At 38.7% G+C, this 144,179-nt stretch overlaps 1 protein-coding gene, 1 long non-coding RNA gene, 1 other non-coding gene and 1 pseudogene across 4 annotated transcripts; 2 read left to right on the top strand and 2 right to left on the bottom strand.

Annotated features, from left to right (window-relative positions):
- Positions 1-4,190: 4,190 nt before the first annotated feature.
- On the bottom strand, positions 4,191-86,824 carry Rnf24 (ring finger protein 24). Of its 2 annotated transcripts, XM_047540493.1 has the most exons (7): positions 86,643-86,824; positions 44,908-44,976; positions 21,443-21,592; positions 13,198-13,240; positions 12,028-12,069; positions 5,221-5,300; positions 4,191-4,471 (listed from the first exon to the last, which is right to left on the bottom strand). In XM_047540493.1, the coding sequence occupies exons 2-7, from the start codon at positions 44,961-44,963 to the stop codon at positions 4,336-4,338; spliced, it is 507 nt and encodes a 168-aa protein (XP_047396449.1). In that variant the 5' UTR covers positions 44,964-44,976; positions 86,643-86,824; the 3' UTR covers positions 4,191-4,335. The 2 variants fall into 2 exon arrangements, with proteins under 2 accessions (XP_047396449.1, XP_047396450.1); XM_047540494.1 differs by lacking the exon at positions 44,908-44,976 and having other exon boundaries at positions 86,643-86,822.
- LOC124978367 (U6 spliceosomal RNA) lies at positions 83,803-83,910 on the top strand. The gene has a single exon (XR_007107402.1). It is a non-coding gene; the product is annotated as a U6 spliceosomal RNA (small nuclear RNA).
- Positions 86,825-86,864: 40 nt separating the features above from the next.
- Positions 86,865-88,407, top strand: LOC124977160 (uncharacterized). Its single transcript, XR_007107110.1, has 3 exons — positions 86,865-87,060; positions 87,192-87,314; positions 88,070-88,407. It is a non-coding gene; the product is annotated as an uncharacterized LOC124977160 (long non-coding RNA).
- Positions 88,408-109,517: 21,110 nt separating this feature from the next.
- LOC124976299 (farnesyl pyrophosphate synthase-like) lies at positions 109,518-110,586 on the bottom strand (annotated as a pseudogene).
- Positions 110,587-144,179: the final 33,593 nt, after the last annotated feature.

Raw genomic sequence — 144,179 nt, forward strand, 5'->3', positions numbered from 1 at the left:
ATCTTACTAAAGAGCTAGGATCTGGTGTTTTCCAGTTATCACATGCAATTTTCAGAATTTACATTGGGAGTTTAGGTACCTCCATTTCCTTTACTTAGGGCATTCCTAACAGCTACAGGGAAAGACACCAAGGCCAGATACTCCACAAGTGCCTGAAGGGTGTGTTCTACCACAGAATTTCTTCTCATGGTTCAGGTTTAAGTGGGCCCAGTTGCACTTTAACACGCATGGCTGCTGCTTGAAGTAGCAGGCAGACAGATACCATCAAGGCTGGTGAGAGGCACTGGATGGCTGTTGGGAGTGAGGCATGAGTCTACCCCTCCCCCAGGGCCACCTGGAAGAAGCAGCTTCAACTTTCATCTCCTTGAAGGACAAAAATGAACTTTAAAAAGATTATAGTTTGGGCAATTTGTTGCCAAATGGAAAAAAAAAATGGTTGGGCGAGGGGAAAATTCTCTAGGAAGCATTTGCCTCTTGGGTGTGTGCATAAAAATGGGAAAGGGAAAGGAGCCCCTCTGGAACTTGCTTATGGACATTCAGGTACAGTAGCTAGCTGATTGGTAGAACCTCCAGAGACATGTGCCCTATAGGATAAGCCTTCAGTTGCTGTTCAAACTCCTTCCTCAAACACTGGCACTCTGAGAGACCATGGCAGTCACAGGCAGACATCAACACTGGACAGCCAGATTGGGGAGGGGCACTGCAGATACTGCTCAGGGTTGCGGAACTGGTCTTGCTACAGACCCTGCTGTGATGTCACATATCAGGAAGACCATCTGAAAACTGGTGCTCTTGGATTAGCTGGGCAAATGGCCTAAGGAAGCAGTTGCTGATTCACATAGGAAACTATAGTTCCAGTATGTAAACATCACATAAAAAAACACCTTATTCAAAAGGAATGTGATGCAAAAACATCCTCCAGTTCTGGGCTCACCTTTTAGAGACTGATTTCTCAAATGAATAGAAATGTCCCTTAATAGTACTGCTATAAGGAGTAAAAAAATATACATACATACACACATGTGAATGTGTACGCATGAATAACACCTGGAAGGCTATACAAGGAACAAAAACTGGGTGCTCATGTGCAGAGGAACTGGGTTTGATGGGAGTCAGGAATGCAAGGAAGACAATTTTTAACTGTTTTGTGAACCTTGTGCAGGATTACCTATTCAAAAAGTTAAATCTAGAAAGGAGAACAGCATAGAGCAACCAGGTCAGGGTGCACTGTGGGCAAAGGCAGGTGAAAGTATCCAAGGAAGATCAGGAGAGGAAAGGGAGACAGGTGAACCTGCCACCAGGTAAAGCCCCTGCAACTTAGGAAGCTCTTGGGCCTATGGGATTCACATGTTATATGGATCAGCAGCCTGCTGTCCCCTGGTGCTAACCAGAAACTTGCCAGTCTTCCCAAGAGGTGACAAGGACATTGTTAATGCAACCCCCGGGTAGTGAATGAGGAAAAAAGGCTTTGAGAGACAAGCCTGCAGAACAGCACAAGGCAAGTGAATGGTAGGGGGGTGATTTAAATAGTTTCGAGTGCTTCTGTCTAGAGTTCTGGGATACTTCCCTGTGAATCTCTTAATACCCAGGAAACCTCTCAGAAAATAATTTCTATAGTTGTTCAAAACAGCTTAAAGTGCAGCCTGGCAATAGAGATGAGATGTGGAGTCATGAAAAGGCACAAGGCCGAAAATCGTTTTTTCTTATGCATCCAAGGGGTTTGGCACAGGGGAAAGGATCTTCATTTGTCAAGAACAAGGTAATTGGCAATGGTGGGAGGTCTCCTGTATTCCTTAGTCCAGACCTCCAGAAGCACCTGCTTCCATTTGGCCAGTTCTGTCTTGTCCTGCTCCTTGGCTAGAACAGTACAGGTTGCAAGGACTTTAAGAGGAGATAACTAAGGGCAGGAAGAATACTCTTGACATTTCAGCCTTTTAAGAAGCACTTTGCATTCACAAGTGTTGAGAAGGTGAGGTTAGTGGCACCTCATCCAGGCACAGCATATCCAAGATGGGGCCCAGTGCAGAATACAGAACATTCTTGTCATTTCCTCTAAAGGTCCTAACTATCTGGGATATGTGCTTTAACCTGCCTGGAGTGAGATGAGATTATGCCTTGGCACAAAGCCAGGGGCTCTGTGAGGCTATCTATCTCCTTAGTACTAATGCACAAGGACAGAAAAGGGTGACAACTGAAAGGTTAGAGTCCTAGGAAAGTAGTGAGTGGCAATAATTTGCCCTATAGACCAGAACGGGAAATTTTTCTTTCCTATTGGAGCCCCATAACAAAGAGGCAGCAACATCTGTCCCAAAAGGTCATGCCATGGAAACTGGTGGATGCTGGCCATTAATGAGGCTAGACCAGCAACAAACACACTTGATGTTGGTCACTGAAAACATTTCGCTGTAAACTGGCTGTTGCAGCATTCAACTCTATCATGCTACACACAACACAAAAGGAGGGTGAAAGAGTGTACAGAGTTCTCATGAGGGCCTAACAGCTAAGGCGTTTATATAAAAATAGTTCATACTTCTCTTGCCTGTTTAGGCAGCAATCCAGTTGGCATACCATAAATAGTCACACATAGGAAACAGCCAATTCTGACCAACTGCATTTGTAATTTTCCAAACTGAATTATGCCTGGGACTTTTCTAGTGCTTTCTTTTTCTTTCTTTCTTTTTTTTTTTTTTGTGGTGCTGGGGGGATCGAACCCAGGGCCTTGTGCTTGCAAGGCAAGCACTCTACCAACTGAGCTATCTCCCCAGCCCTTGCCTGGTACTTTTCTAAGCAAATGGGAATTTTCCTCCTCCTCTGACAAGCCACCTGAGCCAAGGTCAAATTCCCTCTCATGATGGTAGAGGTTGGCTTACAGAAAAAATGACTGGAGATGTACCATGAGCCAGCAGCAATGCCTTCTCCATCCTTTCTCCATGTCACACAGACTACTTCCAGTAAAAAACTCCCCTACTCACACCTTTGGGACAGAGTGGAGCAAAGCAGTTGATGATGGGAAGCGGGGAAGAGCAGGCTATGGAAGTGTTCTGTCTCACCCACTGCTGCTTTACATGGCTAGTTTACACAGTGTTCACAGATCCTAATAGACTGAGTCATTTCTAGAAAAGTTGGACAGAGAGAGCCAAAGAGTAGCATGCATTTCTCTCCTATGAAGACACTTTCAGTTAGTGATAACAAGTTCAAATACTGAGGCACACACCAAGGGTAGACGGCCCTGCAGGGGCGTCCTGAAACTATTTACAATTACAAATGGATCACCAGCTTTAGGCTTCAGAATTACATAGGGACTTATAGGGAGTAGATTTCAAAAAGTCAATCAGGCATTTTTTTTTCCTCTTAAGTAGAAATAGCACACGAGAGGGAAGAGAATTGAGGGAAGGAAGAATAGGAGAGGCAAAGGGGTCAGTATCCTCTTCATCCAGCTGGGCCAGGAGGACTGGCCTTTATCAATTGCTCCTCTTTAGGGCCATCTGAAGGGCTCACAGCTGCTTCACCTGAACCAGTGGGCCAAGGCCAGCAGCTAACTGGCACCATACTGTGCTTGTAGGGATGTGGGCAGCACCTTGGGGGCCCCCGGGTCACACAGGGACTGTGGGCACGGTCTAGCCCCTGTTGAGGCTCCTGACAGGCCTCACTGATGAATAGGAGGAGGAAATGATAAGAGGAAATGGCTTCTGATCAGGCCTTTCCAAGCACATCTAATGTTTTCAGCTTAGATGATTTGATAGCAAGTATTGTGAACTTGGCCTTATCAAAAGAACATCTGAAATGCTTGTGGGCCCTGCTTCACCAACCACTGGCAGCCGGCTGTGTTTCGGCTGGTGTAACCACTGGTTTTACTTGGCTCTTGGCTTGCCAAGAGGGTTTGTGGTTACAAAGGGATGCGTGGTCTGCACAGAAGCTCATCTGTCCACAGGATGGGGGTGTGGCTTTAAAGACCATCCCTCAGTTCCCTTCTCTAACGCCTATGTTTATCTTCCCTTCTGCTTGATAAAGATTCACCTCAATATGGAGGTAAGTTTCTAAGAGATAAGAGTGTAAAGGAATTAGCAAGAGACCTTCATGAAGTTTCCGGAATCAAACCTGCAGGCTCATCCATTCCTGTTCTCTTGGCCATGAAGTAGTGTCAGAGTGCTTTGGTTGTCACAAGACCCAGATGCCTAGGTTGCCAGCCTGGCTGACTCAGAGTTCTTCATGAGGCAAAAGAAGTCTACGGTAGCTGATGCCCCAGGTAGAAAGTAGCCAAGGCAGAGACCACTTGTGTTCCTCCTGGCTCCACACAGATGTCGTATCCAACAACAGTCTGATCCTTGCAGTGAGCTATACAATGTTCTCTGCCCCAGGCAGGGGTCCCTGGGGGGGCCCATGGTCCTGCTTATGCAACTGAGCCAGCTGCAGAACTGGCATGTTGCACAGGGGACACACTTTCCGAACTTCCAGCCACTTAATAAGGCACCTGCAGAATGAAATGCCATAGGAGGGGAGATGTCAGTCCCACACTCAGAGCAACTCCTGCCCCCATCTCATTGTTTCCAGGGATAGTGAACATGTCTGCCACCTAGAGCCAAATGCGAGAAGTCTAGTATTGGTTTCAAGGAGCCCCACAGTAGGTGGAAAAGACTTGTCACCCGCTGAAGGAATCAGACCCTCCTGTCTTCCACAAGATATTAGGAAGCCAGTTGGTATGTTATATCCTCAGTTATCCACAACTTCTTAAGGAGCTAAGTGTACTGAGGAGGGAAATAGGAAGTAGGAAAAATAAAATTTTCTAATAGAAATACAAAACACAAAATTCCAAGAGAAGGGAGACATTAATGCCTACAGTAAGGGGGAGGAGATAGCACCATACTACCATTTATATACAGACTTTTTATTTTGATTCAAAATAACTATGGTTTTGATTAAAATACATTTTTAGGAGATGGAAACTCATTGGAAATTTAATAGCTGTTTATAACCTGGGTTCAAACAGGTGTAAGAGGTGCAGGCTTCACTGACCCTCTGTCCGAGCCCTGTCATGGTGGTCACATTCCACCTCCCTCAACCTTCTTAATGTCACAAATACACACACCTGCCTCTCAGAGGATGCCGTCAACTTCCTACATTACAGATGAACTGAGAAGCCATCAAGCTTCTTGCCCCACAGCCCCCGCTTAGTTGGCTGATATGCCAAGTCACATTAAATAATTCCATGCCAATACTCACTTTCTGTGGAAGGCATGCTTACATGGACAAATCCCCAACTCGTCTCGAGGCTTGAAGTCTTCTAGACATACTGCACAGAGCTGAAAGACAAAGTCACAAATGAGGTCAACTGTCTGCTAGGTACTCACCCAAGTCACAGAGAAAAGTTCAGGTTCCTCAGTGCCAGCCATTTGAAGAGTCTCACAACCAACTGGAATGCTAAGGCCTTCTGAAGAAGATGCCCATGCTCTTCCTGTTACAACATCTTGAAGGTAGCAGGCAGATGGAGAGACAGAAAACAGGTACAGGTTCCTTTACTTCTGTGCATGAGAGAAGTATGGCAGGATTCCTCTCTCATACACAGGCTTCACCTTGTATCTGCCATGTGACCAGGAACTGACTTCCCCAAGAGATGCTCTGCCCGTTCAGCAGCACAGTCCCAGCTCCCAAGCACTCACTGAAGGGCCTGCTCGTACCCTGGGCAATTCCTGCTTCAGTTTTTATGGCACAACTTGCAGTAACATGCTATTTATGGTTCTTGGAGCTGCCCACTGTGGAACTGACCTGTCAGAGCCTGTCTTTGTCAAATTAAAAATTATTAAAGTCACTAAATTAAAACTTACCAAAATATGTACATGGGCCAAGACTGCTCTCTGACAGATGGGCAGTTTTCACTGCTTTCATACTCAAGTGTCCTGGATACCATGCATCATCACATTTACCCATATTATAGATGAGGAAACAAACTCAGAGCAATAAACATGTTGGGGAGAGGCCAGGCTTGATGGAGTTGGGGAGTAGCTAGGCCTGACTGGGTACTCAGGTCTGTTACAATGATGTGTTGCTGAACCCCTGTCTCCTGCCCAAAGGTGGCATTCTTTGCTTGTTTTTCCTGTCTATGCCCAGGGATCCTGGCTCAGGCTATCACCATTTCTTGTCCTGACAGTAGATATGGCTTTGCTGTCATAAGCTTCTTTTTTTTAAAAATATTAAAAAAAAATTTTTTTTTTTAGTTGTCAATGGATCTTTTATCTTATTTATTTATGTGTGGTGCTGAGAATTGAACCCAGTGCCTCACACATGCCAGGCAAGCACTCTACCACTGAGCCACAACTCCAGCCCTGTCATAAGGTTCTTAACCTGTAATATGTAACCTAACCTTCCTAGGTTAAATGTGTCTACAGCCAGTGTTGTGAATGTCAACCTTCCAACACACTTGAGGCAGCTACTGGGGTCTTTTGTATATAGCAGACAGGATCTTCTCAGGATGTCAGATTTAGCATCCCATCAAGACTGCAGGAGGGAAGAAGGCAGGAGAGGTGTCTGGCCTGGGCTTGGACACCCACTAGCTGTGTGGCCTCTGCTCTCACAATATTCCTCAGGGTGTTGTTCCTTATCTGTAAAATGAGGACATTACCTGGCCTGCTCCTCACTGAACTGCTGTTAAGTCAGGTTGGAAGGATACAGTAAGGCGTCTATCAATGCCAATTGTCTATAAATATTTAAAATTTGTGATGAGAGCATTATTTTCAGGTCTATTTTTATTTTCTGGAGGCAGGGTTACCTTTTGGGCCTTAGCTTCTCAACTATAAAGGCAGACAATGTTCCCACCTTCTAAACTGTGTGAACAACCCTGTGACCTTCAAGAGTTAGCTTCCCTCAGAAGGCTAGGGCCTTCTGAAACAGGGTTAGGATTGTCTTCTGGAGGTTCAGTACAAGTTAGACACATTGCTCATTTTTATAAACTTAAATTTCAGGATCCAAATTTGTAGCCTTTTCAAAATGGAGTTTGTTACGGTTTCTAAGGTGCTATTATGTTCTACATAAACAAATTCTAAAACTTTAGATGCCCAAAGAAGAAAAAAACCCCACAATATATACATACAGAAAGTAAACTCCGACATAGTAAGTGCTAAAGGTGACCAAAAATTAAGGGCAATCACAAAAAGATAAAAGCCTCAGACTGGACTTCCTGGAAATTCCCCCAGGGCCAGAGTCATCTTACAACTTTCCTTTATAGATCATATTTTGCAAATGATCTTTGCTTTCCAGTATTTCAATGACAGATTGTTTGTCCAGTGTGACTTCCTATCAATTTTATAAAAACTAAGCTAAAATTCACATACCATGATATTTACTCCTTTAAATAGGTAGGTATATAATTCAGCAGCATATTTTTCTTTTCTTTTCTTTTCTTTTTTTGGGAGCTGGGGATCGAACCCAGAGCCTTGTGCTTACAAGGCAAGCACTCTACCGACTGAGCTATCTCCCCAGCCCTGCATTTTTTTCTTTTTTGTACCGGAGATTGAATCCAGGTACACTACTGAGCTACATCCCCAGCCTTCTTTATTTTTATTTTCAGACAAGGCCTTGCTAAATTGCCAGGGTTGGCTTCAAACTTGCAATCCTCCTGCCTCAGCCTTCTGAGATGCTTGGACTCAGGGGTATACAGGTGTGTACCACTGTGCCTGGCCGAAGAACTCTGCCCTCTCTGCTCTCAGTACTGAGCATTGAACCCAGGGCCTTGTCCATGCTGGACAAGTGCTCTACCACTGAGCTATAGTCCCAGCCCCTACAGAGGCTTTTAAACATATTCAGAGTTGTAATCCCAGTGATCCAGGAGGCTGAGGCAGAAGGTTCACAAATTTGAGGTCATCCTGGCCAATTTAGTGGGACTCTTTCTCAAAATAAAAATTAAAAAGACTGGGGATGTAACTCAGTGGTAGGAAACACCCCTGGGTTCAATCTCCAGTACTGGGAAAAACAAAAAATAATACATTAAGCCATTGTTGCTATCTAATTTCAGAACATCTGCCTCACCCCCCTACACCCCCGAAACACACAGCCATAAGCAACCCCTTCCCATTTTCCCTTTTCATCAAATCCTGGCAACCAACCACTAATTCTGTTTTAATGGATTTCACCATTCTAGATATTTTATGTAAATAGAAGCATATAATATGTGGTCTTTTGTGTCTGGCTTCTTTTCCTTGGAATACTGTCTTTAAGGTTCATCCATACTGTAGTACTTCATTTTTTTTTGGTATTGGGGATTGAATCCAGGGATGCTTAACCACTAAGCCACACCTCCAGTCTTTTTTTATGTTTTATTTAGAAAAAGGGTCTCATTGAGTTGCTTAGCACCTCACTTTTGCTGAGGCTGGCTTTGAACTTACAATCCTCCTGCCTCAGTCTCCCAAGTCACTGGGGTTACAGGCTTGTGCCACTGAGCCCAGCCTTCATTCATTTTTATAGGTGAATAATGTTCCCTTGTATGGATATACCACATTTTGTTTATCCATTCATCTTTTGATGGTCACTTGGGTTGTTTTTACATTTTGGCTATTATGAATAATGCTGCTATATATTTGATGTGCAAGTATCTATTTGATTCCCTATTTTCAATTCTTTGGGGGTATATATGAAGGGGAGAATTGCTGGGTCATAGAGTAACTCTATTAATTTTCTGAGGAGCTATCAAACTGATTTCCAAAGTGGCTGTATCATTTTACATTCCTACCATCAGTGTACATGGGTTCCAATTTCTCCATATCATTACTAACATTTATTATTGTCTTTTTGATTATAGTTATCCTAGTGAGTATAAAGTCATTTCCCTAGTAATTAATTATGTGCTTTTTGGCCATTTGTATTTCTTCCTTGGAGAAAGGTCTATTCAAGTCCTTTTGCCCATTTTTCAGCTGACATTTTTCTTTTTTAATTATGAGTTCTTGTATTTTAGACATAAATCCCTTATCAGATAATCAATTGGTTTTGACAAAGGTGCAAAAGTATTTCAATGGCAGAAGGATGGCCATTTCAATTAATGATGATGGAACAACTGCCAAGTCCACAGGCATGAAAAGCACATACCACCTAAAGCATAAGCCATCTGGAAAAAAGAAAATTGATAAACTGGGGCTAAAAACTTATTTTGCAAAAATCCCTGTTAAGATGAAAAGCTGGGATCATATATTGGCAGACCTTTTATCTTACAGGTTTACTATGACTGAGTTATAAGAGTTCAGATATAAGACTTGCAAATATTTTCTCTCTATGGGTTGTCTTCACTTTCTTGATAATGGCATTTGAAGCACAATAGTCTTAAATTTTGTTAAAGTTCAATTTATCTATTTTTTTCCTTTGGTTGCATGTGCTTTAGTTGTCATATCTAAGAATCCATTGCCTAATCTAGGGTATTGAAGATTTATGTACTTAGGTTTATTCTAAGAGTTTAAGACAAATGAACAGAGAAGATAAAAATAACCCAACTATATGCTGTCTATAAAAAATTTACTTCAAATAAAATACTAAAAATACTAAAAATACTAAAAATAAAAGGATGGAAAAGGACATACCACACAAACATTAACCAAAAGGAAGCGGGAGTCACTATATTATCAAAGACTCTGGAGCAAAGAAAATTATCAGGGATGAACAGGGATCTTGAGAAAAGGGTAAATCACCAAGAAGACATAAAAATCCTAAATGTATAACAGCCTAACAAAAGAACTTCAAACAAATGATTAACTAAATAAAAGGAAAGATGTAATATATTCATATATTAGAAAATAAATATAATAAAGGTCAATGCTCTCCAAATACATTTATATACTTAATATAATACTAATCAATACTTAGTTTTTGTTTTCTTTTACTTATATAGACAAGCTGATTCTATAATTTACATGGAAGGGCAAAGGAACTAGATTAGTGCTATGGCTTGAATATATGGTTTGTCCCCACCAAAACACACGTTGAGGCCTGGTCCTCAATGTAATGGTTTTGAGTACTGGTGGGACCTTGAAGAAATGAGACCTACCAGAAAGTGATTAGTTCATGAAGTCACCACCCTCATGAATGGGTTAATCTTTCCTGAGAGAATAGATTATTCTTTGAGACTGGATTAGGTTTAACATGATTGAGTTAGACCTCTCAAGACTGGAATAGTTACTGTAACAATGATTATGAAGCTGCTCAGGTTCTTCTGTCTCTCTTGTTATGTGACCTTTCTTCTGCATGTGCCTGCCCTCACCAGAAGCAGAGCAGATGCCAGTGTCATGCTCTTGGACCTTCAGCACCATGAGCCAAAATTAACATCCTTTCTTCATAAAGTACCAATGCTCAGGTATTTTAAAACTAGATTAAGTCATCTAATTAAAACAATTTTGCAAAAGAATAAAGTTGGAGGAACCATACTACTTAATTTTAAGACAATATAATGCTACTGAAATCAAGGCAATGTGATACTGATGAAGGAATAGGCACATAAATTATGGAACCAGAAGAGAGAATATAGAAATAGAGCCACAAAAATATGGCCATTTATCTTTTGACAAAGGTGCAAAAGAAATTTAATAGTGAAAGCAACTGTTCACCATAACTAGAACTGGTTATAGATAAATTGAACTTTAACAAAATTTCACCATAACTAAACACAAATGGCCAGATTCAGCAAAACAAATTGATAGGAGCAGCTGGGACATTAATTTTAATATGTAATGAGGTAACAATCTACTTTTTTTTTTTTGTAGTATTAGGTATTGAACCTAGGGCCTCACACATGCTAGGCAAGCATTCTATTGCTAAGCTCATCCATAGTCCCTTTTAAAAAAAACTTGTGAGACAGGATCTTGCTAAGTTGTTTGGGTTGGCCTTGAACTTGTGATCTTTCTGATTTAGCCTCCTGAGTACCTGGGATTATAGGTATGTGCATCACTGCAGCAACACAATACATTTTAATCCTGTATTCAGGATTAATTTTCTAAAAGTAAGGATCAAATCAATACTGAAGACTTCTGTTCCTGACAAACCTGATTATTCAACTTGTTAACGTATATCGGAATTAAAACTTTTCATTTATTGTTATCAAAAAGATCTCAATTAGAAAAGAGATCACCTATTTATGTTAATTTTGGTCATGTGTTAAAATTAACCTTTGGAATAGTTAAATATCCAAGAGTAAGTGATCCTTAAATTTTTTTATGCTTAAATTTAATCCAAGGTTAGGAGTAAATTGCTATCAAACAGGAACATATTCAATTCTTTGTTAAAAAATATGTAAAATGACCAAAGAAGCATCAGATCATTTCAAAGTGTTTAACGACCATTTAAATAATAATTACTATTCTTCAAATAACTTCACAAATTAACTTTCTTTGAAGAGACAAACAATGTAGCTTTACCACAGTTAGGCAACACAAGTAATAACATTAAGAATTTTTATTTTAATAAAAAATATTTTTTAGACTATATGTCTTAATGTCTAGAGCAGGATACACACATGAAAGTTTGTACTTAAATTACCAAGCAACACAGTGAGCATCTGTGATTCAACCCTACAACTTAAGACTTGACAATTACCAGGATTTCTATCTCTACTTTTGTTCCCCTTCCCCATTCCACCCTTTGTCTCACTTTCTCCAATACCTATCCCTATGAGAAAATCACTGTGTATGTGTGTGTGTGTGTGTACGTAGAAAGGTAATACTGAGAAACATTTTCAAGGGTGGAATTAGTACAAATTCACCTCAAATACAAAAACTGATTTATATCTTTTATATAGCATGGACTGTGAGTAGCATTCCCTGTTGCTATGAAATCTTATATTTGTACCATCCCCTACTAAAAACAGTAAATATGTTACTTACTTTAAGGCTACACAATTTATCTTTATGTGATTTCACCCTCAAATGGTCTATTAAGAAAATCTAAATAAGACTAATTTTTCAACTTCTGAAAATAAAGGTATTTAAACATACCATAGCATATCACTTCTATTAGAAAATAATTTAAGAAAAATATTAAAATGTTTATAAAATAACTTACCTCATGTAAATTCAATTCTTTTACTTTCTCTTTTAATATAACCTGTAATACCAAAAAGTTATTTTGTGCTTATTTAAATATGTAACTTAAAACATTTTTCATTCCACTTAGAAATATACACATACACACACAAAATTTCCTTCATATTCAAACTGGAGACAATCTCCTTTTACAATTTGAGACATTTTAACAACATTCTTTTAACTTGAGCTCAATATTATATACTATATAAGTATAATATAAATATATTTAAATATATTCAGTATATTTTAAAAATCAAATTTACCATGTGTCTTATGACCTAATTAGTTCTATCAATTTCACCTATAAATGACCAAGGTCAATTTTACTTTCTTGTTAGCCTATATATAAACATGCTTACGTTGTAAAGCCTATGACAAAACTGAGACAGAAGATTCATTTAAAACTAAAATATTCAACTCTGAGTCTCATATAAGACCTATAGGGAAGAATATGGGATTAACCAAGACATCAGTATGTACACCTAGGGAACAAGCAAATAAGTTCAGATTTCAAAGATACATGAATAAAAGATGAACAGAAAGATATACAATCCTAAAATGGTGACATGGTCCTGTTAATATCAGTGTCAGCAAGGTTAATGACCCAAATGAAATGAAGCTGCCTCCTTCCCTGCCTATATTTAAAACACACATGCACTAAAATTCTATGGACAACAAAAATTTTATGCTTAGAAGTTGAAAGAAAATTAAGGAAAATCTAGGCCTACCGTTTGGTGTCAGTGGTAAATGTTGAAGGATGACACATGGAAGAAAAAAACTACTTTTATTTGGACTTCAAGAAAAGCTGAGTTATTAAAGCACAAACCAGTGAAGGACTATAAAAGGGTTAATAGCTATGATCCAAGTTTGTGGGCTTCTAATGAGTGACCTGAGCTAACATTTAAAGTACAAAAAGGAATAGATGACACCACTGTACCACAGCTCTGAGTACCACATCTCTGAGGAACTGCTATGTCTTCAAATGGAGAAGGGATTTCATTTAGTGAAATCTCTGAATTCTATTGACAGAAATGCTAAAATGAATATAAATAAATCCAGTCTTGATTTAAAATATGAGTGAAAATATTCTTAATTCTCAGTTTTTAGAAAAAGCATGATCAAAACCAATCTAAATTAAATTTCTTACCTGTTTGTATGCATAAAATTCTTTATGGGCTTGATGTCTTAGCCTAAAAGACAGAAATGAGCAATGAGATACTGAGATTTCCAATAAACTGAAAAAAATTTTTTTAAAAACTGATTTTTGATATTAATTTATATAACTTATGATCTAAAATACAGACTCTTGGGCTGGGGTTGTAGCTCAGTGGTACAGCACTTGCCTAGCATGTGTGAGGCACTGGGTTCAATCCTCAGCACCACAAAAAAATAAATAAAATAAAGGTATTGTGTCTATCTACAACTAAAAAAAATTTTTAAAAAATCAGTCTTTATCCTAGACCATACCCAAATGACATCTCTTTTACCATGTTAGGAGAAAGTGAATCATGAAATGTTACCCAAATATAAGTTCTACTGAAATTTCATTAAAACAATCTCTCTACAATAAATAGTTTAATGAAGATGACAATTTTTTTATATTCACAAAAGTCTATTTGATTCAATATTTACTATTTCACATTTTTCTTAAATAAAAATTTAAGTATAACATAATCTAATAAAGTAAAAAACCTTGCCAGGTGTGGTGGCACATTCCTGTAATCCCAGAAACTCAGGGGGCTGAGACAGGAGGATCGTGAGCTCAAGACCATCTTCAGCAACTTAATGAGGGTCTAAGCAACTTAGCGAGACACTGTCTCAGAATAAAAAACAAAAAGGGCTGGGGATGTGGCTCAGTAATTAAGCACCCCTGTGTTCAATCCCCAGTACCAAAAATAAAAATGTATAAATAAATAAAAATATAAAACCTTAAGTATACAGTTCAAAAATTTAGTTATAGTCTGTTCTTTTGACTCACATGGTATTACATTGTACACATATAATACAACTTATCCATTCTGTTGTTGAATACAGGTGCTTCAAATTCTTCTAGACGTCTTTAATGGACATAGATTCATTTCTGACGAGGATATAATTAGAAATAGAACTGCTGGTTTGCAGTGCTTGTACCAATTTCTACACCTACGTGCAGTTTCTGAGAATTCTAGTTCCACATCTTTGCCATTACTTAGTGGGCTCAGTCTTAAAAAATTAAAAATTTAAATGCAATTCAATATATTAACTTTCTCCAATTACTGTTAGTTTTTTTTTGTATTCAGTTAACAAAATCTCTGCTTAGCTCAAGATTAGGAAGTCATTCTCCTGAGTGTATTATGAAAACAATTTATTTTACCTATAATTTAAGTCTGTGATCTATCTGACACTGAACTTTATATATGCTGTGAGGTAAAGGTCTGATTCTTTTAATCCCTATGCAGATTTTTCACTTGCCTCACCCTTTTTACTAAAAAAACCCTTCTTTTCTCACTGTGTTGCAATGACACATCTGTTGTGAATCAGAGGTATCCAATATGTGGGTTTGTTTCTACAGTTTCTATTCTGTTGCATTAATCCCTTTGCCTAGTCTTGTATAGTGGTTTGAATAGTATTAAAAAAAAATTCATATTCAACTAGAACTTCAGTGTATAACCTTATTTGGAAATAAGAGCTTTTCAAATTGTTAGTTAAGATGAGGTCACACTGGATTAAGCTGGATCGAAATTCAATTTGACTGGTGTCCTTAGAAGAAAAGATGACAGGTAGAGATAGGAAATAAGGCCAAGTTATCACAAAGGAAGAGACTGAAGTGATGCAGCCACAAGCCAAGAAATGCCGAAGACTGCTGGCAACCACCAGAAGCTAGGAAGAGGCAAGGAGGGATACTTTTCTAGAACCTTCAGAAAAAACATGGCCCTGCTAACACTTTGATTTTGAACTTTCAGCCTTTAGAATTATGAAAGATGAATTTCTCTTGTTTTAGGTCACCTAATTGTGGAGCTTTGTTATAGCAGCCCTAGGAAATTAATTCATTTTGTGTCAATACTATTTTTAAAAACTTATTTTGAAATAATTTTAGACTTACATAAAAATTGTAAAAAAATTAATAGAGTCCATATATACTTTTCTACTAGCTTTCCCAATGTTCACATTTTATAGAATCTCAGTATAATGATCAGAATTAGAAAATATTAACATAAGAAATACTAAATATTCATATACCATTGATATACCATTAACTAAACTATCTTTAATCTTTTACATACTTCTCCTAGATAACATGGTAATTTTTGATAGTACTATAAATCATATTTAAAATTTCTTCATTTTATAATTTTTGTATATTGCTCCTATATCTAATGAATTGCTAATCCACTTAATTCTAAATAGTTATTTGTGGAATCTTTTGGATTATTTAACATATACAATCGTGTATAATATCAATTCAAACTCTACCTTTAAAATCTTTATATACTTTACTTTTTTCTTTTATTCCTTTTTTTTGTACTGGCTAGGTACTTGTTTTAGTCAGATTTCTGATGCTGTGATCTGACAAGACCTGACAAGAACAATTTTAAATGAGAAAAAGTTTATTTGGGACTCGGTTTCACAGGTCTCCATCCACAGATACTGACGCCATTGCTCTGTGCCCTCAGTGAGGTAGAACATCATGGTGGGAAGCCATGGTAGAGGAAAGGAACTCAGGAGATGGCACCAGGAAGCAGAGAGAGACTTCTCTAACCAAGGACAAAATATATACCCAATGACCCACCTCCTCTAGCCACACCCTACCTAACTATAGTTACCCCCCAATTAATCTTTATCAGGGGATTAGTGCACTAATTAGGTTAAGGCTCATAACCCAATCATTTCAATTCTAAACTTTCTTACATTGTCTTACACATGAGCTTTTTGGGGACATCTCATATCTAAGTCATAATAGTGTTCCTATACAATACTAAATAAAAGTGATAGTCAAGGTCCCTATCAATATTGTCACTATTAAATATGATGTTTTATTAGGTATTTGTAGATAGCTTTGATTAAATTTTTAAAAATTTCCCTTCTATTTTAGTTTGCTTATTTGAAAAATGATATGCTTAAGTATTAAATTTCATACTATTTTTATATTATTTTCTTCCTTTTTACTATTAATGTTGTTATATAGCATATATATTATATATATATGGATTTTTTTTGGTTTTTTTTGGGGGGGGCAATACTGGGGATTAAACCTAGGGCCTTCAGCATGCCAGACAAGCACTCTACCATTAAGCTACTCCAACTCTATACTAATTTAAAAAAAGTATTTTTTAGTTGTAGATGAACACAATACCTTTATTTGTTTTTATGTGGTAACGAGGATCAAACCCAGTGCCCCACACTCCAGTCCCCTGATTGATTTTTGAATGTTAAAACAACCTTTATTCATGGAACCAAATCCTATCTGGTTATGATGCATTACCTTTTTTGCACATATATGATTCACTAATATTTTGTTCATGATAAAGATTGGTCTATAATTTCCTTTCTTGTAATGTCCTGTCAGGCTTTGGAAAGAAAATTATGCTGGCCTCATTGTACCTGTTGAGAAAAATTTCTTCTACTTCTGTTCTCTGGAAAAACTGTACCAAAGCAGTCTTTTTTTGCCTCAAGTGCTTAAACAGAAGAATTCACTGGTGAAATTACTTGGTTTGCAATTTCTTTATGGGAATGCTTTAATAACACATTCAATATTTATTATACATAAATTATTCATATTTTCCATCCCTTTTGTCAGTTTTTCTTTAAAAAATTTATTTTTATTCACATTACAATTATCCATGTTCTAGTGTACAAATCAATGATAATGTAATCACCATGCTTGTGTAACCAATAGCTGTCTCTAATGTTAAAAATTTTCAGCACACCCCAATAAAAATACCTAGCACCCATTAAGTAATCATGCCTCCCTGCCCCCTTTCCCATCTCCTCCCAATTTCTAATTTGCTCCCGCTATTAATTTTTATATCATGGATATATTCTAGAAAAGGAATCAAACAATATGGAACCTTTTGTGGTTGGTTTTTCAGTGAGTATTATGTTTTCATGTATGTCCTAGTTGCATTATATATCAGTACTTTATGTCTGAATAATATTCCACTACTACTATGTATATACTACAATTTGTTTATGCATTCAACTGTTGATGAACATTTGGTTGTTTATACATTTTGGCTATTATGGATAATGCTGTTAGAAACATTCCCATACACAGCTGGGTGTGGTGGCACATGCTTGTAATCCCAGTGAGTTGGGAGGCTGAGGTAGGAGGACTGCAAGTTTGAGGCCAGCCTCAGCAACTTAGTGAGACCCTGTCTCAAAATAAAAAATAAAAAGAATTGGGGATATGGTTCAGTGGTTAAGCTCCCCTGGGTTCAATTCCTGGTACCCAAAACAAAACCAACCAAACAAAAAAGTCCTATACAAGTTTCTGTGTGGACATATCTTTTCATTTGTCTTAGGTATCCACCAAGGAATGAAAATACTAGGTCATATGATAATTCTATTTAATATTGTAAGGAACTGACAAATTCTTTTCTACAGTACCTTCACTGTTTACTCCCCACCAGCCCTTTGGTTTCTTGATAATGTCCTTTAGTATAATAATTATTTTTTAGGAGATGATATTATGTTTTCCAGGCTAGTCTTGAACTCCTGAGCTCAAATAACCCTCCTCCTTAAGCCTCCCCAATTACTGGGCCTTACCTTTTAAATTTTTTACAACTCCCATTTTTTTTTTCCTTTGGCTGCTTTGTACTTTCTGTACCAAATCTAAGAACCCACTGCCAATCTGAAGTCATGAATATTTCCCCCACATTTAAGAATTTTATAGTTTTACTTCTTAATATTTAGGTCCATTTGGAGTAATTTTTTAAATTATTGTATGAAGCAGGGGTTCAACCTTAGTCTTCTGCATGTGACTATCCAGCTGTCTCAGCTGGTTTAAAAAACAATTCCTTACCGACTGAATGATTTTGGCATTCTTGTTATAGATGTTTAGGTTTATTTATGGACTCTCAATTCTATTCTTTTTTTTCTTTTCTTTCTTCTTTTTTTTTTTTTTTGGTAATGGGGATTGAACCCAGGGGTGCTTAACTACTGAGTCATATCCCCTGCACTTTAAAAAATATTTTATTAGAGAAAGGGTCTCACTGAGTTGTTAAGTGACTCACTAAGTTGCTGAGACTGGCTTTGAACTTGTGATTCTCCTGCCTCAGTCTCCTGAGCCACTGGGATTACAGGCATGTGCCACAGCACCTGGCTAATTTCTATCTTTATGCCAATACCACGATGTATTGATTAATGTAGGTTTGCGGGAAGTTTTGAAATCAGGATAGATTAATCTTTCTATTTTTTTTCAATATTACTTTGACTATTTGGAGCCCCTCACGGTTCCAAATGAATTTGAGGATTGATTTTTCCATTTCTGAAAAAAAAGTCATTGTAATTTTAATAGGAATTGCACTGAATTAACAGCTTTGAAGAATACTACAACCTTAGTAATATTGTCTTCTGATCCATGAACTTGGGATGTCTTTCCATTTAGTCTTCCTTAATTTTTTAGCAATGCCTTTTAGTTTCGGTATACATTTTACCTCTTTATTTCCAGGAATTTTAGTTTTTTGGATGATATTGTAAATGGAATTGTTTCTATATTTTTTTGATAATATAATTCAAATTATCTATATGCTTACTGGTTTTTGTCTGCTTCTTTACTAAAAATAGTGTACAATACATTTTCATATACACAAAAGAGACAAACTCTTAAAATTCATTAAAATGAGGCTTGATTTGTAACTTCCTTTTGCTTATTAACTAAGTCTTTCCATTGGATCTGAATATTTTTCCAAAGAAGAACTTTTTACTTCTACCCTCAAGAGGGATCAATTAATGTTCCCATTTCTTCAATCTGTGGCTCAAATTTCATCCATTCCAGGAAATTCTCAAATTAACTTCCCCTTATTGATTACTCATTTAAGTCCCACTAATTAATATTTTAGTTTGCACTACTAAATAAATACCTTAAAAAGTATGTAAGAGGGCATGATTAACAATGTGGAACAGTGCTGGAGAAAATCATAAAACCATGTAGCTTAAGGCCACTACAAACTGGTGGTCTCCATTCTTAGCCTGACACTACACTCTGTTCTCTAATCCTTCTACCTGTTCATGCTCAGAATCCTAAGCTTCCATGCAGTGGCTGTTTCAAACCCTTGGCACTCTACAAGTTCAACAGTACCACATTCTCCCCATCATTTTCTTTTTCCTCCCTCTTCTCTCTTCTCTCGTTCCTCTTCTTTCTCCCTACCTCCTTCCCTCAGGGGTGCTCTACCACTGAACTACACCCCCAGCCTTTTAATTTTTAATCTTGAGACAGGGTCTAAGTTGCTGAGGCTGGTCTCAAATTTACAATTGCCTGCCTTAGCCTCCCGAGTAGTTGGGATTACAGGCATGCAACACCTCCCCATCATTTTCATTTGTGTTATTTTCTATTTCACAGGAAAAAAAAAAAAAAGAGGGTTGCCACATATGTAAACTCTCATTCCCAGACTTACTGACTTACATGAGTAATTATTCTCTATAATTACCCTCACCTCTGTTTTAGGAGAAGGTATTCTGTTTAGGACTATATCACTGTATTTCTTAGGTTTGTCTCTTTGAATATCCATGATTTATCCTTTCTCAAAATTCCTCCACAACTGGCTGGATTCTATCTTTAAAAACAACAACAACAACAAAAACAGGTTAGCTGATGGTGCATGCCTGTAATTGTGATTACAGGATTGTGGAGGTTGAGGTAGGAGGATTGCAAGCTCAAGACCAGCATGGACCAGTAGAATGAATCGGACATAATTTTCCTGTGTATATATATGAATACATGACCAGTGAAACACCATATCATGTACAGCCACAAGAATGGGAAGTTATACTCCATGAATGTATGATATATCAAAATACATTCTACTTTCATGTATGACTAAAAAGAACAACAAAAAACAAAAACAGAAAAAAAATTTAAAAATGGCAAATCTTAAAAAAAAAAAAAAAAAAAAAAAAAAAAAGACCAGCATGGGCAATTTAGTGAAACCCTGTTTCAAAATGAAAATGGCCTGGGGGTCCAATCCTCAGTAACATACACACACACAAACAAACATCAAATACTTCCGTGATTTAACAGCATCAGCCCCTCCCCTCAACCTAATTTTTCTCCAGTCAAATTTCTTCAAACAGATTATACTTCTTGTATCCATTTCATCTACTAGTCAGGGTTTGCCACATTATAGCTTGCCTTCCTTTATTCCTCTACCCTGAAGCTTTTCTAAGAGTATGGATGCAAACCTAATTGTTCAATGTGATGGCAAGTTTTCAATTCTTATCTTACTGGACCTCCTTGGGAGCAGCTGACACAACTAAAATCATTGAAATAATACTTGTGGGGCACCTCTCTCATGATTTTCCTCTTATCTGCTGCTACTCCTTTCCAGTCTTTAACCCAAAAAAGCTCTTTGAAGAATATCATATAAAATTTTTTATAGTCTCAGTCTTGGCTTTGAAAATTAGGCACCATTAAAAAGCTTAAAAAGTGAAAATGCTGAAATAATGAGTCAATCAATATGAATCTTCACTGGCCAAATCTATTACCCCCTCAAGTGAGGTGTTACCTTTTGTCAACTGTATCTACATATACTGTTGAGAATGTAGAATATTTACTTTCTTAGGCAGATAATCAACCACCTGAATTCTCAACTAGCTGGACAGCAGCTGGGAGTTTAAAATCTTGAGAGACCACAAGGAGTTTTTTGAAGGCATGGACTTTTTTTTATCTTGGACATTGTTTGCTGATCCCTAATGATTTTAGCTAACAATGATGCAACGCCCTTTCAAAAAGCAATTTGAAGGGGGCTGGAGTTGTGGTTCAGTGGCACAGAGCTTGCCTGGCACATGTGAGGCACTGGGTTCAATCCTCAGCACCACATAAAAATAAATAAAGAAAATAAAGGTATTATGTCCATTTACAACTAAAAAATATTTTTTAAAAAAGCAATCTGAAATCCCTGTGAAAGTAGATTTTATGGAGACAGACAATGATACAAGTATATCTGAACCAGGTGCTCATATGGATAGAAAAATTAACAAAGTTAATTTTCTCCTACAAAAGACTTGTCAGTAAATAGGGCTGAAGATTGCATAAAGGTATATTACTGATTACCAACTCAGAGAAGATTAAAGCATTAAACATATTAACTTCAAGAAAATTTGCCATTATCACATTTGATTTTAAATATTTTAAAACCTGAGGATAGAAACTTGATTGTTTAACATATTCTGAAGTAACATAAAATGAAAATTACCTAATCAAGTAGCAACAGAAGAGTAAACTAAGGATGAAGACAAATATAGCAGTGCCAAAAACCACAATATATATGTTGAGAGGCAGATTCTGGAATCCAATATTAGGCATCCTGAAGTTGTAATGTGGGAAATCTGAGCTCATGGATAAACTGTAGGGGAAGAAAAGAATGGAAAATAATTAGGTATAAAGACTAAGAACCAAGATAGCACATATGTATAGAGGCAAAAGTTTTCTTTCTTTCTTTTTTTTTTTTTTTTTTTTTTTTTGCAGTGCTGGGGATCGAACCCAGGACCTTGTGCATGCAAGGCAAGCACTCTACCGACTGAGCTATCTCCCCAGCCCTTGTGAGGCAAAAGTTTTCTAATGCTTGATTCCATTTGAAACAAGTGTGACAGACATTCATTCATTGTACCACATATTTACTATATGCTTACTTACCTGGCACTATTCCAGAGACTAGAGGTCTTGTAAAAAAGTTCTGCAACTTGCATTCATTCATTAAGACATTTAATTGAAATAAATGCCAGTAATCAATAAACACAAAAATGTTCAACCTCAAAGAAGTGCAAAAAGAAAAAAAGTCTTGAGATTTTTTTCAAACTCTTTAGCCTTTAACTTAATAACTCAACTCTGAAATTCATAATATTTATAATAGCAAAAAACAAAAAAACAAAAAAACAAAAAAAACTTAGACCTGGAGCAGTGGCTCATGTCTATAATTCCAGTGAAGAATTTTAGAAGGCTAAGGCAGGAGCATCCCAAGTTGGGCCACCCTCAGCAATATAGCAGTGCCCTAAGCAACTTAACAAGATCCTGTCTGAAAATAGAAAATATAAAGAACTGGGGATGTCACTCAGTGGTAAAGTGCCCCTGGGTTCAATCCCCAGTACCAAACAAACCGCAAAACAACAAATAACCACCCAAACAAAACAATACCCTGCTTAGATATCTCATAAAAAGATGATCAAATAATTACATCATATGTTACTATATTATGGAGTCATGAAAACAGATGTTTTTAGTAAATTTTAATGTCAAGAGAAAAAGATATGTGAGAAAAATGAAACAAAAATTTCATATAAAATATGAAACCCATTTTGCAAATATAAATGTGTGTGTATATCTGTGCATTATTGTATATAGGCAGAGAAAACCCTGAAAGTCAACATATCAAAATGCTAACAGTGGCTTATGGTTTTATTCTCTTCTTTTTTAACACCTTTTATCAAGTCAGGCTCTGTTCTAATAATTTTACCACCATTATTTTATTTAAATCCTCACATCAAACTTTTATGGATACCACAATTTCTTCCTGTTTTATACATAAGGAAATTAAAGTTCAGAGTATTTTGTCACACAGTTGTACCTGGTCAACTATGTACAGGAGCTGGGGCCCCTCCAACTCCACAGCCAGGGCTTTTAGCCAACTCCAAAGTCAGTGTTCTCAGTCTATTTGCTTCACTGCCTTTCTTGTGTTACTTTCATAACCAGAAAACAGCTAATGTTTTTTAAACATTAAAAAGGGGACTATTTCTGTTTTCTCTTTTGCTTGGTAATACTTAATGATCACTACAAAGTTAAAATTTTATAAATGAAACCTGACTCATTGAGGTGATAAGCTTTAGTGATAAAGTGACTTATCACACCTCACTAGAACTTCCCTTGTTATTTTGATTCCTAACAGAAGTTAAGCCTGCTTATTAAGACCAAAGACTGATAACTGAATTATAACTATGACTACTACCAAAATCAGAACAGAACACAACCTTGCCAAGAAAATAAAACTTCTACATTTTTTTATGCATAGAAAATTTAAAAAATTATACACAGGTCTTTAGTGTTTTTGTTAGTTCTCAGAGGAATATTATATTTATGCTGTTGACACAGTGAGATGGTGACTGGCTGTATCTGAAACCTAAGTCTTATCATTACTTAAAATTTCCAGTCTCTAATATCTCCCCTCCCCAAGAGGCATATAAAGAAGTTTATTTAGGAAAGTAGATACATATTCAAAGGAGAATGGGGCAATCTCAAGAGAGATGCTTTTGGGGTAAAGCAAGGAATATGCATTTTAGGGAGAATGCAGGCTATCTCCAGAAGGAGAGATGGTGACCTGTTGGTATGATTTCTTAATATTTATAAAGAGCTGGTGTTAGGAGCTGGACTAGAAGTGGAGCTAACTACACAACTTTGTGTTATTTCTCTTGTGATTGTGTATACTCATTTTATAAGGAGTCCCATAAATTTTGTGCCAGTTTTTCTTGTGCTTGTGCATTTTCCTTATTTTACAAGGGAGGCCAAGGGCGTGTAGCTCAGAAGTTAGAACTGTTCCTGAGTGCTTTCTGCATCTCAATTGCTTATGGATGTTTCCTTTGAGACCTCTTTTTATCCCAAATTCCTATATTGCCTCCCACCCCAGGTTTTGATTCCTTATTCTTAAGGGGTGCAGAAGGGGAAAAGTTCTGTCTTCTGTATCTACTTCAGGTTAATATGGGATGTTGTCCCTACCTTACCAGGGATCTGAAGTCTCTTCCTGCCTCATCTAATAGGGACAAAGAGAGATTGGTCTCATTGTTGGAATGTGTTAGAATCCTTGCCTTGTTCCTCTTAATATGGAATTGTTGTAATCTAGAAGATACAAACTTTCTTAGGAGATTAAAAGGCAAGGGCTGATCAATAAGAGAAGAAGTACAGTTATGAGAGGTCCTAATAGTGATAACAGCTAGATGGGGCTAAGTAAGTAAGCTTTAATAGTTTTTATCTGCTTGTACATCTCAGGATATGAATTTATTTAAAAGCATGGTCTGCCAGATCAGACTTAACTCAGGACAAATTTATGACTTTAGCAGTCTATTTTGACAGTTATCAGATACTCATGTGTAAGACCCTTTCTCAATAACCTTTATCCACTTTTGGTAGGCCTGATACAAATGCATATCAAGTTACATTTAAAAGGACAAAAGCATTTTGTCCTTTGCTTATACTTTCCTGCCAGCTGTTTCATAATGCCAAGTTGGTCAAAAATTGACCTTGTTCTTATCTTCTAGTAAGGTCTTACCATACATGACTTCCCTTGGAAGCATCAGGGACATTTTCACTCTCCAATGACCCTCTTCTTTGCAGAATATACAATGGTTTGTTTCTAGTTCTTGAGGGTCCTTAGGATCCCTAATTGGGAGGTTGGGTGACTCATCAGAATTGCAGGGCCCTTAGAAGGGTCCTGTCATTCCTGGGTCCTGGTTGACCTTACAGGCAAGGGCCAAAATATTGGCTTTTCTCCTTAGCTCTTTTACTTCCTTGGGTTTGGTCTTTGAACATTCAGCAGGCCAGTTCCACCAGTCTTACTATTAATGTCTATAATTTTTACAGTTACTCCATTTATTTAATTGGAATCAACACTAGTATTGGGAGTTAGCAGTATTTACTATCTGTCTTGTAGATGATGGTTTATTATCTTTAACTCAGGTTGTTTAGTTAGAAGTAGTATTTATGCAAAACACTAATAAGCAATGGTTACAAAGTTTTCCAAGGTAAATACAAAATGAAATTAACAAGACAAAAAACATTCAGTTTGTATAAGAGCTCTGAACCAAGGAACATAATTTTTATAACAACATTAATCTATCTTTGGTATCCTCTTGGCTCCTATAAAAGTCCTAAATTTATCAACTCAATCGCATATAAAATCCTTTGCCAGTTTTACTTTCTTTTAAAACTTTTACAACCTTTAAATACCTTTTATAATTTAATCGAACCTTTAGTTTTTTATCATATCCTCATATCTTATACCAAAAAGTCAACAGCTGCAAAGAATCACTTTATCACATGGAATTTCTTCTCTGAGAACTGCCAAATGTAAATAATAGATACTAATTAGTTTTGAATCTTCGGCCATTTTTGCTTAAAGTGAGCTTTTACTCAAAACACACAATTTCCTTTTTCCTACACTCAGATCTTCTTAGGAAGGGGGATGTAGCTAAGGAGTATTTTACCAAATATATACAGCACATATGTTGTAAAGCTATAAGAAAATTACAGTTGCACAAAACTTAGCTTTTAACTTTTACACTGTGGACAAGGGCACATTTGATGACCCTTGCTATGGTCAAGACTTGGGGGCTGGGGTTGTGGCTCAGTGGTAGAGTGCTTTCCCAGCATGTCTGAGGCACATGTGATTCTCAGCACCACATGTAAGTAAGTAAATAAAATAGGTCCATCAACAACTAATAAAAATATTTTTTTAATTGTTAAAAAAAAAAAAAAGACTTGGATGACTGTACTTTAATCCCTAAGAAATCTCCCTTCTAGACAAATAGGGTTTGGTAAAATATCTTTCATCCTAAGAAATAAGAGCTTAAACATCTATGCAAGGTTGGCTAACAGAAAGGAAACAGGCCAACAAAGTGGTGTGGTGATAAGAGGGACTGTGTGCATCAGTAAGTCTGGATGCTTGTTTCCATGATGTCACCAGCTAAATGTCATACTTGTCCCAACTATATCTCAACTATCTCATCTTTCAAAAGGAAAATGCCTATCCTATGTCTTCAAATGATCTTCAGGAGAACAAAATAATAGAAATTGAAGAGTCTAAAAACTCTAAAAGGGATGGACATGGTGGCACCACCTGTAATCCCATTACTTGGGAGGTTGAGGCAGGAGGATTTCAAGTTCAAGGTCAGCCTCAGCAAATTAGTGAGAACCTGCCTCAAAATAAAAAATAAATAAATAAATAAAAAGGGCTGAGTATGATATAGCTCAGTGATAAAGTACCCCTGGATTCAATCCTAGTACCAAAACCAAGCAAATAAACCCTCTAAGAGACAGGACAAAAATACTGAGGCTTTAATATATGTGTGTGTGTGCATGCTTACGTTTGTGGGAGGAAGTTACATATTAAATATAAGGAATAAATAACATAAAAGAAGTCTCAATAAAGACCAAGCCTCCAGAAAAGATTCCATCAAACCAAGTGCCCCTTTCTTAGGGAGTTTGTCCACATGCACTGCTAAGCTTTGTGTCAAGGGGTCTGCTAACCTGGCCTCCAGAGGCAGGAACTGGAAATCATATCCTGTTCAACAGAAGCCATCGATTTAGTTAGGTCAACTTGAAGTGAGGCCAGTGCAGTGCTGTGAGAATGATACCTTGTAGGGATGCTTGCCCTGGATGTACCACCAATGAACCCTTGCAGAATTCTGAACCGAGATACAAACATGAAACATTAGAGGTAGTGCTGTCATCAAAGAGAAAAGACATGTGCCTCAGTGATCCTGGGGGCTGGATGGTGTATGCTTATGAGTCCACACTACCTGGCAGAAAAAGAACTACATATTCATTATTCTAGTAATAATAATGAGGTCTTACGAATGTAAAAGTAATTGCTTCTTGTGTGAATGAAGAGGAGAAATGGAAGTTATAATGAATGTACTGCTAGATCTTGGCATTTCCAACTCATTTACATAAAAATGTTTTCCCAATGTAATTCACAGGTTCTGCAATCTGTTGCCTTAATTTCAAACCACCTCATCAGTTTATAAAAACAAAACAAATAACAAAAAATATAAGCAATGGCAAGAAGATCTATTATTTTATCACCAATAGGACTTCTCACTAAAATGGTTTTAAGGCAGACTAGATGAGATTTGGATTCTTATATAGACTGGAGTTTAAAACACTACCACAGCTAGATGAGCTGCAGCATCCTTTCTCAAGGCATGTTTGGTAGTCATATTCTTCTTAGGTTGGTTTTTGTTCCTGGACAATACCACACCATTATGGTTCCCGGAAGTTAGTATTCTACTTTTACTTAAAAAATGCTTAGGAAGAGTGACTGACCAGTAACTATAATGCTGTATTTTACAATTTCCAGTTTACAAACCATAAAACCACATGTTTCTTTCTTTTTCTTATTTAAATATTTTTTTAGTTGTTGATGGACTTTCATTTTATTTATTTATATGTGGTGCTAAGAATCAAACCCAGTGCTTCACACATGCTAGACAAGTGCTGTACCACTGAGCCACAACCCCAGCCCCCATTATCTGTTTCTTATAAATAAAAAGTATTCAAGAAAAAACTACTTTAGGCTTTCTTAATCTTTTTTAAAAAACAGATATAAGCCAGGCACTGTGGCACATACCTGTAAGCCCAGCAACTCGGAAGGCTAAGGCAGGAGTATCTAAAGTTTAAGGGCAGCCTCAGGAAACTTAGTGAGATCCTGTCTCAAAATAAGAAATAAAAAGGGCTGGGGGTGTAGGTCAGTTGTAGAGTATGCTGGGGTTCAGTCCACCATACAAATAAAAAAGTTAATATATGATTTAATAAAAATGCATCCATGGCTGGGTATGATGAAGCATGCCTGTAATTATAGCTACTAAGGAAATAAAAAATAAAAAATAAATCCTAAAATTAACCATCTTAAAGTCAATAAACAAGTGGGGTTTAAGACATTCATAATGTTATGCAACCACCAGCTCTACAGGGGTTCAAAACATTTTCCTTATTCCAAGTATAATAAAACTCTACCTATCAAGCAGTTACTCCTTATATACTCTCTCCCACTACCCCTGGTATCCACCAATCTGCTTTCTGATTCTACAGATTTGGCCACTGTGGATATTTCGTATACATGAAATCATAAATTATAGGACTTTTATATCTGATTTCTTTCACTTACCATAATATGAGATCTGTCCGCATTGTAGCATGTATTAATTAGTACTTCATTTTATTTTTATGGCTGGAATGCCATTATTTCCTCACTTGTGATACACAGTGTTTTATCTATTTATCAGCTAATGGACATTTGAGTTCTTTCAAATGTGAATAGTGCTATTAAGATTATTTGTGTCAAGGATTTGTTTCAGTCTCTGTTTTCAATTCTTTTGGGTATATTCTTAGGAGTAGAATTGCTGAGTCATGCAGTACATTGTTTAACTTTTTGAGGAAAAACCAAATTGTTTTTCACTGAAGCTATACCATTTTACATCATTACAATTATTACAGCAATTCATGAAGGTTCAAATGTCTTCACATCATCAACCTTTTTTTTTTTTTGATTGAATTGAGGCATAAGCCCAGAGCATTTAACCACTGAGCCACATCTCTAGCCCTGCCCACCCCCCCTTTTTTTTTAGTTTTTAAATTTAGAGACAGGGTCTTGCTAAGTTCTTAGGGCCTTGCTAAGTTGCTGAGGCTAGCTTTGAACTCGTGATCCTCCTGCTTCAACCTCCCCACTCCTGTGCTTTTTTTTTTTTTTTTTTTTTAATATTTATCTTCATGGATGTGAAGTGGTATCTGTGCGTGTGTGTGTGTGTTTGTGGTGCTGGGGATTGAACCAAGGGCCTTGTGCTTGTGAGGCATGTGTGTGTGTTTTGAGAGGGTCTCACTATGTTGCCCAGGCTGGGTATGAATTCAAGCTCTTCCAGCTCCAGCCTCTTGCCTAGTCATTGTGGTTTTGATTTTTGTTTCCCTAATGACTAATGATGTTGAACCTCTTTTCACATTCTTACTTTATTTGTACATCTTCTTTGGAGGGAGAATGGTGTTCAAGTCCTTCATTTATTTTAAAACTGAACTGTATTTCTGTTGTTGAGTTTTAAGAATTCTTAACATATTTTGGATGCTAAGCCCTTTTCAGATACATGATTTGCAAATATTTTCTTCCATTTTGTAGGTTGTCTTTTTACTTTTTTGATAATGTCCTTTGATGCATAAAAAACTTAAATTTGATGAAATCTGATTTCTCTTTTGTTCTTATCTGTTTTTTATCTTGATTCATCTCTTGTCACTTGTGCTTTTTGGCATTACATCTAAGAATGTATTGTCAAATATGAGGGCATACAGATGTACTCCCATGTTTTCTAAGAATTTTAGTTCTTATAAATAGCAAGCCTAAAATGTTACTTTTTTTGCCCTTGAAAAAACTTTTGACCATTAACTGAGTGTTGTGAATCACCCCTATAATCCCAGCTACTCAGAAAGCTAAGGCAGGAGGATCACAAGTTTGAGGTTAGTTTATATAACTTAACAAGACCATGAGCAATTTAGTGAGACCTTGTCTCCCAAAAAAAAAAAAAAGGGCTGGGGAATGTAGCTCAGTGGTACAGTACCCCTGGGTTCAATCCCCAGGATCACTAAATAAATAAATAAATAAATAAACAAACTCCCAACTTTTCATCAACCTTTTGCTTAGAATATGGTATGCCTTGGGGAATGTTCCATGTGTGCTCAAAAAAAGAGAAATGTATATTCTACAGTCATTAGGTAGTGTTCTATAAATGTGACTCTGTTCAAGTTGGTGATAGTATTCAATTCTTGTATGTGCTTGGTGATTTTCTGTCTAGTTTAAGTCATTACTGAGAGTGAGATATTGAATTTCTCAACTTTTACTGTTCAGTTACAGTTGCCCCTCAATATCTGAGGGGGATTAGTTCCAAAATCCCACTACCAACCACTAATACCAAAATCTATGGATGCTTAAAATCTGTCATAAAAAATGTAGTATTTAATATGACCTATGCACATCCTCCTATATACTTGAAATTACCTCTGAATTAATTGTAATACTGAATACAATGTAAATACTATGTAACCATTTTATTATAAAATGTCCCTCTTTATCTCCAGCAATTTTTTGTCTTAAAATTTATTTTGTTTGATAGCAGCAGTTATCTTATGCATACTGTTTTTAAGATATCTTTTTCCAAAGGATGGAACTTGAAAACATTATGTTAAGTAAAATAAGCCAAACTCAGAAAAATCAAGGGTCGTTATGTTTTCTATGTGGAAGCTAGAGAGGAAAAAGGAAAAGAAAATTGGGGAGTGAATTTCATGAAAACTGAAGATCAGTAGAGGAAAAGGATCAGGGGGAAGGAGGTGGAAGGGAAAGAGAAAATACTGGAAAATGATACTGGTCAATCAAATTATATTATTATACTGTGTGCATGTATGAATATATAATAAATCCCACTATTATGTACAACTATAATGCACCAATAAAAATACGGGAAAAAAGATTTAAAAATAAAGGAAAAAAAGATCTTTTTTCCATAATCTTATGTCTTAGAATCTAAACTATGTCTCTTGTAGGTAATACAGAGATGGACCTTAATTTTAAAAAACATCTAGTCTGTCAATCTCTGCCTCTTAACTGGAGTGTAATACATTCAATGTTCCTATGGCTATGGCTGGATTTATGTGCCACTTTACTATTTGTTTTCTAGATGTCTCATGTTCTTTTTCTGACCTCTTACTAAGTAGGTATTTTCTAGTGTACCATTTTATTTTTTGAGTTTTAAAACATTTTTTCTTAAATAAAATTTTATTAAGGTAATTACAGATTCATAGTTAGTTCTATGAAATAACAGGGATACTTTGTGTATCCAGTTTCCCACCATAGCTATAATTTGCCATATAATATCACAACTATACATTAGTTATATGTAACTATAATATCATATTACAAACAGTATGGACATTGACAGAACTCACCAGTCTTATTCAGATTTCTCCACTTGTTTGTACTAATTTGTGCTGTGTCTATATCTATCATAATAAGATCCTGAACAGTGCCCACACCATGAGGATACCTAGTATTATCCTTTAATAACCACATACTTCTACCCTTCACCTTTATTTTCTTTTTTTTCTTTTTCAATTTATTTTTATTGTAAACAAATGGGATACATGTTGTTTCTGTTTGTTCTGGAGTAACAGCATACCATTTGCATATTCATACATTTACATAGAGTAATGACGTTTGACTCATTCCGTTATTTTTTTTCTTCCCCCTACCCCTCCCACCTCTCTTTTCCCTCTATACAGTCCCCCCTTCCTCCATTCTTGCCCCCCTCTGATCCCCCATTATGTGTCATCATCTGCTTATCAGTGAGATCATTCGTCTTTTGGATTTTTGAGATTGGTTTATCTCACTTAGCATGATATTCTCCAATTTCATCCATTTGCCTGCAAATGCCATAATTCTATTATTCTTTATAGCTGAGTAATATTCCATTGTATATATATACCACAGTTTCTTTATCCATTCATCAATTGAAGGGCATCTAGGTTGGTTCCACAGTCTGGCTACTGTGAATTGAGCAGCTATGAACATTGATGTGGCTGTATCTCTGTAGTATGCTGATTTTAAGTCCTTTGGGTATAGGCCGAGGAGTAGGATAGCTGGGTCAGATGGTAGGTCCATTCCAAGTTTTCTAAGGAATCTCCACACTGCTTTCCAGAGTGGCTGCACTAATTTGCAGCCCCACCAGCAATGTATGAGTGTACCTTTTTCCCCACATTCTCTCCAACATCTATTGTTGCTAGTATTCTTGATAATTGCCATTCTAATTGGGGTGAGATGGAATCTTAGGGTAGTTTTGATTTGCATTTCTCTTATTACTAAAGATGGTGAACATTTTTTCATGTTTGTTGATTGCTTGTAGATCTTCTTCTGTGAAGTGTCTGTTCATATCCTTAGCCCATTTGTTGATTGGGTTGTTTGTAATCTTCGTGTAGAGTTTTTTGAGTTCTTTATAGATTCTAGAAATTAGTGCTCAATCTGAAGTATGAGTGGCAAAGATATTCTCCCACTCTATAGGCTCTCTCTTCACATTGCTGATAGTTTCCTTTGCTGAGAGAAAGCTATTTAGTTTGAATTTGTCCCAGGTATTGATTCTTGCTTTTACTTCTTGTGCTATGGGAGTCCTGTTAAGGAAGTCTGATCCTAAGCCAACATGTTGAAGATTTGGACCTACTTTTTCTTCTATAAGATGCAGGGTCTCTGGTCTGATTTCAAGGTCCTTGATCCATTGTGAGTTGAGTTTTGTGCAGGGTGAGAGATAGGGGTTTAGTTTCATTCTGCTGCATGTGGATTTCCAGTTTTCCCAGCACCATTTGTTGAAGAGGCTATCTTTTCTCCATTGCATCTTTTTGGCACCTTTGTCTAGTATGAGAAAATTGTATTTATTTGGGTTTGTGTCCGTGTCCTCTATTTTATACCGTTGATCTACCTGTCCATTTTGGTGCCAATACCATGCCGTTTTTGTTACTATTGCTTTGTAGTATAGTTGAAGTTCTGGTATTGCAATACCCCTTGCTTCATTCTTCCTGCTAAGGATTGCTTTAGCTATTCTGGGTTTCTTATTCTTCCAGATGAATTTCATGATTGCTTGCTCTATTTCTGTAAGGTACGTCACTGGGATTTTCATTGGAATTGCACTGAATCTGTCTAGCACTTTTGGTAGTATGGCCATTTTGACAATATTAATTCTGCCTATCCAAGAACATGGGAGATCTTTCCATCTTCTAAGGTCTTCCTCAATTTCTTTCTTCAAGGTTTTATAGTTTTCATTGTAGAGATCTTTTACCTCTTTGGTTAGATTGATTCCCAAGTATTTTATTTTTTCGATGCTATTGTATTTCGTTGCTTGCATATAAAAATGCTTTAGATTTATGCATGTTGATTTTATAGCCTGCTTTTTTGCTGAATTCATTGATGAGGTCTAGAAGTTTTCTGGAGGAGTTTTTTGGATCCTCTAAATATAGAATCATGTCATCCGTAAATAGTGACAGCTTAAGTTCCTCTTTTCCTATTTGTATCCCTTTAATTTCTTTAGTCTGCCTAATTGCTCTGGCTAGAGTTTCGAGGACAATGTTGAATAGAAGTGGTGAAAGAGGACATCCCTGTGTTGTTCCTGTTTTTAAAGGGAATGGTTTCTCCATTAAGAATGATGTTGGCCATGGGCTTAGCATAAATAGCCTTTACAATGTTCCTACTATCCCTATTTTTTCTAGTGTTTTGAGCATGAAGGGGTATTGTATTTTGTCAAACGCTTTTTCTGTGTCAATTGAAATAACCATGATTCTTATCCTTAAGTCTATTGACATGATGGATTACGTTTATTGATTTATGAATTTTGAACCATCCTTGCATTCCAGGGATGAACCCCACTTGATCGTGGTGCACAATTTTCTTAATATGTTTTTGGATACGGTTTGCCAATATTTTATTAAGGATCTTTGCATCTATATTCATCAAGGATATTGGTCCAAAATTTTCTTTCCTTGATGTGTCTTTTCCTGGTTTGGGTATGAGGGTGATATTAGCTTCATACAATGAGTTCAGTAGGATACCCTCCTTTTCTATTTCCTGGAATACTTTGAGAAGTATTGGAAAGAGTTCTTCTTTGAAGGTCTTGTAGAACTTGGCTGAGAATCCGTCTGGTCCTGGGCTTTTCTTGGATGGTAGATTTTTAATGGCTTCTTCTATTTCATTGCTTGATATTGATCTGTTTAAATTGTGTATGTCCTCCTGGTTCAGTTTGGGAGGAGCATATGTCTCTAGAAATTTGTCAATGTCTTTGGTAGTTTCTATTTTGTTGGAATACAGATTTTCAAAGTAGCTTCTCATTATGTTCTGTATTTCAGTGGTGTCTGTCATGATCTTTCCTTTTTCATCACAAATTTTAGTAATTTGAGTTTTCTCTCTCCTTCTCTTTGTTAGTGTGGCTAAGGGTTTGTCTATTTTGTTTACTTTCTCAAAGAACCAACTTTTTTTTTTGTCAATTTTTGAATTGTTTCTTTTGTTTCAATTTCATTGATTTCTGCTCTGATTTTAATTATTTCCTGTCTTCTACTACTTTTGCTGTTATTCTGTTCTTCTTTTTCTAGGGCTTTGAGCTGTAATGTTAGGTCATTTAGTTGTTGACTTTTCATTCTTTTCTGGAATGCACTCCATGCAATGAATTTTCCTCTTATTACCGCTTTCATAGTGTCCCAGAGATTTTGATATGTTGTATCGTCGTTCTCATTGACCTCAAAGAATTTTTTAATCTCCTCCCTGATGTTTTCTGTTATCCATGTTTCATTCAATAGCATATTATTTAGTCTCCAGGTGTTGGAGTAATTTCTCTTTTTTATTTTGTCATTGATTTCTACTCTCAGTCCATTATGATCTGATAGAACACAAGGCAGTATCTCTATTTTTTTGCATTTCCTAAAGGCTGCTTTGTGGCATAACATATGGTCTATTTTTGAGAATGTTCCACGTGCTGCTGAGAAGAAAGTGAATCCGCTCGTTGATGGATGGAATATTCTATATATGTCTATTAAGTCTAGGTTATTGATTGTGTTATTGAGTTCTATGGTTTCTTTGGTTGGATTTTGTTTGGAAGATCTATCTAGTGGTGACAGCGGTGTGTTAAAGTCACCCAGAATTATTGTGTTGTGGTATACATGATTCCTGAAATTGAGAAGGATTTGTTTGATGTACAGGGATGCACCATTGTTTGGGGCATAAATATTTACTATCATTATATCTTCCTGACTTATGGTTCCCTTAAGCAGTATGAAATGTTCTTCTTTATCCCTTCTGACTAACTTTGACTTGAAGTCCACTTTATCTGATATGAGAATGTTAACCCCGCTTTTTTACTGAGTCCATGTGCGTGGTAGGTTTTCCCATCCTTTCACCTTTAGTCTATGGATGTCTTTTTATGAGATGAGTCTCTTGTAGGCAGCATATTGTTGGGTCTTTCTTTTTAATCCATTCTGCCAGTCTATGTCTTTTGATTGATGAGTTTAGTCCATTAAAACATTCAGGATTATTATTGAGATATGATTTGTATTCCCAGTCATTTGGCTTATTTTTGGTTTTTAAGTTGGCTTGGTTTCTCCTTTGAGTGGTTTTTCTCTAAGGTAGTTCCTCCCTTTGCTGACCTACATTGTTGTTTTTTCATTTCCTCCTCATGGAATATTTTGTTGAGAACATTCTGTAGTGCAGGCTTTCTATTTGTAAATTCTTTTAACTTTTGTTTATCATGGAAGGATTTTATTTCATCTTCACATCTGAAGGTTAGTTTTGCTGGGTATAGGATTCTTGGTTGTCAACCATGTTCTTTCAGAGTTTGAAATATGTTGGTCCAGGCCCTTCTAGCTTTTAGAGTCTGGGTTGAGAAGTCAGCTGCTATCCGTATTGGTCTCCCCCTATATGTAATCTGATGCTTTTCTCTCGCGGCCTTTAAAATCCTATCTTTATTTTGAATGTTAGGCATTTTCATTATTACGTGCCTTGATGTGGATCTGTTGTGACTCTGTGCATTTGGTGTTCTGTAAGCCTCTTGTATTTGGTTTTCCATTTCATTCTTCAGGTTTGGGAAATTTTCTGCTATTATTTCACTGAATAGGTTGTTCATTCCTTTGGTTTGTATCTCTGTGCCTTCCTCAATCCCAATAATTCTTAAATTTGGTCTTTTCATGATGTCCCATAGTTCTTGGAGATTCTGTTCATGATTTCTTACCATCTTCTCTGTTTGGGCAACTTTATTTTCAAGATTAAATATTTTGTCTTCATTGTCTGAGGTTCTGTCTTCCAAGTGGTCTAGTCTTTTGGTGATGCTTCCCATTGAATTTTTTATTTGGTTTATTGTCTCCTTCATTTCAAGGATTTCCGTTTTTTTTTTTTTTTTTGAGAGAATCTCTATATCTTTGTTAAAATGATCTTTTGCTTCCTGCAGGTGCTCTTTCAGCTTATTGGTATTATCATTCATTGCATTTGCTCTCTTATCTCATCCTTTGCTTAGCAAATCATCTTAATCATGTATAATCTGAAGTCTTTTTCTGACATTTCTTCTAACATACTGTCATTGGATTCTATTAATATAGAATCTAGAGTTGTTTGGATCATTTTCTTCCCTTGTTTTTTCATGTTGTTCACGTATCTTCCCCTCTAGCAGTGCAGATCTGGGTATTGCAGATTTCCCCCTATAGGCTTATAGTGGCCCTACAGGTTTCCAAAACCCTTTCTTTAAGGGGAGATCAATATTAGCAGTGCCCAAATCAGACACTATGCAATCCTAGACCAAATAGCCCCTATGGGGACAATAACAAAATTGTCATAGTAAACAAAATGAGTTCAAATATTATCTTCGGTAAAACAAACAGGTTTGCAATAAGGTCTGCAGTTTCTAATGGAGGACAAAGAGGATGCAGAGGGATGTAGAATGTGGCTGTTAATGGGATAAGAAAAGAATATACAGAAGTTCTAGAAAATAGGGTGAGAGTGCAATCAAAAGAAATCGATGTTAGCATGCAAAAAAGGGAGAAAGAGACTCTGAGGGAACAGGTAAATAAAAGGAAAAGAGAACAAGAAAAGTAAAGAAATAAAAACTTAAATTTTTTAAAAAGGAGAAAAAAGAAAATCTATAGTATAACAGTCATATACTAATGAAACCTCCCAGTGTTCAGTAGCCTGATGCATGAGAGGTACCTGAAAATGAGCTTCAAGCCTCCAGCAGGCGTCGCAGGATGGGATTTGCCCCACCCAAAGATCAGAGCTACGGTTTCCAGGATTATCCAAGATTGCCGCTCTGGCTTCAAAATGTGTTGGCAAATGGGGAGCTGCAGCTCAGGGGTGGACGTGGTCGGCTGGAGGTCCTGGAGACGAGATGCGGTTGGTCCAGCAGGGGTCCTGGAGGTCGGGTGTGTTTTGTGTGGTTTTGGGATCCTGGAGGCCGGATGCAATCAGTCAGTCTGGGGTCCCGGTGATAGGGCGCAATCAGTTGGTCTTGGGGTCCTGGCGGCAGGGAGCAGTCAGTGGATGTGAGGGCCCCAGAGGCAGGGAGTGATTGGTTGGGCTGAGGTATCCTGGAGACAGGGCTCAGTCTGGCTGGCCAGAGGTCCTACGGGGCGTGGCTGTTGTCTCAAAATGGCGGCAGCCACGTGTAATCAAACCTGCAGGTACTGTGACAGAGAACTTCCAGGCAACAGGAGGCAGCTGGTGCTCCATTGGTGGTTGGTGATCAGTTTGCTGACCGTTGTTGGAAGATCGGGAGGTGAACCTCGTGCGTTGGGTGATGGATAGGTGTAAGGCAGGCGATGGACAGGCGAGAGGCAGGCAAATGGTGGATGACAGACGCCTGACAGTGAGCAATCTGCACTCAAAAAAGGTGTTGATATGCTGGCAGACTGCAGGTCATCACAGCAGACAAATGGGGTAAACACCAGGGGATCAATAAGCAGCAAAAACTGCCTCACCGAGAAACAGATATCCTCTGCTTGAAACCAGAGTTACGGATCGACAAGGAACGCAGCCTCCCTCTAGTCCGCCATCTTGGATCCAGAGTGACAAGGCACTTCTTCACCTTTACTTTCATCTTCACCATTCATACTTAACTTCTGGCAACAACCAGAAATCCTGCATTTCTAAAATTCTATCATTTCAAAAGTGATATATAAATGGAATCATAAAGTATCTAACTTTCTGGAATTAGTTTCTTCTACTCAGCATAATTTTTTTGAGATTCATCTCAGCTACTGTGTGTATCAACAGTTTGTTCCTTTTACTGCTACACAGTATTCCATGGTCTGTATGTACTACAGTTTGTGTAACCATTCACCTGTTGGGGACCATCTTGGTTGTTTCCAGATTTTGGCTATTACAAATAAAACTATTATAAACATTGAGGTACATGATTCTGTGTAAACTTAAGTTTTCACCTCTGTGTGATAAATACTCAAGAGTGCTTTGTTGATTTTTAAACTACATATATTTTAGTTCTTAGTAATTACTCTAGAAATTATAATATGTATCTTATCACAACATAGAGTAATACTAATTTCAGTAAAACACACGAAATTTGCTCCAATATACATCCATTCCCACTCCTTCTTTTTTAACATCATTATATCATCATCATCCTATATTCTGTATATTTTATAAACCCAATAATACAGATCATAATTACTGCTTTTACAAATTTTTGTCATTTCAATATGATCAAAAGAGAGAAAAAACTTTGTAGTGCCTACCTACTTACTTTTTCAAGTGCCCTCCCTCCCTTTCTTCCTTCCTTTCTGTATTAGGGCTTGAACCCAAGGGTGCTGTAACACTGACCTACATCCCTGGCCTTTATTTTATTTTTTAAATTTTGAGACAGGATCTTGCTAAGTTGCTGAGAGTGGCCTCTAACTTACCATCTTTCTGCTTCAGCCTCCCAAGTCCCTGGGATTACAGGCATGTGGTACCATGCCAGGCCAGTACTCTTCATGAGTTACCATCTGATATTTCCTGGCTCCATTACCAGGTTTTTTTTTTTTTTTTTTTTTTTTTTTTTTTTTTTTTTTAATGGTACTATAGATCAAACCCAGGGGCAGTCTACCACATCTACACCCCCAGCCCTTTTTATTTTGAAACAGGGTCTTGCAAAGTTGCCCAGGCTAGTCTTGAAGTTTTGTCTTTTTTTTAAATTAATATTTTTTTAATTTGTTCTAATTGGTTATACATGACAGTAGAATGCATTTTGATACATCGTACACAAATGGAACATAACTTGTCATTCCTCTGGCTGTACATGGTGCTGAGTCACACCAGTAGTATAAACATACATGTATATAGGGTAATGATGTCTCTCATTCTACTGTCCTTCCCTTTCCCACCCCTCCCCTTGCTCCCCTCTGCACAATCCAAAGTTCCTTCATTCTTCCCTAAAAGCTACCCCTGCACCTGCCCCACTATGGATCAGCATCTCCTTAGCAGAGAAAACATTCAGCCTTTGGTTTTTTGGGATTGGCTTATTTCACTTAGCGTGATATTCTAGTTCCATTCTTTTACCTGCAAATGCCATAATTTCATTGTTCTTTAAAGTTTTCTGTTGTGTATATGTACCACATTTTCTTTATCCATTCATCTGTTGAAGGCATCCACGTTGGTTCCATAGTTTAGGTATTGTGAATTGAGCTGCTATAAACATTGATGTAGGTGTGTCACTGTAGTATGCCGATTTTAAGTCCTTTGGGTATAGGCCAAGGACTGGGATAGCTGGGTCAAATGGTGGGTAGCTTTGAAGTTTTAATCCTCTTGCCTCAGTCTACTGAGTAACTGGGATTACCACAGGCATATGCCACCATGCCCACCTCATCCCCTATCTTTTGTGCTATATGGTCATAAAGATCAAATCTTCATATTTGTAAGCTCAGTGATGCATTTTTGTAATTATTGTTTTATGTAACTATCATTCACCTTTTTTTTTTTTTTTTTTTTTTTTTTTTTTTTGGTACCAGGGATTAAACCCAGGGGCCCTTAACCACTGAGACACATCACCAGCCCCTTTTATTTTTCATTTTGAGACAGAGTTTTGCTAAACTGCTTAGGGACTTGCTACATTGCTGAGGCTGACTTTGAACTTGCAATACTCCTACCTCAGCCTCATGAGTTGCTGGGATTACAGATGTACACCACTATATTCAGCTTCATTTACTTCTTGAAATGGTTAAAAGTAACAGTAAATAGGGATGCTGACTCTGGTATCATAGCTCACTTTCCTTGGCCATCCCACTTTTCTTTCTTACACCAAAAGCTGTAAACCAAGTAAGTCTTCCAGTGTCATATAACTTATGACAGAACTCTTAAGGTGCAAGCAGTTTCTCACAACTTGATTGTAGGGTTTAACTGTAATTTTTCCTCTAATTTATAAGAAAAAGAAAGTTTTTGGCAAATTAGAAGTAACTCACTTCTTTTTTTTTTACTGAGTATCTTTGTAGTCTCTTGAAACAGTCTTTTAAAAAACATTTTTAAGTGGGTAGATAAGAGGAAACTTTTTAAATTTCAAAAAAATATGTCACTGAGCAGTAGAAATACCTAAGTTTTCTGATCAAAAGACATGCTGGGTTCCAGAGAAAATTATTATTATTGGAAAAAGACCTGTATGTACACATATCCTAATAAAATTTCTGAATTCTAACATAGAAAAACTATGATAAGCTTCCAAAAAGAAAAGTCATGGTGCTATGATATAAAGCATAAAGAACTATTACTAGATTTGTCTCGGGTCACATGTAATAGAGGCTTATGGAGTCAGAGAGCCTGGGGTTTAATCATGAATTAGTCAGAGCCTTTGAGCATGCTATTTATCTTTTCTATGCCTCAATTTCCTCATTTGATAAAAGCAGAAAAACATTAGTAACTACTTCCTAGAATCTCACAGGAATTAAGCAACTTAATATATGAAAAACATTTGGAACAATACCTGAGCACACCGTGTGTACATGAGAAATGTTAAGTATCATTATTAACAAAAACACTGATTGATAAAAGATAATAGAGTTACTGTCTATACCTCCATCAAATACAGCCGAGTAGACTTCTGATTCTAGAAAGATGGAGTAGATATTCATTCTCCTACTTCTCAAGCTAAATACAACTAAAACCTCTGGGCATTACATATACAACAAACACAAGAAAGTTCAAGAGATCCAAGGAACTGTGTGGCAGTGTGTTCCCTGCAACTTCTTTTTATCTCACATATCTCAGACTTGGAGCTAGAGAAGCTGACAAACCAGAAATGCCAACAGACAAAAACCAAAAAAGAGCCACAAAAAAATCTGTTTTCTCTAATCAAAGGACCATGAAAGGGGTAGACTGGGAGGACAGAAAACTTTTAGACAATGACTGCTCAATTTCAAGGTTAATATATCCCAGAAAATACTGTAGCTACATCCCTATACACGCCTGCCAAAGTAAAAAAGGAGAGCCTAGATTTCTATCCTGGCTGAGAGATAACAGGGTACCCCATTTGGTTTGCTGGGATAGTGTCAGATTAGGCCTCTTTGGAAGTTGGGGTTTTATACTGACAGGTGGTAATGAGGCCCCACCTTTGTAATATCAGTGGAGACAACATACGAACCCTGAGTTCCACCTCTTTCCACTAATGAGGAAACTATACTTTTCTCCACTGGAGTAATGACAGAGGAGATGGACAATCTGGATTTTACTACCAACAGCAGCAACAAGCACTTTCCCAGTCACAGAGTACCAGTGAAAGCTTTGTAGAGAGCTGGAACTCCCATCCTGGTAATAACAAGGAGCCTCCTCACTCTCCCATGTCAACAGAGGCTAAAGGGAAACCTGGGCTTCTACCCTCACCTGGCATTAAAGAGGGCACTATATATCTCTACCTCATTTACTGTCAGAGTGATGTAAGGAGGTCAGCTAACACAGAAGGTTTAAATAAGATCTAGTCTTATAATACACGGAATGTCCAGATTTCAAATGAAAATGACTCATAACAAGAACAAGAAAGATTGCCAATTAAATGAAAAAAGAAACAGATGCCAGCACTGATGACAGAGAAAGTTAGAAATGTCTGACAAAGATTTTAAAGCAGCCATGATAAAAAGTTCCAACAAGAAATTATGAATATGCTTGAAACAAGTGAAAATGAAAGCCCCAGCAAGAAAATAGAAGACATGAGCAAAACTGAAACTACAGAACTTAAAAACATTAGAAATGAAATGAAAAAATTAATGGATGGGTTCAACAGCAAAGTGGGAAAGAAACTGGAAAGGATCCATGAACTACAAGACAGAATAATAGAAACTAGCCAATAAGAACAACAGACAGAAACTAGAATGAAGGGGAAACAAACAACGGCAAAAAAAAACCCAGGGCCTCAGAGGCATGCAGGACTATAATAAAAAATTTAACATTTATGTCATTGAATTTCTAGAAAAGGAGAAAGAGGGGGCAGAGCTGACAAAGTACTCAAAGAAATGACTAAAAAATTCCCGTATTTTGTAAAAAGCCTTAAATATACAGATTCAAGATACTGAGCAAACTCCAAACCCAAAGAGATTTACATTCAGGTATACCTTAGTGAAATTTCTGAAAACTAAAGACAAAGGAAAAAACCTGAAACCAACAAGAAAGGAATGCATATTACCATTAGAAGGAAAATGGTTTGAAAGACAGATTTTTCATGAGAAACAATAAAGGAAAGAAGGAAATTATTTGCAGCTCAGTGGTAGAGCAATTGCCTAGTGTGTGCGAAGCTCTTTCTGGATTCAACCTCCAGTACTGTAAAAAAGAAAAAAGAAGGAAATTACAAACTTTTCAAGTGTTGAAAGAAGAGTCATCAACTCAGAATCTTACATCCAGCAAAAATGTCCCTCAGGAATGAAATAGGAAATCATATAAAGGAAAACAAAAGTTATTTGTTGCCAGAAGACCTATTCAAGAATGACTAATGAAGTTATTACTTAAATGAAGTTATTTTAAAAGAAAGGAAATGATAAGAAAAGGATCCCTCGAACATCAGGAAGGAAGAAAAACACAATAAGCAAAAATATGGATAAACCAAATAAACTTTCCTTCTTTTCATTTTTCTGAATTGTTTGATGGTTGAAGGGAAAATATAATTGTCTAAATTATTCTAAATATATGAAGAGGGAATATCGACATATTAAAAATAAGAGAAGGAAAAGAGATACAAAGGAAGGTAAGACTTCTAATTTTCACTTAATTGGTAAAATGTTGACACCAGAAGACTTCATATATAATACAATACCTACAGCAATCAATGAAAATACTATACAAAGAGATATACTCAAAAGATATACTCAAACACTACAGGAGGGGCTGGGGTTGTAGCTCAGTATAGAGCTTGCATAGGATGCATGAGGCACTGGGTTCGTTTCTTCAATGGCAACTTAAAAAAAAAAAAAAAAAAAAACCCCAACACTATAGGAAACTTCAAATGGACCTGAGACAATAATTCAAGTAACAGAGTAACCAGGTACAGAGAGAACAAACAGAAAAAAAAAAATCAGAATGATAGACCTAGCCTGGTAGGATGGTACATGTAGTCCCAAGGAAGTTGAGGTAGCAGGCGTACAAGTTCAAGGGCAGCGTGGCAACTTAGTAAGATCCTATCTCAAAAACAAAACAAAATACGCGCCCCCCCAAATATGCATAAGCCCTAATTTATCAATAGCTACATTAAGTTTAAATGGTTCAACTATGCCAATGAAAACACAAAGATTGGCAAATGTATTAAAAATAGGGCCCAACAATATGCTGTCTACATGAAACTCACCTCAAAAATAATGACATAGGCTGAAAAGAATATAAAGAAAAAAATACATAATACAAGCATTAATAAACAGAAAGTAGGAGTGACTATAATAATATCAGAAAAAGTAGACTTCAGAACAAATAAAATTATCAGAGACAGAAACATTACATAATGATAAAAGGTCAATGCACCAAGAAGACATAGCAATTGTAATGTGTGCACACAAAATAACAGAGCTGCAAAATGTGTAAAGTAAAACCAATAGAACTGAAAGGAGTAGACAAATCTACAATTATGCTTGGACACTTCAAAACCTTCTCTCAACATAAGCTGAAACAACTCCATAGAAAACTAAGAAGAACAAAGAAAATTCGACAACACAATTAGCCAATAGGATCTAATAAAAATTTACAACATTTCATTGAGCAAGAACAAAATGCACAATCTTTTCAAGTATCTAAGAAAGTCCACATGCTCAGTTATAAAGTGGACCTCAACAAACTTTAAAACACTGAAATTATACTATGTTACTGCACACATTGGAATCAAATTAGAAACCTAATAGGATAAAATGTCCAAGCACTTAGAAACTAATCAACACACTTTTAAATAATCTATGGGTCAAAAAGGGTAATTTAACAAAAAATACTGAAATGATTGGAAATGAAATCAGAACATACCAAGATCTGTGGGACACTGGTAAAGGTGCTGAGGGACGTTCATAGCACTAAGTATATATATTAGAAGAAAGAAAATGTCTCAAATCAGTAATCTAAATGCCTACTTCAGAACCTAAAAAAGAGTAAAATAAAATCAAGACAAGCAGAAGGAAGTAAATAAGGAGGAGAAACTGGCAAAATTTGAACAGGGCAACAGTAGAGAAAAATCAGTGAAACAAAAAGCTGGCTTTACTCTTTGAAACAATCAATGACAAACCTCTGGGAAGAATAACAAGAAAAATAAAAAGGGTTGGGGTATAGTTCAGTGGAAGAGTGCTTGTGTGGCATGCATGAGGCCCTGGGTTTGATCCTCAACATGGGGGAGAGAGGAAACAGGAGAGAGGAGAAAAGAGAGAAAAGACAAATTACCAGTATTAAAAATAAGTAGATGATGTCACCACAAACTCTGTAGACATCGAAAGGATAATAAAGATATGTACACATATACAGACATAAATTTAACAAAAATAGATAAATTGCTAAAAAACACTATCACAACTCACCCAATAAAAAGATAATTTGAATAACTTTACAACTATTAAAGAAATTTAACTCATCATTTAAAAATTCATTAAAAAGAACGTTCTAGGCCCAGATATTTCATGACCAAACAGGGTTTATTCCAGGGATGCAAATCTGGTTTAATATTTAAAAATCACTGTAATCTACCATATTAAATAGCTAAAGAAGAAAAATCAAATGGTCGTATCGACTGATACATAAAAAGCATCTCACAAAATTCAACATACACTTATGATTAAAAATTTGCAGAAATTTAGAAATGGAGGTAACTTTCTCAACTTGATAAAGAGCACCTATAAAAGACAAACAAGTATATTTCAACTAGGCAACAACAAAAACTGTAAATTATTCTTAATGGTGAAAGACTGAATACTTACCCCCCTAAGATCGGGAACAAGGCAGGATATCTGCTTTCACACATCTTATTCAACATAGTGCTGGAAGTTCTAGCCAGTGCAATAAGGTAGAAAAGGGAATAAAAGGCATACACATCAGAAAGGAAGAAATTAAACTGCCCCTATTTGCTGACAACATCAATATCTACATAAAAAACAAAAAACCCAAGAACCTACAAAAAACAAACAAAAAAAAACCCCAACGAACCTCCTAGAACTAATAAGCGAGTCTAGCAAATCTAGCTGCAAGATACAAAATAAACAATTAACAAAACAAAAATCAATTAACAATCAACATGTGAATACTGAAATTAAAAATACAATGAATTTATGCAATTGTTAAAAAAAAAGACTATATTCTATAGGATATGTTTAGGACTTCAATGCTGAAAACAATAAAATGTTGATTAAAGAAATCAAGTAAGATCTAAATAAATGGGAGAGACATACTATATCTGTGGATTTGAAGAGTAAATAGAATAAAACTATTTTCTCCAAATTGATAAACTAAAATTCTAGTAAGATTTTTTTAAAGATAAAAAGTTTACAAAATTTGGACAGAAAGATAGGTAAGGAACTAAAAGAGCTAGAACAGTTTTGAAAAAGGAATAAGGGAGAAGACAGTCTACACAATTTAATGCCTCATCATTATAATAATTAAGACTGTGTAGTATTGGCAAAAGGATACAGATCAATGGAACAGAACACACACAAAATAACCCCCGAAGTGGACCATTATCTTATATACACAATGTAAAACTATAATACAGTTGGCAAAAACAGAAGGAAATATTTGAGATCTGGGATTGGGCAAAGAGATTTGGTAGCAAAAGCATGTCCATTAAAGGAAAAAAAAATGATAATTGGATCTCATTATTTAAAAAAAAAAAAAAAAAAAAAGCCTTCCCTTATGAAAGTCTTCGTTAAGTGGATACAAAGAGAGAGAAACTTTTCAAAATGGCAGAACAGAGGAGGTCACTTTCCTGGCTGCTCTGTGGAGTAAAGCCAAGAAAGCAGACAGGCAGCTTCTCAGCAAGGTAGGTAAACAAACAAACAAACAAACAAAGCAGGAGACTTTACTGGAATTTAAAACTGGACATTCAAAGCAGACCAGGGACTCAGGAGGTTGGATATAATAAAATAAGGAAGAAATCCCCAGTGGACAGTCACTGCCTCAGCTGGGCTGGAAGCACAAGCCAGAGCAGCCCCTCCAAGAGCAAAGTGGAGGCATAAGGGAATTAAAGGAATCTGCAATTTGGGAGGCCCAAGGCATGACTGGGGTACCAAGCATTTAGAGATCAAGAACATTGCCTGGCAAACCTGGAAGACACACTGCACAGTATCTGTGTGAGCAAAGAAGCTGCCATCTTCTCTAGATGGCATTTGGGGACAAAGGAAGGAACCATTTTGCAGCCACTGTGCAGGGGCTGGCAGCTGAGGGGGGCCAATTCCTGGCAAACCTGAGTCTGGCCAAAATACACACTGCACAACATAGAGTGCACTTAAGTGACCAGGAGAAAATCAATGTGGAGAGAGGTTTACATAAGGGACTGGCGGTGGAAACCCACCCAGTTCCACCCCTCCCCCTCCAATCGAACTGCTTGCAGGAGGGGCTGGGAGAGACATATCTGGCCAGGAACACGGAAGGGGTGGGGGTTGGAGAGATTGTTTGGAGATTAAACCTGAGACCATGAAACATGGGGTCCAAAGGTGATGACGGGGACTAAGAATTGGCTTCCCCACCACATGAGTGGAACCCAGCAAAGATTCCTGAGGTAGTCTTCCAGTATGGATTAGCAAGTACTAGTCACTGGAGGTGTGCTGATTTAAATCTCCAGACTAACTGGGCATTCAGCGAAGAGCCTGGAGCCCACATAAGCCTAAACCCTGCCTCCAGGAATTCTGCCTATGGGATTATCTCTCTCACTCTAGCAGTTCAGAGAGTGGAGCATCACATTCCAGACAACCCAACCCCACTTGGAACTGCTGAGAAGAGAAAACAGAATCTTCCAACAGAATGAAGTCCAACAGAAAGAATTCTTTAAACTTTTCGTCAAGATCTTTTTAAATTCTTTTTCTCTGTTTAATTGTGACCTTAATGATACATAGACATTTATACATATTCATATTTGTTTTCATTTCTAGCATTTATGAAGCCAGTTGTTTTTCATGGATTAGTTTTTATTTTTGTGAATTAGGAGGTTTGATTAGTATATTTTACTTTTGTATTCTTTATTTTTATTTTTAATTTTTTAAAAATTTATACTTCATATTTTTTTTCTTCTGTTTCCCTTGATTCTCTTTTCTTCTGCTAATAGTCAATCTCTATTGTTCTCTCTTTCACTCTTCCTTTAACTTTTTACTTGTCTTGCTTCCTCCCTCATAATCATCACATCTTATATCACATTCTCTCCCTGTCCATTTTATATTATAAACCCTTTTGCAAACTTGTTTGTTTTTTGTAGGCAGTAACTGATCTGTTTCTGTTTATTGTGATAATTAACACTGTAGATGTCATAGTAGGAACTATTTGAATTAATGCTGTATATTGTTTGCATTGGTTGTTACTATTTGTCTCCCCCCTAAACAATGAGGTAGTAGAAACCTTCAGGAACACGGTAAGTCCACAGGTTAGAAACTCTACTGCCTCAGATCCATTCCATTAGATGGGTACACACAAACAACATGAAAAAACAAGGGAACAAATTGCCCCAAACAAAGATACTCCAACAACAGAATCCATCAACATCACAGTGGAAGAAATGTCAGAGAAGTTTAGAATGTATGTAAACTGATCTGTGAAGTAAAGGATGGTATCAGGAATGAAATCAGAGAAAATACAGGAAGTGAAAGAACACTTCAATAAAGAGGAAGAGATTCTGGGAAAAAAAAAAAAAAAAAACAAGCAGATATCCTTGAAATGAAGGAAACAATAAACCAAATTAAAAACTCAACACAGTATCACAAACAACCTGACCACTTGGAAGACAGAACCTCAGACAATGAAGACAAAATGTATAATATTTAAAGAACAGTTGACCACAGAGAGAAGAGATTAAAAAACCATGAACAGAACTTCCAACAACTACTGAATAACATGAAAAGACCAAATTTAAGATTTATTGGGATAGATGAAGGTGCAGAGATACAAACCAAAGGAATGAACAATCTTTTCAATAAAATAATATCAGAAAATTTCCCAAACCTAAAGGATGAAATGGAAAATCAAATACAAGAGACTTACAGGACCTCAAATATACAAAATTACAAGAGACCCATGCCAAGGCACACTGTAATGAAAATGCCTAACATACACAATAAGGATACAATTTTTTTTTTTTTTTTTTTTGCAGTGCTGGGGATTGAATCCAGGGCCTTGTACATGCCAGGCAAGCACTCTACCAACTGAGCTATATTCCCAGCCCATAAGGATATAATTTTAACAGGCTGCAAGAGAAAAAAAATATCAGATTATATATAGAGGAAACCAATTCAGATCTCAGTTGATTCCTCAACCCAGACCCTAACAGCCCAGGAGGTCCTAGAATAACATATACCAAACTCTGAAGAAATAGTTGCTAACGAAGAATCCTATATCCAGCAAAATTAAAATTCATTGAAGATGAAATAAAACCTTCCATGATGAACAAAAGTTAAAAGAATTTGCAACTAGAAGAAAGCTTGCATTATAGAACATTCTCAATAAAATATTCCAAGAAGATAGAAATGAAAAAAAAAAAAAAGTAAAAACCAGCAAAGGGAGGAACTACACTAAAGGTCAATCAACGGAGAAACTAACTCAAATTACGAATTAGAAATAAACCAAAATGGGAATCAAATCATACCTCAATAATAAGCTTGAACACGAATGGCCTAGACTAAACAATCAAAAGACATAGACTGGCAGATTGGATTAAAAATCAAACCCAACAATAGCTGTCTCCAAGAGACTCACCTCATAGGCAGAATGAAGGTGACAGGATGGGAAAAAAACATCATTCACATGGAGCACATTAACAGGCAGGGGTTTCTATCCTCATATCAGATAAAGTAGACTTTAAGCCAAAGTTAATCAGAAGGGACAAAAAAGGTCATTTCATACAGTTTAAGGGAATTATACATCAAGCATAACAATCGTAAATATGCCCTAAACAATGGAGCATCTACGTATATCAAACAAACCCTTCTCAGTTTCAAGAATCAAACAGCCCACAACACAATAATACTGGATAACTTTAAAATGCCTCTGTCACCACCGGATCGATCCTTCAAAATAAAAGTTCCTTTTAAATAAAGAAACTACAGAATTAAAAAATACAATTGATAATTTAGACTTAATTTAGACTTAACAGACATATAAAGAATCCATCAATGACAGAATATACTCTTTTCAGCAGCACACATATCCTTCTCTACTACAGACCATTGTTTTAGTCATTTTTTTTTTTTTTTTGCCGCTGTGACTAAAAGACATGACCAGAACAATTTTAGAAGAGAAAAGGTTTATTTGAGGGTTCACAGTTTCAGAGGTCTTAGTCCACAGAAGGCCAGCTGCATTTCTCTGGGCTCCAGGTGAGGCTGAACATCATGGCAAGAGAGAGTGGCAGAGAGAAGCAGCTCATATCATGGAGCAGAGAATGTCTCCACTTGTCAAATATAAATATATACCCCAAAGCCACACCCCAATTCCCACCTCCTCCAGTCACACCCTACCACTTCAGTTACCACCCAGTTAATCCCTATAAAGGAATTAATTCACTGATTGGGTTAACACTCTTACAATCCAATAATCTCTCCTCTGAACCTTCTTACACCCAATAATTTCTCCTCTGAACCTTCTTACATTGTCTCACACGTGAGTTTTTGGGGGATACTTCCCATCCAAACCATAACAACCATGTTATATGTTGGCATACAATTATGCTATTGCCTTAATGTTTTTATTTCCATGGATATTAATTTTTGTGTTCTTGCTTGCTTTTTTGATTAAACTTGATTTTTATCAAATTTTAGGTGCATTATTTCTTCTCTATTTCATAAATTTCTGCTCCTACTTTTTCCTTCCTACTACATAATTTGAAAATAATGTAATTCTAGTGTCTTTCTGATACAAGTACTTTAAGTTATAAATGTTCATCTGAGTATTGTTTCATCCCAGAGATCCTGATATTTTAAGCTTTTATTATCACTTAGTTTAAAGCACTTTTTATTTACTTTTCTTGTGCTTTTCTTCCTTGACCTCTGAGATATGTATAAGTGTGCCATTTAATTTGAAATAGTTGACATGTGGAGGTGGGGGTTCTATATATCTTAATGTGATTGATTTCTAATGTAACAAATCATTCAGGAAACACACACAAAATAAATAAATAGAAAGTAAACTGGGGAGAGGGGTGGTGAGAATCTTCTGTATTATCTGTTCAATTTGTATGTTAGCCTAAAACTATCCAAATAAATAACATTATTTAAAAAATAAATAAAATAAGAAAAAAAGAATACAAAACTACAGATTGGAAAAAAAATTTAAAAACAACATACCTGATGAAGAACTAATATGTATACTCAAAACTCAACATTAAAAAACAAAACAGGTCTGGGGAGATAGCTCAGTTGGTAGAGTGCTTGCCTTACAAGAACAAGGCCCTGGGTTCGATCCCCAGCACCACACACACACACACACACAAAAAAAAAAAAAAAAAAAACATTTATGGGTTAAACTGTGTTCTTAAAAAAAAAAAAAAGGAAAAAATGGTGAAGTTAGTACTTTAGATTGTGACCTTATTTGAAGCAGGATTGTTGTAGATGTAATTAATAAACTGAAATCATACAGAGTAAAGTAGACCCTTAATTTGATATGACTTGTGTCCTTAAAAGACTAGACACAAAGAAACACATGAGGGGAGACTGCCATTTAACAACTGAAGAGTGCAAAGCAGCAATAAGCAAAAAACACTGAAGATTATTGGCCATCACCATAACCTAGGAGAAAGAGTATACTCTCTGAGTTCTCAGACAGAACCAACTCTGTCAACATCTTAATTTCAGTTTGTATATCACAGAACCATGATATGATAAATTTTTATTGTTTTAAGCTACCTAGTTTGTGATTCTGTTATGGAAGACCTAAGAACCAATGAACATTCAATTAGGAAATGGGCAAAGAGACATTTCACCAAAGTGGGTAAATCATTAGCCATTTAGGAAAATGCAAATTAAAACCACAATGAGATATTAGTACATTCATCTATCAGATGACTAAAATAAAAAATCACGACAACACCCAATGCTGGAAAAAATTAGAAAAATTAGAATATTTGTATCTTACCTAACATCTTATCTGTTGGTGAGAGTATAAAATAGAAAATTGCTTGGCAGTCCCGTATCAAATTAAACATGCAACTACTATACAACTCAGCAAATATACTCCTGAGCATTTATTCTAGGGAAATTAAAATTTATGTCATCTATAAATTTCTAAATTATTTCACAGTGGCTTATCTATAACAGCCCCAAACTGGAAACAACCCAGATTGTCCTTGAGTGAGTAAATGGTTACCAGTGCATGCTTACCATACTATGGAATACCACTCAGCAAAACAAAGGAATAAACTGGTTAAAAATACATGCAATAATTAGGATCACTATACAGATAACTCTGAATTTAAAAAAGCCAATTCCAAAAGCTCACATTCTATTTGCACACTTACATAAAAACATCCTTTGAAATGATAAAATAGAAATAGAGAACAAATTAGTGGCTGTCATGAGTTAAGGAGGGAGTGGGGGCAGGAGAGAAGTAGGCAACACCAGGGAGTCTTGATATGATAAAACATTTGTATGTTGACTATCGAAATCAATATCCTGGTTATGATACTGTACCATAATTTTACAAGATGTTATCGTTAGGAGAAGTTGTATAAAGAATTCACAGAATCTTCTGCATTATTATTACTATTTCTTTTCTTTTTCTTTTTTTCAGTACTGGGAACTGAACCCCAGGACCTTGCATATTGAATTTCATCCCCAGTGTTTTTTATTTTGAGATAGTGTTTTGCTAAATTGCCCAGGCTGGTCCTAAACTTATGATCTTCATGCTTCAGCCTTCACAGTAGCTGAGATTACAAGCTACAGACCATTGTGTTTGGTTATATTACTTCTTATAGCTGCATATGAATCTATGATTATTTCAAAATTATAAAAAATTAACAAGGTACACAATGAGAACTGTGATGGTACAGCTCTATATTCTGTCAAACTATCTTTCATTTGGACATCTGTATGGGGGGATAAGGAAGAGAAGAAAGGAATAAAATAAAGGATTCAGATTATTTCAGCAGAGCATGTAAGATAGGAACTGGGAGAAAAAAAGCAAGGTTAGCTGGGTGCAGTGGTGCATGCCTATAATCCCAGGGGCTTGGAAGGCTGAGGCAGGAGGATCCCATTCAAATTCAGCCTCAGCAGTTAGCAAGCCCTAAGCAACTTAGTAAGACCCTATTTAAAAAAAAGGGGTGGTGGTGGCTAGGGATGTGTCTCAATCATTAAGTGCCCCTGGGTTCAAACCCTGGTACCATTAAAAAAAAAAAAAAAAAAAAAAAAAAAAAAAAAAAAAAAAAAAAGCAAAACTGCACAAGTTAAATTGTGCTAAAAGTTATCATTTTTGAAAGGGTATACTACTAAATAAAATTGCTACAAGGTATAATTTCAAATATTTTATACTAAAATGTAATGCATCTCATTTGCAGCTTTCATGCAATGAGATATATTACTTTGTCACCATCACTAAGGAGAAAGAAGCAAAGAAAACTGGATCATTTAAGCAAAATCTAGAAAAATAAAAAGGGAGAGGGGCAAGTCAAAAGATAGCAAATGACAGAAGTATAAAACAAAAAGCAGAAACAAGATAAAAGTTACTCATGAGGAAAATAAAATAAATAACTTAAATTCCCTTAAAAACTCTAATATTACATAGAAACAATATTCAGCTATAAGCTGGTTTTAAGAAAACATTTTAAAGGACTTAGAAAGTTTTACATGGGAATGTTAAAAAAAGAGCAAAACAAAAATGGCAGGCAAATATTACAGGGAGAAAGTAGGAGTGCCGATTTTTTAAAAAGTAGAAGTGAAAATAAAAAATTATATGGAACAATATTTTATAGTAATAAAAATATGAACCTTCAAGTCAAAAGAAAGGATATAAATACCATTCAATGAATAAAAATATACATATGTATCTTTACAAAGAAAACCCTTTCTTTTCAGAGGAATAGGGAACTTTTTTTTTTTAAATAAACTGGTTACTATGTCATAAAGAACATTCCAAAGAATGAAAACTGTATAGGCTACATTCTGAGACCCCAATGCAATAAAATTAAATCAACAACAACAACAAATAAACAAAAGAAAATTAACTACTTGGAGATTAAAAAAAAAATCTTAGAATGATTTTGGTTTCAGTCAAGAAAGAATCAAAACAAATCATAGACCACTTAGAAATTAAGTCACATTGTAGGGAAAAAGCCTTGTATCAAGAGAGAAATGTATAACTTTCAATTCTTCATTAAATCTAAAAATAATAATGAAAATAAATGAAGAATTCAACTTTAGAAGGTAGAAAAAGAACTAAACAAAAACAGAAGAAGGAATTAATAAAGTCAAAATAAAAATAGATGAAAAAATTAAGGGGTTGAAATGAACCAACCAATCAACCAGAATATTAATGAGAAAAAGATAAAAACTGTTGTGCTGATATTTTAATAAAATCTTTAAGAAAATTCAAGTATTAATTTCAAAGCCTAGATTAAAAGTAAATTTTATTGGAATATAAGTAATAAAACTATCTCAAGGAGAAACCATGATAATAGAGAAATATCTACATGCAATGGCCCCAGGCCCTGAGCAATGGAAGTGGAACTTGACTGAGTGAACTATGTAAATTCTCTAGAATTCCTCTGCTATGAAAACTGATCCACAGTGTAAAGGAAGAAATGCTGAAAAGATAAGTATAATCCTGAAACCAAAACAAAAAGTAAAACTATACACTGGAGTTTATAAATTCAAGGCCTATGGCTGAATTTAGCCTATAAATGTATTTTGTTTGGCTTATAAGAAGTTTTAAAGAACTGAGATAATGGTTTAAATTTGTGAGATTTAACATGAAATTTGCAATTTCTAGCTTCACATGAAAAAAGGTCAGAAAGATCTGATAACTTTGGGCATTCTTGCATGGCAAAACTTCTTGGAGCTAAGTGGCCTTTTGCCAGGTTGCCATGTTGTTGCACCATTTGGGATGGCTGGGTGCATTCTTGCAGTCTAAGTGTGAAATATGCCCCTAGGCCTATGTCACAGGGGCATTATTATTACTTCTTAACTCTGAACCAATGTATGGTTGCTATTTATTGTTTCGGTTATGACATATTTCTCAAAGTAGATAAATATTTCTAACTCTATCCAAGTAACATAAGATATTGAGTGCTGCATGATTTTTATTTTCAAACTCTTGCCTGGCACCTGCTAGCACTGAGGATGTATCTCTGTTTTATGTTTTCTATCTGTTTTTTCCTACACCAGTTTATTAAAACAACCACTTATTTATTTTGTTAATATCGCATGGTTTTACATGTTAGGTATGGAGAAAAAAAAAAGACCAAATTTTTTCCAAATTACCATTTGTTCTAGTAATGGCATTTATGAAATTCTTTCTTCACTGTCTTAAAATTCTACCTTTTTCAGAGTTCTTACACATGCCTGGTTCTGTTTCTCAATATTAGAGACTTCCCCTTTTCCTGTCTATACTGGCCCACATCAGTATCCAATGCTTTCCTTTAATATAATTTAGCTTACCAATAATTCATACATGCTAGGGGTAACAGTTCCATCACTCTTCCTTGCACAATCTCTTTTTAATTAACAAGTTAAAAAATACCCTGTTGGGAAACTGACTGAAGACACATTAAATTAATAGCTTATCTAACTAGGGAGAATGGGTCTTGCTATAGTGTGAATGTTTTGTCCCCTCACCCCAAACTCATGTTGCAATATAACTGTCACCATAATGGTATTAAGAGTTCTTCCCTCATGAACAGATGAATAGTATTAACAGTGAAGTTGTTTGGTCCCCCATCCTTGCCTCTCTTTTACCCTCTTCCTGTACTATCACCATGTTATGATGCAGCAAGAAGGCCCTTGCCACAGGCCGGTCAACACCTTAATCTTGGACTTCAGCCTCCAGAATTGTGAAAGACAAATTTCTGTTTATTTAAAATTATTTAGTCTATAGTATTCTGTTAGAAAGCACAAAATGGACTAAAATAGGTCTATATATCTAGGCATATAATAAATCTTTTCATTTATTCTAATCTTATTCCTTTCAATAAATTTGTACAGTTTATTCATACCAGTCTTACACTTTACATATATTCCTAGTTATTACATATAGCAGTGGAATTTTTTTTTTCCCATTGTATTTTCTAAACTGGTTCTCCTGGCATATAGAAAAGCTACTGTTTTTCTGCATATTTATTTTGCAGTCTAACCTTGAAAAAATTTTAGGTGCAGTTAAAGGCCAGTTTGGGCAATTTAGTGAGATACCGTCCCAAAGTAAAATGGAGTTGGAGATGCAGCTCAGTGATTGACCACTCCTGGTTTCAGTGCCCAGTGCTATATACACACCACAAATAATAATAATAATAATAATAATAATAATAATAATAATAATAAACCACGATACATCTCTGTTCTTTTTTTTTTAATTTTGATTCATTGTACACAAATGGGGTACAACTATTGTTTCTCTGGTTGTACATGAAGTAGAGACACACCATTTGCGTAATCATACATGTAACAGGGTAATAATGTTTGTCTCATTCTATTCTTCTTTCCTTTCCCCTACCCCCCCCTCATTTCCCTCTACACAATCCATCCTTCTCCTATTCTTCCCTTACCTCCTCCCCCACCACCCGTTATGTATCATGATCCACTTATCAGAGAACTCATTCAGCCTTTGGCTTTTTGGGATTGGCTTATTTCACTTAGCATGATATTCTCCAACTCCATCCATTTACCTGCAAATGCCATAATTTTATTCTTCTTTATGGCTGAGTAATATTCCATTGTGTATATATGCCACAGTTTCTTTATCCATTCATCTATTGAAGGGTATCTAGGTTGGTTCCACAATCTAGCTATTGTGAATTGAGCTGCTATGAACACTGATGTAGCTGTGTCACTGTAGTAGGCTGATTTTAAGTCCTTTGCGTATAGGCCAAGGAGTGGGATAGGTGGGTCCAATGATGGTTGTATTCCAAGTTTTCTAAGGAATCTCCCTAACTGTTTTTCAGAATGGCTGCACCAATTTGCAACCTCACCAGCAATGTATGAGTGTACATTTTTCCCCTCATCCTCACCAACACCTATTGTTGCTTGTATTCTTGATAACAGACATTCTAATTAGGGTGAAATGAAAACTTAGGGTAGTTTTGATTTGCATTTCCTATTACTAGAGATGTTGAACATTTTTCAAGTATCTGTTGATTGCTTGTAGATCTTCTGTGAAGTGTCTGCTCATTTCCTTAGCCCATTTATTGATTGGGTTATTTGTATTCTTGGTGTAAAGGTTTTTGTTTTTTTTTTTAATTCCTTTATAGATTTTGAAGATTAGTGCTCTATCTGAAGTGTGTGTGGCAAAGATTTTCTCCCACTCTGTAGGCTCTCTCTTCACATTGTTGATTCTTTCCTGTGCTGAGAAAGTTTTTTAGTTTGAATCTATCCCAATGATTGATTCCTGCTTTTATTTCTTGTGCTTTGGGAGTCATGTTAAGGAAGTCTGGTCCTAAGTCAACATGATGAAGATTTGGACCTACTTTTTCTTCTCTTAGGTGCAGGTCCATTCCTAGGTCCTTGATCCATTTTTGAGTTAAGGTTTGTGCAAGGTGAGAGATAGGGGTTTAGTTTCATTTTGCTGCATATGGATTTCCAGTTTTCCCAGCACCATTTGTTAAAGAGGCTATCTTTTCTCCATTGTATGTTTTTGGCACCTTTGTTTAGTATGAGATAACTATTTATGTGGGTTTGTCTCTGTGTCCTCTATTCTGTACCATTGGTCTAACTATTTTGGTGCCAATACTATGCCATTTTTGTTACTATTGCTCTGTAGTGTAGTTGAAGGTCTGGTATTGTGATACCACTTGCTTTGCTCTTCCTGCTAAGGACTGCTTTAGCCATTCTGGATCTCTTATTCTTCCAAATGAATTTCACGATTGCTTTCTCTATTTCTAGAAGGTATGTCATTGGGATTTTAATTGGAAGTGCATTGAATTTGTATAGCGCTTTTGGTAGTATGGCCATTTTGACAATATTAATTCAGTCTATTCAAGAACATGGGAGATCTTTCCATCTTCTAAGGTTTTCTTTTATTTCTTTCTTTAATGATCTGTAGTTCTCATGTAGAGGTCTTTCACCTCCTTTGTTAGATTGATTCCCAAGTATTTTATTTTATTTTTTTTGAGACTATTGTGAATGGGGTAGGTTTTTCTAATTTTTCTTTCAGAGGGCTCATCACTTATGAATAAAAATGCATTAGATTTATGAGTGTTGGTTTTATATCCTGCTACTTTACTGAAATCATTTATGAGTTCTAGAAGTCTTCTGGTGGAATTTTTCGGCTCCTCTAAATATAGAATCATGTCATCAGCAAATAGTGATAGTTTGAGTTCTTTTCCTATTCATATCCCTTTATCCAACTAGTGTAGGAACCAACTGCTGAAGAAACTGTTTTATCAGACCTATTGCTAAGGTTCAATAGTGAGCCACAATGTAGACTCCTGGGCTGTACTGCAACCACCTGAGCCAGCAAAAATTAGGGGGCAGCTCTGGGTCTGTATTAATGGTCAAGGATAGATGTAAAGTTTTTGCAGATCAGCCCATAGCAGATTGCTCTCTACCACATCGGAGGTCAATAAAATTTCAAACATGGATTATTAGATAAGATAGATTTCACTAGTAGAGTATAGGAATTTGCTTTGAATATGCATAAACCCTGGAGGACTTCCAAGAAACTGATAAAAAAAAGCAGCTTTTGGTTAGGAAACATGGAACCTAGGAAGGTTTCTCTGTTTATATTCTTTTGTATCATTTGAATTTTGAATGCTATTAATATCATTTCAAAATATAAAGTTTTAAAGTACAAAAACCAGTGATGTATTTAACCAATATTTGTCTACATCTTCTTATGTTAGAATCAAGGATATTAAAGAACTTAAAGGGAGAAGGTGCTAGAAATCTGTACATATGGAAGTATAGGATAATTAAACATATGCTTTCTGCCACATTTATTGTACACCAGTGAATGTCAAATAGGTCCTCCAGAAAGTATCTGTATGACAGAAAAGAAATACTTCTTAAAACCACTTACATTCATCTATTTGAATTCTAAATTCATCAAAATTATTCTGTTTTCTGATTTTATTCTGTTTGTCTCATGTGACTTTTACTTAAGAGAAAGAGTGTGAAAATTTGAGGTCCAGTATCTCCAACAGAGATCCTGCACTAGGAGGTATTGCTCCTAGGCACCTAAGCTGATGCTCCTGGATGACACTAGTGCTACAATTCCTTCCAAGAACTCCAGTCTTTCTATGACATATTTTAAAGATGTCCCTCTGCATTTCCAGTCTTTTATAATCTTGTCTGGTACTAGGCTATTTGAAAGATATTATCAGGGTTCTATCAGGGAAAAGAGTTTCAGAGTTGTAAAATCTTTTTTCTTCAAAAGGCAGAGAGCTAGACAAGACAATTTGTTGGTATTCTGTATTTCCCTGAGTGTATCTTTATCTCTGTGTTTGAGTTTAAAGTCTGAGATCATTTTTATCTCCAGAATATAGATTTTTTTTCTTTTCAATTCTAAGAAACTGATAAATAGGTATCTGTATTCTATCTTTAAGGGTTGTTTTTCTCTACAGCAACTTATAATATTTCCTTTCATAATGCTTCCTCCTACTTGTATCCCATTTCCATTATTTAGAGGTGAGGTGGGAGTGAAAAAACTACATCTACTGGAACAGTTATAACCTATTTTTCTATCCCAGCTGCACTTTAATCTGGATATTTCCATTCAGTCTCATTTCACTGACCACCCCATTATTTTGATTCCATTTTAAATTTTTTAAATGTCATAAATCAGTCCATTTTCTTTTTTATTTCAAGATAGGGCCTTTAAGTTGCCAAGGCTGGCATCAAACTTGTGATGCTCCTGCCTCAGTCTCCCTAGTAGTTGAGACTATAGGTGTGCAACACCTTGCCAAAGCTTAACCAGCTCCTTTTAATAGTCTTTGTGCCTTTCATCCTCTCCAGCCCCATTACTGACAGTTCCAAACCCTCTAAAATTTGGGTCCGTTTCTTCTGCTACCATTGTTTTCTCTGAGTGTGTGCAAAGCTTTTTTCTTCAGTGGTATTACCAAAGTTCTAAAATCAAGCCTGAGATGCTATCTTTATTTACCATAATTGAAGTTTGTTTCTTGAACTTTTTAAAAATTTTACTAGTTTGTTATTTTTATGTTTATTTTTACTCTGCCATGTTCCCACTAATTATTCTGCCAGACCATAAAGACCTTTTTTCCATTCTTATATAATGATTAAATTTCTGTTCTTAATTTTTTAAAGATCCCATCAGATCATTCCGAGACCACATTTTGGTGAAAGAGATTCAAATTTGATGTCCCATTTTCCCTTTTGACCCCTATATCCAAGGCACAAAGTCCACTAAAATTTTACAAATAATCTTTTTGCAGTTTTGAGATTAACTGAGGGCAAAATTCTTTTTTTTTTTTTTTTTTTTTTTTTTGGATTCTACTAGGGATTAAATCCAGGAGCATTCTAACTCTGAGTAATATCCCAGCCTCTGCATCCCCACCCCCTTTGTTTTATTTTTGTGACAGGTTGCCACGAAGTTGTCCAGAATGGTCTGGAATTTTCAATCATCCTGCCTCAGCTTCCTGAGTAGCTGAGATTATAGGCATGTGCCACTGTGCCTGGTACTAAGGGCAAAATTCTTTTAAAAGCATGCAAGGGGGGCGGGCAGAGTAAAGCTGAGATGGGGAAGATGAAATGGATGACAAGTCATGAAGAAGGAAAATACTTTCCAGTTGGACTTCACAGTCATAATTACATAAAGACAATGAGAAGAAATAGGCAGCAAAGAGCAGTTCCTATTTCAACATGAAATAACTAGGTGTAATATAATATCTGCTTAGTTTCAGAAAAAAAGCTTGATTTTTGTTCTGCAACAAAACATGTTTTCCTCACAACGAAGGAAACCAAAACACAATAGGTGAACAATGTCTATGCCATTGGTAACTATAATTACCTGCAGATGTTTAATTTTCAACATCTTTCAAGTATGATGAATGGGCCAATGACCCTCTTTATTTAGAGCTGGATCTTAGTTTACACTGATGGCTCATTAGCTCTTGATTCTTTTACAGGTGCAGAGCACAAAACAAATACAATTTTTAAAAATTTAGTGCTTCCAGTTACTGCAATAAACAGTACTTACTGTTGTTATAATGTTAATCTGCTTATTTACTGATATTAATATAGAAAGAGACCATGAGAAAATCTTTAGTATGAATTTTTTGGAAAAATCTTTTTACTGAGTAATAAATAAGTCAGTTGAGACATGCTTGTATCTATTCTAATCCTTCAAGAAAACCAAACTGTGAAGGAAGTGAATGATCATTATTTGTAGATGATAGTAAATAAAAAAGAACTCTACTGAAATAACAAAAAAAAATAATATACAAAATATGAAAGACACAAAAGAAGATGCAAGTAAATACAAACATATAGTCCCTTCTTGGTTATGAAGACTCTATATATTATAGAAATGTCAATTTTCCTTAATTTATAAATTTAATGCAGATATATTTAAAAAATTAACTAATAGGGCTTGTCCATTTCTAAGACAAAATGGGTACTGAAAAAGCTAATTCCAATTTGAAGGTAAAATGAAAATGAGAGAATAGCCAGATACTCCACAAAAGAATAGATTTGATATATATACTGACACATGAACTGATAGACTACCAGAACAAAATAGAGATATGTTAGTCATTGTTGTTTCAGCTTTCCATCTTCTGGGCAAATGTATGACTATACTTCCTGGCCCCTTTATTGTGGGTGAAATGTGACTAACATTTGACATTGAGTTGTAAAGGGAAGTGATGTGTATGTTACTTCTAGGCTGAACATTTTATTGATGTGTGAAATTCTTCAGGCCTCTCTTTCCCTTAGCCAGGACATCTGGCAATGTTTAAGATGATGGCAGATCTGTTAGCCTAAGTTCTCCAGTGAGGAGGTCTGGAACAGGGCCCTCAGCCAATTCTTGATGGACATAAACCAAAAGGAAGGAAAATTCAGTTAGGAGAATTGTCAACCTTCATGAGAACACCTCAGTAAAATTGACCATAGACTTAACTATTGGCCTAGCATTTCTATATTCAGGAATTTATCTTTTAGATATATTTGCACACATACTCAAAGACAAAGGTCTTTATGCAATCTTGCTTGTAAAAGTAAAGGTTCGAAACCCTACAATATCTAACTGGTTAAATTATAGTATATAAGCATAATCTAATATTTTGAAATTAAAAGTACATCTCTGTGCTGATAAGACAGTTTCCACGATAATTTTGCTGATTAAAAACAAAAGAAAAACAAGGTTCAGAAAAGTGTATGGCAGGCTAACAGTAATGTAAAAAGCATTAAAAGAGAAGTTAGTTGTATATATGCCTAAATCTCTGGGAGGATACATAAAAAATTGGTATTGAGCCAGGGGTGTTGGTGAATGACTCTAATTCCAGGTGCTCAGGAGGCTGAGGAAGAAGGATTTCAAGTTCCAGGCCATCAGGGGCAACAACTCACAGAGACCATCTCAAAATAAAATTTAAGAGGTCCTGTGGCTGGGGGGGATGACAAGTTATGAAGGAGGAGAATACTTTCTAAATTAACTTTACAGTCATAATTATATAAAGGCAATGAAAAGAAATGGGCAGCAAAGAGCACTTCCCATTTCAACATGAAATAAACTCTAGGTGTAATATAATACCCACTTAATTTCAGAAAAATCTGATTTTGTTCTGCAAAACATGTTTTCCTCACAAAAAAGGAAACCAAAACACAATAGGTGAGCAATGTCTGTAATGTCAGCAACATGGAAAGCTGAGGCAGGAGGACTGTGCAAGTTCAAGGACAGCCTCAGCAACTTTTGATACCCTGTCTCAAAATAAAAACCACACACACACACACACACACACACACACACACACACAAAAAAAAAAAAAAAAAAAAAAGTAAAGGTCTGGCAGATGTGGCTCAGTGGTTAAGCACCTCTGGGTTCAAGTCATGATATGTGAGAGAGAGAGAGAACACCTGGTTTGCAGCTCAGTGGTAGAGTGCTTACCAAGCACGTGTGAGCTTTGGGTTTGATCTCCAGTATCACCAAAAACAAAACAAAACAACAAACAACCCCCAAAAGAACTCTTACTAGTGATTGCTTCTGAAAGGGTTGAAAGGAGACTAATTTTTTCACTGAATATCTGCCTATAACAATTTTCCTATGTTGTTGTAAAGATTCATAGGAATTTAAAATTTCTGATACTTATTTAAAAGATTAAGTTGAAAACCTGGCCTTTTCTGGATAGATTTGGTAAGGAAACTTACAAGAATTATTATCTCATAAATATCCTATAGCTATCTTAAATCAGCATTTGCTTATGTAAGGTAATTATCAAATGATAATTTTAATTCCTTCTTTACAATTGGATATACATTTTTTGCTCTGAGTTGTCTAGAATCTCTAGGATGATAGTAAAAATAATATTAATAATAAAAATCCTTGTCTTATTCCTACTCTAATGAGATTGCCCTTTCATAAGTAAACAGAATGCATGTGGCTAAAGACATCCCATCCCTCAACATATTTACCATACTAAGTGTTATGGTTTGGATATGAGGTATCCCCCGAAAGTTCCTGTTAGCAGGAATATTCAGAGGTAAAATGCTTAGATTTTGAGAGTCGTAACCTAATCAATCTACCTAGTTTGAATGAAGTGGGTGGGAACTGTAAGAGGTAGAGCATAGCTGGAGGAGGTGGTCACTGGGAGCTGCCCTGTATCTTCCCTGCACCCCCTCTGCTTCCTGACCCCACCAAGAACTGAGCATCTTTCCTCTGCTGGGCACTTCCCTCATGATGTACTGCCTTACTTTGAGTGGAGAACAGTGGAGTTGGTGGTCTAGGGACTGAGAACTCTGAAACCATGAGCCCCAAATAAACTTTACCTCCTCTAAGTTGTTCTTGTCGGGTATTTTGGTCACAGTGAGATGAAATCTACTAAAACACTAAGGAAGTTTGATTTATTCCTGCTAATACACTATTACTTAGTGAGTTGAAAAATGCATTTCTTGAGGGTAATAGAGACTTTACTTATTGTTTTACCAGTTCAATATTATTATTATTATTATTGTCATATTTCTCTTTATTCAAAGGTAAGATCTTAAAGACTACTGATGTGCAGCTTTGACTTTACTAGAAAATCTTCTATTTCTTTGACCTCTTTTGGTCACGGCAACAGATTGGAATTTTTGAAAAAGAACCTGATTGATCTATGTTGGACTGCATTAGTGAAGCAGCTAAATCAATAGAGTAGAAATAGCAGAAAGAACAATTAATATCTGGTTGAAGCTACACAGCACCACTTCACCATGTCTAGTTAGAGCAATAAACCATGTGAAATATGAACTCAAAATAAACTTTCAATCCCTTAGATGTAAAATAAGGAAACAAAAATCTGTCATTGACAACAGGAAGCACTACGTATTTTGACCAAGATCCTTGTTTTACAATTAGTTATAGAATAATTTACTTTTGAAAACAAATTATAAGGTTATTGAGTCTCTCATAATTGGTAGATTGGGCATATTGTATTCTTCCAGGGCTCTCCTGAAAATACTTCCATGGATTGTACTAATGGCTTTGGCTTAAAATTTTAGGAAAACTAACACATTTGAGGCTCTCAAATTTTAAATTCTCTTCCTAGTGTCATGATTTCCAAAGCAAAAGGACTAGACTTTGGCTTAAACAAAACAAAGTACAAGTAAAATCTCTGTATTAAGTAGACTATAATGTTCAGCTTAATTCTTTGGGTTTTTCTAATGGTTTAGGTCCAAACTGATTGTTAATGATAAAAGATTTAAAATATCAGAAACACAGTTATGTCATCTATGGATTTCAACTTCACTTAGTGCAGAAATACAGTTAATCTAAGAAAAATTATATTAGAGCAGCAGTTTAACATATAATCCATGAAACTAGAGAATCTTTTATTTTTTCCAAGCAATTCTATAGAATTGGAATAAAAATGAACATTTTGTTTAGTGCTTTACAGTTAAATACTAGGATTCACATACCTAAATCCTATTAGTCTTTATAGTTACCATGGGATGGGTACTATACTTTTCAATATTCAGATGAAGAAACTTGAGAGAAAAGTCAAATTGGCTGTTCAAATTAAAGTATTAATGAGTGGTAAAGGAACTGAAACCTATACCTAAAACCAAATCTCTTACTCTTCTCACGAGATCCTGCTACATTTCACTTTAGTAAGCTTGAACCTAACCAACAGGATTAGAATAAATGCACCAGTGAAACAAATCCTGTGAATGGTTCCTGTAGGCAGGCAGTTAGCATGCTGATGCACCCCAAGTCATTTTTGTTGTCTTAGAGAGTCAAAAGGGCCAATATCATACTTCTCAAATAATCTGGAACAAAATATTTATTTTAAATTTTAAAACAATTTTAGATCTACAGAAAAATTGCAAGAATTGGCTTTCTCTCTCCTACTCACTTTTTTTCTCTCTTCTCCTGGCTTTTCACACTCTCTCTTGCACACACCCTTTCTCTTTCCTCTCATTTTCTCTCTTACCCTGTAGGGAGACACTCTGTTTGCTTAATAAACCCTCTTATGTCAAAAAAAAAAAAAAAAAAAGCAAGAATTCCCATACTCTTCACCTAGCTTCCCCTAATGTTAAATAAAATCTTACACAATTATAGTGTGATGACAGGAAAAGTCTAACAATAATCCTATTAATTAAAATATCTATTTTATTCAAACTTCACCTGTTTTTCCATTGTTCTTTTCTTGTTCTAGGAGCAAATCCAAGATCTTATATCACATTTAGTTATATTTCTTTAGTCTCTTCCACGCTGTGACAAAGACTTTTTTTTTTCTAGATACTGAAGATGGAACCCAGAGGCACTTTACCACTGAGGCACATTTTATTTATTTTGAAACAGGGTCTTGCTAATTTGCCAAGGTTGGCCTCGAACTTGTGATCCTCCTGACTCAGTCTCCCAAACTGTTGGGGTTACAGGTGTGGGTCACCATGCCCAGCTGAGAACTGCATCTTTTAAATTAAAATTAGTCAAGGTTTATTTTATTCTGAAAATGGCATGGCATTTCTGGAAACAGCATTGAATATGGAAGACATACCCTGGGAATTGCTGGGTCTATGTGATGACCAAGGAAATATCCTGAAATAATGAGCTAAAGTGACCCTAAAGATAGAAAAAAGAACCATTTTTTAAATAAGAACAACTGAATGTGATAATCTGAATAGGTCAGTGATACTTATAGACACCTATCCATAATAAATCAACAACCAATTCCTGGAAAAACAGAGGGCACTAGACAGATATAAATATAATTCTGGGTTTGTTTTTTTTTTTGCAGGGGGGGTGTGCCAGGGATTGAACCAAGAGGCACTTAACCACTGAGTCACATTCCCAGTCCTTTTTTATACTTTATTTTGAGACAGGGTCTTGCTAAGTTGCTTAGGACCGTACTATTGCTGAGGCTGGCTTTGAATTTACAATCCTCCTGCCTCAGCCTCCCAAGCTGCTGGGATTACAGGTATACACCACCAAGCCTAGGTACAATTGTTTAATGGTGCAGTTATGAAGGATTTATTTAATTTGTTTTTAAATAAAAGAACTTGAGTTCATTCAGTCTTCAAAGCAAAATAACAAAATTCAAGTATATAAAGGTTATTATTAAAAGGCACTACATTTTCTCTACATGTGGACTCCCTTTTCTAATAGGTAGCAAAACAGTCGCTGAGCTGTGAGTGACCCTAATTCAAACTATGAAACCTGGAGGTTTATAATCTTTAGACTCTCAGAGAAGTGGCCAGATGGTCATCTGTAAACCACAATAAGAACTCTTATTCTTGAGGGCTCTGGGTTGAGCACAGCTGAGCACATTAATTCCAGGACTTTACTGGTAAATCCTTTTCTTTCTTTCTCTTTCTTTTTTTCTTTTTCTTTTTCTGTGTGTGTGTGTGTGTGGCTGGGGATCAAACTCAAGAACTCATACTTGCTATGCACACACTCTACCACTGAGCTATGTTGCTAGCCCACTGGTGAAGTCTTAATTACCAGAAAAGGTACTGGTTTTTCAGAATTCCTACAGAAGCTTAGAATCCCTGAAGAGGAAAGATTAGAAGCCATAAACTGTATATACTAAAAGCAGAATAAAGAAGTTTAGTAAAACAAGCACTTCTAAACAAATGAAAAGTTGAAGAGTCTTTAAAATGAGAGAAAATGTCACCCATGCTTTAGAAATTCATCAGCAGGAAAGAGTAAATCAGAGAAAGCCCAAGGCAATAAGTGTGCGCTGAACAAGATGCCACAGCAGAGGCATTAATCCTGCAGGCTCCAGTTTACCACTCTCCCAATTTGGACCACAGGTAAGTCTTAATCTCCCAATTGTAAAATGAGGATAGTTATGACACCCCCTCCTGGGAGTGTGCCTGACATTTGAGTGCTCATCATTGCCACCAAGTTCTCTTTTGGTTTTCTATTACAAGGCTGGTATTGGTGTTACTGTCCAAATTTTCCTAAGTCAGGAATCATTTGAGTCTGAAACATATCTTCCTGGGCTACAAGTGAAACTCTTTTCTGAAGTGACTGGGGTGGAGTATGGACTTTTGGAAAATAAGTATTGGTTTAGTTCCATTTCTTTAACAATTTCAGGTGGTTAACTTGTATAAATTAAAAGTTTATCAGTTTGGGGGTCTTAATTTTGTAGAAAAAAATTCTGTGGTCATAAAATAGCATCTACTAAGCTCATGACTTATTCAGTAATCCTCACAGAATTATGAATCCCAAAAAGCATGTAGACTGCTTTTTATGTACTTTGACACTGGTGATAATTACCTGAATATTCCAGATATTATAGTTCTAAGCACTGCCTCAAAATCCCTTGTTTGGCAGGGTGCTGTGTAATCCCAACTACCCAGGAGGGTGAAGCAGGAGGATACCAAGTTTGAGTCCATCCTGGGCAATTTAGTGAGACTGTTTCAAAAATAAAATTTTAAAAGGGCTGGAGTTGCAGCTCAGTGATAAGAATGCACCTGGGTTCAATCACCAGTATAGTCCAAAAAACCAAAACCAAAACCCCCCCACTTTGTCTACTAGAATCCCCTTGTTCTTTTTTTAAAAAAATTCTTAAGATGATTTTAGGCAGACGATGGAATAACTGAGTTAATGAGGCAGATGAAATAAAGAGCCAAAACTTGCAATACTATTAACACTGGAAGTTTTCTTTCCTTTATGAAAACATTTTATAAGACCACTACTATAATCTTCATCATGCATAGCACTATTATCTTAATTTTATAGATGCACACATTGGAATGTAGGACTTTTTTCCTGCCTACAAAATAAGGAATGAGATGGGAGCTCAGGCCAAATGAAGACTTAAGCCTTACAAGGTATATATTCCCAGTAAGGTCACTGTATATTTGGATCAAGTCTATTCCTTGCTTGATTTTTCCCCCCAGGGGCTACTGGGCTCTGTGGAAAAATTCAACTAACTCAACTCACGAGAGCTTATCTTATAAACTATACTCAACTCTAGAATTCAAACAAGAAAATATCTCTCTTTTGGGTGGTCCTCTTGCACTAACCCAATTACAGAAAGGAGAATGACATATCCTTAAGAGATGTTTCACTGTCAGACTTTTTCCTCTAAAAGAACATTTCCATTAGGTTGTAATATCAACTACTAGAAACATAGAACCCTCCTTTCTTTAGAGGAAGAGATATATAAAATGCAAATGCCCCTTAGTTTTCCCCTTTATTTATGATTAATAAGACTGTGGCAGAGACTGTTGATGTGACCTCCTTCCCCCATTCCCCAGTATCTGTTCTCCTTTCTTCACCGAAATTAAAACGTTTTAGCTAAGCATACAGCTACAATTCCCACAGTTTCCTTGCAGCTGCGCATGTCTGAATGTTTTAGTTCTAGCCAATGTAATGGATGTACATGACAGTTTCTGGGAATCATGCTTAGCAGAGCACTCACAGGTGCCTGCTATCTTCTGCTTTACCCCTTTCTCCATCCTGTTCCCTATAATGTGTATGCCACTACCCTCCTGAGTAAGAATGAGATTTACATACAGCCTGCAGGGGGACAGTAAGAGGGAAATGGAGATAAATATAAGGTCTCTTAAAAGTTTTAAACTCCATATCAGACTTGTGTCAACTTTTACATGAATAAGAAATAATTTTTTAATCTTGTTTTAAGTCATTTGCTGTTTTGGGTTTTCTGTTACAGCTGAAACCATCTCATACATTGATGTTCTAATATTTTTATATTCTAACATTTTGACTATTGATATTCTAATGTTTTAAATTATTTTGTATTCACAGACCATTCAGAACATCAGACCACAAATTCTAATTTTAGTTCAGAAAAACACACAGCTTTCCATCATGGCACCAACATTAGATAACTCATCAGAACAGGAAATTTGACATTACCATGTAATCTTTTTTTCTTTTTTGTGGCACTAGGAATCAACCCAGGGGCTCTATACCACTGAGCTACATCCCCAGCTCTTTTTATTATGAGATGGGTTTAAGTTCTCAGGCTGGCCTTGAATTTGGCAATCCTCTTGCTTCAGTGTCCTGAGTAGATGGGATTATAGGAATGCACTACCACGCCTGGCTATTAAAACTCCTGGTTATTACAATGTACTGTTGACATAACATAGGAAGTAGTCTGGGACCACAAGGAGTATATTTACCAATTAACTTTACAGAACCAGAGTTAAAAACTATTAGCACTGTGCTGGGGACTCAGTGATGGAATGCTTGCCTGGCATATTTGAGACCCTGGATTGGATTCCCAGCACCACAAGAAAAAAAGACCTTCAGCACTAATTAAGTACCACAGTTCAACCATCTACCTTTACAGAAAAAAACAAAGCACACAGAAGTTGAATGTTCAAACTAAGACTCTGGCATTTTTTAAAAACTACATCCACAAATTTGGGTAGAATATGCTCTGAGGATTGCATTTCTATGTATCCTGTCTCCAAAATCTCATTTATACTACAGAATAAATAACTCTTATCTGAAATGTTTGGGACCAGAAAGGTATTGAGTTGCAGATTTTCTCCCAGATTTTAGAATATTTGCATACATGTAATGAGAAATCTTGGTGATGGGACCCAAGTCCAAACATGAAAGTCATTTATGTTTCACGCATACACAGTATGAAGCTAATTTTACGTATTTTACGATGCCTGTGTTTTACTGCAACCTGTCACATGAGGTTGGGTATAGAATTATCCAAATGTTGTGTCAATGCTGAAAAATTTTTAGATTTTGAAGCATTTCAGATTTCAGGTTTTGGGGCTTGGGATGCTGACCTGAATATACAGTAATTGGTTAACCCAAAATAAAATACCTAGCATTTAGCTCATAATGTTACATAATAACTAAAACTGTAGCATGTAAGTCTACCATTATATAACAAAGTGAGTTATACAGAACAGTCAGCAGAAAAATCAGTTACAAGAGTAAAATAGCAAATAAAAATGACAGTGGTGCAACAGTTTTGGTTACAGTAGTCCCACAGAGTTACACGGTATTATTCTCTGTATTGAAAGATAAACCAATGATCATGACATTATTCATGCACACAAAAGCAGCTACACAGAAATGTTGGGACATGAATTCTCCACATTGTATACTAGAACACCATTCTTTGGTCTGCAGCTACAGTAACTAGCTTTTAGAGAGCTTTTCTCTTCATTTGTGACTAATAATGAGTCAGGGGACACAAGTCAATTTTCCTTATTACAAAAAGTCACTTCATCTCCTTCCTACAGATAGGTCAACATGCCTCTAAAAACCTTAATATAACAAAAAGACAGAAGGATAACATTATGCTAAGTCAAAGAAGACAGTGACAAAGGGACACATATTGTATAACTCCATTTATGTAATTCCAGAATAGGCAAGTCAATAAAGACAGAGAGAAGACTGGAACTGCTTAGTGTGGAGAGAGTGGGGAGTGATGACTTAAAGAATGAGGTTTTTTCTTTTTATTTATTTATTTATTTACTGGTATTGAGGACTGAACTTTACCACTGAATTATATCCCCAGTCCTTTTTATTTTACAACAGGGTCTGGCTAAATTGCTGAGAATGGCCTTGAATTTATAATCCTCCTGCATCAGTTTCCCAAATTGCTGGGATTACAGGCATATGCCATGGCTCCCAGTCCTTCTTGAAATATGACAATGATCATGTAAAATCACAAGAATGGGAAATTATACTCCATGTACGTATGTCAAAATATGCTCTATCATATATAATTTAAAAGAACATAAAATTTTTTAAAAATTTAAAATTTAAAAAATATGAAAATATTCTAAAATTGTGATAACATGCTCTATTCTATGGATATACTAAATCCAATTAATATTGCATTTAAGTGAGCAAACTATATGGAATATAAATTATTTCTCAATATAGATGTTTAAAAGTGGGGGGAAGAACTAACTAAAACAACCATCAAAAATTTTATAAATATATACACACATATATATGTATATATTTATGTGCTATATGTGTTTGTGTGTACACACACACACACACACACACACACACACACACACACATCATCTGATAACCACTGGAATAGAACCTCTGACCCAGCACAGCTCAGTAACTAGGCTGAGTCTGGTACCATAACTGGCCTTGTATTTATGAAAAGATGACTGAGATTTTCTTGTGTTCACTTTTTCCATGGTCCCATCCTTTGTATATAATAACAATAAACATTAGGAAAGCACTTTATTTTTTTTATTTTTATTTTTTTTTGCGGTGCTGGGGATCAAACCCACGGCCTTGTGCTTGCAAGGCAAGCACTCTACCAACTGAGCTATCGCCCCAGTCCCAGGAAAGCACTTTATTAAAGAACCTAAACTACATTCACAATAACTCTGAAGTATTCAATATAATTACCTCCATCTGAAGCTGAGAGGTTGTAAATAGCCAAAAGCTACACAGGGTTAAAACTTGCTCAAATTCCACAAGCTTTTCCCCACATCATTCTACTTTTCTGCCTCTGTGAAAATAAATCTGGAATTTACTATGCAAAAGAAAATATGCTTAGGTTAAGAGAGTTGGAAGTTAGCCTGAATAAAATCTAAATGCAGGATCCACTGATTTCATTGCATTTGTGGGAAGTTATCTTAGCCAGAAGGGTACTGGAATTCCTTTAAGAAGTCAGTTTTCTTCATATTTACAGGAACTTTTAAGTCAGATCATACAAAAAAGGTCAGGTAAAAAAAAAATCAAAATAACAACCTCAAATCTAAAAAATGCAGGATTAAACTGTAACTTCATTTAATTTAATGAAATGAAAGTAGTGGAGTTAATTCATCAAGAATTTTTTATCAAAAATTTTTCATCTCTATAAATTCATACTGAACAATACATGGCATATAAGAGATTCTCAATAAATGAATTATGAATAATGGTACAGCAATAAATCAAAGCAGAATATTGGATGAAATAATTGAAATATTCTTTTTTTTTTTTTTTTTTTTTTTTTTGTGGTGCTGGGGATCAAACCCAGGGCCTTGTGCTTATGAGGCAAGCACTCTACCAACTGAGCTATCCCCCCAGCCCTTGAAATATTCTTAAAAAGACAAAAACTACTCTTTATTCTGGTAGAATGTATAAGCTTTTTGATCCGATAGAATGTACAAGCTTCGTAATCTCCAAAGAGCAGGTTGTGAACTATTGTGGTTCATCAGTTTCTAGCTCTTATTCTCCCCTCCCCTCCCCCATGTTATAAACAAGGAAAGAGGACAAAGAAAGGAGGACAGTATCCAAGCACAGTGGGCTTTCTGGCTGCTTTAGGGAGGGCTAGGAAACAAGAGAGTTGCAACAATTTTCTACAAGGGTTATTAACAGAAAGCAAGTGCTTTTTGCTTCATCCCATAGATGAAATCAATCCTTCTGCTCAGCACCTAGCACAATAACTTGCACATACTAGGTATTCCATATCTATGTTTAATTCACCAAATAAAAAATGTCATTTTTAGCACTAAAACCATTTTAGAGCTCAGATGAGGAATAAACAGTTTTCATATTTAGCTCAACCAATTAAAAACAAGTATACTGATTTTATCTATGATGTTTTTATTTTTTCACTTTTTGTGGTGCTAGGGTAAAACCCAGGGCCTTGAGCATGCTAGGCAAGCACTTTACCATTGAACTACATCCCTTGCCCTTTGTCTATGGTCTTTTGAGATATCCCCTTCTGATGGCATTATTTATTTTTCAGAAGACAGTGTTATTATTTTTAAGTAAACAGTATATTCATAGCAAGGGTTTGTCTATGAAGAGATCACATTAAGCACATACTTTTACTGGTCTTCTCAAATAATATAATTAGAGGTTGTCTAGCAATGGTTAAGAACACTCGATATGTTTAATTTTCATTTGATATCAAGGTTACTTTCCTCAGAACACAAGGATTCAAGAAATGAATAAAAAGTCTTAAGGTAAAATGCAGCAGGACAAATAAGGCTTTCTTTCTTTTTTATATTTTTTATTTTTAGTTGTAGATGGATATAATACCTTTATTTTGTTTATTTATTTTTATGCAGTGCTGAAGATCAAACCCAGTGCCTCACACATGCTAGGCAAGCGCTCTACCCCTGAGCCACAACCCCAGCCCTGAGGCTTTCTTTACTCAGCACTTTTATTCAGTTAAAAAAAAGTGAAGACATGAAGTTAAATAAAAGGTATTCTGAGAAACAGTGATCAAGAAACTCTCTCCCAGAAGGTAAAATTTAAATGAAAAGAACAATATTCAATGAAGAATTCCTTCAGCCTGTAAAATATTTAAGCATTAATTGTATAATACACAATTGTCATTTCTTTACACACAATTTCCCCCAAATACTGACAATACTTTAGGGATAAACACACACACACACACACACACACACACACACACACACCCCACACTCAGTAACTGACAGATAGAAAGCACATAAGAGAACACATTTAAAAGACAGTATGTTCTACGGTTTTCATTTCTGTCTTTTTATAGGTGATTTGTAACCCATGGATCTGACAAGTTAAGCTCCTTCTACATGAAAGATTTAAAGACAAATTAAAGTGGGTGAAAGAAACGACTGAAGAGAAACTTTAGCTTAGACTGTATTCAAACTAGTAGGCTCCAACAGTATGAATCCTAGGATAATCAAGAATTTGGAATCACTAGGCAATATTTCTGAGAAATAATAAAAACTGGGCAAGTGAAATTCTTCATTAATAAAAAAAATTCTTAGTTTCAGTCAAGGATAGGAGCAGAGGTAGGATAAGTAGAGGAGCAGAGTTCTTTTTGTAATCCAAATAGCTTTAGATCAAAAGTTTAACTATCATGAAAGACCTCTACAATGAAAGCTACAGAACACTAAAGAAAAAATTGAAGAAGATCTTAGAAGATGGAAAGATCTCCATGCTCTTGGATAGGTGGAATTAATATTGTCAAAATGGCCATACTACCAAGAGTGTTATACAGATTCAATGCAACTTCTATTAAAATCCCAATGACATTCTTCATAGAAATAGAAAAAGCAATCATGAAATTCATTTGGAGAAATAAGAGACCCAGAATAGCCAAAGCAATCCTCAGCAAGAAGAGTGAAACAGGAGGCATCACAATACCAAACCTTAAACTATACTACAGAACAATGGTAACAAAAATAGCATGGTATAGGTACCAAAACAGACATGTAGATCAATGGTATAAAATAGAAGGCACAGGGGCTGGGGAGATAGTTCAGTTGGTAGAGTGCTTGCCTTGCAAGCACAAGGCCCTGGGTTCGATCCCCAGCACCAACCCCCCCCCCAAAAAAAAAAAAAAAATAGAAGGCACATAGACAAGCCCAGTAAATATGGTTATCTCATACTAGACAAAGACACCAAAAACATACAATGGAAAAAAGAGTGTTTTTAACTAATGGTGCTGGGAAAACTGGAAATCCATAAGCAGCAAAATGAAATTAACACCCTATCTCTCACCCTGCACAAAACTCAACTTAAAGTGGATTAAGGACCTAGGAATTGGACCAGAGATCTTGCATCTAACAGAAGAAAAAGTAGGCCCAAATCTTCATCATGTCAGCTTAGGATCTGACTTCTTTAACAAGACTCCTGAAGTGCAAGAAGTAAAATTAAGAATCAATAAATGGGATGGATTCAAACTAAAAAGCTTCTTCTCAGCAAAGGAAACAATTAAGAACATGAAGAGAGAGCCTAGAGAATGGGAGAAAATCTTTACCACATGCACCTCAGATAGAGCACTAATCTCCAGGATATATGAAGAAGAACTAAAAAAACTTAACACCAAAAACACAAATACCCAATCAATAAATGGGCTAAGGAACTGAGCAGACACTTCACAGAAGAAATACAATCAATCAACAAATATATGAAGAAATGCTCATCATCTCTAGCAATTACAGAAATGCAAATCAAAACTACTCTAAGATTTCATCTCACTCCAGTCAGAATGGCAATTATCAAGAACACAAGCAATAATAAACAGTGAGGATGTGACACAGCTACATCAATTTTACAGCAGCTCAATTAACAATAGCTAAACTATGGAACCAATATGGATGCCCTTCAACAGATGAATGGATAAAGAAAATGTGGTACATAAACACAATAGAAACCTTTAAAGAACAATGAAATTATGGCATTTGCAGATAAAAGAATGGAACTAGAGAATATAATGCTAAGTGAAGTAAGCCAATCCCCAAAAACCAAATGATGAATTTTTCTCTGCTAAGCAGATGCTGATCCATAGTGGGGTAGGTCGGCAGGCAGGGGGAGTGTTTAGGGAAGAATAAAGGAACTTTGGATTGTGCAGAGGGGAGCAAGGGGAGGGGTGGGGCAGTAGGGATGGGAAGGACGGTAGAATGAGACAGACATTACCCTATATACATGTATGATTATACTACTGGTGTGACTCAGCACCATGTACTGCCAGAGGAATGAGAAGTTATGCTCCATTTGTGTATGATGTGTCAAAATGCATTCTACCTTCATGTATAACCAATTAAAAAAAGTTCAACTCTCTAAAAATAATATCTTGCTTAAAGAAGCAGACTAGAAAAAGATACTTGAATATGATCATCACTATTTTCTGTTTTATCTTGACAAAATAAATTTTAAAACAATGCCTTTTGCAGTATTTATTTCTTTATACATTTTTCTTTATTCCAGACTCAGGACTATTTAGAAACTTAGTGATATTTATACCCTGCCAGAGATTCTAGTCTGACAAATGAAAAGATCAGATATTCAGTTGCATTAAAGGAAGAGGGTTGTGCCAAATTAACTTTGGGAATCCCCTGACTTTTTATCCTAATTTAATTCTTTCCTTTCCACTGTTTGATTTGAGTTCATAAAAGGCTTTCATATATTTCCACTTTTAACTTCCAGAGGTACTGAGTACATATCTCAATAACAGAAAAATAATCATTGACATGTTGCTACAGTACTCAGAATTTTTCAATGTCTCATTAAAACAAGATTAAATTCTTAATTCAATGAACTCAATTCCTTTTATTCTGATTAAAGCTTGTTATCTTTTACCAATGACACAATAATATAAAGTTCTATGGTAGTCTCTTACACAAACTGTATTTTCAGGGTAACTCCAAATAGCGCTTGATGAAGAAAAGGTTTTCTTTACAGAATTCTTGCTAAAAAAGGTGGAAGAGATGACAGAACAAGAAAAATCATTTTGCTACCATGGATAAAATACCTGTATTGATGTGACCATCAATGGGGTCTTTTGGAAATACTAGAGGTGGGATAGCCAGACACAACAAGCTTCAAGATGTGATGTAGTGGTGCCAAAAATAGACAAACAAACTTAAATTTGACTTTAATCAAGCTTCTACAGTTAACTTCCATTCATAGGAAATACAAGGAATGGAGCAACAACCACCACCATGATGAAGCAAGTGGACAAATCATGAATGTGAGAAGGTTCACAGGATAACTGACCCAGTTCCTGAAATGAATCCCTGACAAAAAAAAAAAAAAAAAAAAAAAAGGGGGGAATTGCCCTAGATCAAAATAGACAGAAGAGACAAAATGACCAATGTTATCTGTAGACTCTGGATCCCATAATTCTCTAAAAAAGATTCTTAAGTCAATCAGGCAAAGCTAAATCAGGCCTAGCTATGAGATGATAGCAAGAATTAACTGTTAATTTTATTAGGTTTGAGAACGGCATTTGGTTCTGTAAGAAAATGTCCTCATTTTTTAGAGATATGTAGAGAAGAACACTAAATACTAGAATTTGCTTTAAAATACAGGTTGGCTAATTATGTAGAAGTGGAATGGGTTATACAGAAAATATCAATTTTCTTCTTATATAATATGCCCAGACAGTTATACAAAATAAGTATTGTTTTATTCCTGAAGTAGGTTATTTCACTGAAAAACAACTGTAAAGAACAAGCAGTTTTACAGAATATATATTTTTAAAAAATTTTAAGGATGCAGCTGTGCATCCCTCCCCTCAGACCTGGTCATGCTTTTATATACAAAGTTCTAAATGGGTGGTGGTAGTGAATTGAAATAGAGAAAATGGAGAAACAGAAAACAGATGTCACAGCTGCATTCTGAACTGAATGCGGTGCGTTCTTCTTTTTGTGTAATCATTTGATTACTTTTCTAAGAACCCAGGGCCTCCTTCATATCCCTCCTGAAATAGTACTTGAACTTTTATTATGCAACATTCACAATGTATTCCACGGATAGTGCTGACTAAGGTTCTCTGGAGCTCAATTTTCAAATTTTCTTTCAAGTAGTTCAAAGTAAACCAAAAAGAAAACCAACAGACTTCTAGAAACATTTTTGAAGCATAAAACATTTCATCTCTAATAAATTCATGTTTCTTTCTTAATCTTTTTTAAGAGTTATGAACCCTTCTGAAAATCTTCCTGTAGAAAAAAATTATATATTTTTTTCAAAGGGCTTTATAATAGCTCTGATGGCACCTGTTAGAAACTCTTATAACATGTTCTCATGGGTAGATAACTCTAAACCAAATACAAATCATCAACCCAATAGTCCAGTACTCCCATGAACTGGCCCAGGTTTTTCAACCTCTTTTTCCACTACTTCTCTAAATCCTACACTTTAGTCAAATGCATTAGTTATGGTTGCACATTTTTAGTTTTATCATCCACAATAATGTTTTGATGATTGTTGTAAGGAGTAAATAAATACATGTAAAGCTACAGGCATGAAATGTTTTCAGTATAGCTGAACAAATGTGAAAGATGATTTCTCAGTATTGCCATAATTAATACATTGCTTTTTGATTTTTAAAAAAATCTTTCTCACTACCACAAGAACTCCTTCTAGCCTGTTTTCAGAGATCAACAAGTCTGAGTAAAAAAGTTAGCTATAGCAATGCATAAAATTTCCAATACATTTTTGGGGAGTTTTGCAATTTCTTTTGTACTAAGAAAAAGAAAGAGAGCCTATACTTTTGATTTCCCTACCCCCCCATTTCCCACAAACTACATTAACTCATAACTTGATGTTTTATTATCTGCTAAACTCTTATTCAGTTCAAGATCAAGATATTATTTGGATATGATATCTAGATTCTATTGCAAGTTTATACCACGGAGCATAATTTCAAATGTTCAGATGTGGGAGGGAATCAGAGAGATACAGACAGTTCATAATTTTTTTTGGTTTGGCTAGATAAACTTAACAAATATAGGTAATGCAGAACCATTTAATCTCCAAATTTGGGGGAAAATTTTTTTTTTTAATTTTGGGAACAGTGATAGAATCTGGGGGTGCTCCCCAATGAGTTTTATACCCAGCCCTTTTCACTGTTTTATTTTGAGACAGGTTATTGCTGAAACTGGCCTTAAACTTGCAATCCTTTTGTCTTAGCCTCTCAAGTCACTGGGATAATAGGCATGCACTATTGTGCCCAGCTTGAAAAAAAAAATTTTTAAGGCAATATAAAGTATAGAGATAGGCTGTGGTGAAACCATTAATTTTGAGAATAGACAATATCATCATAATGAATGCTCACAATACTTGCAGGACTACGTTTGCATTTCTTTTACTCTCCAACTACTATGACATTAAGTTTAGTAAAAGAAGTGAAGAACTGTATCTAATACAAGAATCTACCTAAGAGAACATAAAGAACAGATAAAATGTGAAAGATTTTAAGATAACATACAAAATTAGCCCTTTTTTGGGGGCGGGTATTGGGGATTGAACTCAGGGGCACTCAACCACTAAGCCACATCCCCAAAACTATTTTGTATTTTATTTAGAGACAGGGTCTCACTGAGTTGCTTAGCACCTTCCTGTTGCTGAGGCTGGCTTTGAACTTTCAATCCTCCTGCCTCAGCTTCCCAAGCTTCTGGGATTACAGGCATGCACCACCACACTTGGCCTAAAACTAGCCTTTTATTGAAGCTTATACTTTATATAGGAGCAAGTTTTATGATACGATATGAGGAAAAATTTTACTTCCAAATGACCAAAACCTTAGAAGATGATGATGACCATGAAAAGAACAGGCAAACCTCCCTTTAAGGAAAGTTAATCAGGAAATTTGAAAGCATGTAAACTGGTAGTTACTTAGAATATAAAAAACATTCACCTTTATTTGTAAGCAACTTTAATATACTTACACTGAATCCATAAAAATTCAAGATGCATTAAACTTTTCCAAAGCAATTAATAACATGAGGTTCACTTGTAATGCTATCTAAGAAGCTTCCTTTCCCTTGCTACTTGCAGGCTGGCTCCAGTCCTTAGAGCAAGCACCACGGAGGTCTGATGCAACACTCTGGTGCCAGACTATCCATAGGGCAGATGGAGGGCACAGGTTGGCTTTCCCCAACAGTGGCCAACCAAAAGTAAAGCCACTGGCCAGCTATTCATGTGCCAGCTGGCATGAAACAAAGTGTCTAGTTCCTACCTCCAACACAGAAGAGGCTTGGCCAGCTGGCTTTCAAAGGACAGCACTAGTTGGAGTGCTCACAATTTCTTTCAAACCATCTGGCATTCCTTTAAGAACCCTTAATTTACCCAACACTATACTCTGAGGTCTGAAATGCTCAAATAATTCAAAGAGTCCCTATTACCTATCTAGACAAGAAAAGAAAGAGGCAGGGTAACTGCTAAATTACTTCCAGAAATGACGTCTAAAAACTAAAAATTATTCTCAATTTTAGCTTGTATATGATTTCTTAAAACATTCCCACTATTATTAAGCAAACTTTCAGAATAAAAGACAAAAAAAAAAAAAAGGGGGGGGGGGGAATAAGATAAAGTAAACGTTTAACATGCATAAAAGCATCCCTTAAGGCTGGCAGGACCTAGTTCCACTCTGAACTTTTAAAGCCTGTCTGTGTTCTTCATTTGGCCCTCAAAGTAGACTTTGTATTGCTACCTATATTAATCTTCCCAGTTAGCTAGTATGTGAAAAAAACAGTGTCTTATAATTACTTTAAAAAAATCTGTTTGATGACATATTGGGTGTTTTGAAAGTTTTAGTAAATATGAAATAAGAAAAGTGAATGTGGAAAAACATGAAGAAGGAACTTAACCTCTGAGCTAGCAAAATAAACAAAGAACAGGATACGGCTTGAAATAAAAGTATTTTATTAAATGATCAAAATGATTTATCAAATGACCCAAACTGCTGGAAGTGGTACAGGGTGCTTATTTGCCAACTGTAGATCATTTTACCAACCAATCACACAGGATAATCTGCAGCACAGAGAGGCAAGGAATCAGAAAAAAAATAAATAAATAAAACCAAAAATAGCTGAGTGACATTCATAGTCAATATATCCTAGGAGACTCAAGTATTCTGAACAAAAACATTAGAGTCTGGGTCATAGTCAAATGTTATAAATTGGAGGAGGCTGCAATAATAATTGTTTTTCACTGAGTTCACTGCCATTCCAAGTACTGAATTTGTCATTTCACATGTTATCTCATTTGGCTCACAGAACAAGCACATGAAGTGGGTACCATCATTGTTTCCATCTTAGAGATGAAGAAACAGGTTAAGAAACCTGCCATTAGTTACTTGTCAAAAAGTAAGATAGCTAGAACTCAACTCCAAGCAGTCTGATGCTAGAATACAAGTAGAAAACTGCCAATATTAAACTATATGTAGGAAAGAATGAAATGGAACCTAGGGGAAAATTCAATCATGATATAGTACTTAGGATTTTTTCCAAGTGTAGCAAAAAGTGGTAATTTAAAAAATTGAAAATCTATTTTTTATTAGAAAATTTTAAAAAGTAAGAGCTGTTTTACTAGTTTAAAAATATCAGTTGTGGGGGCTGGGGATATAGCTCAGTCGGTAGAATGCTTGCTTTGCAAGCACAAGGCCCTGGGTTCAATCCCCAGAACTGCAAAAAAAAAAAAAAAAAAAAAAATCAGTTGTGCCCTTTTGCCATATATTGAGTAGGTTTGTGCCAACAGCTGTTCTAGGGAACACGGTAGTAAACAGGACAGATGAGGTCCTTGCCTTCCTGGAGCTGACATTCCAGGGGCATAAGTGACAAAAAGATCAGTAAACAATAGATTTCAAAATGTGATAAGTACTATAAATGAGACATGGAGGAAAAGTGCACTTCTCATGTGAGACTGTAACTATGCAGGTGAACAGGAGAAGATGAATGGGAGACAGGGAAGGTTGTAATTTGTTGTTACTTTTTTTTTAAAAGATGAGCAACATGGGAGCATGTGGGTATGCTGACATGGATAGATCCCTGAAGAGCTGATGATGCAAGGCTCAAATGTAGGAGTTAGGAATTATGAGAGAGTATGAGGTAAAGAAGGAATGAGGAGGAAGACAGTGAAATGGTGTACATGTATATAGATAACTTTGGAAAATATAATCTATTCTAGAAGCGAAAGAAAAGAAAAAGGGCTATACCAAGATACATCAGGAAATGTTAGGAATAGCACAGATAAACTGATGGTCCTAAAATCTTCCAGAATGGGAAGAAAATGGGATTAGGGATCAGGATGCCACTGAACTTCTCAATAGCAACACTGGACGCCTACAATGTAACAATGCTTTCAATGAGGGATATTAATTTTCAATCTACAATTCACCACTGAACTAGACCACCACTCAAATACCAGGGTAACTAAGATTTCATCTCACTCCAATTAGAGTAGCTATTATTAAGAATATAAGCAACAATTAGTATTTGTGAGGATGTGAGGAAAACAGTATATTCATACCCTGCTGGTGGGATTGCAAACAGGTGCAACCACTCTGGAAAGCAGTATGAAGATTCCTTAGAAAACTTGGAATGGGCCCACCATTTGACCCAGCTACCCACTGCTCAGTCTATACCCAAAGGATCTAAAATCATCATACTACAGTTGATGCAGTCACATCAATGTTTTTAGCAGCTCAATTCACAATAGCTAGATTTTGGAACCAACCTAGATGCCCTTCAACAGATGAATGGATAAAGAAACTGTGAAACACACACACATACAATGGAATATCACTCGGTCATAAAGAAGAATAAAATTATGTCATTTGCAAGTAAATGGATGGAGTTGGAGAATATCATGTTAAGTGAAATAAGTCAATCCCCAAAAACCAAAGGCCAAATGTTTTCTCTGATAAGTGAATGCTGATACATAAAGGGGGAAGTAAGGGAAGAATGGGGGAAGGTTGGATTGTGTAGAGGGAAATGAGGGGAGGGGAGGGGCAGGGAGAAGGAAAGATGGTGGAATGCGACAAATATTACCCTGTGTACATGTATGATTACAAAATGGTGTGACTCTACATTGTGTATAACCAGAGAAATGAAAAGTTGTACTCTATTTGTGTACAATGAATCAAAATGCATTCTGCTCTCATGTATAACTAAATAGAACAAACAATAAAAAAAAAAGTGAGGGCTGGGGCTGTGGCTCAGTGGTGGAGCACTTTCCTTGCATGCATGAGGCACTGGGTTCCATCCTCAACACCACATAAAAATAAATAAAATAAAGGTATTATGTCCATCCACAACTAAAAAAGTCTTTTAAAAAATGTGAGGGTAAGATGAAGGCATTTCTAGATATGCAAATTCTAAACTCAGGAAGGAATTTCAGACTTTCTAAGTACCCTTTCTCAGGAAGTTACTAAGGAATGAGGAAGACACAGGAGCCAAGAAATAGGAGATCCTGGTGGGGGGGTGGGGATGGCAAAGGGAATTCCTAAGATGATGACAAAGGGAACTATAAGGATGATATAGCTGTGCTTTCTGAGAGCACAACAGTGCAAACTAGAGTTGGAAAGGGAGGGCTCCAGCAGAACCATCTCCCAGGAAAATGAAATGAAACCATGAGGTTACCTTTAAAATACTGAAAGATAATCAGTTTTGTCATAGTTAGAGGATGAATTAGTGACTGATACAAACACAACTAAGCAAATGAAAAACAAAAGAAGCAATTACTTAACTGAAAAGAAATAAAAGTTGTACAAGAACAAATGAAATAATAGTACTCTACATGGCTCACCTGTGAATAATAGGCATAGTCATAGCCACAAAAACACTAAATACTGATTTAACTGGGAACTGTGCAATACCAGTGAGGATGAAGTACAGTTATATAGGATAGCTGAGTCCTCAACTTCCAAAGTAGAAGTCCATTTTCCCCTCAAAGGTAAAACACCAAGAAATAGTAGTATAAAAATTAAATACAAAATAAATAAGGAATACCAAAAGTAACTGCAAAGAGCTGTTAGTTTGACTCATGTGAAATTGCTGATTTTTAAATAATTTCCCAGTCTAAAACAGATAATTTTATAAGATGCAAGCTAATATGTTACAATAAAAGTACTATTGATTTTAAAATAAAAACAATTATTAATAATGCTTAATGGAAAAACATTTTATTTTTGTTAGCAGACACTGTTGGGAGGATTATGGATCCCAGTTTTGGTTAACAAAAAGTCACTATGAAGGAAGGCGTGGTGGCACATGCCTGTAATCCCAGCAGCTCGGAAGGCTGAGGCAGGAGGATTGCAAGTTCAAAGTCAGCCTCAGCAACAGGGAGGTGCTAAGCAACTCAGTGAGACCCTGTCTCTAAATAAAATACAAAATAGGTCTGGGGATGTGGCTCAGTGGTTGAGTGGCCCTGAGTTCAATCCCTGGTACCAAAAAGAAAAGAAAAAAAAGTCACCATGTATACAACTACACCATGACTAATATAATAATATTAGTAATCTAATGAACATAAATAATACATTTACTACTAAAACAACATTTAACATAATTTAATCTATTTTGATATTATATAAATCACTTCAGAATTTTTTTCAATTACTATACTACAGAAACATTAGACTCTTGGTAAAGATTTTGATTAACAGAATGCTGAATAACAAGGTCAGGCTGTATTAAGGGTCTTTTGTTGTGCTTGCTTCAGTAGCACATATACTAAAACTGTGAACAATACAGAGAAGATTAGCATGGGCCCTACACAAAGATGACATGTAAATTCGTGAAGGTTCCTTTGTTGATGTAAAAAAATAGGTAGGTCATTCTTGCAAAATTAAAGTTCTATGAAATTGCAGTACTATATACAAGGCTATCAGTGAAAATTCCAGTTATACTGCTTATCTAAAACTTCCCTTTATGGTTTGTTTTAAAATACTCCCGAAAAATGTCTTATGCAGGAAAGACAGGCAGTTTACAAATGTATTGGAATTGCTTCAATATTAGTGACATAGTTTTTAAGTTAATTTACCCAAGCTAAATTTACTGATATTTAAATTTTATTTAAGTAGAACACCACAAAACCCAAACTTCTCTCATTAAAATAATGTCAACTTTTACTAATTTTAACTCTTACAAAAAAAATTTTTTTTTGAACTGCATAAGAATTTTACCAAGAATAACAGATCCTGATCCAACCAGTGGAAAATTTCCCCTTCGATTTAAAAAGAAAATGTTTTAAACAGAGGGAATATACATACACAGATGTTGTGGAGGTTTACATTTCATTTTGCACCCCAAACTTCTAGGAACTAAAATACGATTTAAAAATAAACAATAATAGGGCTGGGATTGTAGCTCAGGGGTAGAGCACTTGCTTAGCATGTGTGAGGCACTGGGTTCCATTCTCCCCACCGCATATAAAAAAAATAAATGTCCATCAACAACTAAAAAAAATATTTTGCCAGGCAGGCATACGCATATAATCCCAGTAGCTCTGGAGGCTGAAGCAGGATGATCGTGAGTTCAAAGCCAGTCTCAGCAAAACGAAGTGCTAAGCAACTCAGTGAGACTCTTGTCTCTAAATAAAATACAAAACAGGGCTGGGGATGTGGCTCAGTGGTCAGTGCCCCTGAGTTTAATCCCTGGTAATTAATAAATAAATAAACAAATAAACAATCTTAGAAAATTGAACACAACCAACTATTTGTGTCATCCAATATAAATTCCCCTTTTTAAAAATTTTTAAATTTTGAGACAGGGCCTCGTTAAGTTGCTGAGGCTGGTATAAAATTGTAATCCTCCTGCCTCAGCCCCTGGAGTCACTGGGATTATAGACTGTGTCACTATGCCCAGCTCTTAATTTTATTTAAACCTCCCCTATTTTGAATTAAAATGTCGTAACAAAATATTTTGGAAGTGTTTTTGCAACTGAATTTTCCTATCACTCCACAAAATTAGAAGGGTGAAAAAGAAACTGAAAATCATCCAAAAAAATCAAGTATCTTCTAAGATTTAAATAATCTGTTTAAAAAATAGCAAGGAATCGATGGTGCTATACAACGGCTTCCTTTTACTTGATCTACATCAACTGTAACTCCTCATAACTTTACCAAGACAACAAAGTCAGACAGGCAGTCCTACCCAGCCAATATCTATGGGAACCTGCAGTGCTTCTTCCTTCTCTCTCTGGGGAAAAGGACAATGAAAAAAGGTGTTCTGTTTTCCAGTAGTCCTGTAAGAGGAGCCATTGAGCTGGGCTGCACAACCAGACAACAGAATACAGGAAAATTCAGATCAAAGGAAAGGCGCATGCCAGGGTAATAAGCAATAAAAATCTTTGCCAAAGCATTAGCATTAGGAACTTTAAAAAAAATGCAAGGATGTGGAAAGAACCTGCTGGACCACCTTCTTAACACAAGAAGACAGGAATGAAATCTGCCTATACTGGGGATTCCAGAAAACAATGTCCTAGAAATATTGGAGTATTCCCACAGACTTGTTCTCAAGTATAAAGACATATTATCAATGAACTAGAGCCAAGAAAGCAGTGTCCGACGTGTGGGAGTATTCCTATGTACACAGATCTATTACCATTAACTAAACCCCAAAAGCAAATTCTAAACATACAGCTAGACGAGAATACAGAAGTATATTTTCAATTAACGAAACCCACCGGTTTTTCAATCAGAAACAGAAAACTGCTGTTTGAAAATAATATCACAGAACTGGGAAAAGGTGTGAAGTTACATTTTTGTTTTCCTCTTTTTTTTTTTTTTTTTTTAAGCCCCCTCTTCCCCTTTATACCCCTCTTGAGGATCTCGGATTCTCGCATTTCAAGGGTGTCTCTCTCACATACACCCCAGCAGGTCTCCGGAAACAAAGGAGGCTCCTGAATTCTCTGGCCTGTGGGAGCACACCTCCCCCCATGATGAGGCCACCATATGACTTTCATTACTGAGTAAGCCAAGGAGAGAGGTCTCGAGGCAGACCACTGCCACGCACACTGTGACAACCAGGCACCAGCCAAGCACCACAAAGAAAGCGGAGGAGAGGGTCGGGACCGGGAAAACACTGCCACGCCGCGCCCCCCACCGAGCGTCCGCACCGCCAGCACCGAGGCAGCCGCCTCTACATCCTCCTCCTCGCGTACCTGCTCATTCCCGCCGCCTCCCACGCCCGGGGACCCGACGCCAGGGCTGTGGCCCGCGCGGCGTGAGGGGGCCCGCGAACCTGCCCCGGGTGACCTCCGGGTGACAGCCCCACGCCGCCCTTTGTGCGGGATTCCCCGCCCCCCGGTCCGGGCCCCGGGCCGCGCTGAACCCTTCTTCGCGTTCCTCCCCGGCCTGAGCCAACTGTCTCAGCCCTCCGCCCCCCACCCGGCCCGCCGAGACGCCCCAGAGTGTATGGGGAAGGTTGACGCGGGCCCGCCGTCTCCTCAGCATCCCGGACCCAGACCCGCCCCGTCCCGTCCCGTCCCTCAAGACCCAGCCCGGGGGCGGCAGCCTCGGACTCCTGGTTCTCGTTCGCGCACTTACTCGGGCGCGCCGGCTACTGCGGCAGCTGGCGTGCGGGACCGTCAGCGCCCGGCAGAGGGCTGAGGGCTGCGGGAAGCAAGTGTCCGTCGGGACCCGGCGCTACTGAGGTGGCCGCTGCAGACTGCGCTCGGCGGCCCCGGGTGAGGGGCGGGCCCGGCGGGGGAGGGGCGCTCGCCGCGCCTCTCATTCATGCAGCGGGGGCGGGGTGAGGGACCCGGATGCCCGGGCAACTCCCGCCCACCTCGCTGAGGGCCCTTGGCTTCAGTGTCGACAGTGCGCAAGCGCGCGGTTCCCTGCCCAGGCCTGGTCCCGCCCTGCCGGCTGGCGGAGTCTAACAGCGAAACTGCGGGGGTTTGGGCTGTCTTTCTGGAGTGTTCAGAATTTCTCTAGCCCTGGGAGCATTTTTTCACAGTGAAAGGTGAGACGCCATCTCTTTCGAGCATCCCGCCTAGGAGTCCTCGTGGACACAGGGATGCGCACGAGATGGGACACCCATTAGTTTGATGGGGAGACGTACACACCGCTCCCTCTTTCCATCAATCTTTGCAGGACAGCCTGAGAAAAAATGAGACCTGGACTCAGCCCAGACAGTGAAGAGAAGTGTGTGCAAGAAACAGTGCATTTCCTTATTTAATTATATCTTACCTAGCCCTCTCAGCCCCCAATTTCCAGGTAAGAAATTTACCTGTTTTGGTGGGGGCTCAGCCTTTCCTGTAATACTAAGACCAAGTGTCTAATGCAGCTCCAAGGATTTCTTGTTTTTAGCAGGTAGTGTGTTCTTGTTCCCAGTTCCTTGACTTTGCAGCTCATGGGGCTGGGAGGAAACAGCAGGCCTCAAAACCTCCTCCGAGACTTCTCAGCAGTGTGAGCACTGCCCCTCAGGACTTGCAAAAATGATCGCCCCCCTTTCCTCAGTCCCCACCCTTTCTAAAGTTCTTCTTTTTCCTACCCTCCCGGACCCCTCACATAGACCACAAATAGCTCAGTGGCTTAACTTTAGGAAGTAAAATGTCGTCATGGAAATTGCCTGCAGGCCTGTTCCTCCAGCTTAGACAAACCATAAGCCTCCAAAACAAGGGGGAAGTAAAGAGGAAACATTAGTGAGCATCTCAAGAAGTAACCTGCTACTCATTGGTCACAGTACCCCAAGGTGAGAGATGGGTATGAGCATGTGCTGGGGAAAGCGAGTAGCTCGTTGATTGGAGCTGCGGAAGACCACCTATCTTGCAGTCAGTCACAGCGGTTACCAGGATGATCTTCTCAACCCAGTTTTACTGATACTGATACATGTCATTGTCTAAAGAGGATCTTCTCCTTTCTCCCCTGGGCTGCCAAAGACATCTCAATCCATTCCCATGCAAATCTATTCTCATGATGTGCAAATCTCATTTCCTGCCCCACCTGGTGCCTTAAACTTTATTTTTCAGCCTTTTCCAGAATACCATCATGATGTTTCACCATGAGTGACTTCATTTCCTGCTGATTTCTTTACAAGGAAAGCAACACTTATCCAGCAACACACAAAAGTTGCTTTTTCCTCTAAAAATCCACAAGAGATTTTTAGGGCTGTGAAAATCCTCTGCAAGATACTATGATGGTGAACACAAGTCATTATACATTTGTACAAACCTGTTATTCGTACAACACCTAATGTAAACTATGGACTTTGGGTAATGATGTGTCGATATAGATTCATCAGTTGTGAGGAATGTACTGCTCTGATGGAGGATGTTGATAATTGGGGAAGTTATGCATATGTGGGGAGTATAAGGGAAATTGTTGCATCTTCCTTCCAATTTTGCTGTGAACCTAAAACTGTTCTTTAAAAATTAAATATTAAAATTCACTTTTTTAGGAGGGTCTCCTTACTGCCTTCACCCACTGACATACTTTCCTTTGAAATCCCCACCTGTGCCATTTACCCTTCCCTCTGGGCACCAGGCACCCTTTGAAGTCCCCATTCATTTGCATATTTTGGCCCCCACCAGAATGTGAGTTCTTCAACATCAGGAGCAGTGTCTCCTTAGAACCGAGCATGTGACTGGCACACAATAGACATGCAATAATTATTGGTGGAGGCAAGTCTCCTGGCAGCCCAAGGAGGCTTCAAGTGGAAGAGAAATGCATTACTTTTCTTCTCCCTTCTTATGACTTCGCTCCTTAGACCTGTGTTTGGAAACCTGTTTTATTTGTTTATAAAGCTTGGCTAGTAATTGCTAGTCCAAACAGGCTACAGGGTAGAGGGTGGAGTGGCTCCAGCTTCATGTCTTTTGTCCTTAGGAAAATTAGGTGTTAGAGAGAAAGAGAAAATTGCTTAGTGATGCACAAGGGTTTACTCACTGCCCTTTTCCACTCTCAAGCACTCCCATTTCTCTAGGCAAAGTACTTGTGATTGAGGGGTACAGGTGCATCAAGGGAGATCCGGACTGTTCTTTCTTTGGAGGGTTTATGTGGGTTTCCAGGCATTCAGAATTTGAAGGAGTGACTTTCCCAGCTAACATGTTCCCTTGTTCCGCATGAAAGGTAGGGAGGGGTGGAAAAGACTTCACTGTTAGTGCTTTGGAAGTTGCCTCTCTGTGTGTCTCTATCTCCTTTGTATGGTTTGCATGTGTCCCTCAGATTTCATGTGTTGGAAACTTAGTCACTAATGCAACAGTGGGATCTTTAAGAGGTGATTAAGTGAATGGATTAATGCCAGCATTGTGAGAGTGAGCTCCTGATAAAAGGATGAGTTTGGTTCCCTTCTCTCTTTCTCCTATATGCACTGTCTTGCCCTTCTGCCTTCCACCATGGACAATGCAGCAAGAGGGCCTTCACCAAATGCCAGCCCCTGATCTTAGACTTCCCATCTTAAAGAACTGTAAGAAATAGATCTCTGTTCTTTATAAATTATCCAGTCTTGGGTATTCTATTATAGCAGCAAAAAAGGACTCAGACACTCCCTCCTCCTAACCTCTCCCCACCTTCCTATATTATACTTTCTTTATAATAATAATATTATAATACCAATTATTAATAACATAATAATAAGAAGAATTATTATTAGTGATACTGGAGATTGAACACAGGGGCACTATACCACTGAGTTGTACTCCCAGCACCTCCATTTTTAAGTTCTTTTTTTTCTTTTTGTACCAGGGATTGAAACCAGGAGTGCTTAACCATGGAGCCACATCGCTAACCCTTTTAAAACATTTTATTTAAAGACAGGGTCTTGCTGAGTTGCACAGGGCCTCACTGAGCTGCTGAGACTAACCTTGAACTTGAAATCCTTCTGTCTTAGCCTTCCAGGTAGCTGGTATTACAGGCATATGTCACTGTGCTCAGTTACTATATCTCCTTTATAGTATTTCCTCACCTGCAACCCATCTCAGAAAACTCTGCCCTTATCCACATGGTCAGAAGTCCTTCAAGACTCCAAAAGAAATGATGTCTAATTTTACATCAAGTATCTGTGACTAATTTTAGAATAGCAACTTTCTGTATAGCAACTACAGTGGGAACAGGAACTGGATTTAGTCATTTTTGGATTTGGCACTTAATGCACGTTTGTCAAATGACTATCTGACTAATGAAGGCAAAATCAGTCTTTCAGATAGAAGCTAGAATCGAAGATTGCTACAGCCCAATCCCTCTTCCCTACCTAGTGGTAGGTAGGTCCTGGGGGAAGGGCTGTCCATCTGATGTAAAATTAGACATCATTTCTTTTGGAGTCTTGAAGGACTTCTGACCATGTGGATAAGGGCAGAGTTTTCTGAGATGGGTTGCAGGTGAGGAAATACTATAAAGGAGATATAGTAACTGAGCACAGTGATATATGCCTGTAATACCAGCTACCTGGAAGGCTAAGACAGAAGGATTTCAAGTTCAAGGCTAGTCTCAGCAGCTCAGTGTTTTATGAACACCATCTCATAAAAATATCCCTCCTCTGGACAATCACTTGACTGTTTAATTAGCCAGAGTTCTGATTGACCCTTTCAAGGGTTGACCATGCAGTGCTTTTGGCCTCTTGTACTGGACCAGCAAAGGAGTTCCACCATTCTGTGAGAGCAGAAGGTGTCCTCCTGTATTTCCTGAGTTCCTTCATTCCAGGAATAATGAAGAGATCTGTCAGGATGGTTTCTCCTCATGTGGACCTCTTGGTGGGATGTGACCTTGCCTTTTTTTGTGTGTGTGTGGGTTGCTTCTCAATGCAGGATGTACATGTGTGACCATGAAGCAGTGAGAGTGGGGAGGAAGCAAAAGTACCTGTGTGCACGACGCCTTTCGGCCTGGCTGTGTGTCCACCCTCAGGCCAGTGAAGAGGCTGGGAACCAGGGATTCTATTTCCCCAGTCACTAAAAAGCTATCTTGCCTTTTTGGTACACATTCAGGTCCAATCACCCAAACAGAACTCAGAGTTCCCAAAATGTAAGCGTGTTCAGAATCCTGTGTGGGAGCTTGAACCAGACACAGATATAGGACAGCATTTTCAGGGATGGTACAACCTACTCAGACTCACTTTCAGACTGGAGAACATTTGTCTTAGTATGGATTATCTCAAGAATAGATTCCTGGGTACAGGGATTTGGATGTAAGTAATTTATTTGGGAGGTGATCCCAGAAAATAGGAGTGAAAAAATAGGGAAAGGAAGATAGGGAAGGGAAAGAAACCAATAATACGAAGTTATATTAATGGGCAAGTTACTGTGCATTTGCCCATAATTGAGACTTAATCCTACTAGGAACCAAGGAAACAACTTTGTGAAATAGCTCTCAGAATTGTCCTCCCAGATAGAGCAGGCTGGAGTATTTTTCCACTGACTTCAATCTTCCCATTACTTATAGATGACCATCAGGGAACTTTCAAGTTCCACCTGTACAGTCAAGCAAACTGTCCAACTCAGCTTCTCCAGTTTTGGGTTGTATATCTCCTACCACTCCTGCCATCACCATGAGAATGCCAACATCACCATAGTTTCTGCCCCAGCTGTACCACTGCCTGAGCTTGAAAGGGAAAGAAGCAAAATGGGATACTTTTTGCCCACAACTCATTTTAGTAGAAAGGAACTATGGTGGTTTCTTCTTCCTTCATTTCAACCTATCTAATCTACCCAAGTAGCTCTCAACCACCATCACCTCATCTCAAAGCAAGGACAGGAAAGAGAGATAAGACAAGAACAACAGGCGGATTTTTTAGAATGTTCTCCAGCTGCTGCAGCTTCCCCTTTAGGCAGGCTTCCCTGGTTATCTTGGCTTCCTGCCTTTCAACCTTCATGATTGTGTTAGTCAACTCTTCATTGCTGTGACCAAAATACCTGACAAGAGCAACTTAGAGGAAGAAAAATCTATTTGGCTCATGGTTTAGGAGATTTAGTCCATGGTTGGCTGGTTCCATTGCTTTGGGCTGGAGGTAAAGGATGTGGCAGAGGAAAGTTGCTCAGTTCATGACAGCTTGGAAACAGAGCAGAGGAACTAGGGGAACAAGATAAAATTCCCAGTGGTATGCCTCTGGAGACCCACCTCCTCTAGCCATGCCTGACCTGCCTGTAGCAGTAATTCTTTCAGATTATTAATTCATCAAATGGATTGATCCACTGATTAGGTTATAGCCCTCATAATCTAATTAATCCCCTCTGAACATTTCTTTATTAATGAAGGAGTTTTGGGGGGAATACCTCATATACGAACCACAACAATGATCACAATCAGGAGTCAACTCTTTATGTTCTCAGAGATGGGTTCAGGCAATGACTAAGAAAATAAATTTGAATTTGTAGGGGAGCAGAACCCTCCACTGGGAGACAGAACTCCCATCCCAGGCCTTTGGCACCATTACTTGGCATTTCTCACTTGCCTGTTTGAGAGACTCATTGGGAGGGGAATACTGGGAGGATGTATCTTCCTAACAGCACTGAAGGTTTTCTCCTAGATAAGATGGTGACTTGGATCTATATCTAATTTTGCTTCTCCAGAATCCCACTAAAGCTACTATAAAGGAATTTTAAAAAGAAAGGTACAAAATTCATGAGGACAGAGAAAAGAGAAGAGACAACAGCAAAACAATTTTGGGAGCTAGAAAACAGAGGGGTGCATGGTAATTGACTTAGAAGTTCCAAGAAAACTGAAACCAGGGAAAGCTAAGAATGGCCCTATTTTCATGGCAAAAATAAAATATTAAAAAAAAAAAAAAAAAAAAAAAGGAATTGGCAGTCTTAGATTCTTCTAGAACAGCAAGCCAAAATCAGGAGAACTGGGTGAAAGGTAATTGTAAAGTAGTCTTAGTTCACATTTCCCACTCTCCAGCTGTGGGCCTTTCCCCACCAGACAGAGGACTGTAGATTTAGTCTCCGGAGAGGGTGCCTGGAATGGAAGCACAGGAATAATTGAGGACAAAGTTACCATGTGGAAAACAGGGGTGTTAAGTGAATATTTCCTCACTATACTGGGCTCCTTCATCTCTGCTTACTTCCCAAATCACTTAGCAGTTCCCATCTACTTCTCTCCTCTAGAAACCAGTCAAGAAGGAAAGAACTAAGGATATTGATGTTAGAGATTCCAATGAATAACCACCCTTGTCTTCCCTTCAGTGAATCTCTGCATTGATAAGCCCAACTCTTGCTCCCAAGGCTTTTCAATAAATTTTCAGGCTTTTACTCTTAATTAAGAGCAGAACGCTAAAGATGTCTTAGGTTCCTTAGAAACAGGCTGTGATGAGGATTTGGGTACACTTGATTTACTGTTGATGGGCTCTCAGAAGACGCTCCCAATCCTCTCCCAGAAGTAGCAGGGAAAGGAGACTAAGGAAGTGATTTTGACTGGAGTCCAGCCTCAGGCTGATTCCACAGTGAGTGGAAATTGCACCACAGAGCTGATCTCACTTTGGAGCAAGAGTGTTGGTTTCTTGTATAAGCATATTAATTAATCATTGGCCGTGGCTGCCAAGGAGGGGACCACAACCACTCAGGCAGGCAGTTCCTGACAGAGGACAATTCTTTATAGGGCAACTCTGACCCGTTACCAACCAGATTCACAGCTGCAGCTGGGGTATTGACAGGATACCAGTAACAACTAATATAAATCACCAGTGTTCTAGTCAGCTTTTTCACTGCTGTGACTAAAAGGACTCGACCAGCACAACTGTAGAAGAGGAAAAGTTTGAGGGCTCACAATTTCAGAGGTCTTAATCCATAGAAGGCTGGCCCCATTCCTTGGGGTTTGAGGTGAGATGGAACATCATGACGGAAGAGTGTGGTGGAGGGAAGCAGCTCACATGATGATCAGGAAGCAGAGAAATACACCACTTGCCAGATACAAATATATACCCAAAGCCACGCCCCAATTCCCACCTCCTCCAGCCACATCCTACCACTTCAGTTTCCACTCAGTTAATCCCAATCAGGGGATTAAATCACTGATTGGGTTAAGACTTTTACAACCCAATCATTTTTCCTCTGAACCTTCTTGCATTGTTTCACCTGAGCTTTTAGGGGAAAACTCACATCCAAACCATAACAACCAGATTACCAGAAATCTGAGGAAAACTACTAATACAAAAGAGAACAAATAATAATCAAAATAAACATGCAATGTAAATATGCAATTGTCCCAACTTTATTTATGGAAGACCATTCTTTCCCTATTGAAGTAGCCTGATAACTTTGCTAAAAATAAAGTGAAGAGAGGTGTGGAATTTATTTCTACACTTGTGATTATATTCTAAAACAAACAAATGAACAAACAAATATGCAAACTATCAATCAAAATAAAAAACAAATTGAAAGACATCATGACTTATTCTTAAGGATGAGATGATAATATATCCAATAAATATGAATAAGATACTATTTTAAGAGAGGAAATAGGGTTGGGGGGGTACTGTAGCTCAATGGGATAGCACTTGCCTATCAGTTGTGAGGCCCTTTGGTTTGATTCTCAATGAAGAAGAAAATAAAAGAAAAAGGATGGGAAATTGAAAGAAGCTTTAAAATAAGTACATAATTACTCATTAGCAGAAATACAAAATTTCATAGATTTGGTGAAGTCTGGGATATCTCACAGAAAATAGATCCAAAAGATAAAAAATGAAAAATGGAAAAGATGAGAATTGTTGGTGAAATAGTCTGGAAGTTTTAATAGGTATTCGGGGTGAGGGTGAAATTATCAATGAGATAATTCAAGAAAATTTTCTCAAACCAGGAAACATAAATTGCCAGATCAAAAGGACCTGGTTCAATGGGTAAAATTGGTCCAACCAAGTCATGTAAAATTTCAGAACCCTAGGCACAAAGAAAAGTTTCTACAAGCTTCAATATACCAAGTCATGTATCAAGTCCAAAGAATCAGAATGGTCTCAGACCTCTTTTCATTGGAACTATTCCAGCAATCCTAGTAGACTATTAAGGTACAATCTTCAAAATTCTGAAGGAAAATTGTTTACAATCTAGAATTTTATACCTAGTCAAACTATCAATCAATAAATGAGTAGAACAAAGACAATTTCAGATATGCACAATCACATGTTTCCTTCACTAGGAAGCAACTAAAAGGTACTCTACCAAACCAAGAGAATAAGCCAAAGAGAAAGACACAGAAAACAGGAAATTGGGGGAATCCAACAAAGGGGAGAATAATAGGGAGTTCCCATGAAGCTGACAAAGGGTGAACGTAGGAGGATTGGAACAGGGAGATTCAAGAGACAACTATGTTAAAGATTGTCATCAACAAGATGACCACTATCCTTATGCCATCTTTATAACCAGTTTTTCTTAGAGACACAGACTTTTGGGATAAATTGCCAAAAGACAGAAACCCTAGTTATTGTTAGAAAGAGCACTTGCATAATATGGATGAGGTTTGACTTCCAGTTCAGGCTCAGTCTTGAAGTAGCTATGGGACTCTAGCAAGTAATTTTCCTAGGTCTTAGGATCATCCTCTGTAAACATTCAGGTGGATTAAGGGAATTCCATGTGTCTTCAAGTCTATCTGTGTCACTGTAAAACTTATTCTTTGTAGTGTACAGTTTGGTGGATTTTGTAAAAATGCATAGAATCATATAACTCCCTCCACAGTCATATCACAGAACATTTCCCTCACCCAAAAATTTACTCTCATACTGTCCCTTCATAATCAACACTTGGGGATTTCCTAACTCCTGGAAATCACTATCTCTCTATCTTTGTCATTTTTCCTTTTCCAGACTTTCATACAAATGAAATCATATGATATGAAAACTTTTGGATCTGTCTTCTTTCATTTAACACAGTACATTTGCTTTAATATATGAAACAGCAGTTAGCACTGATCTTCTTTTCAGATGCTGAGGCAAGAATTCAAATGCAAGTAGTTTATGTGGGAGATGTTTTCAAGAAGCACCAGTTAGCAGAGTGAAGGGAGGGAAAGAAGTTCGTACAGGGTGTATTAGCAAGTGAGCTACCATTGTGGGAAACAAGCTCAATCCCCTGGGAGCTCCAGGATCCAGTATAGAACACCCACCTCAAAGCTATCTAGCCCAAGGGATGAAGAAGCTGGAGTATTTATCTACTGAGTCCCTGTTCATCAGTAGTTGAAGACTGTTTCTTGGGGCCTAAACTCTCCAGCACTTCCTGCTTCCCTGTTCCTGTGGCACATTCCTGTGGCCAGAGATAAAAGGCTCCAGGCATAAATGTACAGGTGTTCACAGTAAGAGGCTTTCAGTATGCAGAGGTGAGTGCCAAGGACTATTGGTGAGGGACTGGCAGTGTCAGTACTTTTTGCCCCTCCAGTGAGACAGTGAAACCCTCACATAACCACAAAGCAGCTATAGGGAAGAGTCCTGGGAGCTTGGCAGGGTCCTGAGAAGGAGCCAAGACAATGAACCCAGAACTTCACTGGAAAAATTCTAAGGGTTGGCACCCTGCTTGTGGGGTAGGCAGACCTCTGAAAGGAAAGCCCCCTATTCAAGGGGGATGAGCACACCAGAAAACAGGGCCATGTCCCCCCTGCTAAATCCATCCTGTATCCCCTACCTCCTCCTCTTCTAGAGTCAATCCCCCAATATGAACAATAGCCTCTTTAAAAAAAAAAATCTAGACAGCTTGTATTACTTGAAGAACACTTAGCTCTCTTTTAGCAAATTAGAGGTGCAATGGATGTGCATTTCAGCAGAAAAATACCAATGTGCAAGAAATATCTTTTAATTTTTACAACTTAAATTGAACTCAGTTTCTATTGTGAGCCCCATTCAGAGTTGGTTTTACCTTAATCTCAGTCAGTTGGGGGCATTCTTGCAAGTTTCTGAGAGGCTTCCAGAAATCTAAACCATTAGTAGATGGCTTCTGGTTTGCATCTGCAGTGGCCTCGTCAGTGTTACGTGTGATGTGTTTTTTCTATCTTGTCTTCGTGTGATCAGTTCACACAAGTCCTTGCTCGTCCAACCCTTATCCTTATTTGCAAGATCCCTGGGGACCTGCTATCTCTCAGTCAACTCCTTGTCCCTCTTATTGCACAGTGTCTTCTAAGGTTCTGTGATGGGCCCAGGAGTAGTGGATTATCCAGGGTACTTCACATTTTGTGGGGGGATTAGTCTCAAGCGTGAACAACTCATTTGATTACTTCTATATTCTGTGGATGTTGAAAACCCTGGCAAAGCTGACTCAACCTGCCACATGTGCTACCCAGCCTTCTCTGTTGGAGGATCTTATTGCCACCCTGAGCTCTACCTAGCTTGAATCTATATGATTTTCATCCAGGAAAGAAAGCAATATGCAGAACTCCTATTCTTTCTTTTTTAAAAATTTTTAGTTGTAGATGGATATAATACCTTTATTTTATCTGCTTATTTTTATGCAGTGCTGAGAATCCAACCCAGTGCCTTGCATGTGGTAGGCAAGTGCTCTACCCCTGAGCTACAACCCCAGCCCCAGAACTCCTTTTCTTAAGCATCCATGGTCATGTAACTATCTCCTCTGCTCAATTTTGGAATTTATTCTAGTGTAGGTATGGGTACCTGATCTAGTTTCTCTACATTCTCACCAGCATTTGATATTGTAACAACTTGTTATTTTAGCCTTTTCAATAGGTATGTAATGGAGTGTTATTGTGGTTTTGCCAAGCATTATCCTAATAGCTAATGATGTCAAACATTTATTTACATGTTTATTTGTGAATCTGTATATCCTCTTTGGTGAAATGTCTGGTCATGTCTTCTGTCATTTTCTCATTGGAGTATTTGTGGGATTTTGTTCGTTCTTGATTTTTATTTTTCACTGTCGAGTTTTGAGAGTTCTTTTTGTATTGCAGATCTTAGGCCTTTGTTAGATATGTGGTTTGCAAATATTTTCTCCCAATAGGTGGCTTATTTTCCATCCTCTTAAAAGGTCTTTCACACAGCAAAAGTTTTTAAACTTTGAAGATGTTTAATTTCTCAAAATTTCCTTTTATGGATTGTAGTTTTGGGGTAAAAAAATGGGGAGAGGGGCTACTGGGGAATAAATCCAGGGGTACTTTATCAAGAACTACATATCCACACCCTTTTTTTTTTTTTTTTTTTTTTTATCTTGAGACAGGGCCTTCCTAAGTTGCTGAGGCTGGCCTCAAACTTGCAATCCTCTTGACTTAGCCTCCCAAGTTGCTGAGATTATAGGTGTGCACCACTACGCCTGGCTTTTGGTGTCAAATCTAAGAACAGTTTGCCTAGCCCCTAGATCCTGAAGATTTTCCTCTATGTTTTTTCCTGAAATTTTTGCATTTTATATTTAAGTTTGTGATTCATTTTATGTTAACTTATGTACAAGGTGTGATGTTTTAAGGTCTGGAGTTCCTTTTTCTTTCTTTCTTTTATTTTGTCCTTGGATATTCAGTTGCTTTAGCACCACTTGATCAGAAGGTTATCCTTCCTCTCTTGGACTGCTTTTGCACCATTGTCAAAAATCAGTCTGACATATTCATGTGGATCTATTTCTGAATTTTCTATTCTGTTACATTGATCTATGCATATATCCCTTTGCCAATATTGCCCAGTTTTGATTGCTGTAACTGTCTAATAACTCCTGAAATTGGATAGGGATTTCTCTCACTTTATTATTCTTTTACATAATTGTCTTACCTATTCTAGGGCTTGTAGTTTTCTATATAAATTTTAGAATTAACTTGCCTTTGTCTACAAAAATTCTTCTTGGAATTTTGATAGGAATTACATTAAACTTATGGATATATTTTTTTGAAAACTAGTATCTTTACTATGATAACTCTTTCAAACCATAAATAAGGCAAATGTCTTCATTTATTTAGATATACTTTAATTTCTTTCACCAACATTTACAATTTTTACCATATAGATCTTGTACAATGTTTGTTAGGTTTATTCGTAGATTTCTTATTTCTTTTTCAGAGTGATTATAGGTGTCATTGTGCGTTTCCCCCCTTTCAAATTACATGTTTAATGCCAGTATACAGTGTGGGATCATCTTGTGTATCATGGTTAAACTCAATTCTATGAGGTTGTTTTGTTGTTGTGGTGGTGGTGGTGGTTGCTATTTTGTGGAGATTTCCTTGGAATTTTCTATGTGGACTATCATGTCATCTACAAATACTAACAGTTTTATTTCTCCCTTTGCATTCTGTTTGCATTTTGTCGTGTCTTATTTCATTGGCTAGAATTTCCACTACTATGTTTAGCAAGAGTGGTAAGGGTAGACATCCTTGCTTTGTCCTTGATTTTAGACAGAAAGCATTCGATCTTTTGTCAATGTCTATTATGTTATAGGTTTTCACTAATATGTTAGTTATAGGTTTTATATAGGCTTTTAAAAATATTTTATATATGCTGTTTAAAATTAAGTTGAGATTGTTCCATTCTATTTCTTATCTGTAGAGTATTTTTTAGAATCATGAATTAGTGTTGAATTTTATAAAATGTTTTTTTCTGCATAAATTGATACTTTTTAGCCTGTTCATACTGTAGGCTACATTGATTTTTAAGTTTTGAATCATTCTATATACATAAAATTCCACTCAGTCATGGTATATAATTATTTTTATGCATTGTTGGATTCAAATTGCTAATATCTGTTGGAGATTTTTGTATCTAAGACATGAGAGATATTAGTCTGTAACTTCTTTCTTTTCCCTTCCCTTTCTCCTCCTCCTCCTCTTCTCCTTCTTCCTTTTTATGTACAGTCTTAGGTTTTGGTATTAGGGTAATATTTACCTCATTGAGTTGGTGAATGTTCTCATTTCTTCTATTTTCTGGAAAATATTATATAAAATTGGTGCTAATTCTTCTGTAAGTGTTTGTTAGAATTCTTCAGTGACATCTTCTGGGCCTGAAGATTACTTTTTCAGAAGGTTTTAAATGATACATTCAATTGTTAAAGTGGTTTTAGGATTACTCAGATTATTTCATTGTGGTTGAAATTTTGTGGTATATAACTTTTTATAATTATATATAATGATGTCCCTGGTTTTATTCCTGATACTAGCAATATTTGTGTTTTTCTTCATTTTCAGTCTTGCTAAAGGCTTATAAATTTTATTAATTTTTTAAATAAAATGATTTGTCATTTCTTTGATTTTTTCCTGTTGTTTCTTACTTTTAATTTCAATGATTTTTGCTCTTATCCATATTTAATTTCTTCGGCTTGATTTAAGTTTATTTTGCTTTCCTTTCCTTTTGAGGCAGGAGCTTTTATTAATATGAAACTTTTGCTATTTTCTAAAGTAAGCATTTAGTTATTTAACTTTCCCTTTGGCACCATTTTAGTTGCATTCCATAAATTCTGATATGTTATGTTTTCATATTGATATGGTCAACTTATAAAAAAATTCCTTTGAAACCTCTTTTACCCATGGATTATTACCAGAAGTGTGTTTAGTGGGTGGGGGTGTAGCTCAATGGCACAGCATAAGCCTAGCATGTATAAGGCCCTTGCCCTAGCTTCCACATATGAGAGAAAGTATTTGACTTTTGAGTTTCTGAATCTGACTTATTTAACTTAGCCTGGTGTTCTCCAGTCCCATTCATTTACCAGCAAATACAATCCCCAGCACACATATGCAAATGTGTTTAGTTTCTAATATTTAGGTATTTTGAATGTTATCTTCCCATCTTATTTTCTAGTTTGATTCTGTCATGATCAGAGAAAATACTTTGCATGTATAATTTCAATTATTATGTCAGTTGAAGTTTGTTTTATGGACCAGGATATGATTTATCTTGGAGAATATTTTATAGGTTCTTGAAAGGCATGCATGTTCTGCTACTATTGGGTACGGTGTTTTTTAAAAAAAATGTTATTGTATTTTTTATATCTTTATTTGCTTTTACATGGTGCTGAGGATTGAACCCAGTGCCTTATACATGCTGGGCAAGTGCTCTACCACTGAGCTACAACTGCAACCCCATGGGTGCAGTGTTTCTTATATGCCTATTATATTCTGATGATTGATATGTTGTTGAGTTCTTCTATATCCTTGTGGATTTTTAAAAATTGGAGCATTATAGTTATACTTAGTAGTTGGGTTCATCCCAGAAAAATCATACATGCATGGAATTTGGTTTCAGTTCACAATCCCCGCCACCTTTTCCCTCCTATCCTCTTTGCCCACTGCCCATCTTCCTTTCTCAACACTATTAGACTTTCTTTCACTAATTTATTTATTTATTATTAATTGGTTCTTTTTACTGATACATAAGGGTGAGATTCCCTGTGGTATATTTACATATATATATATATTATATATATATATACACACATATACATATATATATATACACATTACATGATCTTTAAGAATTTATTCCACATTTTCTCCCCTTTTCTGTCTCTCTACTCTACCTCTCAATCTCCTTCTTCTACAGTACTGATCTTTCCAATAGCTTTATGATATGCTATCCTTCCCTCCTTCTTTCCTTTATTTTGCCCTCGCTTCCACATAGGAGAGAAAACATTTGACTTTTGAGTTTCTGAATCTGATTTATTTAAATTAGCATGATGTTCTCCAGTTCCATCCATTTACTAGCAAATGCAATAATTTCATTCTTCTTTTGACTGAGTAGGACCCCATTGTTGTGTACATATATACAGTTTCTTAATCCATTCATCTATTTTTTGACTTTTTTATTATTTGTTCTAATTAGTTATACATGACAGAATACATTTCAACTCATTGTACACAAACTGAGCACAACTTTTCATTTCTATGGTTGTACACAATGCAGAGTCACATCATTTGTGCAATCATACATTACATAGGGTAATAATGTCTGTCACATTCCACCATCTTTCCCACCCCCATACCCCCTCCCCTTCCCTCTGCTCATTTCCAAGTCCCCCCACCCATTATGGACCAGCATCCACATATCAGAGAAAACATTGCCTTTGTTTTTTTGGAATTGGCTTATTTCGCTTAGTATGATATTTTCCAACTCCCTCCATTTACCTGCAAATGCCATAATTTAATTCTTCTTTAAGACTGAGTAATATTCCATTGTGTATGTATACCACATTTTCTTTATCCATTCATCTATTGAAGGACATCTAGGTTGGTTCCACAGCTTAGCCATTGTGAATTGAGCTTCTATAAACATTGCTATAGCTGAGTCACTGTAATATGCTGATTTTAAGTCCTTTGGGTATAGGCCAAGGAGTGGGATAGCTGGGTCAAATGGTGGTTCCATTCCAAGGTTTCTGAGGAATCTCCATACTGCTTTCCAGAGTGCTTGCTCTAATTTGCAGTCCCACCAGCAATATATGAGTGTACCTTTTCCCCCACATCCTCACTAACACTTACTATTGTGTTCTTGATAATTGCCATTCTGACTGGAGTAAGATGAAATCTTAGAGTCATTTTGATTTGCATTTCTGTAATCGCTAGAGATGATGAACTTTTTTATATATTTGTTGATTGATTCTATTTTTTCTTCTGTGAGGTGTCTGCTTAGTTCCTTAACCTACTTATTGATTGGGTTATTTGGTGTTTTTGGTGTTAAGTTTTTTGAGTTCTTTATACATCCTGGAGATTAGTGCTCTATCTGTGGTGCGTGTGGTAAAGATTTTCTCCCAATCTGTAGGCTCTCTCTTCACGTTCTTGATTATTTCCTTTGCTGAGAAGAAGCTTTTTAGTTTGAATCCGTTCCATTTATTGATTCTTAATTTTACTTCTTGCACTTCAGGAGTCTTGTTAAAGAAGTCAGATCCTAAGCTGACATGATGAAGATTTGGGCCAACTTTTTTTTTCTATTAGGTGCAAGGTCTAATTCCTAGGTCCTTAATCCATTTTGAGTTGAGTTTTGTGCAGGGTGAGAGATAGGACGTTAATTTCATTTTGCTGCATATGGATTTCCAGTTTTCCCAGCACCATTTGTTGAATAGGCTATCCTTTCCTCCAGTGTATGTTTCTGGAGCCTTTGTCTAGTATGAGATAACTATTTATGTGGGTTTGCCACAGAGAGCTCCTGTCCTGTCCTCATCCAAGGACCCTCTCCTGCATGGAGGTGTCCACTCCTGTTGACCTTCCACCCAGCTGTAGACTTACAGTGTTCAGTGGGCTGACTAAGTCAGCTAGGCCTGGATTTCAACTCCTCACTTGCAGGTGTCCTGGGTTCCACTTCGTAGACTCAGAACCTGAAATACAGACTCGTGGGTGCATGGTTTACCCAGGAGAGGATCTTAGGAGAGGGACAGGAAAGAAAGCAGGGCAGGGAGGGTGACTCAGCATGATCCATGGGGAGCTCTGGGGTGTGAATAGTCCCCAGTTGTAGTTCCTTGGAGGTAAGCAGGCCAGGTTCCTGTGCACCTGTGTCAGCCAGTCCTTGCCCATCCCTGGAGAATGGGGGACTGCGGGTGGGGGAAGGGGGTGTAAGTTCCTAGGTTCTGGACAAATCAGTCCCATCACTGAGGGAATCCTCCAGGGATGGTCTCAGACATAAAAGCCGTGGCAGCAGCACGGGCAGCTTCTGCGGTAGGAGGTGCGCTGACTGGGAAAAGGGGTTTGGGTGAGGTGCTACCATTGCCCATCACACTGGGCAAGATGCAGCTGACTCCTCTGTCAGATGAGCAAGACACTTACCACACAGGTGCATCAGGACAGTTCACCTGAATCAGATCATTGCAGCACAAGGACCCCAACACAAGGTAGGGTCTCAGTAATGGGGGGGCTACCTTTCTTATTGCTTGATAAAGTCATTTCAGTAAAGAGGTTAATTTTATGTGTCAATGACTGGACAGCAGTGCCCAGATGTCTGGTCAAATATTACTCTGGGTGTTTCTATGAGTATTTTTAGATGAGATTAATGTTTAAATCAGTACACTTTGAACAAAGTAAGGTCTGACAAGAATGAGACTGAGCTCAAGCAGGAGGGAGTTCTGCCAGCAGATGGCTTTCAGACTACAACAGCAACATGGGCTCTTCCCTGAGGGTCCAGCCTGCCAGCCTACCCTGCAGATTTTGGACTTACCAGCCTCCATAATTAATTGTGTGAACTGAGGCAGGGGGATATTGGGGAGGGAGAGACACAGAAAGAGGGATCCCTGTAATTATGTTACTGAGGAAAAGCTTTCATAAACCCTCTAGCTTCACTTTCTCTTAGCTGACTTCTCTGTTTTATCCCTGACTCTGGAGGTCTCACAGCTGGGAAATACATTGTTAGTCTCCCACTAGCTTTGCTATAGATACCACCTCTGTGGTGTGAGTTAAGATGTTAGTGGTTGCCTAGGTTACTCTTTAGAGCCCTGAAGGCCACTTTTGCTGAAAATACTGACTCTCCACTTGGGCCTGTAGATGTCCTATGGGTAACTGGAAGGGATGAAAAGGCTTGGCATCTCTGCCTTCAGATTGGTTTGTCTCCTGTATTGCCAGCACCAATGTGATCGAATGTTGTCTCTGTTTCTTCTAGCAATTTCAAGTTTTCTAGTCTAATTTCTAAGTCTTGTATCCATTTTGATTTGGGTTTTGTGCAGGATGAGAGATATGGATCTAGCACCATTGTTAAAGAAGTTGTCTTCTCTCCAAAATGTGATTTTGGCCTTTGTCAAATATCAGATGGCTGTAAGTATGTGGGTTTGTTTCTGTCTTCTGTTCCACTGGTCATCATGTCTATTTTGGTGTCTTTACCATACTGTTTTTTTTTTTTTTTTTTTTTTTTTTTACTATAACTCTGTAGTATAATTTGAGATCAGGTATTGTGATGCCTCCGGCATCTCTTTTCTTGCTTAGAATTGCTTTGGCTATTCTGGTTCTCTTTCTTTTCTTTTCTTAAAAATTATATATATGTGTGTGTATATATGTTTTAGTTGTAGATGAACACAGTACCTTTATTTATTTTTATGTGGGGCTAAGGATCGAACCTAGTTCCTCATACATGCTAGGCAAGTGCTCTACCACTGAGCTACAACCCCAGCCCCTGGGTCTCTTTTTCTTCCAAATAAATTTAAGGATTGTTTTTTTTCTAATTCTGAGAAGATTGTTATTGTATTTTGATAGGGATACATTGAATCTGTATGTTTTGGTAGTATGGCAATATTAATTCTGTCTATCCAAGTCCATCTTCCAAGGTCTGTTGGTGATAAGGTGTGTTGAAATCATCCAGTATTATTGTGCTGGGGTCCATCTGATATTTAATGTCAAGGAGTATTTTTCTTACCATAATTGGATGTGCTGACATTTGGGGCATAAATATTTACTCTCATTTTATCTTTTTGTTGGATTGTTTCTTTTACCAGGATATAGTGGCCTTCTTTGTCTCTTGTGATTAATTTTTGTTTGAAATCTGCTTTGTCAAATATGAAAATAACTACTCCTATTTTCAGACTGTTTATATGTATTATTTTTCCCCCAACATTTTCCCTTCAGCCTGTGTCTTTGCCTAGGGGATGAGTATCTTATAAACAGCATATAGTTGAATCTTGGTTTTTGATCCATTATGCTAACCTATGTCTTTTAATTGGGAGGTGAGGACATTAACATTCAGTGTTAGTGTGAATATGTGTTTGTGGTTTCCTGCCATTTTGATTTTTTGCTGTATTTAATAATGTCTTGATTCTCATTTAGATTACTCTTCTATTGATCTTCCTCTATTTGGAAGCTTTGGGATTTGTTTTATGGTTCCTCTGTGTGCAGTTAATTTTTGAACATTCTTTGTAGTGCTTGCTTGGTGGTCTTTTAGGTTTTAGGTTTTTTGTTTTTTGTTTTTAAACCAGGGATTGAACCCAGGGGTGCTAAACCACTGAATCACATCCCCAGCCCTTTTGTATATTTTATTTAGAGACAGGGCCTTGCTGAGTTGCTTAGGGCCTCACTAAGTTACTGAGGCTGGCTTTGAACTTTCCATCTTCCTGCCACAGCCTCCCAAGCTGCTGGCATTACAGGCATGCGCCACCATGCCCAGCTCTTTTAGTTTATTCTTGTCATGGAAAGTTTTTATTTCCCCTCAAATTTGAAACTGAGCTTTTCTGGGTATAGCAGCATGTCTGGCAGTTATTTTCTTTTAGAACTTGAAATATCTCATTCTAGGTTCTCCTTGATTTTAAGGTCCGAATTGAGAAATCATATGTGAGCCTTATTGGTTTGCCTTTAAATGTAACGTGATGTTTCTCTCTTACAAATTTCAAAATTATTTCCTTATTTTCTATATTAGGCTTTTTGATTATGGTGTATCTTGGAGAACTTCTTTTTTGATCACGCCTATTTGGGGTCCAGTATGTATCCTGTATGTGGTTGTCTATTTCATTTCTGATATGGGGAAAGTTTTCTGTAATTATTTCATTGAAAATGTTCTTAATTCCTTTAGTTTGTATCTCCATGTTCTCTTCTATCCCAGTGATTCTCTGGTCTTGATGTTCTACCAGAGTTCTTTTATATTCTTATTATGTTCTATCATTATTTTCCCTTTATTGCATGCTATATATTCAAGTTCATAGACTGTCTTTAAGGTTTTCAAATGGATTTTTAATTTGATTATGTCTTTTTTTTTCTGAGCATTCTGATTGGTTTCATTTCAATGTTTCAATTTCTTTATTGAGGTGGTCTTTATCTCCTGTATTTGTTCTCTTTGTTCCTTAGATTTTCTTTTAGTTCATTGAGCATTTTAATAATCAGTTTTTTATAATATTTCTCTGGGATTTCACCCACTTCCATTTCAGTGGGATCCTTTGTTGGGGGATTGTGAATTTTGGGGGGAGATTTGTTTGCCTATTTTCTCATGTTTTTAGAGGTCTTAGATTTGTGCATCATTGAAGATGGATTGCCCTTCCTCTTTTTTACCTGTGTCCTTTTTTGTGCAATTTTCTTATTTGTTCTGGGACTTCTCTGTTACTGATATATGAGTTGATGTCAAGGAGTGGGATCTGAGATCCCCTTCTGCTTGTTCCTCCTTGGGTCCTGGTTGTTGGTTTGGGGTTTTTGTTTCTTCTGTTCTTTGATTCGGAGTAATATTAAGGTTCAGGTGGGGCCAGATCATGTGCGGGGTGAGCGTCACTGGTTTTTGATTGAGATGTATTTCTCAGCATCAGGATCTCTATGCTGTGATTTTGAAGTGTCCCAATCTCTTTCCAGGCCCTCTTAGAAGGAGGGGGAGGTAGGAATAGCACTAATGTCAGCAATAGAGATACACTTTAAGATAAATGTCTAGTGTCTACTTTGACATCTATAATTCTTTTTTTTTTTTTTTTTTTTTTTTTTTTTTTTTTTTTGTGGTGCTGGGGATTGAACCCCGGGCCTTGTGCTTGCAAGGCAAGCACTGTACTAACTGAGCTATATCCCAGCCCAACATCTACAATTCTAATTGACACCTATATAGGAATGGTGGGGTCAGCACTTGACAACTGTACTAATAAAAACCATGAACTAGACCAGGTATTCGACTGCAGGTTTTGACTACATTGTCCACTACATTAATAATAACAACAACTTGAATGGGGTAGGAATTACACAAAGTATATAGTTTCTTAAGTAAGAGAAAATGGGTAGGAAGGCATGAGAAAAATTGAAGTGCTTGAAAAAACGATTGGAGGAGAGGCAGGAGGTAGGTAGCAGGTGATGGCTGTCAAGAAGAAATATAAAATTAAGTAAAATTTATTAAAAAAAGAAAGAGAGGAGGAGGGGACAGGTTGTTAGTGGGGAAGAGAGTGAACGAGAGATAGGAGGGCCCAGAACCTAGGTATGAATGATAGCAAATGTAAGGTCAAAACCATCTGAACCCTCGTATAATTGCACCCCACCTAAGTCTAATCAAGTCTAAATAAAGAACAAGTGCAGGAGAGATATATTAATGTATAAGTAAAGTTATATGAATATTATATATTTTCAAACCTATCCATGTAGCAACAGCATACACAACCCCCCCCCACATTCACATACACATGAAATCATGCATAATGAGAAAAAAAATGAAGAATAATATACAATATGATGTAATGGTGTTTGAAAAAATTGAAAAACTTAAAATTTAAAAAGAGTTAAAAATGAGAATATAGAGAAAAAAGAAATAAGAAAAAGGAAACCAAAGGAAAAAAATCTTAATGAGAGACAGAGGGCCTGTTTCCCCTGCAGTGGTCAAATGTGTTGGCAGGGATGGATTTTCATTCTTATATGTATTTTTGGCTCTGTATTTTTGGCCACTGTCCTCATGTTCCTTACCTAGCTGCCAGCTGGGTGTAGTAGCTCTTAGCTTCCCATCTCCCAGTACTGGTGGCATAGACTGGGAAGTGCTGATGGATTGGGTAATCCTGTAACCAGGGTGATGCAGAGTTCTAGATTGGAGTTTCTAGTTGCTAGGGTTTGGACTTTGGTGGATTTTGGAACTCTATTGGCAGGTATTTGAGATTTGGTTCATATCCCCTATTGGTGTGGAGTTGCTGATCTCTGCTGGACTTCCTGATCTCTGGGGCTTCTGGTAAAATCCACTTTTAGGGCATAGGGACTAACTCTCCACAGGTTTCACCTTCACTGCTATGGACATGAATTACTGGATATTGCCCTGGAGTGCAGATGCACTTGCATGGCTGTAGTGAGCGTCTTTGCAATAGCTCTTATGGGTTGCCAGCAATTATGGGAGTTTTGTGCCTTGGGATCCAGAAGTTGAATGGTCCAGGTAAAGTTTTCTTTGTATCTGTTTCAGTCTCTCTGGTTCAGGTACCCTCGAGGAATTTTTTTTGTAGGCAGCTGGTAACTTCCTTTATGAGTTTCCAATCCCCTGTCTCTATTGGCAGCTGTGCAAGCTGTGTGGGAATAGCTTTCAGAGTCCAGAAACATTTTCCTCATCTGCCAGAGTGTTCCATAGTGATGACCTGTGGAGGACTTTCTAGCCATGCAGAAGACTTTCGTCCCAGTGGAATGCTTTGATTTGTTTTCACTGAGACACTTCCCCTACCAACTCTGTACCCATTAAAATCAGATTTCCTCTGTAAACAATATGTTTCCCCAAGTCATTTTTAAAATTTATCTGCAGGTCATGTGTCTCTTCTCTATGCTCCCTGCTCCACTTTGTGTCGCTACTGGCATTATTTCTTGTCTTTTTTTTTTTTTCTTTTATTTGGGGGGTACCGGGGATTGAACTCAAGGGCACTCAACAGCTAAACCACATCCCCAACCCTTTGTTGTATTTTTAAATTTAGAGACAGATTCTCACTGAGTTGCTTAGCTCCTTACTGTTGCTGAAGCTGGCTTCGAACTCAAGATCCTCCTGCCTTGGCCTCCCATGCTGCTGGGATTACAGGCGTACAACACAGTGCCTGGCTCTTTTTTTTTTTTTTTTAAGATTACACAATAGGGGCTGGGGAGATAGCTCAGTCGGTAGAGTGCTTGCCTTGTAAGCACAAGGCCCTGGGTTCGATCCCCAGCACCCAAAAAAAAAAAAAAAAAAAAAGGTTAAACAATAATTTACTGAGAGCCCTCCCTCCTGTCCTTGCAGTCTCTAGGTCACTTTTTCCACTTGTAGATCTTGTTGGCTAGCCCCAGGAAGACGGGACGGGGGCAGGAGTTTAGCATCCTACTAAACAAGACTCATAAGGTGGCTGTAACTGTTTTCTTCATACTTTGAGAACAAAGTTGGTAGATTCATCTTCTCATATAGTGTCCTCACCTGGGCCACCTTCTTGGCGTCCTTCTGCCCATAATTCTCCTGCAAGACCTGGCACTGTTCTGGAGTGGCCCGTTGTAGACACTAAACCACCAGCCAGCTGCACTTACTGCCCTAAATGACAGTGCCAACCTTTCTTGTCACACTGGGGTTGCCAAAGAGGTCAAGGTAATCATCCTGAATCTGAAAGAACTCTCCCCTCTCAATCAGGATCTTCTTGGCATTGGCATGTTCCTTCTCCCCATCAATGCCTGCTATGTACATGGCATCAATGACAGGCAGGTAAAAGGAGTAGAAAGCTGTCTTGTACTTGACAATGGATTTATACCTCTTTTCAGTGTATCTTCGAAGATCCACATTGCCCTGGGTGGGGGGGTGGTGAGGACCAGGGTCTACCCAATCTCAGTTTGACAGGAACTCAACAGGAAGAGTGTAATCAAATTCAAATAGTAGGACTGTTCCTGGCAGTAGAACTTCAGCAGGTGGTAGCATCATTGATAGCATCCAAACCTATGCCTGGCTTCTGATACCAGCAGAACAGTCCCTGCTGGGTAAGAGATGAATCCATGATGTCCTCTGACATCAGAAAGAAAGCATGCAGCAGTTCTACACACCAGTCCACTGTCAGGGCCCTTTGGAGACTATCAACATTCTGTTTTCTTGGATTCAACACTTCCGAAATGCTACCACCACCATCAAACCCCCTATGGAATATAATGCCTACAATATTATACTCTTCTGTCTCCGAGTGCCTCATCTCATCCTCAGAGAGCACTTTGCCATCTGAGAGAAGTGCTGGATGAGATCCTGCTTTCCTTGGGCATATGCATCTGATTTTTGGTCTCTGTTCACTCTGAGAGCAAAGTGCTGTGTTCCTGGATAACAGTTCCTCCTTGATCTCAAAGGCATTATTTCTTACGTTCAAGTTACTGACTTTCAGAAGCTTTCTGATATTTTTTTACAGTTCAGTGTTAAGTTTCAGTGAGCTTCCTTAGTTACCTCACTGAGGAGCAATCTTCCCACTTTGTAAGTGTGGTGCCGAGGAACTGGGATGGGCTTCCTTTCTCTAATCCATCATCTTCTCCCCTTATTGATTTTTAGAAATGTTTCATCATTTTCTGAGAATGCAACTGAAATATCCACCTGTAATTGTGGATTTGTCCATTTCTCCTTTTAGTTCTATCAGTTTTTGCATCATATTTTTTTTTGGCTCTTCTTGGTATGTACATAGAACCCTCATACTTTCCTGGAAGATAGGCTCCTTTTTTTTTTTTTTTCCTTCAGTGCTGGGGATTGAACCAGGGCCTTGTGCTTGATAGGCAAGCACTCTATGAACTGAGCTATATCCCCAGCCCCAGATAGTTCCCTTTTTAAATACAGAGCAACTCCAAACCGGGGATCTTCCTCCCTCAGTCTTATAAGTAGCCGGGGTTACAGGCTTGTGCCACTACAACCAGCTTATGGGTCCTGTTTTCTTTACGTAATTTTTCTCTTTGTTGCTAGTAACTTTCTTTGCTCTGAAATCTTACTTTATCTGAGAGTAATATAGCCATTTCTGCTTTATTTCAATTAATGTTCACTTAATATATCTTTTTTCATTCTTTTATTTTCAACACACATTATATTTAAAATGAGTTTCTTATTAACAACATATAGTTGGGTGATATTTTTAATTCACCATAACCATATGCATGTTTTGACTGGTATTCATACTCCATTTATATTTAATATAATTACTGACATGTTAGGGATTGAGTCTGCCACTTTTCCCCTATTTGTTCTTTCTCGGTTCTCTTTTCTTTTTCCTGACTTCTTATGGATCATTTGAACATTTTAGAAGAATTCCAATGATTTATATGTACTGTTTTTGAATGTAGGTCTTTGTATAACTTTTGTAGTGTTTGCTCTAGTTATTACCCACCTCCTGCATTGCTAGTCTACTGGCATAAACATTTTACAGTTTGAGTGAAGTGTAGAAAACTTACCTGCCTCTAGGTTCTTTTGTTGTTCCTCATTTATAATTGTCTTAAATGTTTTCTCTGTATACATTGAGAACCACATTAGACAGTGTCATAGTTTTTGCTTCAACCGTAAACAAACCCAAGAGAAAAAAAGGCTTTTGTATCTACCCATATTTTTGATCTTTTGTTCTTTCTTCTTTCCTGATGTTCTAAGACTTCTTTTATCATTTCCTTGTACTTTAGAGAACTTTCCTTAGACATTGTTTTAGTGTAGGGTTTCTGCAACAAATTCTCTTTAGTCCAAGAATGTCCTGATTTCCCCTTTATTCCCGAAGGGTATTTTAAATGAGCATAGAATTATGGGTTGAAAATTCTTTTTTCTTTCTGCACTTAAAAAATGTCGTGTTGTTTCCTTCTGGTCATTGGAGTTTCTGATGGGAAATCTGCTTTCATTGTAATAGTTTTCCCCTTTAGGTAATGCATCATTTCTTTCTGCTTTAAATAAAAAAAAATTTTTTTGTCTCTAGTTTTCAGAAGCTTAACTGTTAACGGTGATATGTCTTGGTGTTCACTACTTTGGATTTCGTAAGTTTGGAGATTGTTCAGCTTCTTGAATGTGCAATTTTATGTTTTTGTTTTCTTTTCTTTTGCCAAGTTTGAGTTTAACCATTATTTCTTCAAATAGTGTTCAGGCTCATACTCTTCCTCCTCTCCTGCTAGAACTCACATGATATAAATATTAGATCTTTTGTTATAGTCTCACAGGCCCCTCAGGTCTGTTCTTCCTTCCTTTCTTCCTTCTTTTCCTCTCTCTCTCCCTCTCTCTCTCTTTCTACATTTCTTCTATACACAAACTCTTTTTTTTTGTCACCACGTCTCCTCTAACTCTTTCGTTTCCCTCTTTCCTATCTATAAGGACCTGCTATGGCTTAGATTAGTACCTCCAAAGGTCCACGTGTTAAAGCCTGGGTATCCAGCCTGTGGTACTATTGGGAGGTGGTGAAACTTTTAAGAGGTTGGAGGGGAGCCAGTAGGAGGAAGTTAGGTCACTGGGAATATTCCCTTGAAGGGGATATTGAGTCCCTTCCTGTTTCTTTCTTTGCTTCCCGGATACCATGAGGTGAACAGGCCTCCTCTGCCACACACTCCTGCCATGATGTACTGTCTCACTATAGGTCCAAAGCCACAGGGTCAAGAGGCCATGGACGGCAAACTCCAAAACCATGAACCAAAATAAACCTTTCCTCTTTGTACGTTGATTATCTTAGGTATTTTGTCACAGTGACAGGACCCTGTGATTATATTGGACCAACCTGTAAAACACAGGACAATATCCCCTTTTCAAGGTCCTTAAACACATCACATCTCAAATTCCACAGGTTATTCCACTTAGTATATCCACAGGTTCTGGATACTAAGATGCAGACATCTTGAGGGGGTCATAATTTTGTTTGCCACAGTGCCCATGGTCGAGAATCCAAAATGAAAGTTTTTCTGAGTTAACAACACCTTTACAGAGGAAATCAGTGCCAGAAGAGACATGTCTGGTGGCATAAGGGACTAGGATATAAAATGGAGAAATACACAGAGGAAGAAATATGTGTGTGTGTGTGTGTGTGTGTGTGTGTGTGTGTGTGTGCGCATGCACGCGCACCTGGGAGGAAGGAGGTTGAGGATTTGGAATAAGGATAACAGCAACAGCCTGGAGGGAGCATGAGGAGTAGTAAGAAGAGAGGTAGATGGTTCTACTTCCAAATAAGAAGCCCATAGGTGGGGCTGCAGAGGTCGGGCATGGATTTCACAGAGAAAAGTTTTAAAGATTGCCAGGAATGCACTGAAGTAGAAAAGAGAGGAAGAGTATGTGTCTCAGAACACCAGGCAGACCAGGGTGGATGGTGCCTGTTGGGTAGTATAAAGATTGCCCAGAGAGAGGAGATTCAAAGGCTATGTGAGCAGGGAGGGGAAAAGAAACAGAAACTAAGTTTGTTATGGGAAACAGGGCTGTGGTTTCATACTTGACAATGAGTGTTAAATACAGGGTTTGATAACAAGTTGAGAAAGAATTATAGATACAGAACTTCCATGAAGTCTTTTGTCTCCTATTGAAAATCTGGGTGTACCAAATAATATTCTTGCATTAATGCATTCAATAAAACTGAGTTGCTTCTGTACTCTGGGCAGTGTTCCCTGCTCTGGAGATACAATGAACAAAGTGAGTGAGTGCAATCAGGGAAGAAGGTGTGATTGAAATACAAAGACAAATATTTGGGGGAGCCAGTGGGTGAGTGGGTGATGGAAGCAGAATAGACTTTTCTTAGTAGTGCCTTCCCTCCAGCACACCTATCCTGGGGAGAAGCTTTGAGTCTTATATCACCTGATCACCCACTCTCTTCTTCCTTGGATCTCTTTCCTCTTCCTTTCTCCTCTTCCTCCCCCTTCGTCTTTCTTTTCCCTGGAGCTTAGGAGGACCAGGGCTAGAGGAGATGGGGACTGTGGCTTCTTTCTCTTGTAATCACTTTTTCTTCCTACCCTTTGAATCCAATTCAAAATAACTAAGTTGATTGGTGGCCTGGGATTGTGCAAGGATGGGAGGCTCTCTTGGCCAAGGGCAATTCTCCAGCTAGAGGCCCACATAGCAGCTAAGCCAGGGATGTACAAGCCAGTAAGAGGGTCTGTGTGAGGCACTAGCACCATGTACCATAACATAGATGTGGACTAACAGATAATCTCATACCATACTGGTGATCTCACACCCTGATGCAAATTGATATAACACTTGGGAAAGTAATTTCATAATATCTTGTAGAGTAGAAGACATGCATGTCCTATGACCCAGCAATTCCACTTCTAGTCACATACTCCAAAGAGACTTTGATGTACATGAGGAGACAAGTACAAGAATGTTTGTTGCAGCATAGTTTGAAATAGCAAAAACTGGAAACAAATGAAATGCCCGATTTATAGAAAGTGGGATACAATCACCTAATGGAATACAACAGATAAACAAAAATTATGGGTATCATCAGAGGAAGCTCTAAAAACATAATACAGAGTGAAAAAAAGCATGCTACAAAAGGATATGTGTAATGTTGCCATTTATATAAAGTTTATAAATATGCAAAATAACATGATAAAGTGTTTATATATATGTATGTCAGAATTTATGTATTTATATTGCTATATATTGTATATTTTATGTGTCCCCCCATACACACACTTGAGAATGCTAATTCTCAATGTAAAAGTCAATGTAGAATAGTGGGAAATCCAGCAAGATTGCTTGGATTTGCATCCTAGTTCCATCTCATACTAATTTTTATGTAAATTTGGAAATGTTACTTAACCTCTGCAGGACTCAGTTTTCTCATGTGTAAGATGGGAAATGATAATTGTATCATTCAGCCATTGTTGCCCTAACGCTGTGTAACAAACAACCCCTAAGCTCAGTGACTTTCAATCATAAGCCCTTATTTTTCATTCACAAGTCCATGGGTTGACTGTGGCTCAGCTGGACTGGTTTCCAGGTTTCAGGTTAGGTTTAGGTTTGCTCTACATGTTTCTATCAGCAACTACTCAATGTGTGCTCTTTTCATGGCATAGGTCACGTGCATAAGAGTGGCAAGCAAAACCCATAATGCTTTCTTAAGCCTTGAGCTCAAAACTGTCACCTTGCTTCCACCCACATTCCATTGGCCAAAGCAGGCCAAAGCCAGTGGGGTGGAGGGAAGTGAACCACACCTATGGTGAACCAAGACAAAGACAGGAGGGAAGAACTGAGAAAAAATAGAACAATCAGAACAATAGTGCTGATCTTCTAGAGTTGTTGGGAGGTCTAAAGGAGTTAAAGTCCTCAGGGCAGAGCCCTGTACATAGTAGAGGCTAAATTCTTATTGTTTAGGAGAATGATAAAATCCAGAAGAAAGAAAGGATTTAACTTGTCTGTTAAATTACCTTTTTTTTTTTTTTTTTTAAAGAAAAACATAAACAAAGAAAAAAAATGAGGAAACTATTTGTTTTCAGGAGAGGGCTTTTGAGATGGGTAGGAATTGTCTAGTTTCAGAAGGAGAGTAGGAAGGACAGATTTGAAATCTTGGAAGCAGATGATATTATTGTGGGAGACTGACTGGGGAGGCAGCTCAGTAGTGTAAGGTACTGTGCCAGACCCTGAGTTCCATCCCCAGCATCATTACCCCTGGAGAGAGAGAGAGAGAGAGAGAGAGAGAGAGAGAGAGAGAGAGAGAGAGAGATGAAAAGTGCTCAGGTAACATTAGCATTTAGGAAGAAGACTGTAGACTCCAGGAGACAGAGACTGTGAGATCTCACTCTTTCTGTGTCCCCAGCACCATGGAGGGAGGGCATTAAGGGGGATGGATAGCTGCTGGTGTACTCCTTAGGCAGTGGCTGCTGTCCCACTCTGAAACCAGTCTTGTTGTCTGGGTTCAGTGTCCCAGGTCAAAGGGGACAGACTCTCTTATTTCATTTGGTGGGTTTAACCTCAGCCCCAGTTTATGAGCAGTGGGCGTTGAATGGCCCTGTCCCTCAGGTTCATGGTTATTCCAACACCTCCTTCTCTCCCTTTCCCCTTTGACTGTTCCTGCCTCCTCCAAGTCTCCTCTCCAGCCTCCAGGGTCTCCAGTTCATGGTGGAATGTGCAGAGGTCAAGACAGGAGAGAGGCCTAGGGCAGTGGAGTCTTTCTGGGATCGGAAGGGGGACAGGATGGAGCCCCTCTTTGGTGCTTCCTGCTTTAGCCTGAAAAACTCCACTGAGCCTCTGTGGAGGGCAGGCAGCCAAAGACTAGGGGAAGGTAGACTCATTTCCTTATAAATTATGTGGTTATTAGGGCGGGAGTTTCACATGTGGCTTTTTGCATAATCAGGTTATCAAGTAGTTGGCCCATTAGAGGGCTCGTAAAGTCTAGGTGCTGTGACTCACCACATGAAACCTAAGGTGAGCCAACAGGAATGGAGCTCCGAGGAGAAACCCGCAGCCACTTGCCTATGTGATATCAGGTGGGGATAATCTTTGGAGCCCAAGTGTCACAAAAATCTCAGGCTTCAGAATCAGTCTGTTTGTGATCAAGACTTGGTTCCATCACTTGCCAGCTATGTGACCTTGGGCACGTTCCTAAACCTCCCTGAGCTTTCATTTTCACCTTAGTGTAGTGGTAGTGGTTTAGGAGGATTTTTCTGGAGAACAGCAGCTGGCTGTTGGGCAGAGTTCTGAGGAGGGCAGTTCAAGGGTGTGGGCACCACTTTCTGGAATCTGATCCTCAGATTTCCCTCTGACTTTAGTGGTTGGCATTCTGGCAAACTGCTGGGCTGTAGCTACTAAATCGACAGTATTCCTTTCTTGGGCCTGCCATAGCAAAGTAATGCATACGGGGTTGCCACCAACAACAGAATGTATCCTTTTGCAGTCTGGAAGCTGGAAGTTTGAAGTCAAGGTGTTGACAGGGCTACACTCCCTCTAAGGCTTTAGGAGAGATCATTTCCTGCCTTCTGAGTTCCTAGTGTCACCGGCTTCAAGGGTTGTCCTTAGCATGCAACTGTATCACTCCACTCTGCCGCCATCGTCACCCGGTTCTCCCTGTATGTCTGTCTTCACATGGTCCTTTCCTCCGAGTGTGTCTGCATCTAGATTTCCCCCTTTAAGGTCACTGGTCATATTGGATTAGGGCTCGTTCCACTCTAATGACCTCTGTTAACTCGATTACATCTACAAGACCCCATTTCCAAATAAGGTCATATTTGTGGGTATAGGGATTGAAGCTTTCTTGATCTTTTGGGGAGCTACAATTTAACCCATAACACCCATGTTATCCATGACTCAGTAATTCCACTCTTAGGAGTATAAGCTAAAGAAAAAAGTTATTTAGTCCCCCCAAAGGCATGTTCTAGAATGTTCCAAGTAACTTTATTTATTTATTTATTTATTTACTTATTTATTTATTTTTAAGACTCAGCTGTGAATATACCTTCCTTAGACTCTCTCTCTCTCTTTCTCTCTTTTGATGTTAGGGATAGAACCCAGGGTCGCTGTACCACTGAACTATATCTACAGCCTTTTTTATTCTTTATTTTGAGACAGGGTCTCCCTAAGTTGCTTAGGGCCTTGCTAAATTGCTGAGGCTGACTTTTAACTTGCAATCCTCCTGCCTCAGCCTCCTGAATGACTGGGATTACAGGCATGGGCCACCTGGCACAACTTTATTTTTAATAGTCTCAAATTGGACACAGTTTGAAGGTCCATCAACAGAATCAATACACAAATTGTAGTGTATTCACTACAGGGAAAACTATTTAGCAATAATAAGACAAACTGAGGATAAAAGCAACACCGTGAATGAAAGAAAGAGTGCACGTCATGCAATTCTATTTGTATGAAGTTTAAGAAGGGGCAGAATTAAGCTGATAGATATCAGAATAGTTAGGAAGGTATTAAATGGGAAGATGCATGAGGAAATCTTGGGGAGTGCTGTTTGGGGAATGTTCTGGATCTTAAAAGGGATGTAGGTTGCATATGTATGTTTCTACATAAATAAAAATTCATCAAGTTATAAACTTAACATCTGTAAATTATGCTTCCATTTTTAAAATTGGAAAAATAAGAAATTCAGTCCTTAGCATGCCCAGTGGCCAATGACTTCCAGGGCTTGACTCTCACTTGTTCAAGTCATAGGAACTTGATGTGTAAACTGGAAGGCTGACTGGATGAATTCTAATGAGGACTCTAATGATCCAGGATCAGTGCCTGCATGGCCGGACAGTACTGGAGACAAACTATCCAGTAAGGTCCTGGGGATGCCCCCTCCCGAAGCTCTACCAGTTGATTGTGCTCCCTCCCTCCTTGGGCAGGATACCACAGAGACAGTTGGGGTCTAATTTCATTCCAGTGTCCTATGTCCTTGTGGGAATGACTGAGCACCCTATGAACTAGTTACCTTATCTCTAAAATGGGTGAGTACACTCCCCGGGTGGTTCTGAGAAGAACTTCACAAAAGACTGTATTTAAAGTCAGAAACATACTAACTACTCAGCTAATGTTATTTCTATTTCTTTCACGTAGCCAAGCTGCGATACTGACTTGGTCATTTTTCTTTTTGCACCACGTGGCTGGCTTTCTTACAGTCTTTTTGGTCACTGATCCTTCTGCTGGTAGCCAAAAGAAGTGACAAGACACTCCTGAGAACTTCCTCTCTTGTGTCTCAGGTCACCTAGATAGTGACTTGTATGAGCAAAGGGGCTTGAGAAAGTCTGGGGCTGCTCACAGCCTAACAATATATTCTCCACCAGGCAGCTATTGCCCAGAGTCCCACCCTAAATATGTCCTCCTGTGGGATTACCACTGGCTCCTGTCTAAAATACTAACTTTTTGTGAGACTGGGGACAAGGCACAGTAATATATTTATCAGTTCTGATGGTGGATAGAAAGGTTTGGAGTCCTTGTGGTAGGAAGAAAGGAAAGAGCCTTACAGAGTTTGAGATGACTGAGGGGGAATATTTGTGGTCCTCATAACCCCTTTTGTCCCTTGAGATGCTTTGGACTGTCAGCATCCTGGTGAGATCATCAAAAGTGGGAAGAAACAGTGAACTCTGGCAACAGCTGCTTCTTTTGGGTCTCCTTCCCTCTGTTCCAGGGACTTACTCTCCCAATCCATGTCCCTGATACCTTAGGCTGGCGAGGGCAAAGGTATAAAGAAGCTGGACACAGGGCTGATGAGGACTGATGGGGATGTGCTTGGGGAGTGAGGTGATATCCTGAAGGGGCTGCTTGGGAAGCTGACTCAGTGGATGACAGGCAGGGCTGGGAGAGGAGCCTTAAGATCAAGTGGGGATTTGGAGGATTCTACAAGCATGCTTGGGGTGCATAGGGACATGTGTTTATATCAATGGAGCCCTGGCTTACCCACCTCCTTCTTCCCATTTTTCCTGTATTAATCAGAGTTCTTTGAAGAAACAGAAGCAATAGAACTACTATGTAACAACATAATGATATGTTCAGAGGCTCATTACATGGGAAAACCAAGGTCCAAGAGATAAGTGTTGTGGGAAAGAAAGGCTTTATTCAGTGGCCAAAGAATTGTATGATTCATCAAAATGTATACATGCATTCTACTGTCATGTACAACTAATTAGAACAAATAAAAAATTTTAAAAAAGAATACAGAAGAGGGAGCTTTACTGACAAATCAGCTTCTCAACTCCAGTGGGTTGAGGGGCTGCAGATATAGGAAAGGAATACTGTGGGAGGGGATAAGCTAATGAAGGGGAGGACATTCATGTCTTTTCTGGGAATAGGCAGAGATCCTTCAGGAACTTGGGTGCCACCTCTTTTCATTTTTTTCATGATCTGGTGTGTGTGGCTGGTAGGTGTCTATAGCCTAAAGATGGGGGAGGGGGAGGGGGAGGGGGAGGGAGGGAGACCAGGCAAATCTAGGTCAAGTTAACGCTATGTCACAGTTTTGGACAAAACAAATCTCAAACATCAACATGTCTACATGCAGAGCTGAGCAGCATCAGACCCAAAGGTTAAGGCAATAGAGGAGATAGAACAATCTGAAGGCAGAGATGCCAAGTCTTTTCATCCCTTCTAGTTACCCGTAGGACATCTACAGGCCCAAGTGCAGAGTCAGTATTTTCAGCAAAAGTGGCCTTCAGGGCTCTAAAGAGTAACCTAGGCAACCACTAACATCTTAACTCACACCACAGAGGTGGTATCTATAGCAAAGCTAGTGGGAGACTAACAATGTATTTCCCAGCTGTGAGACCTCCAGAGTCAGGGATAAAATAGAGAAGTCAGCTAAGAGAAAGTGAAGCTAGAGGGTTTATGAAAGCTTTTCCTCAGTAACATAATTACAGGGATCCCTCTTTCTGTGTCTCTCCCTCCCCAATATCCCCCTGCCTCAGTTCACACAATTAATTATGGAGGCTGGTAAGTCCAAAATCTGCAGGGTAGGCTGGCAGGCTGGACCCTCAGGGAAGAGCCCATGTTGCTGTTGTAGTCTGAAAGCCATCTGCTGGCAGAACTCCCTCCTGCTTGAGGTCAGTCTCATTCTTGTCAGACCTTACTTTGTTCAAAGTGTACTGATTTAAACATTAATCTCATCTAAAAATACTCATAGAAATACCCAGAGTAATATTTGACCAGACATCTGGGCACTGCTGTCCAGTCATTGACACATAAAATTAGCCTCTTTACTGAAATGACTTTACCAAGCAATAAGAAAGGTAGCCCCCCATTACTGAGGCCCTACCTTGTGTTGGGGTCCTTGTGCTGCAATGACCTGATTCAGGTGAACGGTCCTGATGCACCTGTGTGGTAAGTGTCTTGCTCATCTGACAGAGGAGTCAGCTGCATCTTGCCCAGTGTGATGGGCAATGGTAGCACCTCACCCAAACCCCTTTTCCCAGCCAGCGCACCTCTTACCGCAGAAGCTGCCCGTGCTGCTGCCACGGCTTTTATGTCTGAGACCATCCCTGGAGGATTCCCTCAGTGATGGGACTGATTTGTCCAGAACCTAGGAACTTACACCCCCTTCCCCCACCCGCAGTCCCCCATTCTCCAGGGATGGGCAAGGACTGGCTGACACAGGTGCACAGGAACCTGGCCTGCTTACCTCCAAGGAACTACAACTGGGGACTATTCACACCCCAGAGCTCCCCCTGGATCATGCTGAGTCACCCTCCCTGCCCTGCTTTCTTTCCTGTCCCTCTCCTAAGATCCTCTCCTGGGTAAACCATGCACCCACTAGTCTGTATTTCAGGTTCTGAGTCTACGAAGTGGAACCCAGGACACCTGCAAGTGAGGAGTTGAAATCCAGGCCTAGCTGACTTAGTCAGCCCACTGAACACTGTAAGTCTACAGCTGGGTGGAAGGTCAACAGGAGTGGACATCTCCTTAGGGGAGGAGGTTCTTGGATGAGGACAGGACAGGAGTCCTAGCCCTCAGAAAGCTGTCTGTGGGTTTGTCACTTCCTCTCTCCCCCAATTCACAAAACAGAGCACCTGCAAAATGCTCAGAGTCTCTGCTGGAAACCTCTTCCCTGGGCAGTGAGTAGGGAAGTTGGGGGTTACACTTGTGGGTGGGAAAAACTGTGGTTCCCACCCCAAGGCTTCTCAGAGCAGGAAGTCACCACCCTCAGAAACAGGAGCCCAGATGTGCAGTAATGGGAATGTATCTGAAGTGAAGTCCTGACCTACTCCAGGATAGCACAGGAGACAAACCCTGTGTGAGCAGGCCGGCAGTGTAGTGAGTGGGCGCCAGGCCTGGGCTGTGGTCCACAGACCCCATTTGCAGCCCCTGCCTGTGGGAGCTGAGTCACCATCCTGGAAGGCCTCTACTGGGTTTTTCCATAACTTGGAGTTTGGAAGCGCCCCAGTCACATCTGCTCTAGTTAAAATTTTGCCTTGGCCTTCCCAGGCGACCTGCAGCCCTCTCTGAGAGACAGCTGCTCAAGGACAGCAAATAACTGAGAGCCAGTGGCCCAGGTGGAGGTGAGACAGTCTGGACGGTGGTGGGACCCGGGCCTCGCAGAGGAATTGCTGGGGGTGGTCATGGGGGGCGGGTGGAAAGTCTTCTAGATGGTCCCCAAAGAACCTGGTCGGATAAGATAGCTAAGGATGCAAAGCATGGGTTGGCAGAAGGTTTCATTTAACTAAAAGAGATGTGGGTCTGTTCTCTTTGGTTAAAATTCTTTTACTATTGCTTTCTCTAGGAGCTTTGGTGTCAGAGCCAATTAAAAACCTCTGTTCTATCTTTATAAATTCTGTGATGCTGGGAAATTCACTTACCAACTCAAATCCTCATTTTCCTCATCCATAAATGGGTAGCCATGCTCACTGCACAAGTTTGCTGTCTGGGATGGAACAAGTCAGACAGACGAAGGAAGAGAGAGCCTAGGTAGAACAGGAATGCCAAGGAAAAATCCATCCAACTTGACTGTGAAGGAGTTAGTTTACTTGCAGATATAAGACCAATGCTCACCCATTCCAAGGCTTGAGGCAGACATGATTATATTCACAGTCCCTGAATGAAGCATCCAACTAGCTTCTATTAATTAATCAGAGATGGACCTATGTGTCAACCCTGCCCTTCAGTCCAGAGGCCTTGGTCCCACCTCTTAAAGGTTCTATCACCTGATAGCACCAAACTGAGGTCCAAGCCTCTAACACATGGGCCTTTGAGGGACATTTTAGATCTAAATTCTAGCAGGTACTTATAAAATAACCCATTAGCCATTAGCTGAGGGCTATTGGGGTAGGTAGGTTGTTAACTCCTGGTTACAGATGGATAGAATGAGCTCAAGTGGCCAAAGAAAACTTTGGGGCAAAAAAATCACAGGCACTGGTAGTAGGAAGAGGTAAGATCCAAGAACAATATCTACTACATGTGTGGTTCCTGAATGCTGAGGACCTCAAGTGAATCTGCTCCCTGAAAATCAGAGGCACCTAACCTTTCCCAGTGTGGAGTTCTCTTAAAAATGCTGGCAGCCTTGCTCTACCCTGATCTGACCCACCTGAAGGCGAACAAGAATTATCATCTCTACCAGGCATGCCTGCTGTCACCACCTTCTCTACAACCGTGGAAGACAATGCCAAGTGATCACAAAACTCCCTCAGACAAGGCCTCATAGGTCCTCTCAAGAGAGTGAATGCTCTAGGTTACATCAGTAACAATTAAAAAAAATCCCAGAATAATGTTGGAGAAGCACACAGTAGGTGCTTGGTAAATTGAAACTGTTCAAAACATTACTATTGCTGCTGAGAGAAGAAATCTATTGCCAAACCTATCCTAACTCTAGGAGGGAGAGGAGAGGATTTCTCAGGTTCTTTTGCTCTCAGGAGTTAGCAGAAGGAAAAATTGTGAAAACATGGGAGAAGTTGGGATAATTAAAAGGAGGCTGGATTTGGAACCTGGAATTCTACCCCAAGGAAGGCCTGGCTGATGTAAGCCAGGGAATCAGTGAGAGGTTGGTGCCCAGGAGAAACTGGTAAGGGAGGAGGAGGTAAGAGATGATAAAATCTTGCTCCTCAACCTCACCAGGTGGATCCTGCTCACCAGAAAGGGCATGTTCAGCCTCATACTCCTTCTCCTCATTTTCCCTTCTGGTACCCACTCAAAATCAGAGATGAGGACTAGCTTCCAGGGCTCCTATAATTTATCTTTATATGTTCTCCTGGTCTAGACTCCAGGGAGTGAGGAGTCTCCTGGAAAGAGTTAGACCAGAGTCTGACCTCTAAGTAGCCAGTGAGTAGTCTAGGGATTTTCTTAAAAATCTGGGGTTTGGAAGATTCTGGACCAGGCTCATCCTTGCCCTGTGTAGATGACTAATTGTAAAAGTGCCCCAATTCTCCACCTCTTCCTGCATTGATACCCTATACAATATGATCTTACAACTCCTCCCAATGAGAAGTGGATTCTGTTTCCCTACCCTGGAATCTGGTTTGGACATGTGACTTGCTTTGGCTGATGGAAGGTGATGTCCATTCTGAGCCTAGATCTCAAGAGGCTCTACCTGCTTCAGCTTGGTCTCATGAATATTGCCGTGACCAGGTGAACAAGCTCAGACTAACCCTCTAGAGGATGAGAGACCACTAGGAACAGAGACAAGCTTTTTAGCTCAGGCCGTATTAGATAAACTGCTAGCTGCTGCCCAAACATGTCAGAGAGCCTAGTCAAGGTCAACTATGACTCAACTCATAGCTGACTGTGACATATGCGTGATCCCAGACAATACTACAAGAACTACCCAGCTGACCTAGACACATGAACAATAGTAAATGCTTATTATTTTAAGACCACCATATTTTGGAGGAATAAACTAAATGATGCACCCAAATTCCAGGGTCAAATCTCCTTCCTTCACCATAGCTGGACACTTGGTTTGCCCCAACACTTAAGAGGCAACTTCCAGTCTGATCACTGTTTCTACTGTGGCTCCATTGTGGCCATAGTCAACTCAAGTTTTGGCTTCCTCTCTTCAGTGGGGATGTCCTGGCATTCTCTCATATTTTTCCTGGTTTCCTGGTTCCTCTTTGAGGTTGCTAGCATGCATGTATGTGCATATGCGTACTCCTCTGCCATGACCTCTAAATGTATCTCACATCTTAAGATCACTGTTCTTTGACTGAGGATGCCCTGAGACTCAGTGTATGCTTTGTACCCAGGAGATATTCTCTAGGCAGGATCCTGGACCCTCATTCCCTGAAAGTTGCTCCTAAAGCTCAGTCTAAGTTGTTGGTTCCAGTTCTGTGGGTTCAGTTCAGTCTCATAAACTGCCCCACCTTGACCTTGAATCCAGCAGGAATGGAGAGCCCCAGCTTCCACCCACAGAGCTACAACTAGTATCCCTGGCTGGGCCAGCTTGCCTTGGACCCCTGCCTTCCACAGCTCTCCCTGTCCTTATAGGGCCAATGACTCTCCTGTGAGCTGGTCATGGGACCAGCTTGCTCTGACTGTCCAGGACTTGACAAACCAGTGTGACCTAGAACACCACCCAAATCTCTCTGACGCTTAGCTCTAGACTCTTCCAACAAACACAGCATTTACCAGCCAGGGTGTTTGGTCACAAACCACAGAAACTGACTCTGAGTAGCCTAAGCTGAAGAAGGATTTATTAGCTGATTACAGGGTGCCTTAGAGGATTTATCAGAAGGACTGACTACTGTGACTGGGCGCTGCTGCTGCTGGCACCACTGTTTTTGTCTGTGATCATATTCTCAACTGACCCTGATTTTCTGTAACTCTTACCCCAGACTCAGAGCTCTGGGAGGCATGGAAAGAAGGAAGCTAGGCTTGGTTCTGGGTCTGTATCCTTGTCTCTGGAGAAAACAAGTCGCAATATTAGGCTTCTCCAAATAAAAGGAGGGATTTCAGATGTTGGGCTGCCCAAAATAAAAATAAATAAATAAATAGAAGATGATGACCCTTATCAGCACTCCATTCTTTTAGGATTAGTTATGAGGAGCTGAGTGTTTCAAGTAGAGCCCTGTCCCAATGGTCATTTGTTTTCATTGTGTTATTTTTTAAAAAAGAAAGAAATTGAAGTTTAATTGACACACAGTAAAATGCATACATCTTAAGGATTCAGTTTAGTGAATTTTTTCTTACCCATTTGTGTAACCTCTACCCAGATTAAAATATGGACAGTTACCATCACCCCAGAAAGTCCCTTTGTGCCCTCGCCCTGGCCAATCCATCCATCCACTTCTCAAAGGAAATAACACTTCTAATCTTAGCTTAGTTTTGCCTGTTCTTAAACTTCATATAAAAAGAAATATACAGTTTATACTCTTTGGTGCAAGGTTTCTTTTGCTTAGTATGATGCACTTGAAATTCAACCAGAATGCTGCATATGTCAGTAGTTCATGCCTTTTTCTTGTTGAGTACTGTTTCATTGTATGGAAAAACCATAATTTGTTTACCAATTGCCTCATTTCTATATATCTGAGTTGTCTCTCATTTTGGATTCTTAGGAACATTCGTATACATCTTTCTATGGCCAAGTATCATTTTTACCCAGGGTTGCCTGCCCTCCTGGAAAATGTCTTTCCCTGTCAATTAGCAAGACAGATGAATTTCCCCATGAAGCTACCATTCATATCCCAATCTGCACTCTCATCCATGCCATTAAACTGTTCCTTTTTAGTCTTTTCCACTTCACTATGCTTCTGGGCTGATTGTTCAGTATAGAAACTTTGACTCTTGTATCTGTCACCCAAGTCATCAGCAACCCAATTATGTGTGTCTTCAAAGTGCCTGACCACTATCACCTTCATTGTCCAATCTGGGCCACCATCACTGTACTTGGACCTCTGCAGCATTCATTCTCCCCAACTACTCCCTCAATTCTCTCTCTACCCACCTACCCCCCAGGTGATTCCCAACAGAGCAGCCAGAGTAACCCTTGAGAAGCTGAGCTCACGTTCCTTTTCTGCTTGAAAACTTCCAATGGCTCCCACCCAGTCTAAGCAAAAGCCACCATTCTAAAAACATCTAAAAAACCCTATGTGATCTCTGTCCTGCTACTCCTTGCCCATCATCCCTCCTTCCCTTTCCCCCCAGGCTTTGGCACTGGCTATTACCCCTGAATGGAATGCTCTCCCCTTAGACATCTGCATGGCTCCCTCCTTTACTTTCCTTCAGGGCTATTGACTTTATCAGTTCTATTTGTCTTTAGGGTATTGCTCCCACCTGACACAGTCTATTTACAGGTTAGACAACCTGTTTGTTATCTGACTGTCCCATCAGCGTGTCAGCTCCATGAACACACTGACTTTGTTTAGCTGGCACTTTTATCCCCAATACCCAAAACAGCATGGGTCATATAAGTACTCAGAAACACAGAGGGGATTATGGCACACATAAAAGGAAGACTTGAGTCTGGTGGTTTCCAGTTTTGGTTCACTAGTTGGGCAATGGATTCATTAATTGACTTCCAAGAGCATCCTTTGGGATCTCTCTGCCCCCTCAGAAATTTAGATGACTTTTTTCCAATCCCCCAGAAGTCTCCAGTCTCATACCCTCTGTGGGAACAGGGCAGGCCTGACGGTTAAAAGACTTTGAGAAATGAAATTCAGCTAACCTGGGAGGATAAGAGGGGTTTGGGTAGGGAGAGGACAGAGGGCAGTGTGCAGAGATACTCAAGGCTGGTGCCCTGGACATTCTCTGAAGAACTCTTCCTCCTGTGGGCAGGGATCTCCATCACCAGGCCCTCTCATGCTGACCAGGCCAGGTTTTAGGGAGAGAGGTCTCAACACTGCTCATCTCTGCTTGTTCTCATGATGTCCATCATCATCCCCAGACTTGACTTTGATAATTTTAGGTCATTTTTTCCCCCCCTAGCAGTGAAGAAAACCCAAGGAAGGAAATAATTCTTCCTAAAGCAAGCCTATACTTTTTCAGGACAGATGAGGCAACCCTGCCTAAACAAGCCCCTGGACTGATAAGGCTAAAGGTGACCTGCCAAACAGAGAGGACTGATCTCTGTCAGGTTATTCCAGAAGTCAGCGGGTCCATCCCCATCTTCAGATGTGGACTTGGCCATACCAGGCCATTCCAAGTCAATGACATATCATCACGGGTTTGGAGGACTGCCAGAGGAGATTCCTAACCTCCTTGGCTTCTTTCTATTATAGTTGTCCAGCCCCTATCTCTGTCCTAAATGTATTTTGCAGGAAGATTCATCCTTAGGTATAAACCGTGTCTCAAAAGATTTTGCTCCCTGGGCCAGGGGCAGATAGAGACACTGCCATTATTGTGCAGTGCTTCAAATTGGACTGGTCAGGTTGTTTAGGATGGTCTTGGAGAAACTGTAACAGGGATTATGAAGATGGTGAAAACTGGGACATCTGTGGTAGGTAGGATGACAGGTAGGCAGGCAGGTGCCTGTAGGGCACTCTACCTTGGCTGCACGATCTGCCCTGACTGGGATATCTGAACTTCCCTGAGCTGCAGAATCCCTTTTCTTTCAGAGGCAACCCATGGAACTTTCTCTAAAACTTCCAGGAACCTCTTCCAGAGTCCCATCTCTGTCCCTGGAAGGAGGGTCCTGGGGATAAGCTCCTCAGGGATTTGGTTTCCCAGGGCTCCCCCTCCAGCCCAGGTTTTTGTCCCAGGATACATGGGGCTAGACTGAGCTGGGACTAGTTGAGCACACCCTTCTCTTCCCATGACATTGCTCAAGTCATGGTACATACACTTTGGCCGTCTGTAAGTCCAAGAACTCTTTTCAGAGGAATGCTCTTAAATGCATAATATAAAGTACACTGGATAACAAAGGAAACTAATTATGCTGAAATACAGATATCAGCATTATTTTTTGCCTTATTCAATTTGGTTATATCAATTTGGTCTGGCCTTATTCAATTTGGTTATATCTGCAAAGCTCATACTTCCAAATATGGTCATATTTACAGGTATGGAGGATTAGGAGATGTCCAGATATTTTAAAATATGATATAATAGCCCAGCTACTTGGGAGGCTAAGGCTGGAGGATCCTGAATTTGAACCCAGTCTGGGCAACAGAGTGAGACACTGTTTCAAAAAATACAATAAAATATAAGTGACATAGTAATGTATGTGTTTAATTCATTAAAGAAGAAAATTTAGCCGTGATTGTAATACCCATCAATTTCATGTATGATCAGGTATCGGTAATAACTAATAGGGAAATATCTGTGATTATTTTTTGTGACAAATTTGTAGGTACTGACACTAACATGGTCTGTTGCCTATATTTACAATGCAAGGAAATGCTATTTTTGTTAGAGGCTGGTGAAAATAATGGTGTAATTTTTTTCCCCCTCCCAAGTTTACTGAGCTCAGGACAAGAACCCTGGTTTGGACATTCCCTCACCTTTATTGCCTTCTGGGCTTAGATTAGAGATGTCTCTAGCAAGAACCCCTGTTATCTTTATGGTGTACATATTCTTCACTTACAAAACTCATACTTGAATTTGTTTGTCTTGGAAGAATAGCTTTTAAATTACAATAATTAAATGTAATATTTAAAATTAAAATTTAAAATGTCACAAAATTGTTAAGTTTAAAATTTTAAAATTGAAATTAAGTTTAAATTGAATTTTAGTTAATTTTAAATGTTAAAGCCTTTAAATAAAATTATATTAATTCAATTTCTAAATACTAAGTATGTAAATTAAATATTGGATTGCAAATTAAATATTTTTAAACTTAAGGTTTTTAAGGCTTTCACATACAGGATATACAACAATTTTTTGTTTTGTGTGTCATCTTATACTAAATGAAAATAGGAAGTAGTATACATACATAATCCCCTGAGACTGGCTCTTTTCTCTTAACTGTGTGGTGAAAGTCTTCTTATATCAGTATATATGGATTTGCCTCCTTCTCCTAGGGAGGGAAAACTGCTTTATAGCTTTGGTCTCTGTAAGAGTGTTGTTTAAATGCTCATTTAAATTGTAACATTTCTATGCTAGGTTTTGTTTTATAGCTCTTGGAGATGTAAGCTTCAGGTATCTTGAGTTACTGCTGCCTGTGGTGAAGGCCACTTCATGATATCATTTGCAGGTGTTTCACTGTCTTTGTTCTGCATCCATGAGTGGCTTATCGCAAGAATTCCTGGGCATGGCCTTTGGTCACGTAGGCCAAGAATTCAAACCCATCAATGTTGTAATGGTTAAGAAATGATGTCAAATTTCCTATAAAAGCCCCATGTTATCTCAGCTCAGGGCCCAGAACTTCAGAGTACTAGCTCATCTGGGTCCACCACGTAAAAACCTGAGTTCTCCAACTCTCCAGAATGGTGCTTGGTCTCTTGCTGAACGAGATTTCCACAACACTCCCACCCCCTTAATCTTTTTAGAGTTGCTTAGTATTCAGTAGCCACATATTTGTTTATGTAACCATTCTCTTAATCAGTGAGATTTTTAGATTATTTTCGGGTTTTTGGTATTTTAGACCATCTTACTGCAAACACTTCTTTATACTTAATGGATAATATATAGCTAGATGCACAGAGCTGGTCAAAGAAGGTGCACATTCTGAATTTTAACAGAATGTAGCCAACTGTAAAATGCCTGGGATATAAGTGGGGAATCTGTTCTCAAGCCAGAAACAGCTTGCTCAATCTATGGAGCCTCCTGAATATTGTCAGTATTGTCTCCCTTCCTCCAAATCCACTACCACCGCTTTGTTCCGACATGCATTACCTCTTTTTCTTTTATTTTTGGTACCAGGGATTGAATCCAGGAGTATTTAACCACTGAGCAACATCCCCAGTCCTTTTTATGTTTTATTTAGAGACAGGGTTTCACTAACTTGCTTAGGGCGTTGCTAAATTGCTGAGGCTGACTTTGAACTTGCAATCCTCCTGCCTCAGCCTCAGTTGCCGGGATTACAGGCACCACTGCACCTGGTTCTTTTTTCTCTTTTTCTTTTTCTTTTCTTTCTTTCTTTCCTTTTTTTTTTTTTTTTTTAAACTGTAGATGGACACAATATATTTTATTTATTTACTTTTTATGTGATGCTGAGAATTGAACCCAGTGCCTTGTACATGCTAGGTGAGTGCTCTACCACTAAGCCACAACCCCAGCCCTCTTTTTCCTTTTTTTTTTTTTAAGGTAGTATTTTTAGTAGGAAAAGATGGCAATTAACCCATAGACTTGTGAATGGAAGAATAAGTGAACAGCACACATTGCCTCTTGCTTCTGCCAGGGGGGAAGGTATGAGCTCCTCATTCCCAGCCTCATCCCTAGTCTTAATCACTCTATTAGATTACCTTTCTCAATTCCAAATCCAATCCCATCCTCCCCTCAAAAAGCTCTAGATTCCCATTACCATTAGGATAATTCCTAAGGCTAGGTGAGGTGATACATGCCTGTTATCCCAGCAGCTCAGAAGGCCGAGGCAGGAATCTCAGCAACTTAGTGAGGCCCTAAGCAACTCAGTGAGACCCTGTCTCTAAGTAAAATATTAAAAAGGGCTGGGGATGTGGTTCAGTGGTAAAGTGCCTCTAGGTTAAAAAAAAAAAAAATTCCCAAGCTCTTAAATTTGGCCTATTCTCATCATTTCACCTCTGCCAAACTCCCTGGTATCATTCCTCTTGGGTATCTCACCAGGCATACTGGTTCCCTGTGATGCTGACAGGACCCCTGATCTATCAGGCTGTTTGTCCTCCAGGCCTTACTGGTTTCTCTCTTGCCTTTCCCTTCTCTCCATTATACTCCCAGCAAGTGAATGGGAGGACTTTGGGGACTCATCTTACTAGTCACCCACGTGGGGAAGTCTTTTCTCTTCCCCAAAGAAGGAGGGATCATTTTCCTCTGAGCTCCTGCTGATGTTCTCCGGGGCAGGGAATACTTGTAAAAATGTAATTCTCCAGGTTGCTCATCAGATAGACTGAATCAGCACCTCTGGGGGTGGAGATGTCATGGGTTTGAAAATATGCATTAATTTCTACATCCTTTAGGAGAGTCTTCCACATAAAATGAAAGATACTTCACCACAGAGCCTGGCCTCTTCTCTCTCTGGGTCCCGATTGCTCTAACCCTTGTTCCTTGACTAGCTGATTTCCTAACTTCTGATTCAGAGTTGTATACTATGGCTTGTTCAAAGTTAACTATTCCTGGTGGGGGATGAGGGTGTGCAAATACACCAACACTGGGCAGTAATCATTTGAAGCTTTGAAATGTCAACCCAGCATTGCATAAATGTGAAATAGTGGAAATGTGAAGATTAGCAACAGCATAAGTATCTACTAATAAGGGAATGACTGAACTATGGTTTGCTCATTCTCTCAACTGCGATCTACAATAAAAGGAAAGGATTTACAAGATAAATTGGCAAATGAGAAAAGTCCTTTGCAGAACACACTTCTAGCATATGAACATATGAAGACAATGCCAAGCCTGATTGTAAATGCGTAGAAAAAGTGGTTACCTCTGGGCAGGAACTGAAGATGAGAAAGAGATAGCCAGAAAGACTGTAATCTGAGCTGTAATTTTTTTATTACATGGAAAATGCATTCTAACTTATCTTGGTAAATTAAACTTTAAATACATTTTTTACACTTATTTATACCCTATGTGTTCAGGTCCTCAAAGCAGTGTTGGGAGAGGCATTGGGCAATTAACCAATACTAAATATATATTAATTACTTGATCAGAGATCAGGTTTGCTCACTTACAAGAGGCATGACTTTTTTTCTTTTCAGTCATGTGACTACACCTCATTGATGACTTTTGTAAGCCAAGTGACCTAGGTTGGATGTAAGTTTTCACCTTTTCTGTTGGTTTCAATAATAATTTAAAAAAAATGTCCAAGTTCTGTTATCTTGTACAAATGACTAAACTTTTCTGACCTTTGGTTCCTTGTTGTCTCAACCTGGGTCTCCCCCTCAAGCAAAACCTGAGACAAAGTCTTGTGAATTGGTAATCTTTGGTGGAATGTGACCTCAGGGAGCAGGAGGGAAAGACAAGGGCATTAAAACAAGGGAGGAGGAGAGCCCGTACAAGATGTATCACCAAGTTGGTCAATGCTGTGGGTGTCTGGGGCTTGATGCCATCATGACCTCCCAAGGAACCTTTTGAAATGTCTCACAACTGTCTGCTGGGAGACAATAGGGAGAAGCATTTATCCATTGACTTTTATCCCCTATCAATCAGGGAGATGCCACAGACTCTGAGTTTTTATTTCTGAGCTGCTTGTTCTTGAGGGTCACACTTGTCCCCTGGGGCTATATTGGAGAAGCCTCAAGTCAGGTTGAAACCTGCTTGGAACAGTTCAACTCAGCACTGCCTGGAGGAAGATTTTTGGCCAAGAGGTTTTTGAGTTTGTGTCCAAAAAGTATCTTATACACTCATCTTTCAAACAAGAAGAGAGTTCTCTACTTCACAGGGACAATGCAAGGACTGAACTGAGTGTCACATGTAGACAAATTACCCAGGGCTGGGTTCCCCCAACCAAGGAGTGAAAATAATAGGAAACACTATCATGGATGGCTTCAGAGAGAGGTGGATCCAGAGTCAGGGATTAAAGGAAGGACATGATTTTGAGAGGTGAAGAATTTGAGAGTGGAATGATATTTCGGGTGTGGGCAGGGAAAAGATTGGGGAGAAAGACTTTCATAAACAAAGGCTTTGAAGATGGAAAGAACAACAAATATCAGGGGCAACAGTGAAGATTATGCTTTGGAGAAATTTCAGGAAAGGAATTTCATTCAGATGGTTTGTATAACTGGAATGTGGAGTTTGGCCTGGGAAGCCCCTGAGAGCCAGTGGGCAAAGGACAGGGGTGTGTGAATTTGCTTTTGCTGTGTAATAAACCCATCCTAAAAATTACTGAATTTAAATCACAATCACTTATTATTTCTCACTGGCCTATTTTTCTGGACTGGGTTGGCTTAGCTGAACCTCTTAGTTCCTTCATCCTTCTGTGTTCAGCTGATGGGTTGGTGGGGGCAGGCTGATTCAGGATGGCTCCTCATGGGGTTGGTATTTGGCTGGTTATTGCCTGAGTCCATAGGGGTTACCTGTGCCACGTGGTTTCTTATCCTCCAGGAAGCTCTCCAGGGCTTACTCACATGGCAGCTGGACAGAGAAGAGGAAACTTCTGGAATATCCTATCAGTCAACACAAGCCTTGAGGCCAGCCCAGATGGATGGAGCAAGGGAATAGAGGAGATACAAAGTCACATTGTAAAGGGTGTGGATATAGGAGGGGGAATAACTGGGGCCACTATTGCAATTAATCTGTCACAAGGGTTTAAAGGCAGTTGCTCAAACAGGAGATAGGAAAAGAGCCCCGGAACTGGAATACTGGTTGGGAAGCAACCACCTATAGTGATAAAGAAAAGAAGAATAGGATTTGTTCGGAATCCAAGATGGGGTACACCTGGGGTGGTAGAAGAGCCAGGGGATAGAGAAGAAACACGTCTCTGATTTGGGGGCCTGGTGGGCTAGTCAAGGGTTAGGGATGTCAGCAGGTGGTTATTGGGGAAAAGGCCTGTTTGATGGCCTCCCACACTGGGAGGGCCAGAGGCCTGGTGAGATGGCAGCTTAGGTGAGCATTTGAGCCCTGAGGCCCCTACTGCTACAGGCTGAGAGATCTTGTCAAGTCCTTCAACATTTCCTGGGCTTGGGGTAGGAATTTTAACCTTGTAGGGTGATCAGAGAGCAGCTGAGGCTCTCTATGGGGAAGCTTCTTGCAAACACTTTCGGGCTGTACACTTATTCATGGTTTTATGGTTTTGTTTTGTTTTTAATTTAAGAGACATTAACCACACAGAGGCTGGACTTCGGAGGGAGTGGAAAGGGAGAAAAGGAAGTCTTGGGGTTTTTCCCCTTAGGGGAAGGCTGCTGTTAGGAGTGAGGTGTGTGTGGAAGGATCCAGAAGGAGAGAGGGGGAATTTCAGCTTATAAGGAGACCCTTCAGCTTAGGGTGAGGGGAAGGCTCAGGAAAGCAGCAGTATGGAGTATTCAGATGAGGCTGACTCTGTCCTCATTCAGACACTGGGGTCAGAGAAGCAAGCTGGAGTCAGTGGGGGGAGTGGGAGGAGTGGGTTGGGGGATGTTAGTCTCCCTGCTTGGTCCTCTGGCTGCAAACTCCTGGGTGGTCTGGACTGACGTCAGCAAGGCTGTCTCTGTCCTTCCCACTGCTCTGAAAAGTCCAGCAGCATCACTGCTTCCAGATGTGGACTCCAGATGTGGCCTGGAGTATTTCCAGAAGGATCAAGGATGCAGAGGCAACAGCCAAGCTCCTGGCTTTTCTTTATCCCTCTTTCTCTGATGGAATCTGCCCATGGCTACCCCTCCCCTGACTTCTCTTCTACCACTAGGTCAGTGTACCACATACTCAGAGGCCCTGGTGGATGGATAAATAAATACCAATTCCGGATAAACTTGAGCCAGACAGATGCATCTTTATTCATGTTGGAAAGAGTTTATATCTGGGAGAGTGGAAAACTCTCAAATGTTTCCGTTCTGAGCAGTCCCAGCGGCTCCAGGAGGAGGAAGTGAGCTGTCTCCTCAGCGGGGGACCTGCCAGGGTACTGGGCTCGGAGCCAGCTGAGGCCTGGGAGGAGCTTCTGAAAGCCTCCCCTTAATGGGAACAGCCTGAGTCCTGATGTCTCACATGGATGGAGCCCCTTTTGGGGGTAGATTGGTGGGTTGTGGGTAGGCAGCTGTTTTATTAGCTACAGACCAGGGAAACCAGGTGGGGCTACTGAACTGGAGTTCTCTGATGCCTGACCCAGCGTGTCTCAAGATGTATCAGACTTGGTACATCTGGGGTGGAGCCTAGGATTCTGTGCTTTTCACTAGTTCTTAGGTGATGCTGCTGCTGCTGCTCTGTGGCTCACAACTTAAACAGGTATGGCATGTAAAACATGTCTATACTTTTCTACATTTTTATGTGTATACACATTCCTGTATTTTTTGAAGCTTTTCCTTTTCTTTTTTGGGTTATTTATTTATTCATTTTTTACAGTGCTGCGGATCAAACCCAGCGCCTCATGCATGCTAGGCAATTGCTCTATCATTGAGCTATACTCCCAGACTTTATTTTTAATTCAAATGGTGCCAAGGATGAGAGGCCACACTGCACATGCTCCTTCCTTTTTAACCCTACTCTTTGAACCTACAGCTACCATGATGTTGATCCCCAAAGAACTAGATTACCATTTAAAAACTCCTTTTTAGGGAAAGAGTAATGATAGCCAAGAAGGAAGTTTATATGCCTAAGTACTGGGAGCTAGCAGACAAGAATAGGCCTAATATTTATGTCACAAAGACCATGCAGTCTCTTAAGTCTCAAGGCTACATGAAAGAACAGTTTGACTATGGCATTTCTACAGGTAGCTTACCAGTGAGGGCCTTCGATATCCCCATGGTGTCCTGAGGTCAAGCCTGCCACCCTGCCCGCAGTCATCCATGACCGGCAGGCTTTAGCCCAAAAGTCTAGTTAGAGAGTGAGCAATCTCCAAGACTCAAAGAGGGGAAGCCAAGGGATACTTATAGAGGGAGTGCTGTGTGTCCTGATGCCCACAAGAAAGCTGAGACTGGACTGGGTCAGCAACTGGATTCCAGTTTAGAGGTGGCTTTTGTCATGGGTGAGATCTGCCACCTGAGTAAATGGAGGGGATTATATTGTGTTGCATAAACTTGTAGTCAGAAAAAAACAAAATGCAAAAGGTACCAAAGAGAAGACGGTGAAAAGTCTGTTCCCAGCAACTCAGCAATTCCTTTCCATAGTCAGTGTTGAGGGGTTTTATGTATAGATGTCGTTCTGTATCTTGCTTGTTTTTTTTTTTTTTTTTAACTTCATAAAATATCTTAGGGATTCTTCTAACTGCTTATTCTTTTTTTTTTTTTTTTTTTTTCAGTGCTGGGGATTGAACCCAGGGCCTTGTGCTTGCAAGGCAAGCACTCAACCCACTGAGTTATCTCCCCAGCCCTGCTTATTCCTTTTTTATCTTTTTTTTTTTTTTTTTTTTTTTTTTTTTTTTTAAAGAGAAAGTGTCTTGCTATGTGCCCAAGCTAGCTGTGAATTCCTGGGTTCAACTGATGCTCCTGCCTCAGCCTCCTAAGTAGCTGGAACAATAGGCACACATCACTATGGCAGCTATTCTTTCTAAAAGTTGCAGTTTCATTAGAAGACAACTCACTGGGAAAATTCCTCATTGATGGACACTTGATTGTGCCAATTCTTTTACTCTTGTGCAGTACATACCCTAGTAGCCTGTTCTTCACCCATGAGTGAGTTTATCAGAAGAATAGAGCCCTATAAGTAGAAATTCAGGGTCAAAGTGCATGTGCATTTATAATTTTGATGAATACTGTTTAATCAACATTCCCAAAGAGATTTTGCTAACAATGTGAGAAAGAGTTAATTCCCCTACTCTCTCAACATTGCATGTTAACAGACTTGTTGATCTTTGTCAATCTCATATGTAAAAAATGGCAACTGCTCTTTCTGAAACTCTCTCTACCTTCAGCTTCTATGGTTTTCTTCAACTCTTTGTTAGAGAGTCATTGCATTCATCTTCTTTGGGCCAGACAACTTTTCAGGTGCTGGGACTCCTGTGGGGACCAACATGCTAACGCCCCTTGAGCTTTTCTCTAGTAAGAAAGGCCAATGATTAATGAGTCAATCGCACCTGTTGGGCAGAATGAGTCATATAAGGGAGTGACATCCTGAGACTGAACACAAACTTCGGTGTGTACACACACCAACCCAAACCTTGTTAAAATGCAGATTCCGATTCAGAGAGTCTGGGTGGAGTACAAGGTTTTGCATCTAAAAGCTTCCAGGTGAAGTTGTTGCTGCTGGTCCTGGTACAACATTTTGAGGCACAAGAGCCTACCTAGAACAAGGTATGGCAAACGTTTTTTCTGAAAAGGACTAGATAGTGAATGTTTTAGGTTTTGAGGACCAAGTGTGGGTCTCTATTGCTGCTATCCAACTTTGTCATTGACAGCAGCCAGAGTTGATACATATAAATGAATGGGTGTGACTATTTTCCAAAAACACTTTATTTACAAAAGCGCTGGATTTAGTTGTGGTTGACTCTTGGTTCGAACATCATAGGCAATCAACTACTGAAGTGATGTGTGCAAGGGTGCTATTTGAGTAGTAGTAGGGGATTGAACTAATCCTGGGATCAGTAAATGCTTGCAAGAATTGTGTATTAGTCAGTCCTACTAGCAAAACAAAACCCAGTGTCTAAATAGAGGTAATTAAATGCAGGGAATGTTACACAGGTAATGGATGAGTTGAGAAGTCAGTCAGGGTTAACACAGAGATTAGCGAGAGCAGGAAGCTGTTTTCACCCTAGGGAAGGAGGAGGTTAGGAACTCAGGTTACCCAGGAGAGCTGGAATTATGGTGGTCATACGTACAGAGAGCTTGGAGCTGATCCAACTGCAGTCAAAGAACCTGGGGGAAAATACCCTGCAATCCCCCTTCTTCTTGTACTTCCATCTTCCACCCAGTGGTCAAAGCCAGCTGTGGTCCAATCTATACAAAGAGCCTACAGGACCAACCCCTGTTATATGAAGCAGAGCAGGAGGAGTGAGGCATAATCTGAGATCAACAGGCCTAGACCCAGCTAAAGGGACATCTAAACAGAGTTCTGACGTGCAGGTAGGCATACCAGGGAGGGCGGGTGGGTGTTTGGGCACAGGCTTAGTGTGTGTAGGTGCCAAGCGGTGTGGGATGAGGAGGTTGGCAAGGAGGCTACTCCCTTAAGCAGGATAAAATTTAAGCTTAGAACAGAGGTTTTTGTTTAAAAATGAAATGTAAAAATGTAAAAATCAAAACGGCTTATAGGACATATAAAAACAGGCCACAAGGAGCAACACTTGATTCATAAGCTAAAATAGATTGCCAATTTGATTTTGAAAGATTCTATCTATCTATCTATCTATCTATCTATCTATCTATCTATCTATCTATCATTGCTCTATCTTTGTATTTATAGAGGGGTCTTTCTGTGCTACTCAAACTCCTAGCTCAAGCGATCTTCCTGCCTCAGGTTTCCAAGTAGTTGGGACTGTGCCATATGCCCAGTTCAACTTTTCTTTTTCCTTCTTTTTTCCAGTGCTGAGGATTGGAAAAGGGCCTCATGTAAGCTAGGCAAGTACTGTACCACTGAACTACACTCCCAGCCAAAAGATTCACTTTAGAAGGATGGGTTGCAGTAGACAAGAGGCTGAGAGAAGAGACAGGTGCAGGAAAATGTTAACAAACCCGGGTTCAGAGGCTCATCCATGGTAAACCTATGTCCAGGAGATGAGTGTTGGGGGAAAAAGAAAGGCTCTATCCAGTGGCCAAAGAATGCAGAAGAGGGAGCTTTGCTCACAAATCAGTTTCTTAACTCCAGGGGATTGAGGGACTGCAAATAAAAGAAAGGAATAACGTGGGAGTGGGTAAGCTAATGAAAGGGAGGAATACTCCTGTCTACTCCTGTCTTTTTTGGGAACAGACAGAGATCTTCCAGGAACTCGGGTACTACCCCGAGTCAATCCTTTCATGGTCTGGTGTTTTGTTTCAGGGTGACTGGTAGGCATCTTTGACCTAAAGGTTGGAGGGCAGGAAAGGGAGACTAGGCAGTTCTAGGTCAAGTTAACCCTATGTTATAGTTTTGGATAAAACAAATCTCTACATGCAGAGTTGAGTAGCATCTGATCCAAAGGTTAAGCCAATAGAGGAGACATATCAATTTGAAGGCAGAGGTGCCAAGCCTTTCCATCCCACTTAATCGTCCCATTGGACACCTTGTAGGACCAAGTGTTTTAGCAAAAGTGGCCTTCAGGTCCCCGAAGAGTAACCTAGGTAGCCATTATCATGGTAACCCACATGCAAAGGTGGCATCTACAGCAAAGCAAGTGGGAGACTAATAAGGTATTTCCCAGCTGTGTGATCTTCAAAATCTGTGATTTTTTAAGTCAACAAAGAGCAAGTGAAGCTAGAGAGTTTATTTAGGTTTTTCCTGAAGACTCTAGGCAGGAGGTGACGAGAACCTAACTGGTGACAGTTATGTGGAGAGAAGCAGATGAGTTAGAGATGTAGAATAGAAAGGACAGAACAACTGGTTGGAACAGAAGGTCTAAGCTGGGTCTGGAGGGATTTACAAACTGACATATTGTATATTCCTCTGATTAGCTTGGAATCCTCTTTCCCTTGCTTCCTGAACCAGAGGGAAGTTCTGGCATCCTGGATAATGAACTCCCCTGCTCCCCACCTTCCCTTCCCTTGTCCCCTCTTCAGGCGGAATAGATGGAGAAACAGGTTGCAACACCCTCAATAAGTGAGGAGTCAGGACGCCCAGCTGTTGGTGACTCATTTATTATTCATTTTAGAATATGGGTACCTAGTATGCCCTGTCCTCAGTTTTAATCCTTGGCTATTTTTTTCTGGGCATAGGGGAAGTCCCACCAACATCCTCTTACACCTTTCTGTGAGTTTTGGGCCCAGAATAGAGATGAGGGTTGGCAAACTCCTCACCCAGTCCTGGGCTTGGACACCAGCAGGGAGCCTCTGCCATTGTCTTGATCATTAGGCTACTTTGTCATAGGCAGAGTTGGGATAGTGTCTTTATTTGGGATCCCCAAGAAGTAGACCCTGAGATGAGGCTTTGAGTGCAAGTAGTTTAGTGAGATGGAGGAGGGAAGGAGGCCACCCAGGGAGCATTTTCAAAATGGTTACGATTGTGGGCAATTGAAGCTGAGTCTCACTGGGGATCTCTGGATACCGGAAGTAGAACACGTGCCCCAGAGTTCTTCTGCCCGAGGAGCAAGGGAGCTGAGATGAGATGAGGACTCTTCCGAGGGATGTTAATTCCTTGGCATTTCCAGTCTGCTTTGTGGCTTTTGGTGTAGTTCAGGAAAGAAAGTTTTCAGGCATGGACTTGCAGATTCACAGATGGAAGGCAGCCAGAGCTCCCTGAAGTGATAAGACCCAAAGGAGATGGGCAGAGCACATGGAATCTGCTCTAGATCGTTCTCATCTCCATTTGACAGGGGGAACTGAGAAGGAAAGTGACAGTACTGAATCACTTGGAGGGTTTGTGATGAATTGGGGGGCTGAAGCTCAGAGTCTACAAGTTCAGTGTCTCCTACTAGTTTTCAGCTTGCTGTCATGGGGCTTCTGGTCCTTGGTGTCTCATAGGTTGACTCCAAGTGCCCCTACTGCCTGCCTGCTCTGCATTCTCTCTCCCTACTTGCTGTATCTATTCTGAGTCCAGCAGGTGGGGAAGGGGAAACCTGCAGGACTTCACCCATGGCAAAGCCCAGTGCCTGTGTAGGGCTCACAGAGCCCGGGAGAAGGGTAAGTAGAAGACCAAGTGGGGCTGGAAGCTGGAAGGTGGCCAACTGGTCAAGCAGTTGGGGGAGGGTGTCCTAAGCAGTAGTGGAGACAACGAGACAGAGGCAATGCGGAGGACACTCAAGAGGACTGCAAGTGGGCTGAGTAGGTCCAAGTAGGTCCAAGTCCCCTGCTCCTTATCCTGGTTACTTGGGACCTGGGGCCAGGAAGCAGACATTCCAGGCCTCAGCACTAAAGCTTCTGTGTGTTCAGCATCAGGTATGAGCCAACCACTCAAATGTTTGTCCATTTAGGGTCACTTATGGGGGACTCAGTATGTCCCAGCCATTATGCCAACTACATTTGGGGACACATACTGGAATCTGTTAGATTATAAGATTATTGGCCATTAGATCCCATAGATGGAATAGTACAGAAAGCCCCTAGTCTGGGTGCAGGGTGGAGGGGAGACTCTCCCAAACCCAGCTGTGGAGTCCCTCCCTGATCAGGAAGGCTTGGAAATTCAGCGCAGGATGGGTGTGACCAAAACCTCCATCTGAGCAGCCCATTAGAACCTCAGTGCTCAAGGGTGGACACCAAAGGCTACAGGTTCCAATCCCTGCTTTCCCTCACTCCATTCCTACGTCCTACAGTGGCAGCTCATTAGCAAAGGTAGTTGCATTAGTCCCCTCCCATGCCTTTGCCCTTTGCAATGTGACTTGGCCATCCCTCCCATCAGGATGTGGAATCTGTTCCCCACCCCTTGAATCCAGGCTACTGTATTAGTCAGCGATCTCCAGAGAAACAGAACTGACAGAATGCGTAGACATCTATAGAGAGATTTATTTTAAGGAATTGGCTCACACAATCGTAGAGACTTGGTAAGTCCCAAATTAGCAGAATGGGCTGACTGAAGCCTCAAGGAAGAGTTGGAGATTCAGTCCAAAGGAGAATTCCCCCTTGAGTGGGGAGAGATCAGTCTTTGTTCTATTCAGGTCTTCAACTGATTGGATGAGACCCAATCATATCATGGAGGGTAATCTACTTTACTCAAAGTCTACTGATTTAAATGTTCATCTCATTCAAACAAACAAACAAACAAACAAACAAAACACCTGCACATAAATAGCCACAATAATATTGGACCACATACCTGGGTACTGTAACCCAGTTAAGTTGGCACATAAAATTAACTGTCATGATTGGCCTGTCACTTGCTTTGGGTATAGAATATGATGAAAATAATGCTGCGAGTCCTAAACCTAAGTCCTAAGAGAATTTGCTCAATTCTACTTGCTGTCTTGGAATTCTGCCAGCTAGCATGTGTACAGTCTTGGGCTACCCTCAGGAGGATGAGTGACTATGTGGAACATGGATGAGATGTGTCCTTAACTCCAGGTCCCAGTCAACCTGTCAAATGACTGTATTTTTGTGAAGGAACCTAGTCAAGATAAATTGCCCAGACCGGACTGCTGACCTACAGAACTGGGATCTAAATAAATCGTTGTTGTTCTAGGCCAGCAGGTTTTAGAATGGTTTGTTACGCAGCAAAAACCCTCTGACACACAGTTCAACTTCTCCAGTGCCCCAGGACAGGGTCTTCTATGATGCTTTTCATCAGCTAAGGGACTTAGACATATATAGGTGGTTTCAGGTTCTAATAAGGCTCTGTGGATGTCTATACTAGTAAACAGCATGTACATAGACTTCCTTCTACTTTGCAATTTAAATGTAACTTTGCCCAAGCACCACTCTGGCCTGACTAGCTCCCACAATGACATGCCGGAGCAGAGGTGGGAGGCAGGGGTCTGATGCCCCTGGGCATCAGGAAGGATGCCCAGGGCAACCAGGAAGGAGGCATGCTGGGGATTGAGGGAAGACAAGGGATGGGTCCTGGAGACTGCCTCTATGGCCTGGGGGAGTTTCAGAGACAATGATAGGGTGGAGGATAAGAGGCAGCAAACCTGGGTTGAGTCTTGCCCAGTTGACCATCAGGTCTGTATCCTGGACAAATCACCTCACCATTCAGAACCTTGGTTTCTCTAAGAGCAGAGTTATGGTTTGTGGGTACTGAGATAATGTAATTTGGGAGAAGAATAACTATGGTTATAAAACTTTAGGGCTTTGGAAGGGGCTCATGCAAGTGAGACTAAGCTTCATTAACTTTGTAGTAAATTGCTTCTGGCTTCTTCACTAGAAAAAACTGTTGAATTAATAGTACTGATGGATCAGGGCTTTTTTGAAGGCCAAAGATATACCCCATATATGGTGGAGTCCCATGGAGGGGGGTCTGACTTTTTGGGGGCAAAGGACCCATGTGGTGGTTGGTGGGTGAGCTTCTGGGGAGAGATAAAGGGGAATAAGGAGGAATGGCATGGAGAAGGATGGAAGGGTATCAAGATTCCCTCCTAATCCACAATCACCCCTGATTCTTATGAAGAGGGATTATAGGCAGAAGCAAGAACTGATTTCTTGGGATCTTTATAAGGTTCTTATGCTGAAGAAAGTTGTGACAGGTCTCTGGACACAAAATTGGGAGAAAGGGTATGTTTTCTCTCCTAGAGTAAGAAGCTGAGATGGGGATTCTAGAACAAGTGATTTATTGAGGGAGTGCTTTCAGAGGAGCATAAAGAGAGGGAATGAAGCAGGCCAGGGTGGGGCAATATGCTCAGCAGGGATGTGGTCTCAACTGGGCTCTAACTTCAGTGTGATCTCAAGTGAAGCTCTGGGGTACGAATGGACCACAGAGCTGTCCTCACTGTACCATTGTATCAATCAATTCTTGGGAAAGCTTGGAGTACAACCTCCCAGGGGTCACCCATCAGCTGAAGGCAAGTCTCAGGAGAAGGAGGCTGAGTTTCAGCAGCAAATGGATGCACTGGCCCAGGGGAGGGAATCTGGGCAGAACACCCAGAGAATCTACTACAAGGGATTGTAGTAGATTCCCCCATTTCTGCAGGATACACAAACCTACTGTGGCCTATTGTTTTAGTCAGCTTTTACACTGCTGTTACTTAAAGATATCTGACCAGAATAATTTTAGGGAAGAGGAGTTTATTTGGGGGCTCACAGTAGGTGCCATTCCTCTGGGTTCAAGGTGAGCAGGACATCATGGTGGAGGGAAACTGCTCACAGGAAGCAGAGAGAGACACTCCACTAGCCAGATACAAATATATACTCTAAAGTCACATCCCTCAATGCCCCAACTCCTTCAGCCACACTCCACCTGCCTCCATGTACCACTCAGTTAATCCCATCAGG

The sequence above is a fragment of the Sciurus carolinensis genome, chromosome 2, assembly GCF_902686445.1.
Source record: "Sciurus carolinensis chromosome 2, mSciCar1.2, whole genome shotgun sequence".
NCBI lineage: Eukaryota > Metazoa > Chordata > Mammalia > Rodentia > Sciuridae > Sciurus > Sciurus carolinensis.

What these genes read in the sequence shown, in the direction of transcription:
- Rnf24 (XM_047540493.1), bottom strand. Translation starts at nt 44,963, where the DNA reads ATGTTGAATAAGATGTGTGAAAGCAGATATCCTGCCTTGTTCCCGATC. An exon ending in TTGTTCCCGATCTTAGGGGG is followed by an intron (nt 21,593 to 44,907) that starts GTAAGTATTCAG and finishes CTTCCCCTACAG; the next exon opens with TTTATCCATGAGCTCAGATT. An exon ending in AAGCATGCCTTCCACAGAAA is followed by an intron (nt 4,472 to 5,220) that starts GTGAGTATTGGC and finishes TTCATTCTGCAG; the next exon opens with GTGCCTTATTAAGTGGCTGG.